The sequence below is a fragment of the Gymnogyps californianus genome, chromosome 2 (genome assembly GCF_018139145.2).
Source record: "Gymnogyps californianus isolate 813 chromosome 2, ASM1813914v2, whole genome shotgun sequence".
Lineage (NCBI taxonomy): Eukaryota > Metazoa > Chordata > Aves > Accipitriformes > Cathartidae > Gymnogyps > Gymnogyps californianus.
In genome coordinates, this window is record NC_059472.1 from 116913077 (window position 1) to 117040596 (window position 127520).

The 127520-nt window shown below is 38.9% G+C and overlaps 2 protein-coding genes across 5 annotated transcripts; one reads left to right on the top strand and one right to left on the bottom strand.

Moving 5' to 3' along the window:
- The first annotated feature begins 322 nt into the window (after positions 1-322).
- UBP1 (upstream binding protein 1) lies at positions 323-41926 on the top strand. Of its 2 annotated transcripts, XM_050891048.1 has the most exons (16): positions 323-898; positions 10948-11099; positions 18067-18143; positions 20766-20871; positions 21339-21445; positions 23186-23338; positions 23492-23602; positions 24174-24281; positions 31202-31305; positions 32148-32202; positions 32384-32477; positions 35409-35499; positions 36211-36320; positions 37710-37852; positions 38436-38487; positions 40051-41926. In XM_050891048.1, exons 1-16 carry the CDS (start codon positions 786-788, stop codon positions 40086-40088), a joined length of 1614 nt encoding a protein of 537 aa, XP_050747005.1. In that variant the 5' UTR covers positions 323-785; the 3' UTR covers positions 40089-41926. The 2 variants fall into 2 exon arrangements, with proteins under 2 accessions (XP_050747005.1, XP_050747006.1); XM_050891049.1 differs by lacking the exon at positions 24174-24281.
- A 239-nt stretch (positions 41927-42165) lies between these two features.
- On the bottom strand, positions 42166-98564 carry FBXL2 (F-box and leucine rich repeat protein 2). 3 transcript variants are annotated; one of them, XM_050892632.1, is made up of 16 exons: positions 98535-98564; positions 83958-84019; positions 67919-67973; positions 66308-66382; positions 62703-62797; positions 59546-59614; positions 59364-59459; positions 58928-59054; positions 58657-58731; positions 55124-55254; positions 50998-51058; positions 49491-49535; positions 49145-49201; positions 45086-45298; positions 44014-44123; positions 42166-43864 (listed from the first exon to the last, which is right to left on the bottom strand). In XM_050892632.1, the coding sequence occupies exons 1-15, from the start codon at positions 98535-98537 to the stop codon at positions 44016-44018; spliced, it is 1272 nt and encodes a 423-aa protein (XP_050748589.1). In that variant the 5' UTR covers positions 98538-98564; the 3' UTR covers positions 42166-43864; positions 44014-44015. The 3 variants fall into 3 exon arrangements, with proteins under 3 accessions (XP_050748589.1, XP_050748588.1, XP_050748590.1); XM_050892631.1 differs by lacking the exon at positions 42166-43864 and having other exon boundaries at positions 43917-44123; XM_050892633.1 differs by lacking the exons at positions 42166-43864; positions 66308-66382; positions 67919-67973; positions 83958-84019; positions 98535-98564 and having other exon boundaries at positions 43917-44123; positions 59364-59478; positions 62703-62764.
- Positions 98565-127520: the final 28956 nt, after the last annotated feature.

Genomic DNA, 127520 nt, shown 5'->3' on the forward strand with positions numbered 1-127520 from the left:
CCCACTCATTGGCTGGACTTCCCCCTCACCCCTCCCCACCCTCCTCTGATTGGGCCCTCCGGCGGAGGCCAGCCAATCGGCGGCCCCGAACGCGGGAAGGCCCTGCCCCGGCAGCCACTCGGGGGTGGAAGTAGTCGCCATGTTGGCGTGAGCGGCGGCGCTGGGCGCGAGCGGGGGCACGCCGGAGCGGCGCGCGGCTCCCGCGGCGGCAGCGGGGGGGGTGGGGAGCCCCCCAGGGGCGGCCGTTACAGCCACGCGAGGCGGGCGGCGGCCGCGGCTCCCCGGCGGGGCTGTAGTGGCGGCGGGTGCCCGCGCTGCTGCTGCCGCCGCCGCCGCAGCCGCCTCCCCCCTGTGAATGATGCGGCGGGAGGTGCCGCTGGGCTGGGTCGGAGCTCGGGCGGTGGCAGAAGCAGCGGCGGCCCTGGGCAGCGTCCGGTCGGAGGCGGCGGGGAAGGGCGCGGCGGAGGAGGAGGCGGCCGCCCGGTCCCCAGTCCCCCGCGGCGGCCGGGCGAGCGCAGGATGCTGAGAGCGACCCCGCGCCCTGGTCGCGCCGCGGGGAAAGGGCCCCCCCGGGGCTGAACGCGGACTCCCCCTTCCCCCCCCCCCCGCCCTGCACGCGCTTCCCCTCCCCCTCCCCCGCCTCCTTCAGCCCCTCACTCTCCCGGCGCCGCTCGCCGAGACACCGCCTCCCGGCGGAGCAGCAGCGGCGGCGGCTCCGGGGCTGAGCGGCTCCTCCCCGTCCGGCTCCTCCCGCGGCGGCGCGGGAGCGCGGGGGGCGGCGGAAGATGGCGTGGGTGCTGAAGATGGATGAAGTGATCGAGTCTGGGCTGGTGCACGACTTCGACGCCAGCCTCTCCGGCATCGGGCAGGAGCTGGGAGCCGGTGCCTACAGCATGAGGTAACTCATCGCCGGCGGTGGGTGCCCCGTCCCGACCGGCCTCCTCGGGCCGCCGTGCCCTGCCCGTGCCGCTGGGCAGGGAGCGCGGGAAGGAGCTGGCGCTTCACCCCCTTTCCTGCCTCTTTTTTTTTTTTCTTTTTTTTTTTTTTGTTTTATCCCTCCGCCTCCCGGAGGCTCTTCCCGAGGAGCAGGCACGTGGCAGAGGCCGGCCCGGTGTCTCCTGATAGCTACTGCTGCTGCCGCCGCCGCCTCTTCCCCGGTACCGGCTGCCGTGTGCTCCGCATGGCGTGAAGGGGCTGCCCCCGCGGGTCTCCCGCCCTGGCCTCCCCTTCTGCTGGCAGATGGCTTTCTGAAAGGGCGGGCTGCTGCTTAGGCTGGGATGCTTTTACCCTATGTGTATAATCTCTACCGTAAAAATCGTATTTCTCTGTGCCTTGGCTATGTAACTGGAGCCCATGTTTCAGGAGATGATCGTCTTCTACTCGGCAAATATAATTCTGGTGTTTACAATGGTGTTAACAATGGCTGTTTTCTTTAACTTTTAAAAAATGTTCTTTCTCGAGCAAGTAAGCGTTGTGGTAGTTAATAGTGTAGTAGCATGGTTGTACTTTAATCAGTCTGTTTATTCTCTCATATTTCTGTGTAGTATGTGTCTTTAGTGACGTTTTCTTTCTTTTTTTTTCCCCTCGCCATGTAGCTCTTTCTGTTCTTAATCAACTTGGCAGTTTCTTTACCTTTTGATTGTTTTCCAGGTTTTACAGTAAAAGTGTTTAAATAGCATTTGGGTGTGCTTTTTCAAAGTTAAGATAAAACTGTACTTGTTTGAAATAAGTACATTTTATCTCTGTTATGGGCAGAACGAGAACGAGTAGATTCCTGAGTGACTTATTAGCTTGAAAAAGGGAAACTGCTTTGAAGATACTGGGAGACATTCTAGTCTAAGGTTTTCGACAGGATTAGTCAGTATTTTGAGAGTCTGGAGATGTAAAACACTGGGATTTGATAGTTTTGATGGCCTAGCCTGTATGAAAGACATGGTCTCTATCAGGGTTACCTGAAACTTGGAGGCCACCACAAGTTTCAGCTATTATATATATTTTAAGGCAGTACTTCCCAGGTGAAGTCTTGGAACTGCAGTGTCTTTGTTGGAAGTTATAAGTAAGGGTTTCATCTGAATAGAAATGAGGACCCTTTTGCTAGTATTTGGGATCGTGAGCTCAGCAGGTTTATGGTGGGATATGTAGTTGATGGAGTTTTTGTTTTGTGTGGGGTTTGATTTTTTTTTTTTTTAAATTAAAAATAACTTTGAGAACTTGCCAGTTCAGAGAACAAGGTGATTCACCTCTCTTCATGAGAATACTCCTGATTTTATATTCACCTCGTCTGGATTTTATTCCACTTCTGTCCTGTTTCTGTCTTTGTCAAGCGAACATTCATCCCACGAAGTTGTGGGCAACTGTATAGCAGTTGCCTGGATGGCTTCTCAGCGTTCGGTTTCTGGTTATCTTTTCCTTGTGGGAACACCAATGCATAATACGTGCGCTCCTGTTCAAGAACCATTCTTCCTTCTCTATGATGATCCAGTTCTTTCTAGAATTTCTTATGATTAGAAGTCTTGAGTTTTGACTCGGATGGCTTTTTAAGGATTTCCCTTTCTTTTTGTAGACTTCATTTCTCCTCCCAGTAATGCGCACTGTTTAGTTTCTTGAAACTTTAAGAATTTTAATCTTTACCGTTGCGTAAATTATTTCTTCTGCTTGTATCATCCTTTTATGGCGGGCAGCAATCCTAAGTGCTTTTTAGTTACATATACCTGCCTATTAGGATATTTTGAATTACCACAGAAAGAGTTGTAGCAGTTAAAAACAGCTCTTAAAAAGTAATATTGCACAAGCTAAGCTATACATTAGTCTTAAATTTTGTTGCGCACTTCATGTTTGTGATGAGATGCAAGTATTTTTGGAACACACAGTAACATTATTTGTAACTTTAATCTCTGAACACAAAGTTAAAGGGATCACGTAATTGTAATTAGTGTTTGCTGGATTCAGGGCGATTTCAGCAAGTATGCTTGTTATTTTATCTATTGCTTAGATTTCTACTTCAGGGAAATCATGGCCTGTTAATTGATGTGAGGGGAAAACTGAGAGAAGTGGCGTAGTATGAAGAGTGAAGATATTACTCTGTCACTGTTCTGTGTGCCAGTAAAAGCTAATTACTTGTTGCTTCCTTACAAAAAAAGATGACAGAGGAAGAAGAAATGTTGTCTAGAGGAAAATGCTGGGAGAGCTCCCCAAGCTATATGCCCCTGCATTTTGTTAGGAAGACCTGCACATAACCCTTTTACCTATTAGGTTTGTATATAATGTAGTTGATGCTTCCTCAAGTTGATGATCAGTCAGTGCCCTGAAGTAGAATACATGGCATTAGTCCTGTGTTTATTCTTATTAAGAAAACTGCTCATGTCTAGTGACCAGTAACTGTAGTTTTTTTGAAAGGAAGCTAACTGGAAGAAATTTCTCTGCAGATTCACATGGTTTTAAATAGTTCTCAAAATTTCCTTAAAATCTTGAAACACAGTTTTTCTGATTGCTGTTCTAACATCTTCTCGTGCAATAAGAAACTGCCTATAAACACAAAATTCAGTTCAATTGATAATAATTATTGTCGGATGTGTCAAACCCCTCCATCAGAAACATATATAAAAACATGGTACCTTTAGTGATAGTGAGTTTTGCATATTGCTGTTAACTTCAGTTGGTAGTGACACCATTGTATAGATTTAAGACTCTCATAGTGATTTCTTACAAATCCGTCACAATATCCATCGTAACACAGCGAGAATTGTGTGATTTTTGGGGACCACTGATTATTGCTATGAACTGTTAAAAAGTGGAGGCTATTTCATTGAAAAGATAAGTTTCAGGAACTGCCTGCCATTTCTCTAGCAGAATTCCATTCTTCATGTAATGAATTATTTGATTAATGAATTGATTTAAATTAAGTTAAATGAGCATTAATATAGGGACAAGTACCTTAATGACTGAATTTTTATGTGTAATTTGGTAGCTTAGTATATGAATTTATTTAAATGCTTGTAATTCCAACGGTATTTGTAGTGCTAAAATTGAAGCCTGTCATTGGGAAACTTGATGATTATTTCAGGAATAGCTATTTTGGTGTATATTTCGAGATTAAAACCTGAAGTTTATTAAATGAAATTGAAAAAGATCACTCTTGGTTTTGAAATGGGAAAGTCTGTACAAAAGACTGTACAAAAATATGTCCAGACAATCCTCCATTTTTGGAGAATCAAGTCAGTTTGACTGCTGCATCGCCCAAACACTTGGAGTGTCTTTGGAGAATGGAGCTGGCTGCTGCCTTGTTTGAAAGAAACAGAAACCTACTGCAGTCAGTCTTGTTTCCTTACTGTGCTGTGGAGAGCCTTGGATGGTGAGGGAACTTTGTGTATCAGCTCTCCTCCAAAGTTTAGGCTAAAGTAACCATTAAGGTGGTCTGTTAGGATTTGGGGGACCATTGTCTTACAGCTTTGTTTTCAGGTGGAGAAGAGAGGGAGGGTGTTGTCATCTAACAACTTTTGGGTCCCTGACATCCTGTTTTTGGCTTCTGATGAACATGATTGGGTCGTGACAGTTACTGTCTTTATAGTCGCTGTGCAAAAATAAAGAAATGGAGTTATCTCATTCAGGCCCTGTCTTCCTTGTGGCTGCTGTTACTTTCTGACAGACAAAAATGACTGTTTATGCTTCCCCTAATGCCTCCCACTCTTTTGAGACTCTGCTACTGGTTACGTTGGGTTTTTTTTAAGAGGAGTGCTTACTTAAGGTATCCTGAAATCTAATTTTTTTTTTTGAGATATACACAATATTTTCTGCAGAATACATTAAAAAAGCTTCTGTTGCAGTGGTCTGTTCTATTTTTATGTATTGCACTGTAGAAAAAATAATTTTCACTGACATCTAGACTCTGTAAAATAAAATTTTATGTACTGATTAGAATTGGAGCTTGATTCTTTGTGCAGACACACAAATATGTAAATACCTATCGTGAAATAAGACATTTGAGGAAAAAGAAAAGCCACAAACCTAAACCTCCTTGCTTTGTTACCACAGATAAAACATGTTGAAAGATAAACCTCATGTTCTAGATCACTGACATTGGTTTGGGGTTTTTTTTTCTTCTTGTTCTTCCCAGTTGAATGTGTGAATACGTTTCAAAAAGTCAGGGAGACCAGTTTAATTCTTAAGGAAAAGACTCTTCAGGTTGCATAACTATCTTCTCTGTTCCCCTGTCACCTCTCATGGTGGATGGACGTGCGGGATTGAGAGCAGGGCAGCAAGTTTACCCTCATTTAAGCTTTATGCGTTACCCCGGCTTAGGAGCAATCTGTACCATAGCTGCTGCAAATTAGAGCAGCTGCTTGACCTCCCTGTGTCGGAGGAGTGGATGGAGAACTGGGGATTTGTAATGGTGAACAAACACTATTCTTACAGTTTTTCCTTGGTACCTTCTAGAGCTCAGGAAGACACAGGTTTTGGTGGTGGGATTTTTGTTCTTTCTTTGATCGGTGGTTTTTTGCATTTTCTGCCAGACTCCCCATAAGTTGAGGCCTTTAAGTAGCTGAGTTTCTGTGTGATGGGTTGTAGGATTCCCAGGAACAGCATTACATTTGCACCTGGTTTTGCATTTATTTTGCGCTTCTTGACAACTCCTTCAGAGAAAGTTGTTTCCCAGCAACTACTTCCAGGGGTCTCATCTCACATGAAACTTGCTTTTGTGGACATGGGGAAAGTATTAGGAAGTATCAGCAATCCTGTTCCCTTACATTTTCCTATGGCTTGTTCAGACCTCTTAACAGTGCAGAGGTTGGCTTTGAGATCATAACTCTAATTCAAATACCGCTTGAGAAACATTTTTCTCAAGGTATTTGTCCTTGTAAACCAGGCTTTAAAGTTTCAAAAGACTTGCATGTTCTTGGATGCTTTTGTACTCACACCCAAAAGTATACAATCCAGAAGACAGATAAGGCAGATGATTGATGAAATGTCACTTTGAATTTTGATGACATACTAGTTCCTGTTCCTGTAAGGACAGGAGGTTCTTCATTTATTTTGTGACCCTATTATGATTAGGTAGTTTTGGGTTTTTTTAAATGCTTCAGAAAAAGTGTTGAAAAGAGGGTTTTCAATTTGGAAGGAAGGTGATTTTGTGGCTGACAAACACATTTCATAAGCAGGGGAGAAGGATAACTTACATTTTTCTTGGTCTTTTTGTACTATGCTCATGTAGGCTACATAACACAGGATAACTTATCACACGTGATCCATCCCACTAGATGCTTTGGTTCAAGTGTTAACATGTACCTTGCTTCCTCTTCTAAGCCTTCCTACTTTTGTATGGTGAAGTTTCATTTATGCACCTCTTCTGTAGTATAGCTAGCTAAGATTGGGTGTTGGACAGGTGTTTACTGCCTGCTTTTGGTCTGTAATGAAGACTGTTTCTGTTTGTTTTTCTGGGAAAATTTTCTCCCTCTAGGAAGAAAGAATGCTTTCAGTTCAATGCTTTAGATAACAAATTGTGAGGGACTGATAAGACTTTTCTTACTGGAGCTAATAGTTTCAAAAATTTGGTCTCAGAGTTCCTTCCATCAGGAGAGTAAACTTTGATAGATCTGCTTTTTCAAATGATATCAAGAAGTCTGACAAAAGATGCTACTTCTCCTTCAAAATGTTGCTATTCATTTATACCTCAACTTCCTCGTAGTAGTCCAAAGTTCACTTAGATGAGAAAAGTGAAGTAAATCAGTCTTTTACTTCACAAGATGAAGTTATCAGTGGCAGAAAAAGAACAGATTCAGTCTCTCCTGTAGCCTGAAATCATTTCAACAGTAGCTATTTTGGAAAACTTATTTTTCTTCCACCTAGGCAACTCTGCCAGTGGATGCTTCAGTTTAGGTAAGAGGTTCTTTGCCATGTTAAATAACCTGAGCAAAGCTGGCAGTAAAGGTGCCTGTCACTAATCTGCATTGGGCCAGCACAAATCAAATTTCACCAGGCGAGTAGTAAAATGACTAAAGGATGCTGAAGCATACATAAACATGGAGGCTGCCAGTAATTTACTGGGCGGCAGATAATTTGCACTGCCAGGCCATTGGCTTATTATACATTCAGAAATTGTATCTGGGATCTGAGGAAAAAAAGCTGGAACCGAGATGGCTGACCTGCCCTCCTGGGTTTTTTTGTTGGGTCTTATAATAGAATCAGTATAAAATTAGAGGTGGTGAAAAGACTGTCATTTAGGATCTCCGTAGTTTTTAGGAATGTGATCTACATAATAGCATATATTATATGCAGTTTATCACTTACAAGATACTCTTCTTCAGTGTAAGTAAAGAGGACTGTTAAAAATACTAAATTTCTGTTTCCCATTGGTTTCCTTCTCTGAATTGTGAGTACACCTCGCATCTTTTCTTCAGCTGTGCTGTGAGCAATGAATTTTACTTTGTAGAAAATGCTTGTCACTGAAATTTAGATGGTCTCTATTTGAACTAATGTAAGGCTAAACAACAGGGGATTTTGGCCTCAGAGGACTGGGGGGAATGCTCTTTGTATTCTTGTGTTTCTCAAAGCTGCATGTTCCTAATGATTTCCTAGGTAAATGAAGACGTTAGCAATTTCATCCCTGATTCCTATATCCCTGTTACTGCCAATCATGAGGAGGGAAATGGGCTTAGCTCATTATGCCTGCCCTCAAGTTATGTTTGGTAGGATGGGGGTTTCTCTACAGCAAGGTTTTTCTCACCTGCTTTTACCACCCTCAGTTGTGTAGCTGTGTGTTGGGCTGTGCTATGAACTAACAGAGATCCCAACCTAGCCCAGAAAAATACTTTGTTGGAGGGGAAGGGCAGGGAGGAAGCAGCCCACATGGAAGAAATTCTTTATGCCAGTACTGCCCAGAAGACCTTTTGCGTTGCTGAACTGTAGGCTCACAGGTATCAAATAAAACCTGTCATCCTCTGTTGCTGTACGACGGTGACTGAAGGATAGATCAGTCACTCCATAGCAGCTTCCTTGTTGAAAGTCAAAAGATACATCACTTTTTTTAAGAGGAATTAATAGTTGGTTCTAAATCATTAACATTTCTTTATCACTGACACTAAAATCTTAATTTGAAATACTTTATTCATACCTTATTGACTCTTTTTATTGCCTGCAGCTTTTATCTGTTTTTAGATGGGAACAAGTGTATGTTTAAATGTGAAAACACTGATATTTCGTTCTTTATGAGTGAACAAATCAAAATGTTATTTAAATGGTATTTATGTAAAGATGGTCTAGGAAGGAGTTTTAAATTGCATTGGCTTCTCTTTTACTTTGGAACGTACTAGTACCCAGAAGACTTTTATAGGAAGAATGTATGTTTTTATCTGGGAAAATAAATGAAGAGTCTTACATTGGCCTCATGCTGTCTGCTGGAGCGTTTTTTTGGAATGGTGGCATTTAAGAATGCACATTGTGCTCTCTTTACAACTAAATTGTAGGGTTGAGGAGTTGGATGTCTTTTTTTCTTTTTCTTCCATAGTGGCAGGTAGTCATTACCACTTTGTAAGTATTAGCAAAAGCAGGTTTAAAGCTGGCTAAATTTGTCTTCCATTTGTATTTGTTGGTTTCCAATGCCTTGTCTGTTAATTTAACTTAGTTCATTAACGACGGCACGCATTCTTAAGCCAGACCAGATGCATTTTTATCTTTAAATTGTGGGTGGAAAATGAAGGCTTGAAAGATATTTTTCATAAATACACAAAAGACTTCTCTTTTTAATCTTGCGTGTCATGTGAAAGCAAGTACTGCAGAACTTAGTCGAGAGTTACAGGTTATTTATTTGGTTGAGATACTTTGCATGCCTTCTTTGTTGCACTTTGACTCTCATGTGTGTATTTTAAACATTGTTATTGTTTCCGTGTTCTTTCTGTTTTAAAGTTCCTCTTCATAAGAACACTAACTAGTGTTTCATGTGCCAGAGTGTGTGACGAGCATGGGTTCCTGGTGTAGAAGTCCTGTCTTGGGACGATGCTTCTCTCTGCTTGTCACAGTGCTCCCTCTTGTGTTGGGCTGTCCTGTGCTCGTGCTGCCCTTTTGACTGATGCCAAGGCACGAAGCATCTAGTTGTTTCTTCTGAGTCATCCTCAAGTAGCAGTCCACCGATCTATGAAATTTTCTGTCCTACCTCTGGATATGATATTCCTTTTGTCTATATAAGTAAACTGTTTTAAGAGTGTCCGCTTCTCTTAAGTGAGTATTTCACATTATCTTCCTTTGTAACTAGTAGAGGAACACAGCCTCCTCTGGGCTCTGGTTTGGGGAGCTGGCGTCAGAAGTAGCTAAGGTATGGTTCAGCAGGCTTGTACTGATTTTGTGGACAGTATCCTGCCTTGTCCTGCTTTCATGGCTGTTTGTAGCATCTCTTGTGTTTTCTTCCTAGTAGAAAGAAACCTGTATGGGTGTCTTTTTTTGGTCTTTTTTTAATTCTAGTTGTTATTTTTGGGAGAGACTGTACAGTCTCTACAAAGTATAGACAAACTTCTTAGACTTTTTTGCCATTCATAAGTATTTCCTCTTTCAGGTCAATATAGCTTCTTCCAGGTAGCTGGGGAAGTGCAATATGATGTGGCTGGCCTTTAACTTACTGTATGTGGCACATGCTCTGAACGAAAAGTTGGGGTGCTCCACCTGCACTCCTCATACCTAATACTTACGTAGACCAAGTCTGTACTATAACCTTCTGTGACACAAAAATATTGGCTGTAATTTCACTTTTTAAATTGATTATGATACTGATACTTTTTGATTCTCCAGATAATCAGCTGGAATTCAAGAGGAATTACTAAGTTCTCTTTACACAAAGCAGGCTCTCACAGAAATGAGGAACAGCTAAAAATAATTTTACTTCAAAAAATCTTAGGGTACAAAGTGTAAATAATAGTGCAATACAGATAATATATTTTGTAAAAGAATTATAAATGTCTTAAATCTATGATTGTGATCCATACAAGAGAAATAAACAAAAGATACATGTAGATTAAAAACTGAATCAACAGGTGAGGTGGTGTGAGAAATCTTCAGTTTAGAAACTAATTTTCAAAGAAATTTTCATGGCTCTGCAGATAAGAATTTCATCATGAACAAAAATTCAGTGCTAGAAAAACACTACCTTTGAACAGAACTCACTCATCTCTTTGAAGTTTGATTTATGAAGGATTACTGTATACAAGGAAAACAAATACATTGCTAATACAGAATATTTACTTCTGTAGAAAGCAGAAGATGTGTTCGTTGGTTGTGGTAAAACTGTCTTACTGCTACCTGTGGGCAGCATGGATTGCTCTTTACTCTTCAGAAACTTTGCAGTTCCAAAGTTTTTCTGGTGGTCTTATGTCTATAAGTGAAGTAAATCCTGGCATATACCTTCTATAACTTATGTTTTGTAAATCTGCTGCTTAATCATTTTGATGCTATTCAGTGTGCTAAAGCCTAAAAAAAATTAAGATTGAAAAATCTTTCATGTCAACAGAATTAATAGGTTAGATATAATTATGCTAAATGGGGAGAAAGAGTTTCACAGCGTAACTAACTTTGGGGAATATATTGTTTTTGAAGAAGAAAGTAAGTGCATTGCTCTCAGCTGCATGTCTATTAGGCAAGCTTGCCTATGTTGAGAGGTGAATAATTAAGAGTAAACTGATTTTTTTCAGTGGAGAAAAGAACTGAAGATTAAATTTTCAGGGGATCAACACAACGTTATTTATTGTCTGCTTAGATCCCAGAGCATTGTTTATGTATCCTAGCCTAAAATTTTGGTGGAAAATGTTTTGGATACTGCTCACGTTGATTTCACTAATAAACTCAGAGTGACACAATTCTGTTCGTATTCCACTGTGGTTTTTTTAAGTCAAAAATAACTTTTTTTTCTTTAACTTCAGGCAAAACAAGGCCAACAGTCTCACAAAGTTATTTGTTTGTTCTTTTCAGTGATGTTTTGGCACTGCCTATTTTCAAACAGGAAGATTCCAGCCTTCCACAAGAAAATGAGACCAAACATCCACCCTTCCAGTATGTTATGTGTGCTGCAACATCTCCAGCAGTAAAATTATATGATGAAACTCTTACATACTTGAATCAAGGTTGGTATACATATGTTGCAGGCATAACTATAGTGAATGCAGCTTGTGGTGCAAGTCTAAAAATGGAATTGTATTTCATGTTTTGATACATGTGGGTACATCCAAAATAAATGCACGTTGAAAGTGAGGTTGGATACCTTACTAGTAGTCTTGTTTTGTCCAACTTGCAGACTCATAGCTATAGTCTGTCATTACTTCCCCTTTAGAGTCTGGGGTTTTTTGGTTCATTTTTTGTTGTTGTTGTTGTTTTCTGCTCTGTGTGTTACCCCTCTTCCATCTCCCACCTCCCCCAATAAAATCAAGCCGACAGAGCTTTTAGGAGACAAACTTCGGGTAGTAATAGCTTAAACTACAAGACTAATTTTGCATTCGTGTTTAAACTTGATTGATAATAGCAAGTTAATTGGATGATATTTGCATAAGGTACACATAAACACCCCCAAAAAGTCATAATAAATGTTAAAATGTCAATCCCTAAACAAAAACTGTTGCACAACAGAGGCCACTGTAATCATGCTCAAATTAGCTAGATGTATCTGCCCAGAACAGTATTATGATTGAAACATAAATACAAGTGCAGCTACCTTTGTAGTTACCTTTGGAGTTTGTGTGTATTTCACTATTGTCTGTCTACATTTATCAGAAATTAACGAGATAAATACTTCATGTGAGTCTTGCTGTTTTTTCCTCATAGCCTGTGGTTGATTTGCATGAAAATTTGGTTTTCCTTCTACAGAGGGCACCGACTGCTGGGTAGAATAATCTAAATGTAGTCATTGCCATGTGATAAAACCTCCCCCACCTCCGGAAATGACATTGGTGTCCTAAGTTTAGTCAGCTAGTATTTTGAACTCAAATAAAACCATTTATCATTTGTTTTGGACCATATCAATGGCTTTGTACACTCCCACCCCTCCCTCCTGCCTCCCCTGGCTCTAATGCTCTAGGATCACCATTCCTAGATTTAGTTTTGCTTTTTTTTTTCCCTTGTGGACTTCTACCCAAAATCTCTCAATAGACAGCACTGTAATTAGAAGACACAGTCCCACAGCACGATTTGTATGAAAAATAAAAACAATTTTAAAAAATTACATTCACCATTTCTTTTCCATATCCTACAATGTTTTGGTAAAATTAATCTTCTTAGCTCATGTGCTTCTCTGAGCAGTCTACTACTTTAGTGTACAGTTAAGAGGACACAGGTTAACATACGTATTGGTGAATTTTCCTTAGTCTTTGTGAGCTATTTAACTTATTAATTGCTTTAATAGGTTATAGAATTTGTATATTTTACACGTGTGTTTTCTTGATAGGATATCCTTTTTGCTCAAGTTGAAATGCTTCTAGTAGTGTGAACTTCTGGTGATGCATTTCATACCTGGAAGTGTTTAACTGTGGGCCCTAAAATCTGTGCGAGCAGATTGTATCTAATTTGATACTGACATGATGACAAAGCATCATTTTCAGCTTTTCGTGTGAATAAAGTTGCTAAGTGCTTTGTCTTGCAGTATGCAGTCTGTGTAAATATGCTTTAAACCATACTTGAGTCTTCTACTAATGAGAATAATAGAAGTTCTTCAGGTGATTTCTAGTGTCTTACAAACATGTGATCGCATAGTTCAGCCATTTGCTTTGTCAGGTTTACTTTATTTTTTTACCACTTTTTGTACCCCGAATGCTCTCTTCAGGAGAAAACAGTACAATTGCAGCAGTATGCTGGACCAGCAAGACTCTTTGCACTGTTTAAAAAACTTCAAAGTTTTATAACCTCTAAACTCTCTAGAAATATACTTTGTTTTCTTCAGTGCCAGGATCCAGCCTCCCTGACCAAACATGAAGCTTGAAGGTCAGCTGAGTGTGCTGGGAACCCAGCACAAGGCGGCAAGCTGAAAGAAGAAAGTGCTTGCTATCTCGCCTCTGAGAAGAGCTTGCCATTTAAGTGACGGTGTCTGAAATGACTGTAAATGTTTCATCTGCCCTTGAAAATCTCTTTTAATATAAAGATTTCTTTTGCAAAGACGTTTCGCTGTTTTTCAGTGTCCTAAGTAACTTTTCCTTATGTTGAAAAATGAAGGCATTGGTATACATAGCCTTTTTCTAAATAAATATGGGGAAAAAAACAGTTGGCAAACTTCCCTTCTGTGCTGATACTTCAGACAGAAAGACAGTACATTTGCTGCCTAGGTTAAGACTTTATCCTAAAAATTTCTCTGTTAGCTGTTAGTGTATATATATGTATATACGTTAAAAAAAAAAATTTTGGGATAGTTTTGAGAGATGACATCTTTCATACTGAAGCCAGTTTAAAATAAGGATCAGTTTGCGACACCAAGTTGTACTGATAAGTATGTTTGTGTAATGAGTTGGATTAAGTCCTCTAGAAAAAGAGTAATTTTAATCCTGGTCACTTCAGTTACCTGGTTTCTAGTTTGGCCTCGTTATCAGGCAGTGTCTTGCCTTACATTATTTTCAAGAGGATTGTGAATAGGGAGTACCATAGAGAGGAAATACTCTCTTTAATTTCATCAGCAGTTGTCGTAATTTACTGGATTGGGAGTACCAGAAGCAACGGGAACATTTGCCCTGTCTGTTAAGCTGTGGTGACGTTTCCTAAGGCAATATTTAAGCAAGCCCTGACTTTACCCTCTGTCAGTAAGTATTTTAGTTGGAATAGCTGAGTGTTGTTCAGAGTTCAAGGAGTGTCTGGATGATGTTCTTAGTCATATGATGTAGTTTTAGGTAGTCTTGTGAGGAGCAGGGAGTTGGACTTGATCCTTGTGGGTCCCTTCCAACTTGAGATATTCTGTGATTCTATGAGCTAATGGAATATTTAAAGTGATTATATTTTCAGCTGAAGCTGATTCTAGAAGTTCAGATCTTGGAGTGATGATGGTTGGTTGTTCAGGGGTTTGCAGGGTTCTTATTAACTGTAAAATCCGTTAAATGAGTCCATTGAGAATACATATCAGAGTTGTAGCACAAGTTTTGAGTTGGCCGCTGTTCAGCTAGATGTATATCAAATAGAAGTGGTGTGGAAGAGAACTGCTTTTAAAGGGGAAGCATTCTTTAGGTTGGTTTACACAGTGCAGCTAGGCTTGTAGTTCTGTGAATGCCAAGAACTGCTTGGGAGAGATGGGATCCACCTCAGTAAGGGGGGCAAAGGTACCTTTCGCAACAGGATGGCTGACCTGGTAAGGAGAGCTTTGAAGTAGGAATGACAGAGGAGAGAGGGAGTTACGAGCAGCACTGTGTGAGGGAGTGATGGACATGGTTGATGAGCAAAGGGCCTGGAGTGATGTGCCTGAAAGGGAACACAAAATCAACAAAAGGAGGCTTAAACAGGGTCACCTCTAGCATTTGGATGAGAGCAAGTAAGTGCCTATAAAGCACCGTTAGGAGGAAACCCCAAAACCCTTTCTGGGAAATCAGCGTGGTGGGGTGCCTCTCTGAAGTACATGTACATTAATGCAAGCAGCATGGGAAGTAAACATGAGGAATTAAGACATCTGTGTGCAGTTGTAGGGCTATGATCTTGTTGGGATCAAGGAGACATGATGGGATGGTTTGCATAAGTGGAATGTTGCAGTAGAGGGATACTGGCTCTTTAGGAAAGGCAGGGCAAGAAGATAAGAGGGAGTTGCCCTTTATGTGGGAGAACAACTGGCATGCCTGGAGCTCTGCCTAGGGATGGGTGATGAACCAACTGAGAGCTTATGGGTAAGGATTAAAGAGCAGAACAATATAGGTGACATTGTAGTGGGTGTCTGCTATAGGCCACCTGACCAGGAAGAGTAAGTAGATGAGGCCTTCTACAAAGAGCTAGAAGTAGCCTCACGTTCACAGGCTGTGGTCCTCATAGGAGGACTTCAGCCACCCTGATGTCTGCTGGAGGGACAACACAGCAGGGCATGAGCAATCCAGGAGGTTGCTGAAGAGCATTGATTGACTACTTCCTGACCCAAGTGATAGAGGAGCCAATGAGGAGAGGTGCTCTGCTATACCTCATACAACAAGGAAGGGCTCATTGGGGATGTGAATGCTGAAGGCAGGCTTGGTTGCCGTGACTATGAGATGGTGGAGTTCAGGATCCTGAGAGGAGGAAGCAGGGCAGAAAGCAAGATCACATCACTGGACTTCAGGAGAGCAGACTCTGGCCTATTCAGTGATCTTCTTGGTAGAGTCCCATGGGATAAGGCCCTGGAGGGAAGAGGGGCCCAGGAAAGATGGTTAGTATTCGAGGATCGCCTCCTCCAACGTCAAGAGCAGTGGATCCCAGTCGGCAGCAAGTCAGGCAAAAATGGCAGGCGGCCTGCGTGGATGAGCAAGGAGCTCCTGGCAAAACTTAAAAAGTCGACGTACAGAAGGTGGAAGCAGGGACAGGTAATCTGGGAGGAATACAGAGACACTGTCCAAGCATGTAGAGATGCAGTCAGGAAAGCTAAAGCTCAGCTGGAATTGAATCTGGCGAGGAATGTCAAAGACAACAAGATAGTCTTCTGTAAGTACGTAAGTGGCAAAAGGAAGACTATGGAAAATGTGGGCCCCCTGCTGAACAGGGCAGCCACCCTTGTGACACAGGACATGGAAGAGGCTGAGGTACTGAATGCCTTCTTTGCCTCGGTCTTTTCTAGCATCACTGGTCTTCAGGAATCCCAGGCCCTAGAGATGAAGGGGAAAGTCTGGAGCAAGGAATATGTACCCGTGGTAGAAGAGGAACAGGTCGGGGAATACTTAAACAAACTGGACATACAGAAATCACTGGGTCCTGATGGGATGCACCCACAAGTACTGAGGAAGCTGGCAGGTCTCGTTGTGAGGCCACTCTTGGTAGTCTTTGAATGATCATGGTGACTAGGAGAGGTGCCTGAGGACTGTAGGAAAGCAAACATTGCTTTGATCTTCAAAAAGGAGGACCCAGGGAACTACAGGGAACTACATCACCCAGGGAAGGTGATGGAGCAACTAATCCTGGGAACCATTTCCAGACATGTGAAGGACAACAAGGTCATCAGGAGTGGTCAGTACAGATTCACCAAGGGGAATTCACGCTTGAGCAACTCGATAAACTTCTATGATGGAATGGCTGGCTTGGTAGACAAGGGGAGGGCAGTGAATATTGTTTACAAGTCATTGTCTTCAGTAAGGCTATTGCTATTTTCTCCCATAAGATCCTTACAGAGAAGCTAATGAAGTATGGGCTGGACGAGCATCCTTGGAGATACTCGGAAGCAGCCAGGCTTGGGCCTGGGCAACTGGCTCTAGGTGGCCCTGCTTGAGCAGGGGGCTTGGACAAGATGACCTCCAGAAGTCCCTTCCAAACTTGACCATTCTGTGATTTTTGTGAAAGAGGGTACTACAGTTTCAGTGTTAAGCAGTGGACAGTTGAAGTTCCTAGCACCTTATGCTGCCTTGCTCCTGTGGCTACTCTCCAGGAAAGAGCAGAGAAAGTAGCATATATAGCTCTCATATCGAGATGAGTAAAATCAGTGCTGTGGTGCTTTTCACACTTTCAGAGCAGCTACATGTCCAAAACTCCAGAATGGAATGTATCTGTCCCTTTGTTTTGAAAACTTCCCATGCTATTTTTGCATTTTGGAGTCAGGTATTCCTTGATTTTTACCCTCATCAAATCTTCAGTCTTAATATTATTTTGTACCTATAAAAAGTTAGCAACACTTGTTGAGCAAGCAATCAGGATTTTTTTTCCTTCCCCTCCCTCCCCCCCAAATGATGAGAGAGAACAGAGAAATACTTGCAAAAGTTTTATTAATAGTGCTAGATTTTTAAAAATGCTCTCTATAAATGCAGATGGACTTACATATGTTTTATCTGTGTCAGTAAAATAACACTAGTAATTGGACAAATCTTACAGGAAAGAAGTTCCCTCCTGTTAAATATAGGAGGAGAAATGATCTATTGCTTTACTCAGCTGCACTAGGTTCATTTAATTTTTGTATGGATTTATGCCATCAATGATCGTATCAATGATCAAATGCTGCTGGGGTAAAGAAAGCCTGTACATGTATAGAGTATATACATAAATGTGCTAATTGAGTTAGAGCAGAAAAAACCCAAAATGGTCCGTAGTTGGAGGTAACCTCAGTCTATGAAGCAGTGAAAGGAGTTGAAGAAATCATTTGCTTATTCACAGGGGTAGGACAGCTGGACTTTTACCTTGTAGGGCAAGTCAATAAGTGTCTTTTAAATGTAGTATACACTAAAGCGTACAGGTAGTTTGCAGGGTAATATAGAAGGTAATGAATTTACTGCACTTGATCGTAGTGAACGTCTTGAAATCTATTTTGTCCTGTATTTTAATTAGGGAAGTGTGATTTTGCAAATGAATATGTGCTGCTCACCTTGGAAGAAAAAAATCCCTGTAGTTCAAATAAATTACTTCGAGCTTTGTCTCTTTTGAGGCACAACAGTTCATCAAATTCACTGGAGAGAGAGGTTCGCTCATACCTGTTTGAAATAACCAGTAAATGGCTCTTTAAAAGACTTATTTCTGAAATCATACAAAGGCAACAGGTATACGGGAAAAATTAAACATGGGAGAGTAGTGTGTATGTTGTATGAAGAGTATAAAAGCTGCAGGAGTTTGTTTGGGAAGACCAGTCTGTGGGTCTCGGTATGTTGCCTTTCATCAGTTTCAAAAATAAAGGAATACAACTTTGAAAAGTTTTTCTTCAGGAAAAAAGTAGAGAAACAAGTACTTATACTTCATGTAAAATGAAATACTTAAACTTTGAAAGTATCTGTAGTTTCAAAAGGACCAAAAAGTTTCATTTTGTTCCATTAATTCCCGTGCTGTGAAGTGAATCTTGTTATAGAAATCTCTTAAACAGAAGTTTCAGGTACCAGTATTCTTGTGTACTGTGAACCAAAAGCTAATTCAAATGCATTAAACACAAAATAGCTTTGTGCTCTGACTCGTCTACTGACACAAATTTTTTTCTCTTTAAAGGTCAGTCCTATGAGATACGGATGCTAGATAATCGGAAAGCTGGGGACATACCAGAGATCAATGGAAAACTTGTGAAGGTGAATTGAAGTTCTCTAGATAGCGTTGCTAACAAACCCCTGCTGCTTGCGTATGAAAAGAGTAGTTCTTAACCTTTTATGGTACTCTGATTCACAGAGAGAGGTGGACCAGCTGATCTGACCAATAAAGAAAATAGGCGCAGTGAAACCTAATGCGTAGTTTTGTTATTTCAGGTTTACTACAAATTAAAAGAATATACATGTACGCATTTCCCCATTTATGAGTGGGTTCATTTCATGTAACTTTAGATAACTAGAGGTAAGCTAATCACTTCATGTACCCTTTATGAGCTCTACAGTCTGATCTGTTTTAAGATGAGATGAATTTCTACTAAATGTGCCCATGTCTTTCTGCTGAGTAAAAGCTGTGGTAACAGTGATCTCAAATTTAGGTATCTGAAGTTAGGTGAGAGAAATCCGGTCTAGAGACTGTACATTTCATGGATTTTTTTTTTTTTTTTCTGCTGTTACTAGATACTTGTTCAGAATGAGTGTGGACTAGTGATGTTTACAAGTAAAAAAGTATGGATGTAAATATCCAATGCATAGACTACTTGTGTGTACTGAAGACCAAATAATTTTATGCAAAGCTTAAGATACCTAGTTGTCTATAGGTGTGTATCCAATGTCTTCTGAGTCATTTCATTGTCCATTTCAAGTGATTAGGAGATGTGGAAGGAAGCTAGAGGATCATTTAGAAAGAAGTGGAGGTATTGTGAGCATGTTTCTTAATAGGTGTTATTGAAGGCATACGGAGCCAACCTGTGGTTTTTGCAACAGTGGGATATTGGAGATAGATCCATAGGAAAACAGATATCTTTAATTTTGCTGCTCATTGAGCAGTTTTTTCCACAGCTGAGCATCTTTTCCTAATTCCAGACTTGTCTCCTTGGGCTTTAATGTTAGCAGAAGGTGCTGTGGATCTGAGGTATTGCATGACGTATAAGAATGAGGCAGACTGAAAAATGTCCAATTCATGGTACAAATTATTAAAAGAACTGATGAAGGGGAGGGGTTTGGATTTTTCTTTTAAGCATCTAACGATTTTATCAAATTATCTGAAAAAATCTTAGGTATTGGGAAAGAAGGGAAAACTTCAATTAAAGTCACTTTGAAAGTGGTACTGATAAATACACCAGAACAGTCTGCCTGTTGGAGGCTGAGTCTTTACCTGTCAACTTGGGGCTCTATAATTTGTGAACTTTGGTTTGCTTGTATAGTCCTATGCCTCGTTCTTATTTGTCTGTGGGATGCTTATTCAGAGATAATTTCAGGAAGTGTTAAGTACAAGCATAAAACTGGCATTTGTGAGTTCTGTAATTAAACCTTTTACAACCTGGCATGTTGACTTGCTGTAATAAGCATGTTGACTATTTTGCTCCTTTAGGTGTTGTTTCGTTGTAGCCTTGGGGTATCTCTCTGCTGTAATTTTATAGGTTCATATATTGGTGATGAGCCATTTGGTAGGTAGAATAGGACAAAGCAGTGTAAAAGTTTAAAAAAGTAAATTTTATCATAGCAAGGTATTATAATGCTGCATCAACAACCTTTCAATTTCGGACACTTAAATACTGGAATCCCAGTATTTTAACAACAAAGGCATTTCATGTTGGTGAAGGTGGCTGCAGATATTTCCAAGTTCCAAACTTGCCAGTTTGCAGTGAAAAAGGAGTAGTATGTTTGTGTATGTGCGTGTATGCACACACACGCATGTGCTTTCTGTTATCTTTGAAATAAAACCAAGGAAATGCAATGTATCCTGAAGAGGCACTTCATTTAAAAGTTCTTGGGTTTTTTGGATATTTTTATCCACTGTCAATACAAGTAAGACTGTAGACTAATGGAAAAAAAAGATGCAAATTTGTCTATGTTTTGTTTGTTCAGTAGCAATTAATGTGTACGGTGTTTTTTCCCCCTCTGTATAACAAATTGCTTTGTATGTGCATTCATGTAGCAGAATATGACTAAGCACACAGTAATACCAGAACTGGTCACAAAAATAGATATTGTTGGATAATTGCTTCTAGCTGAATAAAGTTAATCATGTCATAGTATTTTTAGATTAATATTTCAGCTAGAATAGTTGGAAAAGTTTGGAAGTTGTTTATTACTACTTAATTGAAATCATAGATTTGTTGTAAATATGCTTATAAATACTAGGAAGGGAATCTTCTATTAATTTTATTTCTTAAAACTTTCTACAAAAATTCACAGAATTCCCTGTGAAAAAAATGGTCAAACTATATTCACCGTGTTTCAGAATAAATGAAGACTTTTGTGTTTGGTTTCTAAAATAAGCTGGTGTTGCCTACACAGTGTTGGTACTGTGCTGTCAGTATTGCTCAGTTCACTGCATGTAATACGTAATGACCTTTAGAATATGCAATCAGATGCAATTCTCTTTTGCATTTTTACCACATTTTCAAATACCTCCTGCTGCTCAGTTCTATTTCTGTGTTCTGGAATATTTTGGGATACTGATGCTTGCCAAATTTTTTGCTGTAAATACGTATTTATTGGCACTGTGGCTGTTTTGGAATGTTTTAGTGCTTTATCTTCAGGCTGTTTCTAAACATATAGTAACTTTGTGGCTCATCCCATGCTTGTTTTCTTCTTTGTTAGAGTATTATAAGAGTTGTGTTCCATGACAGAAGGTTGCAATATACAGAGCACCAGCAGCTAGAAGGTTGGAAGTGGAACCGCCCTGGGGACAGACTTCTCGACTTAGGTATAATTGTTTCTATCTGTTGCCACTGTATGAAATTCAATCTCCAAATTTAAATTGATCATGGTCACATTTATGCTAGGGCTGGTGAAAAAACACAGACAATCTTACAGTAATTAGGAGAACACATACAAAAGTAACTTTCTCTGGTGATTGTGGAAATGGCACCAACGTGGTTTCTGTATTTTGCATAACTTGATCATTTTTGGTGCATAAGCTGTATATGGGTGGTGGTGGGGGAGGAGGGGAATCAAAAAACACTCCCAAACCCTGAGCACTTTGTATGTTGAGTCTGCCAAGATTCTTCAGTTCAGTCCTAAGAAACTGTTTCTGGGCTTATGGTCAAGCCACCAAAGCCCACGTTTTTCCACCCTACCTGTGTTTGCTGATGGTAACCTTATATTAAAATATATTTGTAGTGTTTTATTGGAATATGATTATTTTGAAATATATACTGCTTATTTTAATAGATATTCCAATGTCTGTTGGAGTCATTGATATCAAGACAAATCCAAGCCAGCTCAATGCAGTTGAATTTTTGTGGGATCCAACAAAATGTACATCTGCTTTTATTCAGGTTTGAAACTTTACTTGACTGGATGTCTGTGTTTGGTGCCTTTCAGGTCACAAACAGTAGTATATTTGCACTATGAAGCTTCTTAGTTTCTTATTTGTGGGATAGCCATTGAATACCAGCTTTGTAAAAAAAAAAACGCAGGTTCATAGTTCTATAATGGTCCCTAGTTAGGTTTTTCAACTTGATTTGGGTTTATAAAAGCATCTTTTAAAAACAATTTAAATAAAAGGCTTTCAAAAAGCTCTTTGAAGAAAGCTGTCATGGTTAAAATATTTAGTTATACGGGGTATTAGAATTAATTTATATCCTTCTAAATAACTGTCGCCACTACTTCTTTTTTTTAGTTAAGAGGCCCACTCTCCTAGTGGTGAGCTTCAGCAGAGGCTTGGCTTGAGGATACAAAATGAAGAATAATGTGCTACAAAGAGAGTTTTAAATCAGACATTCAAAGATGTTTCCTACTATGTCAATAGGCTTCCTTGTAGTAGGTTTTTTATTAGCTATGTATTTGATATTCAGGGCAATTGAACATGCTTTCTCTGGAAATTTTTAGATAGAATGTTCAGTTTTGCATTGGAATTTTTAGCTTACTTTTGTCTCAGATCTGTTCCTATTATAAAATAAAAAAGTATAAGTATAAAGTTTGCGGTAGCAGCATTTCTTACTGAGGCTGCCAAAATAGGTTCAATTCCATATTGTCAGTAAATTAACTTTGATCTAGTACAATCGAAGACATTTTTTCTAACAAGAATTACATAATTACTAAAATGTAGTCTCCTTGAAGAAGTGTGAGATAAACTATTGAATAGTTTTGTTTATGCACTTCCTGAGAAGTGATAACAGACTGACTGAAAATGGAACTGATTCTTACTATGCAAGTATAGATCACTTATTCTAAAGGCTAGAGAACACAGCATAGTGGCACTGATTACACACTTAAAGCTTCAATTTCCAGTCTGTGGTTCTCTGTTGTTGATGGCCATAGGAAATAAAAAGATAGTATTGTAGTCATTGAGAGTGCAAGGTGTCCATGGTGCTTGGCTTGCTTAAAATTCCATAAGGAAGTAAAAAAAATTGGGAGCACTGTCCAGTGAGATTCATAATAACTCTTTCTGTTACACTGATTTTCTCCGTAGATATCTTTTAGGGGTGTTTCTAGCTTATAAACCCCGTCTTCATTCTGGTGTAGCACTTGAGGCAATTACATGCTGATTAAAAAGTCTGCTGACTTTTATAGGAAGTTGGGCATATTTGAAAATACCCTAATTTCACATGAGATTAAAAACTCTTCCAGTCAGTGACCTTCTATAGCTTTGGTAATATTTATTGCAAGTAACTCTGAAGTTTATTCTAGCTGTAATGCATTGGACAATAGTATCTTGAGAAAGTTTTTGCTATATTCATGACAGATATAGTTGTCATCCATGTACATTTTTCTTAAGATCCAGCAAGTTCTCGTTTAATAAGAATCTATAATGACTTCTGCTTTTTGGAGAGATTTTGGTGACACACTTGCTTGTTTACCCTCTTCCCTGTCAGCGCAAGTATAATGTTTTTGTCTTCATTCGCATGTGGGCATGAAAAGGAACAAAATGTTAGTTATGCAGCTTGGTCCTCAGATAGGCTGGGTAATTTGTTACTTGTCCTTAGAAAATGTATATGATGTTGGTAACACATAATAAAATTCATGTCTAGAGTACTTCTGAGGGTCCTTTTTGTTTGGTGGTTGGTTTTTTTCAGGTACATTGTATCAGCACTGAATTTACCCCTCGTAAACACGGAGGAGAGAAAGGAGTTCCTTTTAGGATTCAGGTCGACACTTTTAAACAGACTGAAAATGGAGAATACACAGATCATCTGCATTCAGCCAGTTGTCAAATCAAAGTTTTTAAGGTAACAGTAGAAAAGAGATCCTTAATAAGTCTCTCAGAAGCTCTCATAAAGATGGGGGACATATTTATATTACTGCTTGACTTCTGAGATCAGATTTCAATTATAAAACCATTTTCCACTTGCGTTCTTGTTCATGTAACTGTTCATTTTTAGCCAAAAGGAGCAGACAGGAAACAGAAAACAGACAGAGAAAAGATGGAAAAGCGAACTGCACATGAAAAAGAAAAGTATCAGCCTTCATATGACACCACAGTTCTTACAGAGGTAACAAAATAGAATTGCATCTACTGACAGAGGAGAAAATACATAGATACAGCATATTACTTAGCTGCAGTCCTGGAAGGGTTGGGGAAGAATTAGTTCTGCACAAAGATAAGCTTTTTATTTGACAAACTTGTCCAGTGAACAGGAACATTAAATTTTAAGATCTTGTTTAGTAAACTTTCATTTAGCTACTCCATAGATGCTTGTATTAAAACATACTAAGATTGAACACTATTTGGCTGACTGTACTGAACCCTAGAGCAAGTCTTTTGGTACAGATCTAAAAACCTTGCAGCTGAAAACCAAAAAAAAAAAAAAAAAAAAAAAAAAAAGAGGGGGGAATCTAATCTAGAATTTAATTATCTGCCAAATTTGAGCTTCAAAGTCTATTTTTTGGAGATTACTGAATTTAAGGCCAGAGCCTCAGTAGGTTTTTGCATTTTCTTTTTATTTAAACATCAGTGAGTTCTATGCAGTTTTCTAAAGATTTCAGAAGTTTTTAAAAGGCTTTTAGATCTTTCCTCACTGTATAATGAAAAGAAATTGATCCAAATCTTTGGTGTTTGTCCAGATGAGGCTTGAGCCTATAATTGAAGATGCAGTTGAACATGAGCAGAAAAAGTCCAGCAAGCGGACTTTGCCAGCAGACTACGGTGATTCTCTGGCAAAGCGAGGCAGTGTAAGGGACTTCTGCTTACCTTTTCATTGTGCAAGATACCTTGTGCAGTGTTAGATATAGGAGAAACTTCCATTATATAAAGTAAAAATATTTTGATTGCTGTGTCTTAATTTTATTCACTTTTATGTATACCAATTACTCCATGTTTGTTTTCAGCAAAGGAATCCTTCCTAAATCTAACACTTAAACTATTGCAGAGGGACTGTGTAACTTTTAAAAGTCAAGAGCTTTCCGTTTATGCGACTTTAAATGAAATAGCTTTTTGCTTTCCTATATGTATGTAATTAGTGGAAGTAAGAACAGTGGAATTCAGTGTTTTGTTCCATATTTGCACTTACATTCAATATAAGTTTCCATGTACGTCAATATTTTTAAAATGCCATGTAGTGTTCCAGATGGTTGATCGCTAGCTACTGAATTTTCCTTTAGCCATCTACATATTGTGCTCCAAGCAGGTTTAATGCAGTTCAGAAGAGTCAGCACATCTTCATGATATGTGTACGCTAACCCTGTATGTGCCCCCCAAAATGAATCTAACATACATCCTGCGCACTCTTCCTGTCAAGGGTTAGCATTTTAGATTTCTTAAATGCTGTTTCTTAAGGTGAATATCACTGAGACCTTATATTTTTCAGATGAGAAACAATCCTGCATCTTCCATTTGGCAAGTTTAAATGTCAATTAATAGTGTGACTGTGGAAGACAATTGTTTGACTGTTCTTTGAACAGGCATATTGTGCTGACAGCTCTTTCCCAGCAGCGCTTGGGCAATGACTGTCTGACTCTTGTCCCTCAGATATTATTTAGTTTGTATTTATGATCTGTGAAAGTGATGTATAAGATTTAGGTTATAAAATACTTTAGTGTATGACTCTTGTTGTTTATAAACCATGTAACTGGGTGGGAGGGAGCAATCAATATTAAGTAAGGTGGGTTCTTCAGAGGATTTTTTTGCCCTGACAGCTATTGTAAGCACTGAGCTGTCTAAATTTGCCTTCTACTGTTCTTGGTTGTTGGTTTTTTTCTTTCTTTTAAGATGCACCTTTAGCATTCTTTGGCAATGCAGACATTCTTTTATTTGTTCCAAATGGCCCTGGGGGGGAGGTACAGGAGAAAACAGCATTTTATCACTTTCACTCATAAAGCACGTCTGAAGCATCTTTTGAAGCTGGTCCTTGGAGGGATTTCTATCCCCCCCCGCCCCCCCCCATGCTCTCTTCTCTTTCTGTTGTTGTAAGTACTTCATTGAATGATTATTGCTTATAGGAAGAATAATAGAAAAAGGTATTTTTAAAATGTATGACAAATCCCTTGTCCAGAGTAGGACAAACTGTAGCCAAACGATACCTGAAAGTTGTCTAACCTGTTCTTAACTTAATAATCTCTTGGAATACTAAGCTTTTATGAGTGGGAGCATTACCTTAATTGTAGTGAAGAAAAATTGAGGTGGGACGGGTAGTACTGGACTTCTAATGCCTTACTCAAAGGACACAAAGGAGAGAGTGTGTGCGCGTATTTCTTCACTTCTTGCTTGGGATGAAGGATGACCCACAGACTATTTTGGAATAACAGCTATGTATAGCTTTCCAGTTCTCTTAATTGTGCAGCTGACTATTCCTGTTTTGCATTTGCTTTTAATACAATTCTATCCTGACATCATTTGGTCAGTTTGTTAAGACCATTTTGAAATTTATTCCTGTAGGATGAAATGCTTTCAGCCTTGCTAACTTGGTATCATCTGCAGATTTAACGCATAACCTGTTCCATCATGACAATGATTTTTATAATTAGCAAAATTATTAGAAATCACCAAGCCCATAAAAAATACCATGAAACACTATTTTTGCTGTATTCATAGTGAAACCTTGGTAATCACTATACACTCATTAAGTACTATTTTTAACTATGTGAGTTGAGTGTAGAACTTGTTTGCTTGATCTAGAAAAGGAATTGTCTGATCTACAGCTTGAAGGCCAACTCATCAGCCTTTTTCTCCTGTCACCAGACAGGCTTATTCTTGTGGGCCTTGTAAATATGGACAGGGGATGATGCATGTTTCTACTTAGAGCAATTCTGTCCTTGCAAATCTGTCTTCCTAAATGTAGCCATCGGAAGGGTTGGCCGTTACCAGACTTACCTCGTATGTGCAGATCCAATGCAGTACAGCCATCACAGAGGGGCTTAGACACAAAAACTAAAGACCTACTTTTAAGTATGAGAATTGACACTGTTTTACGTATTATGTCTTTATATATGATGGATCTTGTACTTCACGTGTCCTAGGAACTGTGGCTCTGTTACAGAAGGAAAACAGGATTGTTTGGAGTGTATTTTTCTTGACAGAGTTAAGAGTGTTGGCTGTTACTTAGCCAATGCTGCTTCCTAGATGCCCAGAAATAGTTTTTTATCTTTTCTTGAATTCCAGAAATTGAGGTTGATCCAATCTATAGTTCTCTTCCTTTTTAAAGCTGGGTATTGTTATCTTCCTCCTACACCTAACCTATTATATAGGCTGTCTTTTTTGTTCCTTGCTTTTTGCATCTCGTTTTGTATGTTGGCTTTTTTATTTTGCCCCTCCAAGATTCTGCTGTTCTATTTGCTGGATATTTCTAATTTTGTTTCCTTTTTTTTCCCTGTATGATTTCTTCCAGCTCAGCCACAATCTGATTTGGACAGATTGGTTTCTTACTGTGCTTCCTTCAGGAAACATTGAATCTAATATCTTTTCTTTCCAATTTAATTCGTATGGGATTCTAACACAATACAAAGAGTTTGGTGAAGCTTCTTTTCTGAATGGTCATTCTGGTCTGCTCTTCTCCTATCCTTTCCTAAGAACCAGAGATTTTTTTTTCTGATTACCATCACCCATCTTTTCCTTCTCATTCATTTTCATAAGAATGCCATCTAGATATACTTTTCCATTACTGCTTTTTATTCATCTGATGTTTCACAATTCGGTGCAGTCACTGCAATTTCTGCAGTATTTATCTCGGTATTTTCCAAACAGACAGATGCATAGTTAACTACTTGTTAAGTCTCACTCTCGTGCTATGGAGCGTTGATTTTTTTCTGTAGAGATGAAAGGCTACAAACTTAACACTGCCTTCTGGACCTCAGAGTGGATGTTTATGTACAGGTGACCTTCATCCAGGGGCCATTTTATGAAGGAGGCACTTTATTTTTTCCTCTCTTCCCAATATATAGAAGCTAGAGCTTATCTAAGGAAGAGAAAAAAAAAACCCCACCAGATTCTTTCCGCTGCTTTTAATTTGAAAAAGCAGGCAAATTTGTATTGTGATAGTTGGGTCTTTGCACTTTTTTCTGTCTGCAGTATTGTGGTTTAACCCCAGCCAGCAACTAAGCACCACGCAGCCACTTCCCCCCCCCCCCCCCCGCCAGTGGGATGGGGAGGAGGATTGGGAAGAAAAGGTAAAACTCGTGGGTTGAGATAAGAACAGTTTAATAACTAAAGTAAAATAAAATATCATGCTAACTAAGAACAATAATAATACAATAATAATTGTAATGAAAAGGAATATAACAAAAAAAGAGAGAAAACCCAAGAAAAGACAAATGATGCACAGTGCAGTTGCTCACCACCCGCTGACCAATGCCCAAGCAGTGATCCATCCCTCCTGGCCAACTTCTCCCTGTTTATATACTGGGCATGACGTTCTATGGTATGGAATATCCCTTTGGCTGGTTCGGGTCAGCTGTCCTGGCTGTGCTCCCTCCCAGCTTCTTGCACGCCTGCTTGCTGGCAGAGCATGGGAAACTGAAAATCCTTAACTTAGGCTAAGTGCTACTTAGCAACAACTAAAACATCAGTGTGTTATCAACATCATTCTCACCCTAAATCCAAAACACAGCACTGTACCAGCTACTAGGAAGAAAATTAACTCTATCCCAGCCGAAACCAAGACAAGTATCTTGGTTGATTTTTATATTAGTGGATATTGTATGTCACAAGCTAGAATATGTAAAGCTACAATTTGATTAAACTTCGTCAAATGGTCATTTTTTGCAGACAGAGCTGATTGTAGGGCACATGGAAGTTAGAAGACTTCCAGGTATAGACCTTGAAATAAATTGGAACATTAAGTTTTGGACGTGAAAGATTGGCGCAGAAGTTAAATATTTTCTGTAAGTGACTTAAATTTAGAATATAAAACCTTCTAGAGGCTACGAGAGTGTCGTGGTTTAACCCCAGCCAGCAACTAAGCACCACGCAGCCGTTTCCCCCTTTTTTTTTCTGCTCTGTGATGGCTTTTTACAGAGTTGGATGCTTCCTTATGACAGTGACATTTTTCTTTTAAGTTTATGTCCAATGGCCAGGGACTTCTGTATTAGTATCATTAGCTTGCTGAATGTCCTTTGGTTAACTCAGTTTTGGGCTTAAGAATATGAAAAATATCCTGATTGATCAGACCACGAGTCTCTAAAGTCCAGTGCTCTGTCCCTGGCAGTGGCAATTGCAGACACTGTTTCAGGGAAGCCGCGCCACTTTCTGTGATCCATTCTCCTCGTAACCCCGCAGTGTCCAGAATTGTCACGCAGGATGTTTGAAAGCACATCCCTGCTTAGTCTTTTTAGTGTTAATGGGTTTGATGCCCAGGCATTTGTCTAATCCTGTTTCTGAACCTGATGGGTTTGTGAAGTGCGGGACAGTTGTGCCATGTGAGTGATACTGAAAGCATAAGCAGCTCGGGGTAGTTGCTAGAAGATTCTTGAAGAATATATGCTGTTGCTGGGTTTTTTTTGTTTGTTTGTTTTCTTTTAATGCTAGGCTTTTTAGTTCCTTGAACCTTTCAGAATTAAGTATCTCAGTGCTCAAATACTTGTTTTTCCCTCCACAACCTGTAAGACAGAAGAAAGGAGAACTGAGCCAGTGGGCATGTTGCAGTAGTATCATAATTACTACTACTACTACTTTTTTTTTTTTTTTTAAACCAACTTCAGTCTCAGTGGATAGTTAGTAACATTTTTGCTGGAAGAGGAGAGAAGGTAGGAAAGTGTGTTTATAGGAGAAGAAAGGCTACTTGCTTTGGGTTGGGATTTTCTTTTTTGAAATATTTCAAAAGTGCTTCTTCCTGCATTTAAACTCAGAGTTTTGTTGTGAACAACTTCAGCTGAGTTTGAAGGACAGAAACATTAACTGCAGTACATGCCTTGGGAATGGCTCAAAAGCTGTTGTCTGACACCAATGCATTCTTCCCTGCCCCTGAATTTAAATATGTGCTGGACAGAATCTTGTAATGCAATAGTGGCTAAGGATGTACAGCTTGCATCTGTGTGTCCAGATAAACATCTTGCATTTAAAATTTAGGGAGAGAATGTCAGAAAATTAATGAAAATCAGTTACACTTTCAAAATGTTTCAGAAGAACAAAGTTAACATTATTATGTTGAGCTTTTATTTTAAAATTATGGCTTTGCACCACATAATTAGGGAATGAAGGGCTATTTTAACTACCTGTTGTAATATAACATCTTTGAGATTAATGTTAAAATGAGCTTGAGAAGAGAAACAACAGATTGGGAGTACACAGAATAGGAGGAAGAGTGGGTAGTACTAGAAGGTCATAGAAGAGCATGCTTTGTGTGGATGGCACTGTTTGTAGTCTAAAGGGTGGCTTTGACTATGTAATCAAAGGCTGTGTGTACACAGTGGTTAGCAAAAATACTGATTTGAATCAGATCTCGGACAGATGAAGAATTTCCCAATTTTTAAGCTATTGGCATGCAAGACTAATTTTTTCAAATTGTATGCGCCATGCTGGGGAACTTGCAATCTTACTCTGACAAGTGAAGACTGGAGTCCAGCACAGAAATGTTGTTAACTGTTTTAGAGAAGATTGCAGCTGGTATTGCACTCATTTACTGTTTGCCCCAGATAGTGAAAGAGTCTTTCAACACAAAATTGTTGAATTATGTTTCCATTAATGTTAGGTCATGCTTGTTGCCTTCCCTCCTCGTCCCCCCCACCAAGGCTATGATATAACTCTGGAAATTTCCTTACAGGGTATTTAGCTGGTGCATGATAAGTATATCAGAAATCTTTGTTGTTTTAACAGGCATGGTCTTAGCTTACTTTATCTTGGGCAACTTGCTTGTTTTAATCCTGTCTGTTTGTCTTTGAACATACCAAAATCTGTTTGGTTTTTATTTTTCTTTAAAATACTGGATTTGCAAAGGTATTGGAAACGCTAAAAGCTAGTCTCGTTTTGAAGGGCTTTATCATGACGGTTTAAAAAAATAACCAAAAAAACCTGACTAAATTGGACAGCAAGCCCATCATATACTTGTGATGACAAATTTGTGTATAAAAACTCCAGTTTACCAAGCAGTTTAGAGAAAGCAGTACATGTAAGCATCATTTTAGTCCTGCAGTAAATGAATAAAAATTTTCAATTCACAAAATTTCTACTGAAAATTCCATTTGTATTTAATTGCTGTCAGGGCAGATACATTAAATTTATCCACAAGGTGAAATCTAGCTTCATAGTTTTACTTACTATTGCTGAGCACCTATTGTCAAGTCATGATACCAGCAGTTTAAACAGCCCCTTCATCCCTTTTAGGATGAAAGAAGTTTTTTCAGCAGATGGCTTGGGGTTGATTGGTTGGTTTGTTTTAAACTGAGTAATCTGTACAGGTCTTCTGTCAGTTCCACCACTAATACCTTCATTTTGTTAACAGAAGACAGTATAAATAGGAGTCTTCATGAAAGAACAAGATAAAACAGAACTGATTTTTACCTGGAATATCTGCATGTAATCTGTGGGATGGAGGGAATCTTTTTTTGGAATTACAAATCAAAATTCTCTGTGGCTAAAATCCTGGCTTTAAATGAAAGAAGTGTGCATCAGAGTAAAAAAGGTATTGTCAAGAGAAACTTAAGTTTTAATTCTCTATCTTCAGTGCTCACCATGGCCTGATACTCCTACAACATTTGTAAACAACAGTCCTACTCCTGCTCCAACTTTTACCTCTGCTCAACATAATACCTACAGTGTCCCAGACAGGTAGGTTTCTTTTCTGTACCCTAATTAAAGGTAACATTTAAAAATCAGGCTTATTCAAAAGTGTTTTTGAAGTAAATGCAACTGTTTTCTGGTTCCACTGGGCAATGAGAGATTGTGTTGACCTATGTATTTATTTTAGAGTTTGACACTTGCATCATGTGATTCAATTATGTAATTACTTCTGCTTCAACATTTTTCTTTCTTACTACACATTGTTGAAAACTTTTCTTCTTGTCCTTTGTCATATAGCAAATACTTACCTCTTAACTATTCTAATTTAGTCCTTGTCTATGGAAACTATTTAGCTTTTTTCAGTAAGAACAGTCTTTGTTCCCCTCATACACAGTTAATATAATTTGCAAGAAGAAAAACCAACAATAATCTTTATAAGCTTTTCAACAGAAATTGTATTGGTAAAAACATCTTGTATTGAGGCATTAATTAAACTACTGTAATCAAACTTGGGTGATCAAGAAGTTATTTACAGCAGTATTGTCTGGTCTATATACTTTTGTTTTGTCTGCCTTGTATTTTACTGCCTCTTCCTCAGTCACCCTTTAAGACAGTTAAGTGGCCATATAACCTCCGTGAGTTTTGGTAAAGCTGCCTCTCCGGTTGATAAAGAATACACGGAATAGGAACCAGATTACTTGCATACTGAAGTGTGATGATCTTTCTCTTGAGTTTAACTTATGTTTCACTCTGTGCAGCATTTAATGTGCCTTTCAACAGTGATATTTATTGTTTTGGGAATTTCAAGTTATTTTTCAGCAATGCTTAAATATTTTGCTTAATAAAATTCTAGTAATACTTTTTTTTTTCCCCCCTCTCCCCATCTGTAGCAATTCTTCCTCCCCAAATCATCAAGGAGATGGAACCTCTCAAGGGTCTGGAGATGTGAGTGTTTGCTTTCTGCTATTGATCATGTCTATATTTGTATATTTGTGTCAGAACGTTTGATTTATACATACCTTGATATTAATAGGTTCTGAGGAAGTGTTTAACCGAGGGAGATTTTTTAATGGGTTTGGGGTTTTTTTAATATCCAAATTTTCATATCCAATCTTGTTTCTTACAGCAACTTCATCCTTCAGCCACAATCCAGGAAACTCAGCAATGGTTGCTCAAGCATAGATTCTCTACCTATACAAGGCTTTTTTCAAATTTCTCAGGTATCTATAGTTTACTTTTTTATTTAGAGTCTGTGTTAGTGAGCGAGGTTTGTGTGGGAAAGCAATTCTTTAAAACCAATAGGGCTTCAATATTTATTGTAATTTACTAATTTGCTTATTAAATGTTTGATTTGCATTGGAAGGCATTTTTTTCTAGTTTGTTTTGCACAAATTCACCCTAACACCCAAAAGAGAAGCTAGGTTCTTTTTTCCTGACGGTAATTCACAAAATCATTTTAACCTTGATTAGTCCTTTGAGAAAAAGGAATGAATTTGGTGAGTCAGACCAGCAGGCTGTCTGTTTTGCTATGCTGTTTCCTAATGGCAGCCAGTATGCAGTGATCTCAAAGAAAGTGCAAGAAATTGCTAACATCTGCCCCATGTTAGATCTTTTTGTAGGAGTTAGATTTAATTGTAGTATATGAAGCTTTTATCCTTCCCAACTCTGAAGTTGTGAATAGTCGTCTTATTCACAGAAGTGGCAAATTCTTTTTTGTATCGAACTCTGCTTTAGTGCCATGCAACAGGAGAGTTCCTTTACCTATATGTATTTGTCTAATTTTTTTCATTTCAGCAGAATGTCTGATTGCTCTTCCTTGAATGTGTGTTAGTATAGTTTCCACTATATGTATGGAAGCAAGAAATGGCAGTAGATGCACTATCTGAGGCTATGTTTTGCTGTTTGCTTCTTTAATCTTTCATGTAATTGTGCAAAGGGTGGGATGACACAGTACACACCATGAGTAAAATTCCTTCTCCGTTTTCTTTGGTGACACATGATGGGGAGAATATGATGAATGATGCTTGCTCTCTGCCTGTTAGCTTAGCTCATGCTTCTGCCAGAATTCCCTTTGTACCAAGCATCTTCCCTGGTTGAGATCATGTTTCTCTAATTTGATCTAGTAAGGATTGCAGTCCCCCAAAAGTACAGATTCTCTAATGTGGCGTTCTTGAAATCTGTAAGACTCGAAGCTTTGTCTTTTCTGTAGCTAGTTAATTCTATTTGCAGCTGCCTAATGTTTTCTGCCTAAAATTCATACTGTTTTCTGCTAGGATATACAAGTTCTGAGAAATAAGCTCACATTTAGCCTTTCTGAACAAGCTGTGAAGGTGTCATCCAACCCTGAGAAAGGAAGTTCTGCAATCTCGCTAATGAATGAGCCAGTATTTTGCACTACCTTCCTCCGCAAACAGTATGGAAACATGGTGTTGATAAAAATTATTTATGTATAGTTCTGGTGACATCAATATGTGCAGCAGTAACTAAAATTTCGTGAACTACTGCTAATAATAATATAGTAATATAATAAAAGTAACTAAAATTTTGAGACCCCAGGGGTCCATGATGTTTTCCTATGCACACGCAGTATGACTTCTCCAAATAAAAATTGACTAGACCTTGAGATGGTAGCGAGGCCTCTGGAAAAACTGCAGCTTTTGGCACATAAGAATATGATTTCTTTGAGGGGAAAAAAACCCCAAAATAACATATATGACGTGTAAGAATCACTTGGCACTACTAGCGATCTCAGCAATAAATGGGTGCCATCCTGGGTTTCCCTCCTCAGTGTGGCTCAGTACCTCTCCTAGGAAAGGAACCTGTTCTTGTATGTCAGTGGGCAGTGCTGCCGCAAGCTTCCCTTGAACCAACAGCATCTACCAGCTCACGGTGACTGACACACTGAGGCTCCTTAGTTAATCAGTGAGATGATGCTTTGCTTTTAAATACCATGGACCTAATGGAAAAGCACAATATTTTATAGTGAGCCCTTGCAGTGTTGGAAATTGACCATTTATTCTTCTGCTGCTGGTTAGTTTTTGATCTTCTTGTATTATGATTGCTAAGCTTTCTCAGTAAACTTTAGTACCAAATTTCTGACAAAGACTCTTGGAAAACATTTAAAGCAGTTCTTCTTTTTCATTATTATCTTTATATGTTTATAGAAGTCAAATACTAGCTGGCTGATAGATATTCTTTGAAGCAAGAGGTGTAGTGTATGTGGCTTTTATTATACTTCTTCAGGTGTGGGTTTTTTTATTATAGTGTTTAAGGGCTATGATGACAAATTATTTTTGCTTGCTTTTACCTCTGCATTCCTAGATTGTCTGTGGAGTATTTTCATGAATAAAGACTTTTTTTTTCCTGTCTCCCCACTCATCTATTACAGTGACTGATTTTTCAGACTGTTGTTTTCTTTGTTGACACCCATGCTGCTTCTAAGAAGGACCCTTCCTTCCATTTTGTGTTTAGATCTGCTTAGTATCTTTTTTTGAAGCTTCCTTTTCTAAAGTAAATGTTCTGGGAAGCAGTTGTTTTCACAGATCACTTATTCCCAGGATCCTTTAAAAAAAACAAAACTGCTTTTGGATGGAAGTATCCCACAACCTGGATCCACCCCATAGGCTGCTGATGTACTGATTTGACCACCCTGATTTAGTTATGCCAGCCTTTAGCAGTATCTTCTATAAATGAGTGCATTGTAATAACTTAAGTGCATAGAGGATATGATGTATCAGTTGAATGCCTGGGCTGATTCATTGAGTGAGAAACCATCGAATATCTTTGCTCTGTCTTTTGCATGTGTTTAAAATACACTAACCTGGGTGTCAGTTCAAACTTTGAGTCATTTAAGCCATTGTCTGGATATGGAAGTCATCTGTCTCTACAGAAATTGTGTGCCTTGCAGACTTTGTACTTTTTCAAAGATGTGAACACCATCAAGTGAAACTAACCACCTTTGGAAAATCAGTCATTTTTTCTTAGTGCTAGCTAGTGCCTATTCTGAATTTTACTTGCTTGTTCGTGTTTGCAGGATTCCATTTTTATAATGGTGGAGTTTGTTATTCTTGGTTTAAATGAACATACAACTTATTTTAAAAAGTATAGATGTTCTACAATAATCTTCATAAAATCCTCATGTGTTTCTCCAGGTGCTGATTTATTAAAGCTGACAAGAGAAGATCTGGTACAAATCTGTGGTCCAGCCGATGGAATTCGGCTATATAATGCACTGAAATCCAGGTAATATGTTGAGTGTGAGGCTGAGTGGGTTTTGTTCTGTCATTTACTAGACTCCCTCGTCCTTAGAATTGGGAGATGTGGGAGGTCAGTCTCAGGATGGGCCTCGATGCCTGTGTGAGCCGTCTCAGGAATTGGCAGCAATTTTTAAACAAAAAGAGCCTCCCGTGTACACCTTCAGGGCAGACCCCAGAAGAGATGCAGGCACTGATGAGTTCAAAGGTAGGCTGTAAGACTGGTACCAATGCAGTTGGGCACTGCCAATTTCTTGGAAACAAATGGATTTGTTGCAAAGACACAAAACTTCTCATTTAGGGGAGCTGAGAACAACCTGAGGCTTTTTGAGGTTACAGGTGTTGAGTGCTAACACAGACAGCATCCCAATTGATGTGTCTGATTCTGACTGAAATGGGTATTTGTTACCATTGACCTTATAAGAATTGTTGTTGTTACTCAGTAGTTATGTTCCAGGATTCCAACAAGCAGCATCTTGATGAACTCGGAATTGACTGAAATTTTGTTTAAATGCAGTAGCATGTGAGAGACCACTTACCATTATATTAATTTTTTTTTTTTTTTTTTTTTTTTTGGTCAGTGAAAGAAAACATTTCAAGTGTACTATTAGCATAACAAATCTACATTTGTGGCATATCACTTTCTGTATTTCCAGGGCAAGTAACCTTTTGTCTGATGTGTGATTTCTTTGAACTGCAGGTCTGTTAGGCCCCGTTTAACAATCTACGTCTGTCAGGAGCCATTAAGGAGCATACAACTGGAAAGACAAGATGCAGGCAATGGTGATAGCAGCAATGGTGCAATATACGGTATGGTGCATAGGGGTCTCTTAGCATACTGCTTCTGTGTCTTAAAAAGTCTAAAACAAGATAGATGGGAAGGAAGAAGGAATCGTGAAGAGGCTGAATTTCTGTTTCTGATGTACAGAGGAACCGTAGGAAGTTGTATTCATGACGACATTGCTGTTTTAACACTGCAAGGGATGAACAGAACCTTAAAACCTCTCAAGGTTAAATCATTGATTTTTTTCCAGTCCATTGATAAAACTAACTGTAGTTACATGGTAATTAGTTAAGGAGCTCTCAAATTAGCTGTGCTATGTTGTTACAGCCAAGGTATTAACTAGCTAAACGTAGGTGCATGTAAAAGCTACGTGCAAATAAAACACTTAGATTTTTCCCATTTTCAGTTAGGTTTTGCTGTCATTTTCTGTGCAACTGAACTAAAACTGGTAGAGCTTGGACAAGGAAAAACAGCCAAGCAGTGTACGGGCTCATGATTTTAGTATTATTTTCCTGAGAGATAGCTGTTGTTTCAACACAGATGGGAACTTAATATTTAATCGTAAATTCATGTCAATCTTACAATTAAGAGAATGGAGCTATTTGAAATGATTCTTTTCTTGGCTTTGAGTGAAGAGACCTCCCTCCCCAGCCAACTGAAACCTGTATAGGCTGCTGCTGTAATAGTAGTTGTGTATTTCCCATGCAAGAATTGAGGTGGAGGAGGATCTGTAAATAGGATGCTGTCTCTGTCAAATACGTACTTTCCCTCTGGATATCTTCAGCCTTTGGTTTGGGACAGAAGAATGTGCAAATATGGAGCTGCCAAGGGCTTCTAGCACTATCAAATGAAGCTGTAGAACTGTAAATACAGCATCAAACTGAATAGCTACTTTGTCTTACTGTTCTGTTTGTTTGCTGTATTTCCCCCCCGCCACCCTTCAGCTCTGAGATGATCTACAGGAAATTTATTCAGACAGTTGAAAAAGGCTTTCTTTACCCGTTTTTTAAAGCAACAGTGTAGTAGTATGTCAGATGTATTACCTGCTTCTTTTGAGATGGTCCAAAACTACTTCCAACGTCATCTTTAGGTGACTCTCTAAAGATCCATTTAAGTCTATTTGACATGACTGTGCCTTTTTGTGCAGGATACAGGAATAAATGTGGAAATTGCCTTCAGTATGAGAGCAAATAGAAGCCTCCCCCTTGTCAGAGAGGTGTGCTTATGACTTTACCTTGAAAGAAAAGTCATGGCAGTTCATGCTTCTTAGTGAGAACAGGGGGAGAGTAAAGTAAAGGTTTTTAGCTTTTTGACGTTTTTAAAGCTGTGGGGTGTAAACAAATTCAGATTTTTTTCATATAGTTACTTGTTATCGATTAGTACCATGCTTATGTAAATAATTTTTTTTCTTGTAGTTTATCATGCAATCTACTTAGAAGAAATGGCAGCCTCAGAAGTCACACGCAAGCTTGCTTTGGCGTTTAATATTCCTTTGCATCAGATCAACCAGGTTTACAGACAGGGTCCCACAGGTATCCACATTCTTGTTAGTGATCAGGTAACGGAAATTTTACTTTCTTGACAAATTTTATTTATGAATTAAATAGAATGGAGGATTTTCTTATGCTTGCTTTATTACTGTTTTTTCTGTTTGATAATGCAACCTAGTATGTCCTGACATTTATTTTTTCCTTTACATTAAAATGAGCAGAAGGATCCTTTAATATGTCACTGTTCCTCTACCTGAAGAAATTCAAATTATGAGAAGAGAAAGGCAGCTGGTCTATATAGTTCTGAGATGCTGCAGTAATTACTTAGTATGTGTTTATTTTGAACATGCCCAAAGGCAGGGAGCACTTAAATACTGTTGAACTCAGCTTATTCAAGCATCTGCTACACATATTTAGAGTTCCAAAAACACAGCCAACAGTAATAGGATCCCAGCTGGTTATCACATGATTAACAAGCAGTATTTTGACAGTAATGTATTTTAATTTAATTTTGTATATGCTTGTTACTTGCTGAATAAAATAAAAAATATGCAATTGCTTATAAAAGGCTGTATTTAATATCTGATGTATTTATTTTTTGCATTGGTCATACTCAGGAGGGTTTCAAAACTTTTTTTTTTCCCCCCCCAGATGGTTCAAAACTTTCAAGATGAGAGTTGTTTCTTATTCACCACAATAAAAGGTACAGTGTCTTTTCTGACAGTCTAAACCATAATTGTTTATTCTACCAAGGAGCCTTCTTTAAAGCAGAATACTATTCTAGTAAAACTTCCCCAAACAAAGAGTAACGCCAGATCTAGTGAAGGCTGACTTGCAAAAAAAAAACCTGCATATAGTAGTGGCAGAAAATATCCATGAGTTCCTCCTCTCTTAGCCAGACCTTTCAGCCTCTGCGTAGCACCTCAGTCTCTTCTGCAAGCTTTCAGTTCAGAACCAGTGCAGCACTCAGTAACAAACCTCATTTAAAATTCAGTCAACCATCACTGAACAGTGCTTGCTGTTAATAATTGTTGAGAATGGTGAAGTTTCAACATAATTAAAAAATAAAAAAATAAAAATCCTGGCAGTAGTACCTCTGAAGTTCAGAAACCACACGTTAACCGAGTCCTGATAGTTGGCAGAACTGAGTATAAAATGCTGTTCTTTCATGGCTAGGAAATAATCATCTTCAGTAGGTTGTTGCTGTAGACGGGACGTGGCCATTTTGCTGGGAAGGCTACAGCATGTTTCCTCTGCCTAACAAAGACTCACTCGTGTAATGCTGTTGTTCAGCATCAAGTAGGAGACTTGAATGGGAACCCTGAGAGAACAAACTCCTCCCCGCCCTGTGCTGTCAAATGGGTGGAATCATTTTAATTGTATGCGTGCAGTTAAACTGGGATGCAGCCAACCTTAGTCCACGAAGGCTGGTGTTTGGGTGTCCTCGGTAGGTGTTGTGAGTCTCCCTTTTCAACACTAGGTGTTTCAGATGAATCCCACGCTTTCTTAGGAGTCCAGTTTATTTCTGGTAAAAGGTGCCAGGAAACTGCTGTAATCGGTAGGCAAGTTTGACTCCGTGTAAATTTTACTGACAGAAACTGTCCCAACTTTGAAGATTGTTACAAATTGTTAATCATAACATTTGTGTTCAGCAGAAGTAGGAAATTTGTAAAAGCTATGTTTTTGCTGTAGATGAGCTATATTTTTAAGGTCTGCTTCACTTTATCAGCATCCCAACTTGAAACTAATTGTTCTGTGTAGTATAAAATCTATTCATGTGGTTAGTGATTGTTAAGAGACCTGTTTGTCTCAGTTGTTAAGCCTTTTGTTGGTACTGCTAGCTTCTAAACATAAAATCCACTGGTTTTTTTTTTTTTAACACTCTTTCCATTTGGCTTTCTAGTTTTAAGGCTGAGCATCACAAAATAGATAATTAAAAACATACACTAAGGATTTATATTGGTTGCGGAAGTTAACTTCTTTCTATGATCTTAACTGTCACTGTCAAATGAGGTGGGTTTAATGTGTAATAGGAAGAGTTTAGAAATAACTGCAAACCAAAGAGATTTTTAAAAGTTATTCTTCAAGGGTTAAGTCTGAATAGCAAGTTACTGATACTTCGCATGTTTCAAGTTTAATATTTCATAGTAGGAATGAACCACTTTTACACAGTAAAAACCAAAGCCATACTTTGATGTTTTGGTGCATTGGCTAGTATATTTATGGTTCTATTTATGAAAGACTGATGCTTTTTTTTCTTTTTCAGCTGAAAATGGTGAAGGATTCCATATAATTTTGAAGTGATGTCACATGATTGCTAGACTGATACTCCAACGCAGAATTAAGTCCTGCCTAAAGATTATGAAGATCATCCAAAACCTTAGGATCTAACTTCACCGTATAAGATGTTTCATATTGAAAACACAAAATGACCTTTCTAATGAGCTGTTTGAGAGGTGAACTTTCTTATCACTGCCATAGCTAAGTGTCCTCATGAGAGGTATAATGCCATGACAGCTTATGTACAGGCATGGAAGACAATGTAAGCAAAGGTGCTTGCCCTTTACTGAAATAAGGCAAATTATGGCCAGTAGATACAGTTTCTAGAAGCAAAGCACTGTTGGCTTTTCTATTATCTGTATCCAGTTGGAGATGAATGTAAACTTATTTTGGGGCATTTACCTTTCTGTGCCAGTTTGTCTATTACTTGCTTGTACCTTATGCTGGTTTTATTTTTTGATGTTAGCAGAGCACATATTAATCTGTGTGGAGAAGAGTAGTTAAGCTGATAGTGATCAGGTTGTCGGGTCTTTGAGAGTAAAGCTGTCAAAACAGCTTCCCGTGTAAATTGTGTATAAGAGTGTATGTAAGAAGTGTAAATGCCAGAACAGGGCTTTTAAGAAGCCCTAGACAGATGCAATATATGCATGCAGCAAACTGCATTATCAATAGTACCTTATTGGAGGGATTAATATAAATCCTATGGGGTACCAAGTAATTGTGTTTTGCTTTAACAAATTTAATGGAAGAGAATTGCCTATGCATCCTTTATGTTTAGTTTCCTAGGTTCTCTGCGGAGCACTGCTGCAGTTTAACTCTTTGCTTGTAAAATTGTGGGTTTAAAAATACTAGCAGTGAGAGGTGGATTTTTATGACATAGTGGAATTATGCTGACGAGGGAAGATGACCCACTGGCACCACAGGGCTGTCATAGCTTTCAGCAACATCAAATAAATCGCTTAAGAAACACTAAATATGCACCATTTAAGTCTCCTTCCCAGCAGGTAAATGCCTTGCTGTAGTTGCTATTATGGACAAGTATCTTACCTTTTCTGTTGACCTTTCTTCACCCTCCGATCTGTACTGTACAACTGTTACAGTGCCTCTTCCATATGACCAAATACTTTTCTTTGAAACAGGCAATGTGCTTTTTCAATATTTTGGATATTTCTTGTAAGACATGGCACAGCGTTTCCTATGTTAAGGTTAAGTTTCAACTGGTTAGGTACTTAGAGGGGAATATTTCCAAAGGTATTAAGTGACAGTTTCATAGCTGTCATTTTGTGCCTTTGAAAAGTTCCACCTTGATCTCTGGCTTAAAAGCTTGGGAATAGTTTGCTTTTTATGCTGCAGTGTTCAATGTAAACAACTACTACAGCATGTAAAAAAGCAACTTTGATTTTTTTTTTTTTACTCCCTCTTTCATAACTGGCTCAGCTGCTTAGCAGAAAAGCTTCTTAAAGCTGTAGCATTTTGAAAATTTAAATTCATCAAAGCTAGAGTTTTTCTCCTATTTTTATTTTTTTCTGCACTGAAAGTAAAGTTTTATGTACTTAAACATTTCTGCCTATAAGTTGTTCATCTTTGGGTATTGTTTGGTCCTAGTATTTTCTTGAACTGACGCTTGTGTCTTTTCAGCTCACACCGTATTCAAATCCAAATGTTTTATAAAAGTGGAAAAATCCTTGATTGGAAAGTATCCAAATACCTAATTTTAAAGAATATTGAAAGTTGTACAGTAGTTTGTCCAGCTCACTTGAAATTGGAATTAAATTATGGCACCAGCAAATTGCTTTTGTTTTTTAATAAGATGTACACATTTCAATTTAAGTATAATAAATGTTTTTCAATAATTTTGTAAATGTGCTTTTCTTTTTGTTTACTTTCCCCCCTACACACACATTAGAGAGACTTCTGTTGTTAAGATTCAGATTAACTGCAAGACCTACCCGAGCAATAATGGTAGGTAAAGGTAAGTAATGGAAGCAAACTAGCTCTGTAGTTTATCGTGCACCCAACGCACACACATAGATCTTCTGCTTCTAATAGAAAACTTAATTAAACTTGAAATAATAGAAACGAATTCAACTTTGACATCAGCTGTTTGTTTATTGAAGTGTCCTATATCAGAGTAGGTTCCATTTGTTTTTGTACATCTTTAATGCAATAGACTTACAAGGTTCATTATGTTCTTAGAAAAAAAATGAGCCAACAAAAGGCAACACATCTTGACATACTGGTACCAATGACTTTCCTGGTCAGTTGAGAATAAAATCTGCCTAAAACTCTCCATTACAGCAGTATCTTAATGGAACTCTAAGAAGTATGATTGTAACAACACTCCTCCACTACTGTGCAACACAAACCCTGATTGGCTTATTTTGTAGTACTAAAGAAACCCATGTACTGCACTCTAATCTGCAATTTAACCTCAGAGTTGAGGTCTTAGTTTACTGTCCCCATCGTCTGTCAATGTGTGAAGCATGAACGCAACCCAGCCATTGTTAGCCATAAAAGTCTCTTAATGTTCACACTCCATTTAAAAAGTAGCTTAAAATTTTGGGGGGGGCGATTGCAGTACTAACCAGTAGTAGCTTCTCCAACTGTTTTTTAAGCCAGTATTTCTATTAGTTTTCAGTAAACACACAGGCCCCAAACTCTTAAAACATACACACACACACACAATCAATCTTACACAAAAAAGCTTTCTGAACTGTTGAGTAGTTTATCTCAGATAATTAAGTTGCTTAATATAAAGTTTATTTTTTCTAACCCTCTAGCACTGAGAAACTAAGGATGAAAGCATGGCCTTAAGAGTTAATACATAGATTTTATTATTATTATTATCATTCAGAGTTGACAGCTTCTTAAATAACCCAAATGTGACGAGTTTGGCTTTCTACATTTGAAAACCACAGGTTTGGTTTGGTTCAACTCCTGCCTACAGATTTATTTGCTCATCTGCTTGCTGTGTCCCTAAAACAGGTGGGACAAACAGCTTGAATTGAATTCCTCGCTCCATCATAGTTCCTGTAACTGAACCTGGTTTCCATTCTTTGTAGAAAAGCATGAATAATGCACCCCTCTTCCTAGAACCGCTGCATCCTTTCCTTACAAGCGGAGGAGGTAATTGAGGACACACAGGAATGGCGTTACAGTAAGCACCATGAATGATTGTGGCAGCCAATTACAGTAGAGTGCACAAGCTCTACCACAGTGGATTTCTTACCCTTTTTAAAGGCCGATGGCATTGGGCATAAAACGTGCTTCAGTGACGGGCAAGCTTTATACTAACACACAGTTCGACTGAACCAAGTTCAAAAACTTGGAAAGTATTTCTATTTATATAGTTATCTTGAGGTACTATCTTACCTTTTGACATTACCTAGTATGTCCTGTTATGTAATTAAATATGAAGCTGAATGATGAAAAAGTATAAGCTGTTTTGCTGTAAGAGCTCATGATTACCTTGCATTTTTTTTGGTCAACATCTGCTAAAGCTGATTTGTCCTTAAACCTGATACTTAATCTGTCATGTATGTTACAGAACAGCAGGTTCAGTTCCTTGGTGTGACGGACTTGAGCCCCACGTTACGTTAGAACTTCACACTGAGTACTGCTTACAAATGCAAATTAACTTCCAAGTTTAGTGAACTTTCACCGAGTAGCTGCTATGCTGAAATGCCCGCACATTTTACACGGTACTTCAGTTCTCATGCCAACAGAAGGAAGGAGTTACTAATACAAACCGAAGCATCACCAACTTAATCCACAGCTGCACATTACGTTAAGGTTTTTACCTGGAAAAAAATGCTTTTCTTGTCACAAAACTGGATGACCAAACACCACCATTAGGACTGTCAGGAAACTGACTCCTTCCACTGACTTGCAGTCCCATTCTTTTCTTCAACAACAACAACAACAACATTTTCTGTGTGGTTGCACTTACTGTCAAAGAATAATACAGCATCTGCAGAGGCGCTGTCCGCTCCCTCCTACTGAAGGAGGGGGAGTTACTGGAGCAAAGTAAGCATGAACTTTCACATGAGGTAGATGAGCCTGTGGATGGAAAAGTCTGCGTTACGATGGGAGAGAAGTAAACATAACCAGTAAAAAGAAGCAGTACACCTCAATTACTCCCAACAAGTAGGCTCTCATTAGGGTTGGTTAGCTAAAAAGAAAGCATCTATACACTTGATACTATCCAAGCTGTCTTCTCCTGACGTGTAATTCTCATGTCCCATCCGGCTAAGGCACACTAATGTCTGGGCACTCACCTGCTCACGGTTCCCACTTACTTCCCAACAAAGCACCAATCAGCCCAGAGCGCGCTCTGTCAGGAGAGGCATGCGTTCTGCTGCAGGGGACAGATGGACCCCTGGCTACTGAAGAAAGACTTGTCTCTTATCTTGTCTCCCATATTGCCTGCTTCTCTCATCCCAGAAAGCAGCATGGCATAGAACAGGGCATCTGCTCTCAGTAGTCACTGTCGGGGATGAGCTTTCCAATTGCAAAAGTGTTTGGACACCAATCTGGGATACGAAGCTGCAGACAAGTTGAACAGTAAGGCTAAAACGCTGCCCCCCAAGGTAGGGGGTCCCTGACCTAACGGGGAGGTACACAGAGGAAAAGTTTGTGGCTGGATTCCAGGGCCCAGTAACTGACATCTCCATGCAGATGTTTTACTATTGGCTCTGTATATTAATGTATATTTTAGGAGAGTTAAAGAATGCCACTACACAATCCTAAAAACATAGAAGCCTGTATTTGCAAAAACACAGAAAGCAGAAGATAAGCACTCATCATTCCAACAGCGAAAGTGTTGTGAGTTATAAATAGACAATTATTACTGCTCATATAGAAAAGCTACGTTTAGTCCCTAAAAGTGGGGACCAAACAGAACGATATTCAGACTCTCTTTTTCCATCCTCCCTTGCCTGGGACATCTGCAGGATTCATACAATCTCAAGCAGTATCAACAGCTCGGGCATTCCCACTGGAACAAGTCAGCAAACACGTACTCTGATTCGTTTGATTCCAGCTCGCGTGACTTGCTGACAGTCATACAGCTCAATTCTCTCCAAGTTGTGGCAGTTCTCCAGGTGTTCCAGAGTCACATCAGTGATGAGAAGACAGTTATCAAGCTCCAGTACCTGCAGCCTCTCATGACCACACGTACTGTTGCTCAGATGAAGAATCCCATCATCAGTGATCAATTCACAGTGAGATAAGCTCTAAAACAGAGAGGCAAACAGTTCACATCATCACTCAGTCGTAAGTCACTCTGTTCTCTGAACATCAGAAGTCCTCTTCAACCTCCTTCATTCTAGTGGTTAAACAGTTACAAAGCGTATACAGCTGAAAGCCAGAAGAGTAACAAAAGAAACAACTCAACAAAAGAAGGGCTGTACTTCAACTTCGCTTCAAAATGAGTTAAGAGTCCCAAAACATGCATCACTGGCAAACTCCTCAGGCCCCTCCGCTCTCTGTGGACGTGGAAATTCTGTTCCAATTGTCACACACCTCCATTACCGATGGGTGCAAACAGCACGTGCCGTGCCAGAATCAGGAGACAACTTTAAAGGATGATCAAGAACATACAGGAATAGATGAGGATCTACTGACAGGAGATACTGTTTCACAGCTACCATGTTTTCATACATACCACCAGGACCAAGCCTGTGCAAGTCCACATAGATAAAGAACAATCAGACTGGACTCATTTGCCAAATAATGATTTCAAAAAACCATGAGCGCTTAGCACCTCAGGCTGTACATACAAGCAGTAATAAACATCTTGTACAGCTGCAGGAGGAGGTCTTTTCTGCAACAGTCAGCATAATAAACTAAAAAATTCTGCTCTTCAACATACTTGAATTTCAAGAGCATGGAAAAAGTTGCAGCATCTCAGGCAGTAGCACCACATAAAGCAGTTTCCTCGTTCCTTTAGGGAATTCGTGACTTTTGGAGAAGCAGTGATGATGACAACAACAGGAAACAGACTTTCCTCGGAGGAGGCTTAAAAAACACTCTTTGTCACCAGTGAAATGAATGCTCTCAAGTCTTCTGCATTAGAAATGTGCAGGATCTATGAACTCTTACTCCTCTCACTCGGGGCTAGTTCCTTGCTTTATGCTCAGCCCTGTGTCTTGCCTGTACGTGTATCTAAGTCTAATGGTGACTGGTTTTGAACTAGCGTTTCCCTGCCACAAGTTTTTTTTTCAGACAGCAACTGATGAAGAAACGCTTGTAGCAATCCAAAAATGCTTTTAAACTCGGCGCAAGCTAACTAGTGTTCAAAAGTACCTCCTGCCAGTCATCTGAATCAAACACATAACCCATCCCTTCTCTTGGTACATCACATCTACCTTCTTTTATTTCAGCCTGACAAGCCTGAGGACTACCAACCTTACCCTTATTTTACCTCAGCTAGAATCACGAGCATTTCTTGCCTGCTACCAGACACACGGGGTCTGTCCTGCCCTTTAGAACAACTTGCCCCTCAACTTTTTTTCTCCTTTGCTCAACAGGATGAGCAAGTAACCAGAGAAGGGGCTGGGAAACAGGTCTGCAACTCCCATTGAGTCTGATGGAGAGCCAACCCTGGCAGCTTCCCTTCAGCTCCAGCTGGTCCAGTTTTACTCACTCACCAAGTGTGAGCAGTTGGCAGTGACTTCAAGCAACACCACAACAGTGCATACTGTCTCCAAAAGACACCAGAAATGAAGCGCTTGCCCCTATCAACAGTGTTTTATCTTAAGACATGTTTACATTCTGCAAGTCTATCAACTCTTTAAATACTTAGGTTCCCTCCTATACCTACTTTTTTTATGTACATGTTCTGAGCATTTGATTTGGCTCACAGCCTGGAAACAATCAGCAGTTGCAGGGTTAAAGAACATTTATAATAGACCTGCTGTTTCAGGGAAGGACAGGAGGTTATGTGAAGCTGTTGGCTATGGCAGCAGTCTGCTGGCTAATTAAGAGTTTTCTGTCCCAGGAAGTAAGCAGCTTATAAAATCAGCTTTCCTGAGACACTGTATTTGGTACTGAAAGGGCTATACAGGATGTACAGCTGAGTTCATCGAACATTGTAAAACAAATATGCCAAATGATACATACTTCGTATTAAACCACATGATTTTTCTGACTTCATTAGCCTGTTAGGAAGTGTCAATAATGTGGAATTTATGAAGACAATTGCTTGAAATCTTCAGAACAAAGAGATATGGTAAAATTCTTCTTTTTGTTAATACATACTAAATGCTGTGTATAAATCAAATATGGCATGATATACTGTGACAGTAAGAAACAGTATGATCAACTTAACTGAAGAATTCAATTGTCTTCTCATCTCCAGGAATGAGTATTTCACAGTTTCTCTAATAATTTGAATGTACAATTATTAAACACTTTCACCAGAAATTACTTCTTAAGTCCAGTAAGTAATAAAGCATTTGAGTACTCTGATACTGATAAAGATTAACAGTTGGTTATAACTGGTCTAACACTGCTTTTGCTTATTTCCACCATCTACCGAGTCGGCAAACACCAAGAAACAAATTTAAAGTCTATTTCTGCAACTCCAAAAATATTTGTTTAAACTGCAAATATACCTAAACATATGCTAAAGCACAGCTACACAAGAGTTTACAGAACCATCAACAGTATGAGATTTCACATTTGAAGTATCAAGATTAGTTCACATAGGGTGTCTGGCTAGTCTGTTTTTTCTTTCCCTGTAATTCTCAGCCATCACTGTTCACTCACAATCTTGGAGTATGCATCCTTCCTACACACAGAATATACACATCAACAAAAAAAACAATTTTTCTGGTTCCCTTAGAAAAGGTACGTTATTTTACCAATGCCACACTTCCCTGTCTGTGGGCTAACACACAAAGGCCAGCAAACAGGAGCAGGTTCAGGAAAATGTTTAGAAATTACGAGGTTTTATGATATCTCTGGCGAAGCACTGGCAGAACTGGTACAAAAGATCTCTTGCAAGTACTGGTTACAGTTGGGATTACAATACAAAAACATATCCGTCGCAGGAGAACAGAAAGTGTCCCATGTAAGTGGCTCCACATCTCCTGACAACTCTTGTTTGGCTTAACATTAAGAATTATGGTACAGAAATGAGGTCAGACAATTAATAAGCAAAAATAAAAACCAACAACAATAAAAAATAGTGAACAAGCTCCTTTTTAAAAGCCATCTCTCCTCCTGTTGCTACCTTAGTAACACTGAGTAACACTAATCATAACACAATTTAATTAATGAAGCAGCAAACCTTCCTTTAATCCCATCTAAGAACAGATTATAAAGATACTTGTTCACTCACGTAGATGTGAAGTAGTATACAACAAATCTACACTTACGGGACAACTAGCCCTAAACACAGGAGTTCCTATTGTAAGGACAGTCTCGTAATTTTGGAGTACCTTGGCTGAAGAACAGCCAAATTTATGTCACTTGAAAGTGTTTTTGATGTTCTGAAAGATCTAAGCAACCACCCCCTAGAAAATAGTTCTTTGAAATACAGTAAGCAGGGTACCCCCCTGAAGGCATCTCAATCCTCTCCAATTATGTTCGAAACCTTCCATAATTTACTATGTAAATGTAGTCCTTGGGAAAAACTGCTTGCATGCAAAATTGATTACAGAGTGATTACATTTATCTTCACTGGGTGGTTTTGTTTATTCAATATTTGATGTAAAGTGTCATACTCCCTAAGAAAACCATTAACAAACACTTAAGAGTATCTATAACGGATCTGAATACTGTAAGTTGAACTAAGTAATCAAATATGAAGGATGTTAACCATAAAATACAAGCTTTCTGGTTATTACTGATTTGGTAATATTTTTTTATCACACAACACATGTAAATATTTTAGGAGTAATCTGCTTCTTTTAGAATACTTATGAAACTTGCGTATATTTTGCACAGTATCATACTACATATCAGGAACTTTTTCTAGATATAGAGTGAACAGCCTGGTTTTGTATTGCAGGAGTTGTGCATGTGTGTGGTTTTGGGGCATGTATTAAAGTTCACAAACAAAGAGTTAAACTTACCAATGCTTGTAGCTTAGGACAGTGTATAGAAAGTTGTATCAATGTGCTGTCAGTTATCTAGAAATAAAAGAAACCAAATAACCATAAGCAACAGACAGGAGGAGAGTCAACCCTCAAATAAGATATCTCTTTCTCTACCAGATGAAGGTTCTGTTATTTCTGGAAAACACCAAATCAGCTGTTACTCTTCAAGTATTTCCCTGTATAGAATTTCCCAGTAATTATTTTTATTTACTGTCATAAACACAGCACTGTTAATAAAAAACAAAGCACATCTAACTGAAAGTGCTAATGCACTGCATTCTCACACGGGACATTCAATATTCCTTTTCATATTAAATCTCACCAAAACACACTCTTCCAAGTCCATCTTCTCCAGCTCATGGCAATTCTAAAATAAACAAAAACCAAACAGATAAACAAAAGGTGAAATAAAACAACATATAGACATAAGATCATGCACAGGACTAGTAATATGGGATAGCACAGCTTCCAAGAGGAAATTGTGAGCTAGATCCCTTCAAGTATTTGATCACCAAAGGACAAAAAATGGTAAAAAAAAAAAAAAAAATCCACAAGTAATATACCACCTCCCTCTCAAACCTCTACATTTCAGCCTTTCTCTTACTAAGTGAGATGTCTCCTCCTTGCCCTGCAAGGTTTGAACAGTATGTATCAGCACTCACCCACCCCTGCTTCCCTTCCCCCTTTTGGGGTCAACTTCAATTCAAACCTATGGTATTTATAGCCTGTGCACTAAAGCTAACTAATCTGCATACAGATGAATCCAACTTCTGCGTACGTCAACCTGCAGCAAACTAATCTGAAACACACTTAAGCCCATGGAACATCTCTCTTCACCATCATACGTTAGACAGAAGCCTTAAAAACAATTTGCTTTGCTAATGAATGCTGAAAATATTAAAATAGGATCCACTTTAAGGCTGGGAGAAAGCTGCACTTCACATTTATACAAGCAATTTTCCCAATATTCTGAAAGATCCCTAGCAAGCTTTTAGAAGTGCTTTCAATATCTGATCATGACTAATTTCAAGAAGATGATGTAACCTTGTGACCTCGCAGCAGACCACATGGTGCCACGGCTCAGCCCAAACCCCAACCCATTTTTTACGGGCATAGGAAGAAACGGTTTAAATTGCAGCTCCCAAAAGCAGGCTTGAGGTGACTACCGAAAGCCCAAGGCTGTAGTGCTGAATGATTAAAAAAACACTCTGTTTAACCACTGTGGCTAGAAAAAAAACCCCTTTCATTCACACTAAGTATCCGCAGCGTAAGTGAATCCCATTTACAGATTATTATTTTTGTGTTCAGATTTCCTAAACCAGTAAGCATACAAGTCTAACTGGAAGCATTTGATACCATAAATATGCTTACTTTGCATATTTACAGCATGAATCAGGGCACAAGTGCTTATAGTTTAATGTATACTGTAAGTATTTCTGTAACTTAAAGGTATGCTCAGAATAATCTATTATACAGTGATTTTTTGGGTGTAAATATCACAAGGGTATGTGTCATCATTATAGGGGAAATTTGGGTAGAATACATAACACAAGTTTAGAATTATGTTAAGCATAATAAATTCAATTGAAACATACTAAAAAAAAAAAGAGGAAAAGTGAAAAATGCAATGATAGATGGCAAAATAGATCAAGTTGCAGCTCTAAGTATAATCCAGAAATAAAATCATTTTTTAGTCCCCTCCTCCACTGGGTTCTTCCTACTTTATTTTTCTTCTTCTCATATTCCTTCCCAGCAGGACTACATCAATTCACAGCTGCTCAGCAGCAATGAAAACAAGGCAAGCTCTAACCTTCTGAAATGACCCTTACCCGTGCTAAAAGGGTAAAACCAGCATCTGTAAGATGTGAACATCTTGCAGCTTCCAAAATCCTGGAAAAGTTTTAAATGTTAAAGAAAACAGTAACATAGAGAAAAGCAAATGCATTTGAGATACAAATCTGTCTTCTGCAACTTAAAGCTCTCAATAGCAAATGTATATATATGCCTATTTTTCACAGTCATTTGCAATTAAGCACTAGGCAGACTTTTGATCCAGCTTATCAGAAGATTCTAATAGTCACAGAACAGATTAAGTTCAATCCTCAAATCTTCTCAACATTTAGTGGAAAAAAATTATACATAATTATAGGCATTTTGACCTCTTGTTTCAGTAAGACAGCATAATGCTCACATTTTCTCATGTGTTATCTGAGGAAAGATATGGGAGAACAGACCCCGAGTCAAAGAAAACGCAGATGAAGGCTGCATCTAAAACCTGTTACCTAAACACAGGATGTTGGGAGGCCACAAAACTGAGCAACTGCTTACTAGAAATTCACTCAGAGCCTCTGCATGAAGCACAGCGAAGCAAGTTACCAGAAAGCAAGGAGCTTAAAATCTCCAAGCCCACAGTAAAAACAATAAACTACACCAACACAACCTTAAAGAAAATAACACGGTGTTTTGGAAAGATAAACCTAACACTTTCGAGAGGCACTGGGAAGCAGTACTGACAAAAAAAAAAAAAGGTCAACTGCCCCGAACAGCACCACTAATATGCAGAACAGGCTTTCATCCCATTAATGTTTTGTCATCTTTGTTTTTTTTAATGAACACCTTTTACTTTGCAGATGGAGTAAGTATCAAGATGCGTAAGGGGAAACCACAGCACTATGTAGTGAGCAGCACAAACCAAGTGCAACTTACCCAGGCACCACAGCAAACACTACTTCTATACTGGGGTCGGTGGGGAAGAGGCAGGGAAAGATGGACAAAAAGAACCTCTTGCTGTGGTAACGCTTAGAGGCATCTAGACCCTTCCACTGGTTTAGAAGGTCATTAGAAAGTTCGCACTCTCTACAGAGAAAGTGCAAAGGGAAAAGCCATGCTGTGTGCATGAGAAAAATACAACCCCACCAGAGTACAGGATGCGGGGCTCCGACTACGACTTTGCTGGATCAGTCTCTTCCAAGCCAAAAGCAAGAGCAAGAGCGCAGCTGAGTTTAGAGGTAAGCAGCCCCACAGGATACACCCTTGAAAACCACTTCCAGAGTGCTAGTCTTCAACAAGGTTCAGAAGTATGATGGAAACTCAAGAACAGCCATCAGAGAGGTACAAGACAGGCACCACTTCCCAAATGGATGGTTCTAACACCTCTGGATTTTCTTTCCAGACTCACATTTGGGAACTTTATGCCTTTCCATCAAGGGCAGTTAGCAACCTGTCATAAAATACCTTCAACTACTCTGAAAATTACCTAGAATACCAAATAGGAAGGGAAAAAACCCACCACCACCAAGAAAACATGATTCAGGTCACATGTTACCCTTCTTACTCCTTTCATCAATTACTTGCTTTCAACCCCACCTACACATACAACCATTGGATACCTAACCCCATTACATTTCTGACTTTAAAGGGGGGGGGGGGGGGGGGGGGGGAAATGACATCCGCAGTGTGCAAAATAGTGAGGATGCTACTTACTGCACATCTGGTTGAAAAGAAGAATTTGGAAACAGAGGGGTAAGAAACCAGAAGACTAGCAGCTCTAGCTTTCCTGAAAATTGGGTGTGCAGTCAGTCAGAAGAGCAGAATGGGGAGAGAAAGCGATGCTCATCAGTCAGGCCCCAGTATAAAAAACAGGTGGGAAGGCACTGGTCAGCATGAAAAATGAGCAAAGTTTAATTTTTGCTTTGTTTTAGTGATTGTACTTCATTACAGAGGGCTCCTCTTTTTTCCAGATACAGCTGACATGTATTTCCCATCCAGTGATTCATGACAAAGTACCTAGCATAGGAGCTAATGAGGCAAAATGATATCCAAGAGCAGATTCCCCACTCTTATAAAGCAATGTTCTCTGAGACAGACCTCACAGTTGCATTCATTGTCTACAGATGTCTTTTGGGCACACCGGGAGTGTCTCTGCACACAGCACCTCCCTACTCCTGTTGAATTAGCAGCAGGTGAGAGAGAATATTAGTGGGGTTAAAGGCAATACCATCCTAACTTTCACAGCCCCACCTAGACAAAGACATTCCTGGTTCATGGGTGCTTTTCTCGATAAGCCTCACCAAAACACCTACCAGTATTTTAACACTAAAAAGCGCTAAAAAAGAAAAACAGAGAAGGTATCAAGCACTTAAATGAGCAGATATAAAAAGGGATGAGGAGACAGCTATATCTTGATGTAGGGGGAAAAAAACAGCTGAAAGGAGCTGGTCAAGCTTAGGATTTTTTTTTGAAGGAGATGTCATTTGCGAGTGGTAACAGCTGCAGAATGCAGCGCTACCATGGAAAGCAGCATAGTAGGACATCGAAGACCCTGAAGTGAAGTGAGAGTAGCACAGCACAGAAAATACTCAAAAGCTTCGTAACAGAGCCAGCACGTCCAACAGAGGCAGGAAATTTTTCTTTCATACTCAACATGGAAATACTCAGGAGGTACGAACAACTGTGGAATTACATTTCCCTTTGATTTCCAACATAATTTTTATCAAGTACTTTCCATACGTGATCCCAAAAGTCTAGATGTAACAAGCTGTATCATCTGTCCTTCCATCACGCACTCTGCAGCGGGTCATTTTTTTCCTTATGCTGTTCCTCATTAAAGGAGAAGAGCAGCAGACGCCTTCCCCCTCGTGGCACAGACAGGGGCTAACAGTTTACCTACCAAAGTCAAAACAATTCCTGCTACAGTTGTACTGCCCTTGGAAAGAATTGCACAACTAATAGCACTTTAGACCTCCTTTTATTTCCAATCTGAGCTGTGAATTGAGAGAATGAGAGAAATTGTGGAAAAAGACCAGTAATAACAGCACAGCTTTCTAAGGAGCACAATTAAGTGTGTCAGAAGACTCCTGAGCCCCAGACACGGGCACACGTAAGCTCTTGTAAGTATGAATGGTTACATGAAGAGGACTGTCACTCTGGAATTGTCTTAAGGATGGGTTTTCTACAGTAACAAAAGCTCTTTTTCACTCAATCAGCTAAAGGAACGCTGCATGACAGCATATTGCACAGTGGCATTTGAATGTAGCTTCCCCTAATTTTTACGATCTACACTTTCCTCCATTTATCTGTGATTGAAGTGTAACAAGTTGCGACTCCTGCACATTCCTGTCATAAATGCCAATTCAGTGTCATCCAACAAATCTTTTGTTTTGATTTAATTTACATTAAAATTAGACCTTGCAAGAAGTATTATGTCTCTACAACCAGAGAGCTGCTGCATGACTGAGCTTCGTTATTAAAGCTGAAGCTGTCCCCCCTTCTGAGAATACCACCATAACATATATGTTAGCGCAAATTACACCAATGTAAAAGTTTATATTATTTTTAACTGATGAGCCCCTATTACTCAAAACATATCCCATAAATATCAGACCTCAGTGCTTGCAGAGACATTAGCACACTCCGTATCAGAGTTCAAGAATGCCAAGATGTACTGTAGAGCATATTAAAAACACATTTATAATAAAATCTGTAAATATAATACTCAGGCATGATTTAGCTATTTTTTTGCAAGACAAATGACTGCATAAAACCACATCAGAGTACAAACATCACAAGATACAACACAACTACAGATATTTTTACCTTTTAAAAAAATAATGGGCTTTATATCTTCTTTTCTTCTGGCTTGTAATTAGTACCTAAAATACTTAGCTAGAAGCACAGAATTGAACTGCTAGGTTCAACATGTTTTATTTGTCATATATTAATTCTTGTTTTTCCAATATACAGTGGACTACATTCATATGCTAGCTACAGAGGACCAGCCCTCAAGTTCATATTCAGCTGGTACTTCTAACTTCATATTTTGATTGCAAAGGTAATGCAAACAACACAAAGCTAAATCAAACCTGTGGGTATCAGCTGATTATCTTCAGAAGTGAATTTCTTAGATCAGGCCAGTAACAACATGACATACTCACGACACGCTCATGACATACTCACTTCAGCCTTGGACAGTTTAGACCAAGTGCTGTGAGAGAAGCATCTGTAAGGTTGCTACAGCCTGAAACACAGAGTGACTGAAGTCTATGGCATCCTCTACAGATTTTTACAATGCCTTCATCTGAAATTTGCTGCAACACAGAAGAAGGTTGAAGTTACTCTGTTATCAAATAATCAGCTAAGAACAAAAACCAAGCCATATTACTGATCTGTTAGTGTCACACTGTACATAACCGTGGCCACCTGTGGATTTTCAACTAAAAAATATGATCGTGAAACCCTCTTCGTTGATAACACTGAAGATAATCAACACACACAATTCCTATTTATCTATGTCTTTCCACAGATCTCGAGTACTGCTCAAAGGCAGTCTGAAGCACAGTGGGAAAGTTGTTTGTTGTTGTCTTCCTCTTTCACTTTGCTTTTGCTTTATAATTTTCACATAATTTTCTTTTTTAATTGTAGTTGTCACTGTGTGAAATAGCTTGCTTCTTATATGTTTGTAGAGTTCAAGTCTTTTGTTCCAGTGACTGTGTAAGTTCAGGAACAGTGCAAAAGAGAGCTTAAAGCTTGACAGCAGGAGAGCTAACTACCTATTTTGTACTGGAGCAGTAGGACCCAAGGGTAAAAATCCTTCACCTTCGGATAATTTTCAAAGCAAGAGTTACAGGTAAACAATTATATAAAATCCGTTCTTTACAGAAGATAAATGTAAAAGCCAGGTTTGCCCTACCCTATGCAGTTGTCTTTAGCTGAAAGATTTAACTCAAAAGGGGGTTTTTCATTTCTCAAAATTGTTTTGTACTACATATTCTGAAAACAGTAACTCTAAATGTGGAATATGAATAAAAAAGTTTTCTCTCTGAAACAGGAACTATAAGAAATAGCCCCAATGCAGCTGCACACAAAATAGCAACAGGAACTAGGTTATTGGGTGTGTGTGCAAATATTATTTTGTTTACAGGTCTTCTATTCTGGAAAAAGTATTCTCTCCTAACTCCAAGAATTTAATTTTTCTGCTGAATGACTAATCCTTCATGGTGAAACAGGTTATTTTATTTCCTGGCCTAACATTACTCTTCCAATAATAACAAAGACCTCTACTGTATTTTGAATTGAAAATACACATTCCTTTTATAAGCCACTCATTTAGGTACGCTAATACTGCTACAGCATATTTCTGAGGCTATTACCACAAACGTTACCTTTCATAGATGAAAACAGGATGAGAAATAGCAGTAGCTCAGCACACAGGGAGATCACCTTATGCCCCGTCGCCCAGCCCAGCCCTTTTTAATATCAGAAGATTACATTTGCAATTTGTTCTGTCAAATAAAAATTATTCTAGACAGAAAACTAGAAGTCTTGTCTTCTTTTTGTGGATCCAGAAGGATTTGTATCATCTACAGGTAAGAAGATAAGCCTTTTTTTTTTTTTTTTTTTTTTTTTTTTAAATCAAGAGTCCAACATTAATCAGAAATTTCTGGATTTGACTCTCCAAAAATATGTTATTTTCTGGAACTTTTGTGTTTCCTTTGAGAGATACTCATGACATTATTATTGGGAAAAGGAACTATTTTGGAGGTAAGGACTATGTAAATTTTATGCTGCTGTTGGAGATGAACAAAACCCTCAAGTTATATATGAAAATTTTCCATTCTGAAATTGCTTGTGATTTCAATGCCTACGTCCCTTTCAGGAAAGAAAAGCGCTCAAAAAAAAGCCTGCAAGTCCTCAGTTTCTAAAATCTTTCTCTAAAGATGGCACCTTTCAGATGTGCAGTTTCCAGAGTTAATATCAGTTCATTCCATAGCTGCTGGCGCTGGCCTGGCATTTTACAAGGTCCATAAAACAGAGCCACTAGAATTAATGTGTGGATCACATAAAGCACAAGGGGACCTGCTGTGTAAAAGTCAGTGCTAGCCCTTTGATCATAAAGAGCCTGGCTGCTTCTGGAAGCATGCTTCTAAGCCATAGCAAGCAGGACACATCTCCACTGAAATAAAGCTTTAAAGCACACGTAACTAGGTAGGACACACAGACTATCAACTCAAAAAATTCAAAGGGAAAAATAATTTCACTCACGAGGGGTTTTTTTTGGTTTGTACTTAGTATCTACATGACAACAAACATACTGGCCAAGGCAAAACTCTGGTACGCTTCTATGCCAATGCCCCTTTTAAGTGGGAAAGATCATAACTGATTATCATCAGACCTCGAGAGCCTTCCACAAAAATAATCAGAAAAGGGTGGCCTTGATATATCTCATTAGCCTCAAGTAAAACACAACAGAAAAAGAACTTTGGAGGACAGCAAAAGGAAAAGTGAAAGGGGAGGAAATTACATACCGTCTTTATTTATTTAAGTGCGGTTCTGACCAAAAGAAGGAACTTCCTTTCATTCCTGTTATCTTTAGGTGCCCAACTTCAGTGGGCACCTAAATTCAGATTGAAAAATCTGAAAATTCTCTCTCTTTCACTAAACATCTGGCTCATGGAAGCTCAAGCTTTGTATTCATATTGTTCTTAATTTCTGCAATTTTTTAATGTAACTTTTAATAATCCCTAACACTCCAAAATGTTCAACACTTTAAAGAAATCTATTAGGTCCAAAAATTTTCATCCAATCTTAATAAAAAATGGTCCCATGCCACATTCATTCAGGAATAATGTATAAAACAGATTTGAAAGTTTTAGCCCAAGCAGATTTTATGATACCTGCTAGCAATAAAACTGTAGAAAACTTTCCAAAAGCAAAAAAAATAAAAAAAAAATCCAACTTCATTATTCAAATTCGCATGACTGAAACACTGAAATTCTAATTTATTTCAATATTTTCTACAGCTTATTTACAGACAAAGAATGACTTAAATACATTTAAAATCTAAAAGGAAATCTTTCCCATTCCTAAAAAGTCACATCAGAAACAACAAAGCAGCGAATATAAAATACAGAAAATCTAATTTCTGTGTACTCTCTAAGTAGAATTAAAAGTACGTGAATGATTCCCAGTCATTTAATTACAAATGAATGTGTTCTTCCATTACTATTGAAAAAGCATGCCCTTCTCCTGCTACCCAGATGGTTCTGAATCATCTTCAGTTATGATGCCATTACATTTTACTCTCAATTATGTAGCCCAGAATATGGCTTCTGCTCAATTAGAAACCTTAAAATTACGAATAAACCAAAATGTTTGACCTTAATGGATGGGAGAACAAGAACTACATCTATAAAACTGCATGGTTTAGCGCATACACAGTTCATGACATTTGAATGAATGCAGTTAATTCTTACTCTAGAGCTTGCTACAGTTAAAAGATGTAATGAGGGGGGGAAAAAATAACCCAACACTCCAAATCCACACTCAGCTGTAGAAACAGCCAGCTCATTTAAGACCTCTATTCCACACAAAATTCTGTAAACTGCAGAGATGTACTATTTGAATTATTTGTGTAGCAGATCAATTGATTAGCATTCAAAAATGGTTTACGATTCTTAGAGAATGTATCTTTTGAAGCTTCAAATACTTACTGTACAGGATTGCAAATTCAGGATTACAAGTTCATGACAGTGATTTTGAATGTGTTTCAATGCTTCATCTTCTAACTGTATTTAGCAATTATATTGGACACAGGAAAAGAAACAAGAAATTAAAAGCACAGCAAAGCAGCCCAAAGAATGTACACATCTTCTAATATTGAACAAAAGACTATAACAAAAATGATATTTTTGTAATTCATGGAGATTTCAAAAACCCGAAATAAAATTTTATTCCTAAAGGATCACCCAAGCAGTTATGTACCTGTGTGCAACCTCTAAGAAATAGAGCTTTTAGTCCACTACACCCTTTCACCAGTGCTTCAATACCATCCTTCGTAATCTGATCACACCAGGAAAGATTCAAATGTTCCAGATTTCTGCAACCCTCACTGGGAGAATTAAAAAAATACATAAAGTTAAATCCAGCCTTCAAATAGTCATAACAGTGGGAAACCCAAATTAAACACACTGTTAGAAATTAATGATAGCCAGTGGACTGTGCCAGGCCTCCACAGAAAAGTCATGAGAAAAGACCACACACAAACATCATAGTCTACACCCAAGAAGTCCTATATACAGGATATAGCCAGTGCTGATACACGGTATTAAGGTTCAGCACTGATTTTTTTTTAACTTTATTAAATGTTGAACAGCTCTTTAAACGCTTTTCTTTAACACAAAACACTGAATCTTCTTACCTTAAGCCTTTCAAAGAGCTGTTTGTGATGGCTACACAAGATGTCAGATCCAGATGTTTCAGCTTGGAACAGAATCTGCTAAGACTGTAACACGTGCTGCAAAACAGCAGACACACTAAAAATACCTTCAGCTACTTCTTTTTCCAAATTTTCCCATCAAACAAAAAACCCTTTTGACTTACCTGTCAGTGATTTTTGTGCACCCATTTAGATTTAAGTGTTCGATGTTTCTACAGTTCTGTGCAAAGGTCCTAAAACAGCAACAAAAAGCTGGAGAATTAATATAATGTCACAGGTTGTAATACAGTCACTAGAGTGCGCTCTGTCCCCTACCTCCTCCCACCTCAGTCAAAAAAAGCTTAATCTTCAGGCCGCAGAGTAATTACAAAGTACACCTCAAATACATCTGTCTCAGTGGTTGCTTTTTCCTTTTGCAAGTTTCTGTCTTAGGTAACTCCTGAAATCAAGTGTTGTTCCTCTCTCCAATACCACATGACCAAGGTGTTTATTTCTGCCATATATAAGCCAGAACTGACTTGCTTTGAATGCCTTAACTAAAAACATTAAGGGCACAAACAGAAAGATTTAAATATCATGTCAGTTAAATATTAAGCTGCTGGGAAGAGTTTTTGCACATCTCATTACTGAAGCCTTTGTAGGTCTTATTAAGGAGCTTGCTCCCACATCAAATGAAAAGGAACATACCTTGTACAATACAGAAGTGGGACCTAAGCCTATCGGACTACCAATGGAAAGCCCTGTGGGTTCCAAATTAGTTATTTATGATTTTAAAAATCAAAATGCATCTGTGTGCACTACTGGGTATGAACTCTAAGGCTGATTGGAGCTATTATACTGCTAAAAGCCTGTACGTATCATTATACTAATTACCCAGAAGAAATACATAAACTTTCTTTTCATCTCTGCAGAGTAATATTTACAGCTGCGTTGCATTTCAGAACACTGTTTTTTATGCCCATGTTTCCTCCAACTGCATGGATTTTATTGGCAGGGGTGGAGGAAACACACAAAAACAGTTTTGTCTGGAGGCTTGCCATGGTTAACAGATCCGACTACACACTCAGCTGGTAACAACTTCCTGGCTCTCCAGTGTGGATTGAAAACAATGGAAAAAAACCCAGCAAGCAGTTATACTGGTGAGAGTTTCCACTTGAATTCTCAAAACAGCTATTCCAAAATTCATGTACTGGAGGGAGATTTACAATCGAGACACTCTTCAAATCACTTGGAAAGACGCTACACTCTGGAGGAACAGCAAACTCCTTCTGAGATTCAAGCTTGGGGCATGTCCTGAGAGAGCTGCCACAAACATTCAGTACTTACATAGCCAATACCTACTTCGATAATTGGCTATTTTTAAACAAAAGTTGATGTAGAAGAAGGATAAATAGAGAAATTAATATCACCCACAAAACTAATGGATCTGGAAACAACTCAACACAAGAAGTCTGGTAGGAAAAGTCGCTTTCAGAACAAGTATCTGAAAATTAATGCCACCTTTCTCATGCTAATGTTTTGAAAGTCTTAAAGCTCATGCATTTATCATTCATTTGTTAATTTCAATATAACCTGCTTATCTTTCAGAGGTGAACCATCTTGTTTCCTAAAGCGTCTTAGACACCACCATCTGCACCAGTTAGTTGTTACGGATGCACGTGTGAATACTGGTAGCCGGTCTCAGCTAAGCCTGTCCTATTACCTGCTAGCATGACTAGCTATATCATCCCTACAATGTACACATGCTACACACTGAACTGCTGTATACTTATTCTAAGTATCTGTTCACTAAATATATCATTATTTAAAAATATCCCATCTCCAGCCCTCCCCCTCTTCTCAAATGCCACTAATACCTGAACCCACTTACGATTTTTGGTCCTATTCACAACCCTCACTGCAGTCCCCTAGCCTTAGTGTCCAGAAAAGCACAGCTGGGGGCCTAAACCAAATGTGAAAATGGAGTTACTGGGGGGAAAACTGTTACCTACTGTCCTGACTCTTTCTTCCTACACCCTTATCGCCTTCCCCGCTACCTCCTCCCCATGGTAGCTGCTACTTCTCTCAGAGCCTGCCTTCCCTACTGAGGACACAGGGATTGTCTGTGTGAATGCTCTGGGAACTTGGAGGGGCATTACAGAAAGTTAACTCTGGTTGGGGCTACCTCTTTTTCGACAGCGGTTGCCAGTAATCTGGGAGATGGTAATAATATGCACTTTCCCTTGAGGAGGCAAGACTGCCTGAAGGTAGAGACACCACGGAGCAGTTAGGGAGATGGCCTAGAGGCAAGGAAAGCTCTGGAGAAATCTTCAGGTCTGAAGCTAGGATGCCCATTTGAGTTACTAAAGCTTAACTAGTTGCTGGATGAATTTACTCTAGAGACAAAAATCAGTGAATTAGACTTACTTACGAATTTTAGAAAGAGCTAAAGGTCACAAGACACTAACTTAATGCCCACTGCTTAACAAAATCTTTGTGCTGATGTTTTCCATGTAAGAATGGCCACACAACATCAGACTGAACACCATCCAGCCCAGTCTCCTGTGACAGCAGAGGAAAGCATAACTGCAAAAAGCCATACCGCAAGGCTTCCTCCAAATACTCTTTGAGCCCTAAAGTACTTGTGGCTTAGGGACCCTTCAGCTGGAGGTAGGATCTTCGGGTTTAAATACTCAGAGAAATATCCACAGAGGAATATGGCTAAACAGTTTGCATATAGAAAAAGCTTATATGGATTCAAATGATCTTCTGGGAATAAACAGTTCAATCTATATACTGTGTAAAGAAGGGCCACTGTCTCTATTTAGAGATTTCTGAGATGTTCCTGTTGACTGCCTGTTCTTATATTAGAGCAAGAAGAGAATCCCAGGCCTTTCCCAATTTTGTAGGCACTCAATCGTATCAGTTTTTATTCTTCCTCCCATTACTAGGGTCACCTCTTGTCCAGACTAGAAGATAAACTATAAACTGATTGACTACTAATCTTGATGAAATTAGTATTGTAGGATGCCAGAGTATAGGTCTGAAAACATTTTAACTGCTTGAAAATGGAGAGATAGCAACATAATACTAATGAAAAAGACACGTTTCTGAAAAGCACAGTTCTCATTTCTTAGTTCGTTTCCAGAAAATAACAGTAGCTATACTTTTGTGAAACTGACAAACTGACATCTCATTTAGTCATTATTAAGGTGCTTAGTACTTAAAGTATCCCATTTTGGTCATTTGACAGTACTTAGAAATCCAAATGAATGTAACAATAATTGCTTTTGGTCCGGACATTAGGAAATAAGTGATGTCTCAATCTAGGACTTTACTTACTTTAAAGACGAGTCTCCAACACCAAGACATCCTCTCAGACTAAGTTGTCTCAGGAACCCACCACACCTTTTCGATATATTTTCCACAACACGACCCTTAAACCAAATAAAAGGAAGATTTTGTTGAGTTTTATTCTGACATAACAGTCTAATCAAATTAAAAATGCCGGGAGTGAAGACCAGCCCCAACTATACCCCACCAGAACTATACCTCTTTGAGTTTCTTTTGCTACTTTAAGAAAAAACAGTTACCTGTTGAGAATCTCCACTCACATTGAAGTGCTATTCAATTCAATCTTCAGTTCTCTCTTCTTTTCAGTCTATCACACATGGCTCAATTTTTTTGTCTCAGCAAAACCTACCCATTAAGACTGCTAAAACAGCCTTCATGTTTTGTCAGATGTGTAGGGAACCTGAAGAATTGCCCCAGAGGCGGAATGGGAGGCATGGCCGTACTACTACAGCATGTAAGTTTAAGTTGTCCACTAAGATGTGCTTAGGCTAGTACGTCACTGAACTACAGCCTCCAATAAGTCCTATTTTACAGTCCCTGCTATAGGGATGGTTACCTCTACAACTGAAAGGTGCAGAACACTTTGGTGGGAGCAGCCACTTCAGTTGCCTCCAGAAGATTTGCCAGAGCCCACCTGCCAGTCTTCAACATCATATATATTTGGATGTCTCTGCCTAACACTTGGGAATGCCATAGAACTTCTCACACTATGAAGCTTACAGACTTTATGCCTCGTTATTTGTCAAAAGCTGAAGCACAGCTTAGGAACAAAATTTCCTACTTGACCTTCACATTTGCTACAAAATGCTTTTTATTTACATCCTGAAAGCGCATTTTGCTATACATTAGGAGTAAGTAGAATGGCACAGTACTTCTAATATTCAATCTGAAAGTAGCATTATGCAAAAATGTTATTTAAACTACAATAAAATATACTTTTTTTTTTTTTTACCTTTTTTTGGTAGGAAAAACAAGATAAGAGAGTAAAAAGCAGGTGACCACTGTAAAAACTGACTAGACATCACATTGTGTCTAATTTTAGGGAGATAAAAGAAATCAACACTGATCATTTAGCAAACAGGACTAATACCTAACAGCACCTTTTATTTTCTTCTCTCTCTCTCTCTCTCTTCCCCGCCCCCCCCCCCCCCCCCCAAGAAGGAATACTTATAAAATTACAGGTCAGTGGATTTTTGTTTGTTTGTTTTCCCCTCTATACGGGAACATTTTATTGAAACAGTAAAATGTTTCTTGCATTTTGTTGTTCACCTCTAATACCAAAGTCCTGGCTAGCACTATGTGAAAATATTTTCTTAGCAGAGCTTGCTTCTTAGTCCATAAGTAACATTGTTTATCTTATTGCTCAGAAGAATTTATACCAAAACAAACAAACAAACAAACTGAAAATCATTATACAAACAAAATGATGTATTTTTTAAAGCTTTCCGATTAGTCAGAATTATTTCTCAGCAGAGGCCAAATACCTTTACTGTAAGGATAAAGTCTTCAATGAATAACATACAATGCAAGTTCAATCTACATTGCAGAAAAAAGCCAAACCCTAATGCATTATTCAAAGAAAACAGAAACAAATAATGAGATAAGTTTTCCCAAGCCCATTTATTTCTTTAAGCATATAAAAAACCCAACAAACAGCATATTCAAAAAGACAACTTAAGTGCATTCAAATGTGTTTAGCTGTTTGAACAATTCAATGTCACTCAAAAAACGAGTTCTTCAAATTACACCAGCTTACATTTGGTTCCACATACCAAGAAATCCTAAGGCACATTTAACTTCAAGAAGATCTTCACACATCTTTGTGACAGAAAAGAAACATTTTTTCTTTATAGTTTGGGGTTTTTTCCCCTCACTTTATTCTCTACCACACGAGGTCTTAAATACGGAAAATGTCACAAAACCTAATTTTTCATTATTTGATAGTCTCCGATCAAGTACTGCTTGATGCTATGTGAAACATTACCAAATAGTACAACATCCAACTGAGCAAAAAGTTGCCACATAAAATTAGCAGCTTTTACCTGTCCTAAATCTATGGGCAAAAAAACACGTTACTAAAACAGCTGAAGAAAAAACAGAGTTCTTAGACACTGAGTGTGAAAGTGTATCTCGTTCAAAACTACTTTATGTAATACCTGCTGGTTTAACATACTCTTATGAATAAATTTAAGGGGTTTATATTACAAATGTACTTAAATATAATATACTGAAGTAACTGAATTGCTCCAAACCACAATAGCTTCTTATAACAAAAGACGATCATAACTTAATTTCATTCCTGCTCCTGAATCCCATGCTACAAACATAGCTTCTCAAAGGGTAACATCACTAGGTACAACGTAAGACAAATGTATCAAAAGCATAAAAATCCAATACTGTGTTTCTAAATAGCAGAAAGGTTTCAGACACAGAAAAGGCCTACCAACAGAAGGACCACAGACCTGTGGGGTTTTCTTTTATTATTTCTTAGCAAATGAGAAACACAAGCTTTTTTAAAGGCAACTGAAAAGATGACATTAAAGCTCCAAGTCTTCTTAGACACATTTAGATAGAGGCAGATGCCAAAATATTTCTCCTACCTCTGTAAGATCCTCATGTTTAACATCAGTATAGCAGAGAAGTTGGCAATAAAATTTTAAGAGCGGTGAAAAAAATTTACCCTATATATTACTGTAAAGCTTTAGGAACAGTTTGAACCACGGTTAGGAAAATATACCAAATGAAACCCATCTGGATTTTATTCATGCAACTAAGAAGCTAAAACATAAAATCCAGAAGCAAATTCATTATTGTTTTCTAAATTTAATTTGTATCATCAAACAACAAATAATAAACCAGTTCAGATTCAATTAAGGAACTGTATTTCCCCATGGATTTTTGTCTTCATCTTCAGATGTCATATTTTATTTTGCTATGCATATCTATGATAGCATTAATGCAGACATGTTTTTCTTATGGAAGACAAGACTGCCCTAATCCTTTCATTATATGCTGAAAAGGACTTTAATCCACATGTAGCTGCATTTCAGGCAAGGTTCAAAACTTATAAAACAAATGTTCATAAAATGGTAATCAGATACACACCAAATCAAATCTAGGCAAGGCAGCGGTAAGAAAATTTGTTCAGCATTTTATTGTTTCAATCTCCAAGTCCTATAGCCAAGTGTCCAGAGAGCTTTCAGCACTAGATGGCACCCTCACAGAGAGACTCGGGACCAACAACAAAGTTACCCTCTAGCTCATGAAAGTGATTCTGAGGATCTCACTCCGTCCAGAAGCACCATTTATACCTTTACTTTCTGGAAATGAGCAGCTTTGAATTTCTAGAGCCTGTATGTATATAATATATGCAAATTATCTGATACATAGCTGGCAACCAAAATTGAAATACTCATCCAATGTGAAAAAAGGCAAATACAGAGTTCTTTTCCATTTGCTCCTTCACAGTATTATTATCTTGAACTTTAGCCTTTAAAACATGTGAAAGCAAGCACAGTCTATGGGATACTCAAAATGGGCTATGCTCTTAAACATCACCATAGGAATGAAAAAAAAAACCCAAAGACACTAACCTCTATATCCGTTTGAAAGTTAAAGAGGTCTATTCTTTGCCAATTGCTTCCATCCAGAGCTAAAACGTTCCATGCCTACAGAAAACAAATACAGTTTATTTATTACCTCCACTGCCTGCTCCTTTCATTTTCCTCTCAGCAATTCAAATAAAACAAACTCAAATATAACAAAACATACAGTTTCAGGTAGCATTTTTTAAAAAGAAATATAATTGTAGATATTAGTAGTCATACAATATCAACTACTTAAAAACACAGAATTTGTGGAAATGAGTCTCAAATCTCCTAAATGGATTACACTTCAAAGGCTAACTTATGCCCATAAAACACGCAGGAAAGCAAGACATTAAATGTAAAGTATGTACACAGCAAGATTTAAACCCCCATTTTTAAAAAAGTTTTTGTAAATTTGTCTAATAAGTTACTTTTGCTAGATCTATATGGAGAAAAGTAGCTGCAGATGAGATTCCTTCCAATAAAACCACAGTTCCTCAACCTCACTAGTTACTATTCCGAGAGGAACAGAAACCTTTCAGAAAACTGCTGACTTTCCACTGTTAGGATCAGGCCTTTCCTTTACACGTGCTAAGTTACATGTACATGTCTGAGAATTTGTCCTTCACTGTCAAAGCAATAGTTATTCGAAGTAAAACAAAATAAGAAAGCCAGAGAAACACAAATATACTCAGAAAAATGGAAAAAAGAATACCGCATCCAACTGACAGGTAGTTCTGAGAGAAAAATACAACTTATTCAATCACTTTGGTTTTCTTCCACTGTTTTCTAGGCTTTAGCTGAAGGTTCTAAAAAACCTGATGTTAGCTGACTGAAAACTTACAAGTTGCAGGCCAGGGCGATATGGGTGTAGGAATGAAATAGTTACACACTTAATTATACATTAAAACAAACAAACAAAAAAACCCAGTTAAAAAAAAACAAATCAAACAAACAAAAACCAAAACCCAGTCCTCATTAAGAGAAGGAAGAAAAGCATGAAATAAAAAAGTTCATTCATGTTGTTTAAGAATACACTTCATTGTACACACTTGATGTAGGAACAGAATATTATTCATTTTAATTCAAGAAAAAAAAAAATCAAGACGAGCTAAACATAAAAGCTTACTTAGCATGCTTTCTCTATTATCTTCTGTGTGCCTTTTTCCTCTATAGTAGTCCATCTACTTAACACCTTTTGTACTTGGCAAGCAAACGATGGATGTACTTTAGACACATGGTGCACATTAACCAAACTACATGGAATTTTAAGCAGAAAATGCGTCTGAAAAATAGTATTATACAGCCACATGCTTTATAAAAAGCAAATGCCATCATGCCAAACTGGGCTTAATCCTTTCTCCAGATACAGAGCATACACGACTGGATATCTTTTCCATAGCCTTTAAACAGAAGTCCAGTACATAGCAACTAAGTCCACATCTGAACACAAAACTGGACCCACTGTTTATTTGTTTTAATAAACAAAGAGACTGAGAGAACTATTTGATTTTTTTTTTTTGACAGGAAGCAGATTGCCCTAAAGCCCATGATTTGCACGTAATTAAGAAAATAGCATCCTAAAGAACAACAAAAAGCTGCAACAGAAATACATACCTTGGAAACTTGTGCACATCGACACAAAGTAACTATGTCCAAGAAAGAAAATATTCTAGGAAGAAAGGAAAAGAACAACAATTAAAATGTTTTATTACAAATTCAGACTAATACATGAATTCACAGTTCTGTAGTTCTATGGAAAGACACCAGTTACACAAGAAGCAAGTTAAATGCAATATGAGTGTTCTACCAAATTGTTTTGCTTATTGAGACTTAAGGAATAATATCATAGCTATCATCTAAAGACAGTCAACACCAACATATTAGAACCAGCAGGTGCCTCTTCTGAAAATATATTTTCTGTTTCCCCCTCCTTACTACCCAAACATGCATGAATGATAAGAAATTCTTTTTTCTTCTTTTTAATTCAGAAAAACTAGCTTATATACCTTTAATTGTGCTACAATTAAAGAAATAACTTACACAAATACAGGTGAAGATTTCAGAGGCTGGTGAAGAGTAAGAAATGGAAAACAACACATAGATAAATCCAAATTCAAGAATCTAAGGACTAACACAAAGAATGATGACCCAAAGTTCTAAAGGGGTTTTACAGTGACTACCAAGTCTAACACAGTCAGTATCTTTTTTTAATTTACTTTACAAGAAACAACTACAATTGAAAATTTAGCATTACTATTCTGATCATGGAACCAATTCCTCAAGGCTGCCAACTCTTAATAGTTTTCCGAAAGAAATTTTTCACTGTCAAAATGAATTTTGCTAAATACCATTTCCAAACAACAATGAAATTGGTTCAAAGGATGTTCTTAGTGAAAAAAAATCATTAGCTTAAGCATAAAATATAGCTCCTATGCCAAAATCATTTTCTATTACAGAGAATGAAAGATATTAAATATATGAAAGACGTTACTGTAATTCACTTATAAACCGTTACCTGCTTGCCAATGAACTTTTTCAGTCATCAAAACAATGAACAATAATAATAATAATAATTTCATCTTATAGTGAGATGTTAACACTGAGGAGCAAACAACTGGTAAGAGATGCTGAATTTAATAATGTAAAATTCTGGTTACCATTTTCCAAGTGGAAATCTGAAGCTAGAGCTCGAAATGGATGCCTACAGCTTAAGCGCTGTGATTTTTAGCTGTGCTAAGAGTCAAAAATGTAATGGAAGTTCTTCTCAAACATAACAGCCTTCTGGACATTTATTATGATCACTTCACACATTAGTTTTCCAATATTTCATTAACACATAAAATACTTTCTCTTTTTCACCATACAGTAATACATTTTCTCAAAAAAACCTATTAGCCATGCAAACAGAATTACAAACATTCTCAGAAGCTATGAAACAATTTATAAAACCCTGTCGATAACATTTATTTTGCTAGCATCTATTTTGTCATTTGAACATCCATTCTGAGGTCTGCCCACTTCAAGAAACTTAGCAGCGTTTTATGCACAAAGTACACACTTAATGAGCTCAGCAAGGTTGCTGGACTGTTCAGATGAGCACTGAAAGCGTTCTCTCTCTTAAGAGCAGCATTTATACCAATGACCCACCACGAACCCTCTTCTGAAGTCACCTTTCCCTCCGCCATGAGGCAAACAGCAGAAGATGAGGGCGTGGAGATTATGAGAGCGAGCTGCAAAAGCTTCTTGGCTTGTAGAAGCTTCCTCATAGTACCACTGTATGAGTGGAATCAGACAGTTATATCAGATTTACAGAAGCTGAAGCACAAAAGGCAGACTTCTACTTTACTTGTAACGAAGAAAGGAAGGGTTGTGACAAACCATTTCATGACACAATACTCTTGCCTAAATGAAGAATGTGACATGCTTTAGATGTGATGTATCAAGTTCTACTGAAATAAGAAACAACAGAAGAAACTGTAAGATGTTGAAGAAAGGGTATTTTATACACCCCCACTACTCTGAGTTGTCTCGCAGTCTGTCTTCCTGTTTGATTGTTTATTGCTGTTAAGAGATTAATGTTGATGCGTGGTTTCTCCTAAAAAAGTAAATTAAAACCAAATGCAGAACAGATGTATTTATTTTTGCTTCATTCTGTATGAAGTGACTTTTTAAAAAGTCAAAAACTAGAAGTGGCCATTCTATGTTAAAAGGAGAAATATTTTAGTAAGTGTAAACATTCATGATGCTTTTAGTTTTTTATTTTTCTTCTAAAGGAAAAACTTTCTTGCAAGGCGGCCCAAGCTGTCCCCATCAAAATAGATAACAACATTAGGATGCATTATAACCCAGCAAAATCAGAATGATTATTATTCCATTAAATACTATGATAGGTAAGAGATGCCAGAAAATTCTTTTACAATTCTGAAGAGCCATTTTGCCAACTTGCTTGAAAACATTTTTTCCACACTTTTCTATTTATTTACCCTCTATAGTGCAGTCTTACATGTGCACCACTAACACACACTTGCTTCTCTACTTGCAGTCTCACAGAACTACTAGCAAATACTTACCAGTCTGGGCAACTAGCCAACAAGACACAAGACTCTAAGTTTTAATGTCATTTAAAGTCTTTAAGAGACTTTAAATGCAACCAACAAACTGAGATGGAGATGGCAACGCTGACATCGTCAGTCATCTGTCAGTGTCAGACACTGACATTGTCTGGCACTTAGGGTGAAGGACTATGTCAGCAGGCACTTGTAATTTTAAAAAGTGGAAAAAACTACTAAGTAGGGCAGGTGATGGTTGTATAGCACTTCTGTCCTCTATGACCATAGCTACGTAGATGGAAGCTAATGCAGCCAGCAGCAGGATTAATTTCCACTTAAGTCTTTGGCATGGATTAGTAGAGGGAAACAGGAAATTAAGTTAATAGATCCACAGTAAAGTTTAGGATCATCTATTCTGATTTCTGGTATCCCAGGCTATTCAATTCTCCATAGTTATCCTGTATTGAGCTCAAGGAGAATCCGCTTACCAACAATCGGGGCTCTTCCAGACTTTTCATCCCTAGGCACATACCACTCTGGACACTCATGCCTCATGAGTTTGGCCTTGGAGATCTTTCAATGTTAACAGTACCTGCAGCATGCATGACCTTCATGCCAAAGGCACAAAGGGTTGTACAAGCTCACAGTTCCTCAGCTCCTTTATGGTAAACTTGTATTTGGCTAAAGCCTAACTTCCAGAAAAGGATCTATTCTTGATGGAAAATCACCACCTTCTCTGGTAGTTTGTTCCACTCGTTAATCACTCTGTTAAAATGTTTGCCTTATTTCCAAGGTGAATGTCCGACTTCCAGCTTTATGCTTTTTTCTACTTTTCTTCACCAAATTAAAGAGTGCTTTAGCAGTTAGTACTTTCTCCTCATTGAGTTTTAAAGCCACTTATCATGTCACCTTTAATTCTTCTTTTTAACAATCTTTTTACTTTAGTTCTTTAAATCTCATTTTCTCTGCACAGTCTTCATTTTCCCAGTATGTTTCTTCAAATGTAGACATCAGAAGCATGTGCAGCATTGAAAAATGTATTAGTATCAACAAAGCTGTACACAGACATACAGTATGATTTCACTACCCCCGTTTTTCAGAGCCATTTCAGGCCACTGTAACAGTCTTTTTGACATAGCATCAGACAAGAATCTTACAGTATCTTTAAGTAAGCTACTATCTACAGTAAGCGTTAAATTAAAACCCTACAGGCCTACCTGTTGATTGCTGCAACAACTGTTAACCAATCCTGAATCCCTTTAACATGCACTGATATACCGCACACACACAGTGCTACTTTTAAAATGAAAAGGTCAAATGTTGAAGTCAAATGCCTCAGTAGAAACATGTAATTTTGGTTGGTAAAGCCAACCGATTGTTTAATCTCAAACAATGATACTGTCCAGTCACTTTTTTCCAGAAAACCACAACAACTGTCAGTTATATTCCCCTCTCTCAATTTTCTATCAAACAAATCTATGGTGAGTTTTTCCACTGCATACTGAATATGAGGCTGAGATTTCTGGTCATCTCTCCCATGCCTAGATAAACATGTTGCAGTCAGGATTCATATTCTTCTAATCCTCTGGAATTTTCTCGATACCCAAGACTCACCAGAACTCAGCATAAGAGGGCCACAGACCTCCTAAGCCACCTTTTTAAGGCATTTTCACTGCAATTTATATGGTCCCACCAACTACAAGAAGTGATGATCTACAATCTCTATCATCTCCTCATATATTTCCACACATGCTCCATTATTCCTGTGTGCTATAAACAGACTGTCCTGTGTCTTTCCAAACACAGAGATGGCTGACTCCTAATATTTTGTTTCCCTCCCCATGGAGCCACGGAAACAAACAGCTATTTCTCAAAACCCCAACACAGTACAGTGTACCACCTACAGAGTGAGAAATCAAACTATGCAAGAGTCAAACTGGTTTTCTCTCGCCTTTGTAAGGCCCTTCCAAATTTGATCACATAAGGAACAAGCTTTTGCAGTAACGGCCTGGAAATTACTCATTTTAAGTATTTTGATGCAATACTATATGGATTGATAAAAAGTGGATAACAAAATGCATACAGTAAGTATCACACACACATACTGTGACTTCCTGGAATTTTTGGCCCAAACCCCAAAATTGGTATGACAGAAATGCCTGATAATTTCTAAAAAGCTTCAGCAATAACGTAAGTTAGGGGTTTTTTTAATAACTGACTTGTGAATGGAATTCTATTTCAGAACTTCTATTTTTCACGTCTTTTAAATTTATAGTGGTTTTGCACACAAAGAATGGTGACAAACTGTATCAAAATGTAAACCAAAATAATAAGGACGAGAAATGCACGACTGAAGACAGCACATCATCTAGATAACCTGCTCAGAAGATCATTTCAACTTGATCACACCATCCAGTTACAAAACAAGCATAGGACAAATTTGTCATGTCTTCCTCATTTTAGACTATGAACTTCTTAAGGAAGGGACTTCATTATTGATTTGCACAATTCCTTGCATAGCAAACCTGCTCTCATTAAAGTCCTTTACATGCTATTAGAATGTAAATGCAATATGGAAGAGTAAAGCCTACATACTTGAAAAAACTATCACAGAGAGAAAAAGTACAGCTTTCACAGATTTGATTTTCCTCTTTTAGCAGGTTTTTCTCAGAATTTTCTGAAAGAATGCCCAAGCATACTCTGTTAACAAGTGACAGGGGAAAAAAGCATCAGCCACTCTCAGTTCACTACTAATCATGTTGGAACACACACAGTCGGAAAGTCTCACAACCACCATAGAAGCTGTCTTGTATTTCTCCTAAAACATCATGTTCAGTAAATAAAAAACACTATTACAATTCTTTATATGTGGAAGGTTTCTATTCTCCCTTCGTCCCCCATTTTACTGAACACCCTACTGAGGTATGAGGCATCTCACCGATAACTGTAGTCCAGCAGTACGTACAAACGGTACAATAAAAATATGCAGGCCAGAAAACACACAGATAAACTGAATAATTCATAGCCGTAATCTGTAAAAGTAGAATTTTGCATGCATACATTTATATCTATATGATTCAATTAACAATGCTAGTGTTGGTGTACTTCCAGACTTCACCAACTTTGCAGGTAGGAACCTACTCCATTGGTAAATTCCAGTAATACCTTATTCAATAAAACTACATAATACTACTTGTCTTGGAAATTTAAATGGTGAGGCATGGAGTCTGACTTTTCTATTTAAAAAAAAAAAAAGGTACCACCTTTTAGCTCATTTCTGTCAGGCTTGTTTTCAGTAGCATGTCACAAAAGGCTGACAAACACCGATTTCTACATGAAGCACACATCCACTGACTCATCTAATGCTTGACCTTCCAGGTCAATTATTAAAACAAATCACTTTTTACTAGGGATGTGCTACTTTGTGAAGTAAAGCACTTAAACCAGAAACTGTGTGAGACACTCCGAAATTTTCCAGTAACTTTTACCTCTGTAATTTCCACTTGTAAACTACTCAGACTAAGACACCTTTCTCAACAGATCTACATAGCAAGTCTTTCAATAACAAACGTGGCACCAAAACCCACTTCTTTACAAGCCAAACCTCCTTTTCTTTTGCCAAGATGCTTATTGCTACACAATCCTTACATAAGTATTACCAATTGCAAAAGAACAGGCTGTCTACAGGACGCCTAACATCTATTTTCAGTTGAAACAGAAGTCAGCTTTTTCTACAAATAATCAACTCTGCTGGATTCATTTTATTGTTATAGGACAACATCTGTCTTTTTATGGCCTATACATTACTTGGAAGACAAGTGGATCATATTACTCGCTCCTTAAAAAAATACATAAATTTTACTTATTTGTAAAGTATGACCATATGTAACACAACAGCAATGTTTTCAGTACTTAATTCTCTTAGTATCTGAAACAAAATGCCCAATGATAAATTCAAGAAGGGTCAATTCTGTTTAAGTTACCATCAAACATACAGAATACACCAACTACATTACATGGTAGTTTCTTTTGCAGGGTCAGTTATGTAGCTAATAGATACAACTACATTATGCAAATCATAGAGTAACTTTACTCTGAAAATGAAATCCATAAGATAGCACATGAATGCATCCCTGTTGCATCTTTGATTTATATTTACTTGGATATTACGGATGCGTAATGCAACTTAAAAGGTCATATTTTTGTTACCTTTTAGAAGTCAAGTTAAAGACTCGGACGCAAAACTTACATATAATAAGTGTCCAAGAAAAGTTCAATCCATGAAAACAGATTTTATTTAATGTTTCACAAAAGGTCAGATATATGCTAGAATCGGTTTCAGCATCCTTGCTTAGCTCTGTTTCACTCAAAACAGCTGTTGACCTAACAATTTGGAGCAATCACCTCATTGCATTGGTTATCCTGATTCATATAATAGCAAGACACAAGAATCTTAAGCAGAAAAAACTGTAACAACAGTTATTAGAAAAGAATCTTAATATATAACATCATTAAGTCTTTAATAATACTGATTAGGAATCTCACTGTGGTGCTTCCAAAAGGGAAGTAGAAAGTTTCAGAATCCTTTCTTTGCTATGAGTTTTCTGTCTCTTTCTTTTTTTTTTCTTTAAATAAAAATCACCTTTCTCCTTTCGCAAGACACTATTCATTAAAGACCAAATATGATCTTTCAAACAAAAGGATGAGGCAAGTCATGTGCTTTACCTAGAAATGAAGTGGTAACAAGCTAAGAGGACTCCCAACACCCCCACACTCATCTTTCATGCACATCAACATCTCCACAACATCCTTTATGCCTTCCTAAAACTGGAATATTTGTAGAGGGGGATGATCCAGATTTCTAACTTTAAAAGCCCCATGGATTGTCCAGTTTAATCACTTCTTCTAAGTGCTGCATGAGCTACAACGTTCTGTAATTTCTAGAAGCCTGCATGTTGCAGCTCATGACTCCCTAGCTTCTTTAGCAGGATTTTGATCAAAGTTTTAGCTATAGATGGTCTTATCTAGAGCACAGGCTTTTTTTGCGGGGTGGGAGGAGGTTGGGGCATCAACCAACAGACAGAATTCTGTAAAGAAAAATGGGGCTCAGAGAAGATTTCTAATTTACAGAAAAGCATTTGATAAATGAGAAATGAACTACTACTTATGGGCAGACAGGAATCCACAAAAGGAGACAGCCTGGGGAGGATACCTCATGCACCCATACAGGCTGGGAGTTGCCTGACTCAAAAGTGGCTTTGCAGAAAAGGACTTGGGGGTTCTGGTGAGCACCATGTTGAACATGCCTCAAAAGAGAAGGTTGGGGGGGGATCTTATCAGAGTGTATAAATATCTGAAAGGAGGGAGTAAAGATGACAGACTCTTCTCAGTAGTGTCCAGTGACAGAAAAGAAGCAATGGACACAAACTGAAATACAAGAAATCCTACTTAAACAAAAGAAAAACTTTTTTTTTTGGGGGGGGAGCGTTGTCAAACACCGGACCAGGTTGACTAGAGAGTTTATCAAGTCTCTATGCTTTGAGATATTCAGAACTTGACTGGACAATGCCAAGAACAACCCTGCTCCAGCTGGCCCTGCTTTCAGCAGGGGAGTTGGACTAGATGATCTCCAGAGTTCACTTCCAACCTCAGCTATTCTATGATTTTTTGAATATAAAAATCACTTCATTAAAATTTATGAAGTACAAATTTGGCAACTATAACACATCTTATTGAATAGAAGCAGTTAGCCCAATGATTAGTTCAGAGTGGTTTAACTTGCAGCTCACAGTCCCAATCCAACCTGCTGGCCATTCCAACTATCCTACGGTCTATTTTTTCCCCACGAGTGAAGGGATTATATAGTTTGGGCACCAAATAGCCAAAAATCAACTATACCCACCCTGCACGCTAGTGGCTAGGCAGACATGTGGAAAAATAACATGATGCGCTGGTGGTATGCAGCCTGGGGATGCTCCATAAACAATGATTACTACAGCCATAAAGGTTATGGAAACTTTGGTTAGTTGCTAGACTAGGATTTGGTAGACTTGATCCAACCTGTAGCTCTGCTACTGGCCTGGAGGATGACCTTGAACAAAAGACTTCTCTTCCTGATGCCTGTGTCTGCATCAGGAAGACACAGATAAGAAAGCTCACCTCTTCTGCAAATACTTCAAGAGTTACAGACAAAAAAAAGTGTAAGTATTTGGTATTGTTATTTAAACTGCCTAGCATCAGTATTTAACAAAATGAAAAATATTTTTTTGTAGGGAGTTAAGAGTATCTTTTGAATTGCCTTTATGTTTTGATGGCACTTTTCACATGGAAATGAGGAAGAACAGCATTTCCCCCTCTGCCTCCCAAAGTTCCATATAAAAAGCATGACTTCTTTATATCACTGATACTTCTGTACATTTGGCTTTGATAATTTGTTAATCAAGAGACTGAGTTTAAATAAGACTCCAATTTCAAGGTAAATAAAGCTCTAGATGGAATTAAGTCTTCATTAGTTAAAGAACAGATTCTAAAGAGAAGCTTAATAGCAAACAAAAGAAAAACAAAATGAAACAAAGTAAATGGTAATGCATGATTCCAAGAGTTGTGTAAGTCATTGCTACATCCCTTTTAGCTGTCACTCCTGCTTCAAATGCTTGTTATTTACTTTTGTTTGTTCCAGTATGACTAATCCTTTGTCACAAGCATGTTCTTACTCAGAGATAATATATGTACTTGAACCAGGTAATGCTGAAGCACTCCATTTATAAGGAAGTCCCAGTTGTTCAAGCAGAAACATTAAAGAAAGTATTTTCTTTTCAAAATTCACAAATCTTACTCAGCACTTTGACAAAAAAAAAATTCTCTTCCATTCCCAAATCTCCTCTTCTTCATTAACACAGTATACAAGAGCACTAGTGTGCAATTTTCTGCTTGGGTTCTTAGAGCCTCTCACATTTTTAAAGGAATTCCATCTGAAACATCTCTGCCCAAAACATTTAGTTTTAAGCTTACTCTTGCATTTGTTTGTGAACAAAACCAAATCACTTAAACATATTAAATAGAGGATGGCAGCTACCTACTCCAATTTCAAGAGGCCAAACTTAATTGATCATATAATTATTTGCAAATGTTCAGCATCTCATACAAAGCAGCCAGAAAATGCACACAATGTGCCGACTGGTGAGTCAAAGAACTGAAAAATACAAACTTGCATCTGGAACTGATCTTGCTAAGAATTTCATAAGCAGACAAACAATACATGTAGCAGTGTAAAAAAAGGTCAACATGAGACCTTTTCCATATTCTGAAGGGGGTATGCTGACCACCAAGCTATTGATTGAGTCTTTAGTTTTCTCAGACAGAGCACAAGTTCTGTCCTGAATTTGAAGTAAATCACTGGAAAGTTTTAAAACCCATTCCTACATCAGAATAATTGGAAAACTTTCTAACAAAAGCTGATTAATCAGAAAATTGCAACTTGTTGCATTCTCAATGTATATTTGAGGCGAGATACGCTACGTTGAAGGCTGAAGGCACAGAGAAACTAAATGACTACCCATTTTAACATTGGGTAAATCATGTTAAATAAAAATAGTATTGGTAGTGTGATATTATGTATCAATTGCTGCTAAAGCTCATAAGAATTCTGAAAACACCCAGTAAATCTTAAATAGTCCTAAAGAATTATAATTCTGTTGTTTCCCTAGCTAAAGATCAAAATATTTAATCACTTTCCAGAGGCTTTATCTTGTCCATGACCTCTGCCTGTGGTTCATTCTGATCACTTTTTTGGAGGTAAGGACCACTGGAAATGAGTATATGACTCCACAGGAGTGAGTCTGGATTTGATATTATGCTGTTATCAGTCCCATTGTTCTTGCTTGCTTCCTGTCAATGTTAGTCTCCATATTTCTAGTTAACAAATGTTTCCCTTATCCTTATGTAAACGAGTTTTCTATATTGAATAGTTAGTGTGAGATTGGAGTGTTGTAGCTGCTCTGCACTAGTTCCTTCGACAGATGTATTTCAGGCATGTTAAAATCAAAGGACTACTTTACTTAGTGGAAGTTACTTGTACAAGGCACTATTAGACTTCCCTTTACAGAAACCATAGATTTGTGTAAATATACAGAAAGGAAAGTTTTACTTTCATAAGCAACTCCTATACAATCAATTCAGTTCATAATCTGTATGAATGCAGTTCATGTACTTGTATCAATTTGGTTGTTACTGATTCTAAATAGCTATATTGTAATTGGTTGGCAGACTACTATAGAGGACTTCAAAGAGATGCAAAACGTGGTCTAAAAATCAAAATAAAAGACTGCCTGTGCATTATAAAACTGGAATGTTTTCCTGAGATTGTCAAACACTGAACAGCAGTCTTTGCTACTCAGGGTGAAATATTGCCCTATTTAATTATACAAATCCTTGAAGTGGGGAAAATGAATCATGTTTGAGCTGATAGATTCCCCCCCCTCCAAAATACATGCATTGTTTGTCTGCTTACAAAATTCTTACCAACTAAGAACAGTTCCAGATACAAGTTTATATTTTTCAGTTCTTTGACTCACCAGTCAGTACTTTGTACGCTAAGATACAGCAGCCAAATTTTACAGTGATTGCGGGCCATTTAAGTACCTACAGTACCTAGCTAAGAAATACCGATGTCTTTATGACAATTTCTTGTTGTAACCTTTGCTGTATTTCTTTTCTACCTCCCCCACAGTTAAGCACACAGATGGTAAAGCATCACTTCAAATATAACAAATACTATGTTTGACTTCACTAATTTTAAGCTTCTGGTAACTTTTCTTCTCTACAATAATGAACACACTAAAAGCTGAGCAAAAAGCAGTGTGCAGTAATAAAAACAAAGAATAGAAACATGAAAACGTATATAACACTTGATTAGCCAACGCACAAGCTGCATATTCTTGCATACAAGAAAAGCCGCTGCTGCAACACAACTCCTGGGTTCCTCTCCTAATTTGAGTCCCAAAACTTTGCTTATCCTTTTTTAAATCTGATTGAGCACTCAAATTTTGAGTCTGATGACTAAGACCTATTATTCAAGTACATGCACCCAATAAGTATGGTTTATAGCAGAACTCATAATAGCTTCTACATTTGTGGTACAATTTATGAAGCTGGTACTTTGCAGGCAGAAAGGAACTGAAAATGGTTCAAGTGGCCGAAAGGAATAAACGTCTGTTTCTGAAGCTTGCCATTTTTGTGCAAAATCTTATAGCACAGAATGTCAGCAGTTAAAATACAAATGAACAAACGTTATCTGTCCTTCTATATGCCAAAAGTACTGGCTATACCTCCATTTTCAAACATGTATTATCACTTTTTATCAAGCACAAAACATAAAAAAAAATTTTGGAAGCTGTTGGAAAGTCAGAACGTTCTAATATTAGTTACATTCACTTAAGTTTTTTTGTTTCCAATGCTTTTCAAACTAAATACTGTAACTTTAAAAATCCATTTGTTTTTTCCAGCAATTTACAAGGAAAACAGAAAAAGATGATCATCTTAAAGCCTGTGACATCTTACTGGAAAAGTTGTTACCGTTAAAATTGCAATAGGCTATCTCTGACTTGATTTCTGATTCTTTTGATGATAGATATGGGTTTATAACTTTAGACACCAATGCAAATCCACAACTAATGTATTGTATAATCAAATGATGCTTTTCCATAAACACACAGGCTAAGAAAAAAAATAAAGCTACAATTGCCTGAAAACATTGTTTAAATTACATGATTTATAATACCTCCGTAGGATTCTTACTCAAACATCATACAATTGAGCATTTATTCAACCTTTCACTTCTTGTAATATATAAGAGCAGAGGGGAAAGAGCATTCCTTGCCAACTGGCAAACTAATAGCACTGCAACAGCTAAAAGGGGTGATCATTTTTCTTTTAGCTTGAACAGTACTACAAATCAAAGTTTTTAGAAGCAGCGTATTTCTTCCACGGGAAGAAAAAAATCACTCCAATATTACAAATAAAAATAAATGCTCATAAACCAGAAAAAGTTACAAAGGAAACGCCTCCCTCTCTCCACTCAAGCTATTCTACCTACCTCAAAGCATAACTGGTTCCTCCAAACCAGGGTCATCTTCAAAACCACCACTGTCCATATTAGTCAGATATCCTCTTCCTCCTCTGCCCAGTTATCTGGGTCTACTTGAGAAGGAACAAATAATCTCTGGTTTCGTATCCTTTCAAATGAGCTTCTTGGCTGAGAAGCCGAGAGTTTCAGTCATTTACTTACAAGTGTAGTAGATATTCTGTAGAATATGTGCAAGAGACATGACACTGCCCTGAAAACCTTCCAATCTAATTCTGGTTGTTACAATAATAAAGAACCGCAGTGTAAGACCAAGGGCTTACTTTGTTCAACTTTAGAGTATGCAACTATAGCAACAAATGAATAATTTTTAGACTGGTAGTATTTCCTAAGTCTAACATCAGAAAAAGGTTTCTCTATTTCGGGGGGGGGGGGGGGGGGAAGGGATTTCTTGTTATAGTCAGATTACAGAAGTTTAAATACTTGATGCAAATGAGAACAAGACCAATTCTTGCAACAGAAGAAATTGTGTTTACATTTAATTTCCAGATATTTGTAACAAGATATTAACCATTCTTTTTCCATGTGTCAAATTTTATGTTTTTTTAAAAAGAGCTGTAGTGCTTTCCAACAGTTTTCATACATATCTGATATAAGCAAGCAACAAAGTGCATTTGATGACACTTTCAACAGTATTTACTATTCAGTTCCAGCACTGTGAGCAAAATGTTTCCACTGCAACTGGTTTACTCTCCTTTTAATTAAAAGGTAGACCGCATAGTCAATATAGTAAAAATAATTAGGATATTAATTACACTCAGTGCAGCAATATTTAATCTCTCCTGTCATAACCATACTGCAAGACAATTTTAAAACATGTTGTAGCATGAGCATAAACTGTTTTAGTTGTTGAAAGACATTCAGGCTCAGTCTTATAAAAGCATTTACGTGCAGGAGCATAAAACAAATTCCCCACTGATAATCCTCTAGACAGCCAGGTTTGTGCCCCTAAATTTCCCTAGGTATCTATACTCTGCAGGGATGAGAACTCAGACCCACGTCCCATCATAACACTCCCTCTAACACGCTGTGCCTCTGGCCTTGTGTCTCTGCAGCAGTACAATTTCAAAAGGAGGTTTACAGAGCATCTCTCCCACCCACTCCCTTCCTCTCCATTCCAAAGCCCTGATGGTCAGCACAATATTGTGGGTGTTACGAAATGTGGACTTTACTTCTCTCTGGCTATGGGCAGACCATCACCCAAGTCCCAGCATTCAGCACGAGATCATCATGATCTTTACTGAGAAAGCTGACTGTCCCAATTCAGTTTCTCAGATCATCAACTCTTCTGGCTACAGCTGCAATGCTACTTTGGTAGATCACTGTGCAATTGCAAAGAGGACATACATGCACAAGAACTAGATGTTTGGCTGAATCAGTTCTGTGTATGCTTGGCCTGGGCTATTTTATTTTGTCGTTCCAGTCCCAGGAAGCCCTTCAACCATGCAAAAGGCTTCTTTAGACACTGCCATGATAGTGTAGTGGCAGTGCCTAGCTGCACCACTTCCTCAGTTGGTCGAATCCAAAGTGAGTCTATATATCCTCTGAGTTGCTCTGTAAGAAGTTATCTTGAACGCAAGAGCTAACAGCTAAGCCACTGGTACTGTCCAATTACTTGCATATGGTTTTTTTCCTGCTGAGTTCTTTAAAATGTCCTGTATAGTAAGATATATGTTGGAATAAACATACTGCTCAACGAAACAAACAAGCTACTCCCTATATAACATTTTAAAGAACTTACCAAATTTGCTGTTGGAATACACAATTCAAGAAAGTGACACCTAGAAGTTAGATGCAGGAATTCTCACAGTAAACCTCAATAGATTAATTTTATAGATGCTACTCATGTAATTAGCATAGACACAATAATTTAGGAATTCAGTATCTATATAGCTTCACAGATATTTTCTTTTTATCCTACAATGAAAACTGAGGGATCCTACATAATCAATAAGTTCTTTCAAAAGAAGATGTCTTTACTATCTCAGTGCATGATACTTTTCACTGTCTAGACCACATCAACAAATTCTCTTGAATTACATAAATAGGATTCTTAGCACCCATAACAGTGCAAAGGACAGTCATTTCCACAGATATTTGCAGAGCCCTACTGCTAGAAAAGAAGTGCTCGCAGATTATGATTCTTTGCTAAGGAGGCAGCATATTAAATTGACTTTTATCTTGTGGTTCACGTGTGGCACTGAGTGCAACAAAGCAAAGTTACTAGAATTTCTGTTCAGGGCATCATTCAGTCTCTCAATCACATTTTCTAAACAGTTCTAAGAGTCTAATTTACAACACTGTCACCATATGGAACGAGTATTTCTCAACGAAAATGAAAATCCTTTTAAAATTCAATTCCTTTAACAACAGACTGCTTCTTTAATACCACCAAGAGGGCATTGTGATAGTACAGACACTAAAAGAAGTCATAATGTTTTAAGAGCACTTTCTTCAAACACAAGATGCAAAATACCATTACTTGAGACATTCGCCCACTTCAAATCAAACAGGAAACAATTACATACATACAAGCTAACCCAAATATCTCTTCAGTGTATTAAGGAGAAATCATCAGCTCCATTTTAATAACACCATCACTAAAAACTGTAATTGCACCATTATAAGTGAACGCCTTTTTTTTCTTTCTTTCCCCTCAAAGAGTGGGCTATAACAAAACCTATATGCAGGTACAGAAGACATTGCTGAGCTGGCTCAGTTCCAGCTCTGAAGTGGTCACATCCAGTCGAGGAGCATCTCCACATTTGGTAGTTTACACTTTGCTTGAAATCAACTTTCAACAAGATGAGAGTGTGAAGACATCCATCAGTGTCTCAATCATGGGCTGAACTTACTGATCTTGACGTAGCTAACTCCTGCAAAGGTGATCTACTCGCACACCAGCAAGCTGATGAAGTTTATGACTAGCCAAATGACTACATTAAGAAAAATCCTCCCGTTGGTTCTACCTTATGTAACACAGGCTGGCAGTAATGGTAATAGGCAGCGCTTTTCACTGCAGTGACTTTTTGAAAGCTTTGAAGTTGAATTTATATTTTATTTTGTTATAACAAAGTTCATGACATGAAGAGTGTGAACTACATTAGAGAAAGGATTATAGGCTCTTCAGACAGATAAAACATTGTGTAGTGTGGAAGAGCTGACTACTCTATACATCAAAGCTTTTTGGACATTTTATTTCACTTCTTTTTCTGATATGCAAGGAAAAGATCACTACTAAATGACATCTTCCATGGTATAGTATAATTTGAACATATTAAAACAAATCAAGACTAACCAAAAGACAACAAGTTCAAGAATTCAAAGAATTAAATCAGATATATTGCTATTTATTTCAAGACAGATTTAAGAAAGAATGAATAGCACTTGATAGCCTGTAAGCCACATAAGCAATGTATGATCCTCAGGTTTTTACTCCTTAACACATGATGTAGAGAATTACCTTAACAGAAGTTCTTTGGGTAGTTTTTTGTTAATAAGGGCTTCATCATTATTTGAGAAAACCTAGAAACAGAAAGAAAAAACATCATTTAAAGAGACCAACAAGAAAAACAGCTTTTAGAGAGTCTTTTCACCTTCTACTTAGGTGCTTAATTCTTTTAAATTACTGTTAATGTCAAGTTTTCAACATGTTAGTTGGTAATACTGTAAAATTATTTCAATATACACAACAGGGCCGCACTCATGCATACACCTGCTCTTCCCCAGTGCTAAGATTTAACTGCACAAAAATTGTGGAGCAACTTAATAATCATTAAACAAGCAATCAGAAGCCACACACTCCATAAAGAAGTATTTTAGGCAGTAGTGAAACTTCTAGCAATAGCAAGACACATACAAACACGCACTAGTTGCACAGTCCTAAAACTGTCCCATTACAGAAAACAGAAACTGGACACTTTCCAGTTATTCAGGTCCCTTCCTTCACTGTCTACAGTGTAAACACTTTGGCCCAGGTATGTGAATATGGATAAAATATAATAATCAAAAGATTCAAAGAATTTAGTGCCACACATATGACAGTAACTGCTATATAAGCAAGGGAAATACCTCAAGAAATGCTACAAGAAAAACTGAAAATACCTCTCACCCAGAACTTCATATTACTAATATATCTCCTAAGAAAAAGAAAGTGGAGAGACTGAAAGAAAATGCCCAAGCAAAAAAGCAGGCAATACTAAGATTATATAGGAAAACATTTCCACAAAAGGAGAAAAGGATCAGTCAACAGTTAAATAGAAAAACTAAACAAAGGAGACATTGACCAGACTTACAACTTATTGTAAATATTTAGGTTTGAGAAATTTTGCCAGGGGAACACAGTAATAAACAAAACAGAAAGTGAATCAGAATTTAAGGAATCATGGCATAGACTGGAGGAAGTAAAAGTCACAAGCAATCACTTCCTCTGTAAAGAGAAGACCTTTATGGAGTCCATTTGCTGTCCACATTACCAGAAATAAAAGCTAGAAAGAGGGATCCAAAATAGCCCAGAGTTTTCTGAATGCTAAAAGGTAAATATGAAAACCACACAAAACAGAAACATGAAGAACAACTGGAAGAAATCTCTCCCCTGTCCTTCACTAAGAATACACTGTTCCTGACTCAAGCATCAGGGTATTACCCCTTGTCCATCCTACCATCAACACATATCACGTACTTGGTAACTACTTGCTTTGCTTCTTGGTTAAAAAAGGGGGGGGAAGCTCAACAAGAGGTAGCTCTGAAAAAATGTACATCAAGCAAAGAACGAAAAAAAGCTGAATATAAGCTTGGCTCTGTCTTCCTAAAAAAAAAAAAAAAAAAAAAAAGAGAGACAGCAGAAAGTACACATCCGGGAATTCTGAAAATACCTCCCTAAAAAATACTGTAAGATTAGAAAACTTGAATTTCCTTCTGGCTGCCATCAAGAACCTTTTTTCTCTTCCAGTACATCCCAGGCTGATTTCAGGTCTAACGGCATACTACTATTTCTCAATTTTGACACAACAGCAAAAGCCACTTTCTTCACCCACCACCTCTGTGCACAGTTATCCACACATCTAAGAACAATAAAACTGTCAACTTTCAATATGACCAACAAGTTTAATCAAGCTTCCTTTTCCTGCAACTGGAGCAGCACAATTATTCACGGACTGGTGACTGTAGACTTTCAAAGCATAAAACACCTATGCATATATATATTTCAATAGGACAATTCTAGTTCCTTCAGAAGAGAGACATTCTTAGCTTTAAGCAGTTCCACATGGCTGACCACAGGTTCAGGTTTGCTCTGGTTCTGCTTTACATCTGATACCTGTTGCTGTCGGTATTTTCAGCCTTTACGCTGAAATACACTACGTACAGCAACACTGGTTTTGGAACTGGTTGACTGCTTCTGAGTTTGGCAATTCATAGATTTATGAATTATCTGCATGTATGCCATATTAATATTATATGCTACTCACTGTTTGCAGCTTATAGCCTGAAAACAATAGTATATATTGGGATAATTTTTTAGAAGAGCAGTCAAAACATAAGCCTAATTGTGTTTATTGCAGCACTCATTCAGAAAAAGGAGACACATATGCCATCCTCATAGAACTTAAGATCACTAAAGAGCAAAGTGGGGAAATATTCTTGTGCATTACAAGTTAAAAAACATTAAGTTGCAAAAAAGGAAGTTACCTCCATGAGAGCACACAAGGTCTGTGGTAAAACAGACAAGTGAACTTAGATCTCATTAATTCTGGTCCAGAATCTGAACATTCAGTATCATAGAACAGTAAAAATCCTCTTTTAACTTAATTATTTCATAGTTGCAGATAATTCCTCAAAAGTTACATCATCTAGCATACACTTCCCACTTACATGCATAAGTATATATCTTTAAATAAAGCTACTTTGCAGGCTGCTACTAGTTTACATGTGTGCCATCACTTTGCCAGTAAAAAAGCTGTTATTATCCATTTTTTCTTTACACCGTAGATTCCCAGATGAACATGGATATATGCTCACTGTATGAAGGTGACACAGCATTTAAATAAGATATGAGCAAGTTACTATTTAATACAAACAGCTACAATGCGTGCTCAAAACTTTTGAGTATTGCCAACTACTCATCAACTCCTGTATTAAAAAGCCAAATCACTACAAATCATAGCACAGATTTTCAGGAATAGTAAGTATTTTTCTACTGGGGCCAAGTTGAAAATCTAAACCTGCAACCAAACTGGCAACTCTTATGGGAAAAAGGCTTATAATTTCCGTATGTTTATGCAAGATATCTTTAGACTTTTAAGTTAAAGTTGGATGGACAAACTATTTTGAATACACGACAGCAGATATGACCAATACGGTTGCATTTAGGAATCCCAGTTAAAACGGAAAAAATGCAGCTTTTACTACTTAAAGAGAAGCGTGTGACTTGCCCAGCCACACAAAGTACCATGCCTGCTACACAAGTCACAGATGAGACCACAAACAGATTCGAAGCTGTTTTCCCTCAAACAGTAAGTTTTATGTGTTCTTGTATGCATTACCTATAGTTAATCATATCATAAAGTATTATTCTTATGGAATAAGAATATTTAGAAAAATGAAAGTGTCTCTTTAAAGTACTCTTTTACTCTGAAAAAAGTATATTGGCCTCTAGATTCATGTTGCCTTTGCATCTCAGAAGAAGAGAGGGACTTTAAAGGCTCTTTAATACTAGTTTTCCCCCAAATGAAGAACAGGCATAGGATAACCGCAGGAGTCATCTTCTAGATGAAGATGCGTAACGTGATTTTGAATGTGTACAAGCAGAGAGAAAATACAGAAGGTGCAAACAGGATAATATATTTATTCTTTGAACATTTTCTGATAATCTAAAACTTCCATTAATAAAATAAATATCCTGAGTACATTTATGTATCACCTCTCTGAAGTAAATAGTGCCATCCTTTTTATTTTCTACTTGATTTATCAGATAACTTATAGTTTTCTGTTTCTATTTATTAAAAAAAAAAAAAAATCGCCAAAAACAGTCAAGGAAGTGTTCAATCACTGTAAAAAATATTCTAATAATCTTGTCAAATATGATTTATTTTTCTTCAGTTACAGATAATGCTGACAATGACATGCCCTCAAAATACCTGTATACAATAATACAAAATAACAATTAAGAATACCGTGGATATAGAAAGAATATTTCTTCTTTCTTTGCTTTTGCATTGGGTAGCAAGTTTGACTGTGTTAATGACAGGGTATCTCAAACTCTAGAAAAGTGTGGGTTTAACTGTATAAAAACCCAAAATACAACAGACAAATCTGTGCACAAGGAAAAAGGATAGGTGAGATTGAACATATATAATAAATGTTACTCTAAAACCAGCTCTAAATTTCCTGTAAACATAAGAAGAGATACAGAAAACCTCTACATTCTTAAAGGAATTGCAAGAAGAAACAAAACAAAACCCATGAGAGAAAACTGTAATTGCTTATTACTTGAATCTTGAATCATTTCTTTCATTCCTTAACTGACCTCTCTTGGTGGTATCTTCACTGTATGTTTGAAAGACTGGTTATAATGAGCTAAAAAGGGAGTATTTCCTTAAAAAATTACCTGATACTTGCTTACACTAAATTTTTTCAGCAACTACACTTAATTTTTTTTATCTCTTTATCGTATAAATAAAGTATCCATTGTGTAAATCTGCCAAATCCAAAAAGATTAATCTCCCTGTTTTGCTTCCCCTTCCATATTATTAAACATACTAATTGCCACTGGTCCTAGAATATAACTTCTTGGTATAACACAGTTAGCTTGCCACTGTTAAAAGCACCACAAATTATTCTCTTCTGGTCTAACAGTTAGTGACCAAAGCTCTCCTGTTTTCACCAGAGTTACTGAGTTGAAGAGATCTTTTCTGATGGAGTTGCACATTTGTGGTTTTGTACCCAGTCTGGCAAAGAACTGTAATAAGCTCAAAAAAGTTCATTTTTCTCTACAAAGAAACAAAGCAATATTCATTCTGGTTTACCATGCTTATCTAAAACATTTAGAAATTCCCTTCAACTAGTATTTCAAGATCAAAATAAGATTATACTACTAGTTTTGTTGATAGTCCTTAGGTTTTTTTAATGATGCAATTTCAGTTGTCATTCAGTCCTCTATTGAAGAGGACTATTTTCTTTACAGATGAAACAGTTTTGTTAGCAGCTCAGCCATTATGGCTCAGTTCCACAGAGATATTTATGTATCTAATTTCCACTGAAATCAGAGCAGATAAGAACTTTCATCCTGTCAACTTTTTAAATCTAAAGTTATTAAAAACCAGACTCGCAAAAATAGCCTTGCTTAGTAGTGTGCTAAAGCAAGTAATATGGGTAAATGTAGATTTGGGAAAGAGGCAAGATGAAGTCTGAGACCCCAAAGAACATCAGCAAAAAGAGAAGACATACTGAAAACAAGGCTGAATTATTTATCAAGTCAGGAATAAAACCCAGCGTTGGGTCATTGTCACCAAAGGAGACAGTAGTTTAGAATTAAATCCATACGTTTCCCTTCTCCTACAGCTGACAGAGCAAACATCCTAGTTAAATTTTAAATATTGCCACATGTAAAAAGCATCAAGTCTTCCAGGTTTTCACTGGCAAGAACAGTATTTATTTAGTATTATTTATGCAGTAATAGGCATCGTAAGAATAGGATGTTTTAAAGGACAATCCTGACAAAATAAAATCAAAGTTTTATTCAGGTCCCCTGATGGGCAGATTTTTGTTACCAAACACAAAACCCACCAGCTTGTTGCACATCTCTCCTCCTCAGTGGAGACACCTAATTGTTGCCTGTGCAATTCCCCCTTCACCATGCTACAGAAATTGCCTCTTGCTATAGTGGCAGGAAAGCCAGCAGATCAGCTTTGCTACCCAGAGCAGTTCATGAGCACACTAAAGTAATGAATGGCATCCTAAAATGCTCTCTATTTAAATACAGCAGAAAAATGGAGGAGGAAGAAGAAAACAGAAAACAATCTTCCTTTACTATAAATTTCAGATTATCTCACATGTTACATTATAGAGTGCTCTCTAATGGTCAGAGAATTGCTGCTAGCTGGCGCTTCCTCCAGAAATGTACAATTAATGCATTAGACAGGCAGACAGGCAGACTCATTTAACACCATGCAAGTAGCAAAATGTAACCGTATCCAGGCAACAAAAGGAGTGTTAGACATGCTAAGGGATATGCATTGCCAACAGAACTCAAGTAAGCGATATCGAAGACACAACAGCTGATGGCACAGGACTGGTGTTAAATTAGAACCCATGGTAAAGCTTTCTGTATAATCAATAAAATTACAACACACCAAAGTGAACCTCGAAAAGCGATCCCATCTCGAACCAAGCTCATCTACAGCAGACACAGACCGCCAAAGTCTTTTATTTCAACACACAGACACTATCTGCCCTCCAGGCTCTCACTCCTATGCTCCAGCTGCTCACAGTGCTCTGTCTCAGGCTTTGATTTTGTGCACTTTAAAATCCCAGCCATCCTGGTCTGTTGTGGTCGCTAACCTCTTTTTTCCTTGGACACCCTCCACCAGAGCCCAGGGCATTGTCTTCAGTAGGCTTATAGCTTCCTTGCTGCCAGACACCCACTGGATCACTTGCACTGGTCTTTCCTCAGGATCTTTTCTCTTCCAGCACTGTGACAAACTGACTGATCAAAAGCAACTAACACCTCATATGAGAGCCTTTTGTTCTTACTGTGTTGGTCATCTTAAACAGTTAAGGCTCACCTTCAGAGAACAAGATCAAATACACCTGGGAACATCACTCTGTCTTTTCATAATGCCTTCCACTGACCTAGGGCTGCCTATAAGGGCCATATTGCTTTAAAGTTTCCCCAGAGTAAGTGCTGTCCAATATAATAAAACCTGCCAGGCAGCAGCAGCTGGCCACACTGCCCACTTTGCTGCTTGGTTTTCTTCCAGAAGAGCCATCATTCTTGTTTTGCCAGCACTGGTATTCATACCACATCATTCACATTTTACTGGAGGGCACCAGTCTGGCTCTGCAAGGCCCTGTTCTTGCTGGGTGACAGATCAAGGTCATTTGTGAACTTCAGAGCTGATGTCTGTAGCTGCACAACTCTTATCTCAAGGCCTTCGGCCGTTCCAACTCAACTCCCTCTTAGCATGGAGCAGGAGCTGCTCGGAGGTTGCCTTGCCCGCTGTCTCAAGCACACCAGCTCATTCTCAGTTGACCACATAGCTCACATCACCCTTTCCTGTGTGTTTCTCAGAAGGGCAGTCACCTACTGCCAACAACATATTTGGAAATCACCAATCAAGCCTTTTCAAGAGTATGGCTTAATTACTGCAAGCAGCCAAGGTATTAAGGCCTAACAGGTTAGCCTGACCTGTTAGCTGAGCTGCCCATCCTTTAATGCAAGACTTAACCTTGTCTCCTACAAAGTCACCAAAGAGACAGCAATCCTCTGAACTAGCCCCACATATTAACCATACTTTAACATACTTGCTGTCTTACCAGCACTGTTATTTAAGGTGCTGTGACACAGATTTATTTAAACATTTTAATTAATTGTAAAATCTGATACAAACCAGAGAGGCACAGAACGAACTCAAACTTGCATAAATTTTTCTGTACCATGTCAACATTTCAGACTGACTTGAGTGTGATAGTTCCTACTTCAACTTGTTAAAGATTATGAAGGGGAAATCCAATGGTTTGCAGAATTAGTGATTGACCTAATTACTTGCAGGCCTAAAATTCAGTTGAAATATAGCATTTTATCAATACTTGCTATCATGTAACTGATGTTTGGTAGCCTGCATGACAGAAAACATGAGGTTCAATCCAATACCTAACCAAAAGAAACAGGCATTACACTATTATTCGCAAAAAAGGTTTGCAAGTTCTGCTTCCCCCATGTTACTCTGAGGAGCTACGTGGAAGACTAACCCTCCATTCAGGTTATGATCCACCTAGTTCACACTTTGTCTTTTAAAGCATCTTGTTCTAACCACTACCAGAGATGGTAAAACAAACCTCAACACACAGAAAAATAAACTACCCCTTACCTAATCTTTCATTACTAGAGACTGGTTCAGCTCAGGGGAAAAAAAAAAAAAAAAAAATAAAATATTCAACAACTACTGTTTAAACACTAAGAAATTTGGAAAAAGCTGTTAATTGTATCCCTGTATATTCTGTAAACATACATAAAGAGACAGCTGAAAAAACAAGTTTGACAAAGTTTTATCCTCATCATCTGTTAGTCATATACTGATTGGTAAATCTTTTCTTCAGTTTGTTTTCCTTAAAAAAAAAAATTAATGACTGAATATTGCCTTCTTCAGATATTTATCCATTATTCCTCTTTTAAGATTATGCACTTCCAAATAAAAACAGTACATGATGAAGCATTTAGACATTATTCCTAAAAACAAAATAAAGCATTCAATTAAAGTGATTTGTAGATTTGACTGTTAAAGTAGAACACGGGGAGACCTGTATGATCTACTTCACGGGCCTGGAGATCAACAGACCTGTGGCAGAAAATTAAAATCAGATGGATGAAGCAGTTGTTGACTGTAGCCCATCACAAGGGTAGATTATGCATCGTACAGATTCTGTGCTTTCTTCTTCTTGACCAGGTAAATAACAAATCCCTCCTCAACCATCAAGCAGAGACTCAAAGGCAACTTTGCCAAAGCCTAAGTTCAAAACACCCGAGAAAGGTACTTTCCTTTGACCACTCAAGTAACTTTGAGACTCTAAGCAGAAATACTGCAATAGATTCTAAGGCAGCTTCCATCACAACATTTGCAGGGACTGTGTGCTCAAATTACAATTTGTTTCATCACAAAAATAATCCATTTGGTTTCACACAGTTTTGTAGAATCGTGCTATTTGTTTCATCACAAAAAGAATCGATTTGGTTTCACGCAGTTTTGTAGAATCATGCTATATAATACGCATTCTCAGACATTCAGAGCATGATACGTTTCTGAAAAATCAGTCCAAGAGAAAAGTTGGTGTCCATTTGTTTTAATGCAGCAATATTTGGTTACGGATAGCTATTCAGTCTCAGCCATCCAAATTTAATCCACATCACAGATTCATCAGAGCCCTTAGGAGTACACCTTTCAAAACTCCTCCTCTGAATCATCACTTCTGCCTATAGTTGTCTTTACTGCCATACATATGGCTAAGTTTTATTCCCAGTCTCCAATATTAGCATACAAACTAACACACTGACGGTATGACAATGGAGACCTGAAATGCTCCCAGAGTGTGCACGTGGAGATTCTTCTGCAGGTCCATTTCCCCAGGACTTTGCACCATTCTAAACCAGACTGACAAAGTCCTCCCTCCAGTCACGCAATCCCATATCCAGAAAGGCAATTCTTTTTCTTACTGTATTTAGCTCAAACTGTAAATGAAATTACAGCTTAAGTCCTGACTGCATGGTTGAAGCAGAATCCCTTCTTCTAAGCACCTGTGAAACAAAAATTTTGAGTACTAATATTTCCCCCCCAACATAACTGCTCTTCAAAACTATATTTAAGACTTAAAAGGTATAGTTCATTACAGAAATGACTCTATAGCTTCTACAAAGCCATTGCAAAGCAGTGCTTAATCTGCATCATAAACACTAGGTCAGAATTGATGTTTTTCCTAGTACCAAGAGTGTGAAACCTTTATTACAAAGAGCAAACCTTCTCTGCAAGGCAATCTCGCTACAGTATGAACCAGAAAAAAAGATGACACAAAATCTGTGTTGCGGCTGCACACGCCATATATGTAGTGTATAATTAATAAAAGCTTTCAGTTATAAGAGACAAAATTAGGTACCTCTTCATGAGTACAGGCAGCAATTATAACTGACTTCAAAGGAAATAGCATCATAGCAGCATTTCCAAAACATGTTTTTCACACTCTTCCAAGAAAGGTAAGAGGTTGAGATTTAGAAGAGAAACTGGACACTCATTTAATTGTTAGTATTTGCCAAAATTTATGGTTCCTGAATTTCTGCAGAAATAAAATAACCTTGATACTTTTGCTTAAGAAGCAGATTATAGACCATTTTCAGAACTACAAGCACACTCAGACATTTTGCCCCTTAATATTTAGGTAACTACTACATAACGTCAAGTCATGATATGGAAATGCCTTTCCTCTGTGAAGCTCTGACCTCAGTTTCAACCTCTGAAGACAGACAAACTTGACATACTGGTAGAGTTTCACATTTATGCAGATTTGATGATGTCTCCTTATTGATTTAAATTTACAGAACACACTGGTTAACCAGTTGAACAGCAATCAAATCCAATGAAAACAGAGTTTACTATTTCCTTCTGCCTGAAGGAAAACACAGGAAAACACTGGGATAGAAAAAGAGAGTATACCATGAAGTATGGCCAATATTTTAAGGGTAGTAGCTTGATACCAAATTTTAAGTACTTTCTTGTGGGCTACACAGCAGCAGCTTGTGGTTCCAAGTAGTCATAAATGCGCAAGCCCAGAAAAGGGCGCATTTCCAGTTCCAGTCCTCCTCTAGCACGAGTGCAGTGGTTCCTCCAAGGCAAAGATAACAACCCAGAGAGAATCACTCAAGCGATTGGCTGTAGTTGATTCTATCAGCTGAGGTGCCCTTGTATTTTAAACAATGTAACTATTGGTGCATTGCCATTACCTCTCTGTACCCAACAGAAATTATTTGAGTCCATTTAAATGCTTAAATTCATACTGTAGTTTTTCCTGGGGGTTTGGGGCGGGGGGTGGGGTGGGCAGGGGATCGGGTGAGGATAGGAGGGAGGTCATTGGAGTCAGCAAAATTTATGCATCTTACAGATTCTGTGCTTTCTTTTTCTTGACCAGGTAAATAACAAATCCCTCCTCAGGCATCAGATACTCAAATGCAATTTGAAAAAGCCTAAGTTCAAAACACCTGAGAAAGGCACTTCCCTTTGACCATTCAAGTAACTTTGAGACTCTACACAGACATACTGAAATAGAATCTAAGGCAGCTTCTACCACATCATCATTCACAGGGACTGTACTCAAAATTAATCTCATCACAAAAATAATCCATCTGGTTTCACGCAGTCTTGTAGAATCACACTATATACACAGATTTTCAGACATTCATAGCACAGTACATTTTTTGAAAAATTAGTCTGAGATAAAAGTTTGATCTTCGCAAACCACTAGTAAAAAACAATCTTCAATCTCAAGAACTACTAGTTTAAACTTTGATAGAGACATACAAGTAATTTCTTGATCCTGAAAAATAAACATGGAATTGACAGAGGAGATACCAGTATGCTGTGAATTTTAAGTCCATCATTATACTCTTTTAATGCCTTATGTGTACCTTTTTCTGTTGTAACAATGGATAAAGACTTCCTGCATTTTTAAGAATGCAAATCTGACTTTCACCATTTAGAAGTTACTCTGTGTTTACAATCTTCCTTCTCAGAAGCTTTACAAACAATTAGAATATCCCAGCCCGTGTTAAAAGTTCAAGTGGGAAAGCTGTTTTGTAAAAGCTCAGACAGACAGCTGGACTCCAACCCTATCACATTCAAATCAAGTCACCCAAAATACATAGCTCAAGTATGATCAGAAATTGTAACAGTTTTTGCATTGTGCTAAAACTTAAAGGGAAAAAAAAAAAGAAGAAATCTATAGAGTATACGGATCACCTTCCTAAAAAGGTTATTAGAAAGAATGCAAGTGAGTGTTGTGGCTATCGTCTAAACTAGCTCAAGGCTACCATCTGAACTGTGAGGGAAGAACTCTTTGGTTTCACAATTTCATCTGGTTTTGTCCTACTTAGCATATCCCATTTATATGTATTTCTGATTCAGCAGAAACACTACCAGAACTATTACACAAGTTAATAACAATTTATATGAAATTAGTGCAGTTATTCTGATTTCTAATTGACAAAACAGCTGAAGTACTGTTAACGTGTGGCCTTCTGCTGGCATTCAGATCGATATTGTCACAGTGCCAAGATTAGTACTACTTTTCTACACTAACCTAAAAATAGTTGCCATGCTTCAGTGAAAATCTGACTTTTATTTTAAACTTTCCACATCTGCTAGCCCCATGTTATCCCTAATCTTAACTAAGATGACTAAATATTCCAGTCTATTGTCAAAATAAGCAAGCAATAAGCTAATGGTCCTTCTGATTTGTAGGAACACTGATACTCCCTATACTAAAAGGTTTGGTGTTAATTGGTCAAAATTAATTCCTTCCTCACCTTTCTTGAATTTTCAACTATGCAGCTATGAAGAATTAAGAGGGAAAGAACAACCTAAACAGGACTAACCCTCTAACAGAGAGCAATTCAAGTATAAGCATTCATTGAATAAAATATCTGAAAATATGAAAAGAATAAAAAAAGACAGTATTTCATCCTTTTCTGATCAGCTGTCAAGTGCAACTAAGGAGCTGCCCAATATAAGAATTTGCACAGCAGTAAGGCTTATCCGGTATAATTTCTGAGATTTTACCTGTGCAGTTACAGCAACAATTCAGTGCTTCTCTGAAGATCCTATGTCTGCTGAGTTTAGACTGCTAAAGGTATCTAATTAGGAATGTCAAAACAGACCATGAAGGAAAACTCCATACGTGGAGTTTGGTAAACGGAAAATATTTACTTATATTGTGAAACAGTTTATAAATATTTTGTTCATTGTTTTTCAGTCTGTAATTTTTCCTAAGTTTAGAACATGAGATAAATCCATTTCATTCAATTGACTTTTAAGATACTGTATCTTCTCTGATGTGGAGTAAGATGTGTGATGGAATACTAATGTGAAGTAGGACATGTCATTAAGTTGCATCATATCACTTCACCAATACTACACCATCCGCAGCCTCATTCACTGACGTTTACTCCTCCTTGTAGCAACAGATACATCGTAAAAACTTTGCAAACCAAATCCAACATGATTCTACATAGAAGCGTACTGCAATCCCATACAGTCTATTCATATTTTTATTCCACCTCACATTTTAGTTTTCAAGGTTGTTTTGCTTAGGTTCAAAACATATAGGCTAGAATCGGAAGGAATAGAAGGCAAAGTGCAGGAGAAGAAAGAGAAGGAGCACGAACAAGCCTTCATGCAAAGGAAGAAGGGAAAAAGTTATAACACCACAGGGTTATGCTCCTTCCCTTTGTGAGGCTGAGCACTCCCTCCCCCTCCCCAGAACTTGCTACATGAAATCTACTGTCATTACACACACATAAATATACACATAAAGTGATTTTCTGCCTTAAAACACTGTGCATTTCCCCATGTGTGAAAGGCTAGCAACTGTGCCTTCTTCCTGTATAAAACTATCACTGCAAAGCAATAAGGCATCAGACACTTAAGTTGTAATTGAAAACAGGGATCATACCAATACTCTTTCCAAACATGCCGTGCCTGTCCCTACTCACTCCCCCTTACACGCCTTGTCATCTTCCTTTCACAAACATCATGATGCACCGCTCTCCTGCCACTCGCTGCATACATGTGCTGTATCACATCCCCACATAGTCTCCCCACAGAGCAAACCTCAACCACTCTTCCTCCTTTGCTGCACCCTCTACGCACACACGCATTGTTGCGTCTCTACATACAGATGCAATAAACCTCATGCCCACCGCACACATACCACAAATCTATTACAAAAGCATCTGTGCATACACATTAAACCACCACAGCTATGCATACTTACACATATAAGCAACTACTACTCTATACACACAAAATACCATACCCTGTATCTGCTACATACATATAAAAGTACAGATAATCCTTGCCACACCCATAGCATACATGCCTATAAAAATATCCACATATTATGCCACACCCAATATTCACTATATATACACACACAGACACAAGCCCATACCAGACAGCAGTATACAGACACAACTACATACATACAATGCCATGTCACGTCCCTGCACACAATGTCACATCTTCGCTACAACACAAATACACACATAGCTGAAACCCAGATCATAGCAGATACACACACACACTGATACAGAGGTGTAATACAATGCTCATGTCCTACCGTACATCTGCTATACACACACATCCCAGGCCACACCCTGGCTTATTGCACATGCATAAGCATATAGCACAGCGCCCCACCCCAGCACCCCATGCATCCACACTGTAACACCCCACATCTGCTCTGTGCACTGACACACACGTTAGCTTCCTCCCTACTTTATACAGAGGGACGACACACCTCCATCACGCCCCAGCCACTTTACACACCCGTATACACAGATTCTCTCTCCTGTGTTACACAGGGGGACAACACACTCCCACCACACCTGACCCGCTCTACACGCAGGCAGACTCCAACCATGGCTGCTCCGGCGTTATACAGGGAGGCAAGGCACCCGTCACACCTCACCCACAGACACGCACCCGTCACACCTCACCCACAGACACGCACCCGTCACACCTCACCCACAGACACGCACCCGTCACACCTCACCCACAGACACAGAGGCATATCCTCTCTCCGCCGGGGCTATAGCGAGGGACAACGCAGCCCCACCGGTTCTGGACAGACAGACGCACTCTCTCTTCCCCACCGTTACAGCGGGGGACGGCACAGCCCCCCGCAGACACATCCCCGCTCCCCGCGCCGCGCCGGGCCGCACGCCCGGCACCACATCCGCACCGCCACGGTGCACGCACGCCTCTACCCCGCATACCCCCGCCCGCCAAGCGCAGACGTTACCCCTGCCCCGGCCGCTACCCTCCCCGCGGGGTGAGGGGCCCGCCCGCCCGCCAGCCCGCCGTCCGGCCCCGCGGCCGCTCCACACGGCCCGGCCACCACTCGCTCCCCGCGGCGGCGGCGGCGGCGGCGCCCGCCCCGCCACCTGCCCGCCCCGCCTCGCCTCGCCGCCGCTCCCCGCCCTGGGCCCCGAGCGGCCGGGCCAGCCCCCTAACGCCCGGCGGCGGGGGGCGGCGGGGCGGGCCGGGCCGGGCCGCAGGCTCACCATGGCAGAGACGCCGCGGCGAGGCCGGTTGTCCTGGCGACGAGGAGCCCCGAAGAGGGCGCCAAGTGCAACGCCTGCGCGCGCGCGCCGCCGCTGCCGGAGCCGGGGCGGGGCGGGGCCGCCGCCGGCCCACGTGACCGGCACCGCCCCTGCGCGGTGGGGCCGGGCCGCCCCGCCCCGTCGGCTGCCGGCCCCTCCCTCCCGCCTCAGGTGGCGCCGCGAGGGGCGGGACGGCGGCATGGCGGCGGGGGTGGGGGTGTGCGTTGATTTCCAGGGGCTGCCAGCGGCGGGCAGCGGGGCTGGCCTCGGGCAGGCCGGCCTGGCGGTGGTCCTGGCGGGTCCCCAGCCTGTCAGCTCGGTGAGGGCTGGCCCGGCCCCTCCCGCGGCTGTCATGAAGCGGCCTTTCCTCCCGATGGGAAGGCACTGGTAGCCCTCACCAGTCGGTGCTTGGGATTTAGGGGTAGCCTGTGTGCTCGCAGGCGAGGAAGGGCCGGTGCAGCTGCCGGGCAGCACCGGTCCCAGCTGCGAGCTCTGCTAAAGGTCTGCTGGGTGTTGCTAGTGCAGGTGTAGCTGCCCCCTGCTCCTCCAGTTTGCAGCCTGGCATATTGGGCAAAATGACGGCTGGCAACGTCTTTAGTCCGAGATACTGCCTTGTAAACTGGAGGGGCTGCGACCGGAGTGCGCGGTCGCTCCTGTTGCAACCACGAGTGTAGATAACTGGAGATGATAACATCCTAAATTGCTATGGAAAAATCCACAAAAGGTTGTCTTGTCAGAGAGCCAAGCGCTTTAAAGCAATGCGTGCTGTCAGTAAGAGCATGGCTTGCTTCTGTGAACACTCTGCGTAAAACCACTGTCAAAGCCAAATACAATATTGTTAATAGCACGCTTACAGGTTACATCTGTTCAGCAGTCACAATACCACATGCAAAACCGAGGAGATGGGAAAAATTCGGGAGAAAAAATTATCCCAGCAGGTATTGTTTTCTGTTGATTCAGTCCTTCAGATTTCTAAGAAACATAAGTGGCCATCGTAGAATAACAGGAGTTTGCTATTTGGAATGGGCTGCATTCATTCCTTTAAGGAATGAAACATTCTGGTTTGATTAACGGTAAAAAATAGTTTCTTACGAAAGTGTCCTTTCTCAGAACCCGCACGGAAATAGTTGGTACATGCACATACCATTTGTTGGCACATCTCTGAATCTACTGTCTTATACTCTCCAGATTTTGGAGAATGACCCGGTTCATACAGTTGATCTGGTTTGTATAGTAGGGAAGAAAGCCTCAGAAATGTGAAATATGTATAAACAATTTAGACATGTTCAGCTGAATTGCAGAAGGCCCAGACTGGCAGTTTCTAAATTCTGTTGGTTCACATTAAAAAAAAGATTATCACATGATATATTTTTTTTTAGTTCAATGCAAATCTCTGGACTGTATTATAAAGATAGTGACAGATTTCCCTATCACTACAGTAAAAAGAAAGAAATTTAGGGAGCTAGAATCAGTTCAAGTTGCAGCAACCTGAAGAAAAAGAAAAAAAAAACCACCTGATTTTGCAAAAAGAAGGGACATTGCAAAATAATAACCATGTTCGATGAAGAGGAGTTCAGGATAATTAGCCAAATTGGGGTCTGTTTGTGCAAGGAAGGCAAGACAGGAGGCAAATGTGCAAGTAACACATCCGCGGCCTAACATCAGCTCTTACTTAATTGAAAACTGTCAGAAGGAGTGGAACATTACAGAATAGATTTGAATCAATATTTTATGTATAAAAAGACTATAGGAAAGAAAGCTCCTTGTTTCATCCCCCAAGAAAGAGAAGACAGCCATATATTTGCCACATGTGTATTTGTTTAGGATGTGAGAGACTGAAATCCATATCTTTGGATCTGGACCAGCTAATGATGTTACAGCGCTGCACTACTGACTTTCTGGACTCCTTTTTGTCTATGTTGTGGTATCACTTGAAAATTCAAGAAAAGCCTACTCAAAAAACCCCTCTAGATTGGCTTGAGTTTTGTCAAATAAGCAATTAGTTGTGGAAATGAGACTTCAGAAGTGTGTGTACAGAAGTGTATACGTCCTGGTCTGTCTTCTCCATTTCTTGTCTGTGGAATGTCTCAGTGTATACATCTGAAGTGTTAAGAGAATATATCCATGTTTAGTGTCCTGTTTTCAACCAATCACAGCAGTATTATGCGATGAAAAATTTTTCATCCAAAAATTCCCAGCCAGCACTAATTTTAGCATTCTTTTAAAATGATTAGGTTTTTAGATAATGCCTTTGCACTGGTCATTTTAGGATGACCAATTAGGTAGGTTATTACTGAAGTCTTTTTATATTTTGTAAGCTGCAGAACTACGTTCAACAGCTTGACCTTTTAACTTGACTGTCTGAAGGTCCTCCTAATTGTCCTAGACTCTTGTTGAATGCTGATCCAATTCCCTTCTTACTTACCTTTTTACGAAACTTAAAAAAAAATAGAAAAAAAGTTTAAATACTTGTCAGAGAAAATGAACAAGTGCCACGCATGAGAGGGGTGCCTTAGTAGTGTGATTCTGGAGGTCTGTGCTGTTGCTAAACAGCAGCTTTAGGGCCTCTGGGCTGTTAGGTCCTACAGCCCAGAAGAGACTTGCAGATTCCAGAAAGCCATTGCAGAGACTGAGTAGCCCAGTCTTGTGACAGGAGTTTTGTTTCTGGATTCCACCCATTCATGCTTTCCCCAACTTCACTCCATAACCGGTGAAGATTTCCCCGTGTATGTTGTTCCTGAACCTTGCCAGGCTGCAGTAGCTGAACCTTTTCAGTGCAGGAGGAAACTTGCCGTGCAGTAGCTTCCTGTACAGTGGTCCTTTGATTGTTGAGCCTTGAAGTGGGTCGGTATTCTTAGTAGTAGACATGTGCTTATAAATCTACATATAAATATTTCCAGGAATTTGCCTTGCTGGCTGAAGGAATTTGGTTTGAAACAAGCTAATTGTTACATCTTTCCTTCCCTTTTCCCCATCTGCCTTTATGCAAGTCAAACGAAAGTATGTCCCAGAGAACGGGCACAATAAATTTAGGATGCTACAATTCCCAGCTGTTAATTACAGCTCTTGCTTCCACAGCATTAGCAGAGGCTCATGAAGCTTACTTGGTGGTAAGCTTCAAGCTAACTTGCACCAAGACTGATCGTGTTAACACAACTCAGCTGTGAAGGACTTTGACTACAAGTGTGTAGGAAAATGGTTGTAGGTAGTTAAATTTTTAAGCTACTATACTGGATCTAAAGGAGCTCATCTTTCTTTAAGTTAAATGATTGTGACAAAAAGGTCCACATCTGTTAATTGCCCTTATGAGTGCAAATCATCAAGGGAGTTTATCTTGTTTCTGGGATACTTTTCTGGTATGCTGTACATGTTCGCATTAAAGCATAAACAGGTGATGTTTTAATGTCTGACACAGCTTTTCATTTACTGCCCTGTAAGAACTGATAGATTAAGACTTCCCAAACTGTTTCTCTTCCCCAAGCATGGCACCAGCATATGCTAGCTTTGTGCCAGGATTTGTTCTTCTGTGGTGCTGTTGCCTTTTCAAAAGTTGCTTTTATACCGCTAGTAGTGTACATACCATAGGTTGGGAATATCCTGCCCTACCCAGATAATTTGTGGGGGTCCAACCCAGCAACCTGGCAAAGTGACACAGTGCATCCTCAGCCACCTCATTCCTGGATCATGAGAAGCACGTAATGTGCAGGCAGGTGGGGCGGCCATTCAGAGGGACCTTGGCAAGCTACAGAAATGGGCTGATGGGCGTCTCAGGACACTCAGCAAACACAAAGTCCTGCACCTGGGATGCAGCAGCCTGCCGCAACAGCAGAGGCTGTGGGCTGGCTGGCTAGAAAGCAGCTCTGTAAAAAATGACCTGGGGGTCCTGGTGGACAATGAGCTGTCCATGAGTCAGAAGTGTGCCCTGGCAGCAACAAAAACTGCATTAGCGAGAGAGTAGCTTGGAGGTTGAGGGAAGTGATTATACCCCTCTATTCAACCCTTGTGAGACTGCATCTGAACTACTGTGAGCAGTTTTGGGTCCTGGTGATCAGAGAGATGTTGACAAAATGGAGAGAGTCCAGTGGAGGAGCACTATAGTGTTTGAGGGCTGCAGCATATGCCAAGCAAGGAGAGACTGGGTGTTTAGTCTAGAGGAGGAGAAGACCAGGTGGGATCTAATTGCAGTCTTCTACTACCTAAAAGGGGGGTTGTAGAGAAGATGAAGCCAGACTCTCCTTGAAGATGTCTTGTGAAAGACTAAGAGACAATGGTCACAAGTTGCAACAAGGGAAATTCCAATTGGATATAAGGAGAAGATCTGTGGCAATGAGAGTGGCTGAGCACTAGAACAGGGCTCAGAGAGACAGTGGTGTCTCCACTGTTGGAGATTTTCGAAAAGTGGCTGGACAGGGCCATGAGTAACCTGCTTTTACTTGAAGTTAGCTCTGCTTTGAACAGAAAGTTGGTCTAGATGACCTTTGGAATTCTCTTCCAACTTTTATCATTCTGTCAATTCTAAGGTGTAAAATTGGTTGGCAAAAATATATACATGGGGAATTTCAAATGAAGCCACAGGAAGTGCAGGAGAAGAATCATCCTCCTTCAAGTTCAGAAAGCAGGGAATATATGCAAGCCTGGAGATGCCTGAGCAGTTGGGCATAGACGGACCGTCATGTTTGTGCAGTCAGTCCAGTGTCTCCCAAAACTCACCAACTTCTGTGCATATGCAGGTCTGCGCGTAAGTCCCAGGTCATCTTAACGCATGGCAGCCTGGTTGTAGTCCTTGTACAGTGGCTCTGATCATGCTGCCATACATCAGGACGTCCCAGACAAATAAGGAATTCTTCTGAGTGTCAACCGGACAGTATTTTCAGTCAGAAAAAAGAGAACGTGTGGCAGCTTTGTATCTAAAACTTTCCCGTAACACCCGTTTTTCCTGGTTTTGAGAGATCATGGTTGGTCCTTCCTTTATGTTCTTATTATTTCAGAAAAATTCAAAGAGGTGCTTTTAAACTCAATTCTGTATTAGTGAATCTTTGGGGCAATGAATTACTTTGTACAAACAAAGAACAAGGATTAAACCAGATAAAAGTCTTTGAACTTTATCACAGTCACTCAAATAATAATGAGTTGGCAATGTTTGACAATTATTATCTGTGTGTGAGACTTTGATAAGCCATGGCACCACTCCTATAAGTCCATATGTGGTTGGTTAGCCTCACCTACTGAAGTAGTTCAGTAAGCACAAAACCAGAGAGCTGCTATAGAAGTTCCTCCGTATCCAGCTCCAGAATTTTCTCGATACGTACTTCTTCTAACATGGTACATTTAAAGTGCATTTCAGAGCACGCTTTTATTTGCCATGCAGAAGGATCTCTGCTCAGGTGTTTTTAATTTAATTTCTGGTTTAAGTAAGAAATGTTGAAATTTCTAGTTTAAGTAAGAAGTGTTGAAGTTTCTATCACATTTGCCCGTAGAAGATACTTGTTTGGGAAAACTAGTTTGATAAAAGTTTGGAAAGTTGACTTATGTTCCTGACAAGGACATCGTACATATGTTTAACTGCTGTTGCATGTATCTATCAGCAGTACACAGATATAGACTAACTTCCCATGTGGTACAGACTTGTGGTAGCAGTTTCACCATGTATGGCTTCCCCAGTAGCCTAGTATATTTGACACTAGAGCTATGTTCAAAAAACTGAAGTCAAAATTAGAGGAATAAAAAGTCACTGTAGTAAGATTTGTGTGGTTGCAAATAAAAATAAAACTTAAGTTCACAAGTAAAGTGGTATTTTATTGCCTGTCCTAATCTTCTGCCTGTGTCAAAATAAATTTCAGTAAAACTTACTGTTTAATACTTCTTTGAATTAGTTCCCGTTTGTTGCATTCATGTGAAACGTATTAGGATGACAGAAGCAGTGACAGAATAGGATACCCTTTACAATGTGTGATAAAGTCCTTTGCTCAGACACGGTGCTGCTGTGCTTTTTGCTTTTTTCTTTTTAATTTACAGACATTCGTAAGCCACTTGCTAACACATACAAATGTGAACTCTTAAAGATATTTTGCAAAGATTTTTGCTTGAGCTTTGTGCTTTGGGGAATGTGTGTATATTTATTTGCATAAAAGTACCAGACAAAAATTTTCAGATTGTTGTACTCAAATGATTGGTAAAGTTTAGTAGACCTAATTTGAGTTTGCATTAAGTGTGTGGTAGCATCCAGCAATTCTGCAGTTTGAAAATGATGTTTGATAAACCCATTCTACGCTGTACATTGTATCTTGGAATTTTCTAATACTGTTAGTTTGCAACTGTGAAATAAAAGCCTGTTAATGTAGTTGGTTGTTGGTCAGGTAAACTAAAAATCATTGTGTCTGTGTTGTCTTATCAGGTAGAAACCTGAATGGAGTTTTATTGGATAAAAGCAGAAGAGAAGATAAATACTAGAATTTTAAATGGAGAATGAAAATGATTGTGGTCAAATGCCTTGGCAGCATGTCTGCTTTCTCTAAACTTGGAATACATGCTGTTGATTTAACAGAACAGATATTTCATGCCTCTGCCATTTCCATTATCATATATTTCTTATTTGTGATTTCTTAAATGTAAAAAATGTGCTTGATTCTTTGAAAAAGCAAACATTGTGAAACATTGGACTTTGGATTAGACTTAAATGCAGAGAGGTCCTTCTCATCTGGCTCACCAACAAAAGGCTGGAGGAACTTAGGTGAAGAGATAGCATAGATACCTGTTTTATACAGGCTTCTGGTTCCTTTACAGTCATTGCTCCTTTCAGTGATGATTCCTTCCGAAATTACCACTTTGAACTGGATGCCTGAGGCTTTTGTTTTGTTTTGCTTGTATTCAGTTGCTTCAATGCACAGTTTTGGACACGGCTGAGTTTTAGGCATCTAAATTAGCTGCTTAAATTAGAAGAACAGGTTCCCTTTATAATGACCTGTGAGAAGTTAAGAATCCACCAGCTCCCTATTGACTGCATAGGGAACCTGAAATTAGATGCCTCAAGATGTAAACACAGTTATATGGACAAAACGAAGCACAAATATTAATGTTATCAGGATGTTCTTCTTTAGTGTTTAGTGTAATTGGCCTCTGAGTGGGACCACTAGATACTGCTGCTACAGAAACAGTAAGTGGGAGTTACAGATGTGATGCCCACATAGAAATAAAGAGTAGGGTAAGACCTTTTTGAAAATTTTGCTTTTCATGGACTCTTCAGAAGGGTGCATTTCCACTGAAGACCTCAGTGTCCTTCTGTCACTGGCACAGTTAGTTCTCCAATTACCTAATGAAGCACTGTGTTCCCAAATGCCATGGGACAGTTTTTGTTTCTATTCTAAATCCAGGTAAGCTGAAGCATGGAGACAGTATGGCCCATGTTCAAGTAGATACAGCTGGTCAGAAGCAGTGTTAGGAATAGAAAGCAGGAGTTACAGAACATGGTATACACTTGCAGTGCAAAACATGGATTGCCTGAATGTCCTCCCAAAATTAAATGAACATTTGCAACCTAAGCTCCAATCCTCCAGACTCCCATTACTAGGTAGAGTACTTGCTACTTTGATTTCACAAGTACTATTAATGGTAGCAAGCACTGCTTTGGATAGCAAGTGTTTGCAGATGGATCCCTAAATTGCCTTCTATGGAATAAAAATGAGAACAAGAATTTTGAGCGAGGTTGAAACAACTGCTAAACCTATTACTAATGGCTGATTGGAAATACTGTAACATATCCAAAAAAGTGTGCAATAACATAGAAAAACATGCAAAAACAAGGCCAAGACCGTATTTCTAAAGAATTTCCATAATCTCTGCATTTTTATGTAGGAAATATATTTTAAATATTAAATACATGAGATCTAAAAATAACTTTCAGTTTGGGTTACATCAAATGGTGACAAAATCCTAATGGCAACCCTTCAACTATCTGTTGTAATAAGCACATTAATGAAGAGAATAATAAATTATGAAGGGTGAATCATACTTATTTCAGATTGGATATGTTATTAAGACAATATATGGATCCATACAGAATGTATTTTTGTGTCCTTTCATTACCAGAAAAATAAAGGCGCACCAAAAAAAATCCATAACTTTACTTTAACAGCTTCTTTCCGTGACAGTCACAGAACTAAATTAATCTCCACTGTAATTCTACTGACATCAATGAAATTAGTTCAAGAATTCATACTGTGAATTTCACTTATAATTTTTTTTTAATTATACTTTATACGGAATATAGAAACAGCCAAGCAATCCCAAGGGATTACTAGAAATTATCAGTGAAACGCTGTCTGCTGTCATAGAGGTTATCCATTGCAATACATACTTCTTTGGTACATGTATTATGATGCTGTTTTAATTTTCTGGAGGTCAAGCTCTTTGCAGGAATAAAGATTTTCCAGAATTACAACAAATACACACGCAGTGTACCTCAAAGAGAGCAAATCTTTCAAAGACACAGAATGGGACAATTACTTTAATTAGTCTAGGGGCAAGGTCCCAATTTCATTAAGCCTATTAGAAAGATGACACTGACATCAGTGGATCAATATTTGGTATGGTTTAAGGTTTCCTCGGAAGTCTGTGATCGTTTTGCATTCAGTGCTAAGCGGTATAAAAGCACGTGCCTTGTGCGTGGAGAGGCCCTGATCTCATGAGTATCTGCTGTTGGTCCCATCTCACATGGGAGGGATGTCCCATGACTGGGAGAAGGCAAACAGAAGTCCTCCAGGTTATTCCTTGAAGAGCCTGAACACCACCTGCCGCTGGAAACGTATTTGTAAGTGGCATCCATGGACAACGCGGATGTTAGGTGCCAGGTCTCACATTCTTACGGCCAGACAATTCAAGTGTAACATCTCCTTTCTTACGTCAATTGATGTATTATTTAAGGTCACTTGCTGGAGCGTGCCTTACCTCCTATGTTGTTCATCTATAGGAATATTACCAAGCCTGTGTATTTTTTGCATCCATTGTGTATGTTTTCTGCAGCAGGGTGACTGGCCTTACATGTTTTCTCTTCCTACCAGTCACAGTCTGGCTAACACTGAAGGCAGAAACCAGTCAGAAAATGAGCAGGCTTAGGATCTCTGAAACTACGGGGAGAAAAATCCGGATTTGGAGGAGAGTGAGGATGGATGAAAAACAAATGTTATACAGAGGAGTGGTGGCAGCTGGGTGAACCAATAGCAAGTTTCAAGCAGAGTTATCATCATTTAAAGTGTGAGATTGATGCTAAGCTATTACTACCAGTAATGTATACTGTGACTTTAAGTAGTATACTCTTCTCTTCTGTTCTGAGAAAAAGTATCAACCCTGAAGTGATGGCAAACAAGCTAATCCTATGCAAGGAAGGTAGAGAAAGCTTTTTACATACCAGTTAAATTACTTTGCTTGCAAACACTCCTTTTATAACATTCTGCAGCATTACCTCTTCCTGATGTTTTCTCTCTGATTTTACATGGTTGCACTGGATAACCCATGGTCATCCTCCTACTGTATGCCTGGCATTCACTGACTACTGCAGCAGTACGGGGTTGAGGTGTGGATTTGGGAGATAGGATGCTGGAAGAAAAAACTCAAATGAAAACACCAGAAGTCTCTACATTTCTCAAGAGTCAGCCCTATAGAGCTTATCAATTGGGAAGGTAGCCGTGATTTTAGACTAGCCTTAAAATCTTTCAGACTGCAAGACAGTATTCATCTGAGTACAGAATGTCAGACAGGATAAAACCAAGACATAAGAGGTAACTAAAGTTGCCTTTTCCAGCAGCTGTTTTTCTGAACAGCACACATAATGATTTAGAATTACGGAATCACAGAATAATTCAGCTTGGAGGGGATCTCAGGCGGTCATCCTGTCTGACTTGCTGCTCAGAGTAGGATTGGCTCTGAGATCAGAGCAGGTGGCTCCGGGCTTTAGCCAGTTTGATCTTGAAAACCTCCAAGGATGGAGATGGCACAGTCTTTCTAGGCAACCTGTTCCATTGCCTGATTATCCTAACAGAGAAAAAGGTTTTCCTAATATCCAGTAAAAACCTCGGTTCTTTCATCTCATGTCTGTTGTCTCTTGTCTTCCCATCATACACCACTGTGTGAAGAGCCTGACTCCATCTTCTCAACACCCTCCCAACAGGCACTGGCAGGCTTCTACTAGGTTCACCCAAAGTCTTCCCTTCTCCAGGCTGAACAAGCTGTGCTCCCTCAGCCTCTCCCCACAGGACAAGCACTCCAAGCCTCCGTAACCATCTTGGTGGCCCTTCACTGAGCTCACTCCAATTTATGCTGTACTGGGGATCCAAAACCATACGCAGTATTCCAGATGTGGTCTAATGAGCACTGAGTAGAGGGAGATAATAACTTCTGTGGAACTAATGGCTGTGTTCCTGTTAATACAGCCCGGGATGCAGTTGGCTTTCTTTGCTGCAAGGGCTGATGTTCTTTGCTGCTGGCTGATGCTTTGGCTTGCTGACCCCCAGGACCACCAGAGTCTTTTCCACAGAGCTTTGCCCCAGCCAAGGGGATGCCACTTTGCTCTGGCTTTACCTCTTCTACTCACCTCTTCTGTTGACATGGTCCTGGAGCCTGAAGGTTCCAGCTATCCTGCAGATGGATGAAACAAAGGGGGTTTCTTCTCAGAAAAGGTAAGATAGTCTAGGGCTGCAGATACTGCCAGATGAGCTGCAGCCTTTGTGTAACGGATGCCACAGAAGTACGTGTGTTGTATGTGTTGGGTCTACAAACAAGGTGTCTGTGTTCCCTTTGTAATGAATGAAGAGAGGCAGGCTCTGTGTTCAGTGAGGCAGGAGTGAGGCAGTGACTATCTTAACAGTTTCCCTCAGCAATCACTTTGCTCCCATCATTTGCTCTTCCTCAGCTGAGGAAAAGTCTGAGAATCTTAATTTCACACCCTCGTTGCATGCCGTGGAATCTGAAATCATTAACGAACAAACATTATCAGTTCCAGTTGCTTTATCAATCTTTATTTTTGTAGACATATTTGTTTTTCTTTGCTTGTCTTTTTACCCTTTCCAGATGAAAATTACAGTTGACAGCAAGAATTACCACTCCACACTACGAGAAATGAACTAGAACATGATACTGAGAAGCAAGATGTTTGCGTGAGCATATTTGTAGAGGATTAGGTTTTGGGTGGGTGGAATGTGCCTGTTGCAAAGGTTCTGTGGTAAAATTTACTGGAGCTTAACATTGGGGATTTGAAGGACATGGATAAGCCAAACCAACGTATGTGTTTGCACTGTTTAGAGTGGCATTTACAACACAGCGTGCTAAACCAGCCTCATTTCAAAACAAACCAATTCTCCAGGCACCGTGTAGATCAGCAGGAAGTTGAAGCCTACACTCAGAAAAAGGCCAGAAGAGAAACTAGTGCAGTTTGACGGGCAATGCAGCACTGCACTAGGGTCATGACAGGAGGTGATGAGGGAGGAAAAGCTGGAAGAAAATCAATGTAATTAAAGATCAGAGAAAGAAGAGCAGTGCAATTGCCTTTAGATCCCATGTTAAAATTTTTCACCTACTAAAAATGTATTTTTCAATAATATTACATTGAAAACAGTAAGTTATTGTGGTGACAAAAATTTATTTCCTTTCTTCAAGTTATTTCCTGACAAAAATAAGGTGTTTTCTGTCAATTTTATAGTAACGAAAGAGTAAGTCAGCTCTGGACTGGCACTTAACCTAGTCTGATGTCAAGATGTGTCACACTTCAGCTCAAACCAAATGTGGTCAGAATCAGGTGTAGCTGTAATATATTTAATTGAATTTCACCAATTTAGGCTGACATAATTTGGAATAATACATTGGCATCACAATAACTGTTTAACTGCAGTGTTATTAAAAAATTCTGTAGTCATTCAGTATGCCACAGCTTTATACCACACATTCATATTCTCAGAGATATTATTAAATTTAACAGTTGTTAATTTCCCTGTAGTTTGAATAATACAGATACTCCAGACTTCTGCTACAAATTATACATGAAATTACCTAAACCTGTCATTCAAATACCTTTTTAAACATCTGCAAACCCAACAGTTTTATCCAATCTGTGCCGAGTTTGGGGGCACATGTACTTGCCAGTAAGATTGTGTGTGTAGCATCTGTGCATGGATGTTTAGGCTAAACATTTTAAAACAGGAGAAATTGCAGAAGATATTGAGACCTCTAAAGTTTGGAAACAAGGCTAGTAGGTAACTGAACAAGTACTGACTTGTGAGTCAACCTTCTGACTCTTCCTGCATGTTGTTAGAAAATGGTTTATTGCTGGTGTTTCAATATCCATGAATTGTAGTTAATTCCAAAGTGCAACAGAATATACATGCACACAAAGAGAGTTTATTTTGCAATGATAGATAAAGTGAACAGGTACTTCACACTGGTAATTATGTGGCACTCTAAGCCTAGGAAAACAAAATGTTGACTTCCTAGCACCATTATTTTCTTTCAGAACCACTATTTTCTTTCTCTCTCTCACTCTTTCTGATCTCCCAAATTGTTTTTTTAATGACACAGCTTATGTGCATGTAATGCCTTTCATCCAGAACAATGCCAAAGTGCCATACAGACTCTGTATTGTATTAGTGAAGCTTCACAACAAATGCATTTTTCTGTATTAGCACTCTCTAGAAAGAAAAGGACCCTGTGTACATGACAAAGTACGTCAAGAAGATGAGAGCATGTATATTCACATATGATGTGAATTGTTAGATCGAGAGTGAAGATTAATGTAGAACCTCCAATACTGTCTGTATTCATTTCCTTTTAATAGTTCAAGTATTTTAATGACATATTAGTTAAAGTTTCATGATTTGTAGGACAATCGGTAGATATTCCAGGCTTCTCTAAGTTATGGAAGAGAATGAAGTGGGAAACATAAACTGTACTATAAAAAACTGAAAAATGTCATTCTGAATTTAATCTCACCATATAAATCGAGTTTTCATTTCCATTTTGCTTCTTTTGTTTTTTGATAAATAGATGTCTACAACTCTCCTCCTTTTTCTGTAACGGGAAAAAAGCACAGATTTTTTGATGACTGTTTTGTAAGTGTAACTATTATTGAATACTTCTTGTTTTGCATTTAACATCCAAAACATTGTAGTAGCATGTACATTGTAGTATTTTAAAAGCATATGGTATTACATATAGGTAAGGCTTGCATTTGAGATGTGTTACCTCTATTTTCTCATAATTAGGTATGAACCTTGCCCTTGGTAAGTCCTCTGGGATATAAACCAGCTGAACTTTGCAGCTATTTATTGTCTCTGCAGGAGTTTAAATAAAAATTCTGCATAATAGTCTCTCAATTTGAGGAAACTTCAGTTCTAACTTTGACCCTAGCATTTCAGCATGGTCTAAACCAGGTTGATTATCTATCTCCATAATTACATTATTAAAAATGCAGCTCTATGTCCTCATAATGATGTGAAAGTCTTCCTTCTTTGCTTGAATCTTAAATAACAGAGCTTTTCATAGAAACTCTGCTTTGGTAGGAACCACTGAATAGACCTACCCTTTCCAAAACTGTGGCAACCTGAAAGTGTAGCACCTCTGCAACTTCCATTTCAGCATACAAAAAAAAAATGGTGCATGCTGTATCTCAGTTTCCTCTTCGAAAGGAGTTCTGAGCTCTGGGTCTGTTTGTGCATCACGTCTAATAGTTCTTGCATACCTCGTGTCTCTCCCTGTGCCATCGTGTGCCCATTGGTCGTTGCACGAATAACACATTTCCACATGCTCATTGAGACACATCATAGATTTAAATAGGATCTTAACAAGATCCCTATCATGCTGGAATGAATTTTCCCAGCAATGCCCAGTGCCAGGCAAAACTCTGAGCTCCTTATCCATAGCGGTAGCCCTACTGACACAAATACAAGGTCAGGCATTCAGCATTGTTTCCTCCTCCCCCATGAGCAGAAGCGCTCAGCGGTATAAATTTAAATTCCCTGTCACAAGTGTGACAAAAGTGGACCTACTGTACCGTTCTCTGCCTTGTGGTTTTGATTATTTGCTCAAAACTCTGGTGACCTTTGCAAGGGTAAGAAGGTGCTCTACCATGACACAATGGCAGCCATCACCGTCATCCTGCTTAGTGGTTTGCCTGGAAATTGCTTGCAGTTTAGAAAAGCTTTCCTTTTAATTTAGTGCATATGTGAAATAAATTATACTATGGAACGGTGCTGTCAAATATTTATTTAGTATCTCAGTACTTGAACTCACTTGCCAATCAGATAGAATTAGTTTTGAATTCTTTTATACTGACATCATTTTCCTAACATACAAATTCACTCTCAGACACAGAAGTAACGAATGTTTGCATTGGCCTGTTGTGAATAGCAGCGATGTTTAGGAATTTTAATGTACAGTTTAGTGTTTTCATAATGTCACTGTGAATCAGTGCTTAATTTTAGCTAGAGACAACTTTGTCCTTAAACTACTTACTTGGTGTATTTTCCTATTTTCTAATTCAGCCTGAGTGTGAACGTTGGCTCCCTTTAGATGATTTGCATATCGTTTCAAAGGCATAGGATTTCCCAAGACATTACTAAGCAGCAACAGTGGCTGCAAAGCCAAGTGTATATTGCTGGGTCAACAAGATTGGCTTTTAACAATCAAATAGAAAACATAATTGAGAATAATGACTAGTATTTTGAGAATTGCTTTAGTGTATGTGTTACTGTGCCAACATCTTTCCACATAATCCTGATGATTATCTCTCATAAAAATAGCATATTAACTTGTGAAAATAAGGCCTGCTCTAAAATGTGTTGAAGTCAGTGCAACTAGTTTAAAACCAGCTTTTTTTCTCTGATATTTGCTTCATATAGGATAAGTTGTTGTGTTACGCTTCAAGCACTTAGCTGAAAATTTTGTACAGAATTAAGTTAACCATGTAGTATACAGAAGTAGCATCTTATTTGGATTCATTTTGTATTGCTAGAGGTTGGTCAAAATCCAAAAACTAAACACAGACAAAAATGAATCTATATGGTTTTGCTGAATTTACTTGCTGAAATGTAGTAAATCCTGAAAACATAAGAGCTCTAATAACATTGCATTCCCATTGTGTATTTACCTTTTTTCTTTGTGTTTTGCATGACTGAGAATCTTATCACTGTCGATTTTCAGTGAGAGAATAGAACATATTTAAATAAGCTTTGCATGGCCAATGTAAAAAAAAGAGAAAACCATGCATGAAATGATGGGGAACAATTCATTTTGAGTCTCCACTTTTTCAGGTTTCTGGTTGGATTTTGTTCCTTAAAGTCTTGTCTGTGTGGCTGCGTTACTGATGCCTACATCACTAGTGAGGGATCACCAAAGTAGTCGGGTTCTTGGGAGCACTAGTGGGAACGTTGCTGAAGCCATTAGTGGCGAACGGTAGAAACACAGGAAGGTGAAAACGTCTCTGCCCCTTGTCTGCCAGGAGAGAAAGAGAATCTCTCTGTACGTATGCTGACTGCCAAGGGTAAAACTTGAAGAATTAGGTTAATTGAGCAGCTAGGGAAAAAAAGGTTACTTTCTTAAGCATTGTCATTTTTTAGGAAGAGGCATCACAACAAATCTGTAGTTCTAGTGGTTGTTTTACTCTTTATTTATTAAAAGCCCTAGCTGTGCTTTTATAAGGACTGCTTCTGTTTAACTGAGCCATACTAGCTTTTTAGTAGAAGTTATAATGGAAACAGCAATTAGATATAACCATATACAGTCTAACTTGGTAATAGAGTCCAGCTTCTGTGGGGCCATTTACATCTGTGATCATATAGAACAGCCTGCTATGGGATTATCCAAGAACAGAGTGAGCTCAGGCTGAAGAAATCCCAAAGAGTACTTTTGCACTCAGAATTTCTCAATCATAACCAAGTATGCAGGTTTTTTTCACATCGTGTTATGCACAACCAGACCATAGAAAGTATCGCTTCCACCATTTACAGTGAAGAAGGCCAAGAAAAAAAGGCTGAGGAATCGAGGATCTGAAATTGTGGTGTGTGGATGGACTGCAGAGCTTTTTCTTGTGGTTCATTGGAAAAAACATTTTAGAACTATAACATGGTAGATTAAGCTACCGGTACCGGAAGGGAATGGGGTCTGCGAGTAGATATTTTCCTTACAAAGTGGTCTGCTGACTGAAAATCTGGAGCACCATCAGAGTTCAACTAATTGAGCCAGACAGCTTGTTAGACTGTCTTATAAAAGCTGGATGTCTGGCTAGATAGCTTTTGGCACTTTGAAGAATAGAGAGGCAGATTTATGAACTGGACAAATGAGCATTACAGTCGGGAATTTTTCTAACAGTTTGGCTGTATCTCTGAGACCCTTTGACTTTCAAAAAGATGCTGCTTCAAAAGCCAGTTGCTGCCAGCTCCTAAATGCACCATTCAGCCTCGGATATTACTGCTGATTTTAAGCACCTTATCTTCCTATGCAGTTCACGAAAGAGCCAGGGTAAGTTTAGAGTCTGTTTTATCCCCACTTACCCAGTAACATGAAAGCTTCAAAATGGCAAGAAGGTTCAGGAAGGAGACAGGTGTGCGTGCACATAGAGGAGGAACAGGTTGATGTTAACATGCAGAAAGAGCTTGATGCACTTCTGGAAAGGTGAACCTGAATCTACGTTCTCCTAGCATTGCTGAGACTTTAGAAACATTCAGCTTCTTCACGACATACGTATATTCATAGCGGGCATGCATCTCTGCGATACACCCATAAAACTCTTGTGGTAGGTTCAGTTTGGACAGGAATTGCTGAATCGCTTCCATGGCTCACTCTCAGCAATTAAGCCCTAACTCACCATGTCCTGAACTACACTGTCGGTTAGTCTCCATATCCTTGCCACCAGCAAACAGCCAACAGCAGCGCTGCCAAGATTTCTGCACTTGTTTCTGCCTCTTCTGTGTTGAACGTCATTCCAGTTCAGATCCATCAAACTATCCACCACAGAAACTGAAACACCGTGGGCAGGGGAATACACAAAATCAGAATTTCTTGGAAAAACCCCAGTCACTGTAATTGTAAATAGCTGTTTTTCTTCTTTGTATGCTATTTCCTTTATGGATTCCACAATTTCTGATTTCCGAGCTTTAGATCAGCTTAGAGTGGAATAGATGGATTTGTGCCTGAAAATGATTGAAAAATAAGGTAGTAGCTGCACAGAGAGGAGCATGTCATGTGGTATTTCCAGTACGACTTGTGTTAATCAAACCAGAAATACCGTGATACCTACCAGGGTGCCAGACAACTTAGCTACACAAACAGAAGGAAACAACTGAGAACAGGGAACACTGTCACACTTTTGTAATTTTTTGATGCTGCTGCTCCCTCTCCTAACAAAACAAAATAGAAAATGCAAAGCCGATGAGAGTTAAACACTTTTTCATCCATCACAAAGATCTAGTCAAGTTTGGAGAAGTTTCTTATTTAAGCTGAGCCATTACTGAGACGTTGTTAAGGCTATTAAAAGCAAAGCAAACCGGAGGAAACCAAATACCCCCCAGACGCAAGAGGAAGATGATGCTGTGGCTTAGCATGTTCCCTTCTCACTCCTGGGAACCTGAGGATAAAGAATGCTCACCACTTGCCTGCGTTGTCACACTACCACTCATTTTTGTCATTATTTGCTATCTGTGGTCACAAGAGGACATGTGGCCTGGTGGACCAGCCCTAGAAATGAGGCAGAAGAATGTGTTGGTTTCAGAGCCAGACTCGGAGCCCATCCTTGTTTGGGAATTGAGAAAGGAAGGAGCATGGCTGTCACGAAATTCCTCTATTCCCTGTTTTGATCGCTGCTTCTTCTTTTCACCAGTTTTCAGGGTGCACACTGCTGTTTTGCTAGTTTGCAGGCGATAGATTTTAACAGTCAGTCGTTAAAAATCCTGCATTAATAGGTAAGAGTAGAAGAGGAAGCAAACATATGGAGGAAGCTCAGACTGATTTTTGGCAAATACTACGCTTGATCTGCGTTGCAGTGTTGCCAGCGCTAAGTGTTCCAAAATCATACATGATGAGGGTGGCTTAAAAGTAATCAATTTGGAGTTCCTTTTTATTTGCCTTCTGGCTTAAAAATAATCAATTTGAGGTGCCTTTTATTTGCCTTTGGTTTCTTAGCCTTCAGGGTATGCTCAGATAATGTTTTGTCAGAAATCACGTGTGCTAGAAAGCTGCTTTCTCTTTTCCAAATAAAAATTACTATTTCTCGAGTCAAGCCCCAGCCCTATTCTAAGGCTTCACGTGCCAAATAGCATGAGATGTGCAATAAGCTTACTAGAGTTGCAATCCTTCATCTTGTTCCCCTCATATTTTATTTTGTTTGTTGTAGTCCAGGGTAAGATGACAGAGAAAGAAGAAAGTGGACAAGTTAATATGAATAAAAACACGAGAACAGAGAGTTAGGGAAGGAGGGGCAGCAACTTAATAGATGAAATAGAAAACAGAGGAAGGGAAGCAAGGATGGAAACAGAGATGAAGCAGGAGGATGGCAATATTTACAATGGGGAAGGTTTAGGATGAGAAAGCAAAGCAAACAAACAGGAAATATCATTCTACTTACACCTATCCTTTTAGTGTGGCTTTGGGGCTCTGGAAGCTATCAGGGCTATAAATAGCTATGTATCTGTAATTAATAATTTGAAGCTGTGCCAATATTTAACCAAGGATTAGCCCTGCCAAAGCAAATGGGCAGCAGCATGTGGACCTTTGGGGTCCAGGTGTTTTCAAGCTTTTAAGTGCTGCACACTCACGTTGTTCTGCATATATGTGTCTTCCGGAGGGCAAAGTTAACTTGAAATTCAGAGATATTTAAGAGTGTTGGGTTGGAGGGACACTCTTCAAATTCTTAGGTCTGAAATTAAATCTGCAAAACTTGTTTTCTTTAGCAGGTATGTAACTCTGCTGAGGGCTGTCACAGTCTGCTTTTCCATAGCCTGAGTATTGTGATGCCTGACTTTCAGAAAGCTTGAAGGAATAATTCAGCAAAACACACTGAAGTCTGGCTATTTTTTCAAAGTAGAAAGTTATTGTTGGTTTTAGAATTTCTTCCCCTTTTATCCCTCTGTATATTTTTTGCTAGTGTGTCTCCTGTAGCATTCCTATCCCTTTCATTTGATGTAGAATTGTCTTTTCATTGTGCTCTCTTTTGTTAGACTTTTTTATGTTTCTCTCTCTGCCCCAAAAATCTGAGACATCCTACTTAATGTACATTGAACTGCCTCCCATCTCCTTTTAAATCTGTCATTGAATTCTGGCTATAACATGCTGTCTTTGTATCCATCTGCTCTTTCTTACAGCTTGTGAAATAGATGTGTCATGTTTAGTCCCTGTTTAGCCACTACATGTATCCTGTGTCCCTATGGAATGAAGAGCAATTAGTAAGTTATGTAGTTTAGGAGGCTGGATCTACCTTTGTTGAGTTGGTGAGCCATATTTAATCTAGGGTAAATTTCAGGAATTTTTTTCCCCAGATTTCAAATGCAAAGCCCAAATTCCTTGTACGATCTACCTGGATGGAAGTATTTTCACTGAGGGCTGAATACAAAACCAGAGAAGTTTAAGGATAACCATAGAAGCACTGATACCGTGACTTGGATGGGAAGCTAAGATTGCTCTTGTGGTACAACTCTGACCCGTAAAGAAAGCTGAAACACTGAAAAAATAAACTTCTCTCTGTTGCATTTAGAGACACAGAATATTTGCACTTGCATTCATGTGCAAAGCTCTCAGACACTCATCTCTCCTCCCCTAAGACTGCTTGTCTTAGGAGTAAGTATTGGTTGTGCTCCACAAGGGCAACAAATAGACTGAAAGAGATCAAAAAAGGTCAGTCAGATAAAGAGAAAAGATGGATTGATAAATATGCTATGACCATAGACCAAGCGGGAATGAGCAGGTCTTATTTTAGGCACTATCTATTGGTCAATAATTCATTGCTGATTTAAAATTGGCTTTTAGTAAAGTAACTTGGTCAGCAGTGCCTCAGCTGCTGAAATTAGATAATATTTATTGTATAATTAAATACTGGTTTATTTATTCAAATATTTTATCAGATACCTTACTAATTAACCTTCCTATTCCATAATCTTTTTTTGGCAAATATTGAGCTTTAAATCTAGCTTCATTGCATGCTTTAGAGCGTCTTTTTCATACATTTACTGAAACATATCAGATGCTCATGAGGCACACAATAAAAATTTCAAAGTTCTCCAAGTGGGAAGCCTGAGCCACAAATCTAATTTTGGAGGTATCAGCATATGATGAGGTCTGCAACATTAGATCCATGTCTGGAAATCACCTGTTGCCAGGTCCTGAGTTGCAAAAATAAAGAAGCAAGGAAAATATTTCTCCTTTTTTCTCTCCCTCCCTCTTTCTCATACACCCGCACGAGCGTACCCACCCACACATGTGCGTGTGCATGCACGCATGCACGTACGCACAAAAAGCTTCTGTTTTGATTCAGTTCTCCCAGCTTCTTTGTACAATTACAAATTGCAGATGTTCCAAACTTCAGGGCAGGGTTCAATTTCATTTGCAAATGAAATATATGATTTATATATAAAAAAAAAAAAATTAGTCATCTCCTCAATAGCAATATTCAACCCCTGGACTGGCCTGGGAATCCAGAGTTATTACAAATTTCCTTCTGCTTATAGAGCTAAAATGATCAATTCTTTGAGGACATACAGTGTTGATTTTTCTTTTAGCAAATGAGGGAGAATACTTCTTTTCTTTTTTAAATAAATATTTTAATATAAAAAATATCCTGGCTACTTCCGCTGCTAAGAGTGCATGTTTTGATGTCAGTTTAAATTTAATGTAACAACATATATACATTTTCAGTATTTTTTTAGCTAATAGTAATCCACTACTATTTTTGTAGTGCGTAATAAAAATCGATGGTTGCAATGTTAGTAGCCTTGCATTTGTGGATACACCAATTACAATTTCTCACATTATTCAACTCAAACCTGTTTGCAAGAGCTGACCAGTTCAAGGGGCTGACATTAGCTCATAGACTCTTAAGACCAGTTACGGATTTTGGTACACAAATTATGTTGTTGCTCAACCCCAGTTGTCATTATGGCTTGTAGGGTGTACTTTAACAGCTATGTAAGTGTTAGTCAACTGACAATTGGACTTACTGCAAGGGTGGAAGTGTAGTGAACTTCAGATGTTGTGGATGGTATTTGGCAGGTAGTGTGAATATGGTTTGAATATTGTGTATCCACTTTCCCTGACACAAACTGAAGTGTTGCATTGAAAGGGAGAAGATGCAAGATTGTGTTCCACCTGATGGAACTGATGGCAGGTAGGTCTGCTGTTGTAAGTTGCTTAGGTGTTTGATCTTCTTTGAAACAACTTTCTCCGTATCCTCATACAGCCCAACCCAACTGCTCCTTGCTCATACCTCTGAACCCCTGGTAACCATCACCTTGCACAGGACCCTCACACTGGCTTTGAATCAACTGCACTTTTCTTGGCCCTGTGTTGGTCCAGCAAATCTGTCTCTGCTTCTTCAACCTTCCCCCAGCCCCCAAACAGCTAAGTGTCAGCATGAGACTCAGAAGCTGAAGAGTTGGAGAAAAGATGCAGAAAAGATGCAGAAGAGATTGAGAGGAACCTGATAAACATATTTTCTGAAAAGATGGAAAGCCACACTGTGGGCAGGGATGTAGGTAGGGGGTTGAGAAAACAGAAATTAGGCTTGCCCAGCCTGAGAGCTAAAGAGCTTGATCTTTTTCTTTCTATCCTCCTCCTCTCAATGCTTCAATGCCCCAGACTCCCACAGTAGCTTGGTACCATCTGCATCTGCATTAGCTTTTCCAGTCTACTCTCTGTCATGCTAATTCCTCCAACGATCTTTGAATAAAAAGCTACACGTATCACTCAGCAGCTTTACACTCCCAGATGCTCAGTTCCACTCTCCTCAAGTACCTGCATATCTTGGAGAGATCACGGAGAGATGTAAAAGAGGTCGGACTGTTAAAGCTAAGTTTGCTAACTGGAGGAAGGGAAGATGGGGAGTGTGGAAGGGTATTTCCTTCCCAAGTATGAATGAGCATCTATGACAAGAAAGGCTCAAAGCTTCTTCAACATTTGCCTTTTTCATATTCTCTATTGTCTTACCAAAAAGTTATGGTGACCTTCGTAATGGCATGCTTGGCTTCTGCAAGGAAGGCAAGCATTTCAAAGATTGATATCAACAGCCATGCCTTCATCTCCCTGTACTCAGTTCTGCTGAGTTAGGAAACATGACAACATTATCCTAACTGCTTCAGTGTGTTTGAGCAATGTTATTTTCCCCAAGTGGAATTAGGAAGACACAGCACTTCAGAGTTTGCGTAAAACTCTACTTAAAAATACTACTGTTTAAGTGCAAAGCACTATCATCAGAAGTTCTTGCATATGCTTTGCAAACTGCAAAGTGTCCAGGCTGAAACTCACTTACATTTCATGACTATGCAATGGCTGGTTACTGTGACAGCCTGCCATAAAAACCTTTTGCTTCAGCAGAGCCCTGTGCTCTCTTTGGCTCAGCTGTTCGTTCCACCTTGACCTCGAACTCCAGGCACTGAGGTGAAGAACTTTCTCAGTGGTGCTTCGCTCAAAGCAGCGCTTGGTCACATTCCCAGCAGCTGAGAACCTGTGGGGTGGATCAGAGCCACAGATTGAGCCGCATAAGCATGCAATAAATAAATTTCAGTTGAACCAGTTGGTATTGTAAAATGCTGGGGTTTAGGTGTGCTGTAACCCACTCCCAGGAGGCAGAAAAAATGTCAAGTCAGTTTAGTCAACATGTAGATTTTTAACCATTTAGCATTTGACCAGTCAGCTTTTAAACACCAGCTGGGCTTTACGGCAAAGCCATGAGTCTATAACACAACATCCAGTTCCTGTGTTGCATGCAGCACTAGAGGGCAGAGCTAACAGCTAATGAGAAATTAAGGGTGCCTTAAGGTCCAGGGAACATACGTTATAATGCAGTTAAACAAGCTTTTAGGAAATAGCTAGAGAAGGAGGCTGAGACACAAAAGCCAAAATATTAGGTGACTGGTAAAATAAATGGCAAATTAATTGCTGTGCTGGAAGTATGACAAACACTACAACTATGGCCTTGCATATTCCCCACAGCCCTGGTTGGGAGCATTTGCAGCTCTGAGAGATGCCGTTTCCAGCTTTCTGCACACCTCCTTCTCCTGTATTTGCAAGGGTCTGTTTGCAAATGGAAGGACTAGACTTGTCTCTTTGAAAACCAAAGCTGAGATGCTGGAGCACAATTCTGCCACAGGAAGACACCTCCATACCAAGTTCCACGTGCACCTTATAAATTTGCTGTGGCTGAACTCTTCCTGCCACAGGCACTCTGGCCCTGCAGTATTCCTGCGTATGCAATGGGGCTCACAAATGGCTGGAGGGACTCAAGATGGGAGTAGATGGAGAAGGTGTGGGGATCTGTGATAAATGCTGAAGTTCAGCTGTTGCTTGTTGGTCCACATTGACCCTGTGTGTCCAGGTGAAGTATATCTCAGAGCAATGCGTGCAGCAAAGTACCCTGCTGATGCAGGTATGGGTGCTGGTGTAGGCACCCTGCTTCAGGGGAGGCTCCCAGCATCAGTGAGACCCCTAGAAAGGGACTGTCTTTTCTCTGGTTGTTGCCTAGGGACCATGAGAAGATGAGTCACATCCCATGCTTGCTCATGCTGCACATCCCCAGCGAGAGGCAGTCAGCAGCTATTGACCAGGTAGATGCAGGTAGCCTTGAATTTAATTTAATTGCTCTCTCTCATCTAACTGAAGACCATGGCTGGTGAAGGTTAGAGGGTGTGAGAAAAGGAGGGTGAAACTGTGAAATGGCAGTGGTTCATCTGCAGGCTGAAGAGGGAAATCCAGGCAAGGTATTAGATTCTGTTTCTACCCAGAGTTTTACAGATGCCCACAGAGACCAAAGAGAAACCTTTTGGCTAAACTTGAGTACTTTTTTTACACTCCTACATAATTTTCACCCATTAAACTGCTGCAAGGTTTTAGAAAAAGAAGAAAGTAAAAATTATCGCCCTCCCCCTGGCCAAATAACACCAACCAAAACCAGCCAGATGTTTGGTTTACCTCTGTTCGTCAGGAAAAAAATTGAGTTAATTTTGTGTATCACTGATATTGCGGCTGCTGTTTTATGGCCAGATATCTTCATTCTTTTCTTGAGACAGCTCAGTCTTCAAGAAATGAAGTGTGATTTTTACAGTTTACATGGCAATGATTTATATGAGGGTCGTGGCCTGTCACATGACAACGCTTGACCTCACATAACATGATGTAAGTGTAAGAATCACACTCTTTCTCAGGGTCAGCAGCACCATGACACAGGTCCCTGTGTTCGACACACCACCCACAAAGTGAGGCATATGCCTTTTCCTTTTTTTTTTTTTTTTTTTTGTCAGCTCCCTGAATTACTTTCAGGTAGTTCTGCACATTTCTACTTTTTCATTTAATTAGGTGCAAACACTCTGTATAAATAAAATAAAAAGTTCCCTGCAGCTAGTAGACTGTTGCAGACTGCCAGACACTGAAAAATGTTTGTCTCTGTTACTGTTGCTTAATAATTCACGTTTTATAAACAAAGAAATCTTTCTCTCCCTCTTTTTTCTTTCCCTTTTCCAGTTGGCTTTTGGGGGTTAGAAGCTTGGATACAGCTGCAGAATAAGTTTGGATCCCAGTATACAGTAGGTGTACTATCCGTGAATACAATAGGTGTACAGTACTACTAAGGTTTCCTGCCTGCCTTTCAGTCGCATAGACTCCATATCCTTTAGGAGATGTCAGTCACTGCAGTGCTTGTATGTAAATGCTGTATCGTCTATTAGGTATTTCAGATCCCTTTACATGGTGCTTGGCAAGCCAAGCCATAATTCTTTATGTCCTGTTTCTAGGCGCAGCTCAAGTCACAGAGTTCAGGAAAGCAGACATCCCCCATAATACTGTTATGATACTACAAAGGTATCTATAAAGAAATCTATGTTGATTTACTAAGAGTATATCAGAATGGTGTGTAAAGTTGGCTATCTCCATTTATATGTGAAGAGAGAGAGTCTGAAGAGGTTGTGCAGACTTACAAGTTGATGTGTTAGTAAGCTGCAGAACCCAAATCCTCTTGGCTTCCACAGTTCTCACCACTGTATCTAGGGAGAGCAGTTGTCAACATGTCTGGCCTGTAGGAAATCAACTATTTCATGACATTTACATATATCAACTGGTATCTGAAAGTTTGGATATGATAATTCATACCTGGGCATGGATCACCACAAATGGTTATGGAGTTATCCAGTAGTGCCATCATTTTATGCAGGCTCTGCAGCTGAGTGTAGGGCACATAGAAAGCTGTATGCCTCAGTTATTTCTGTATTTATCTCCTTTCAACTTCATCTGGAGACAGTACTTCAGAAGTTCCAGACTGTATGACAAATTCTAATAATCATGCTTGTTACAGCAATTTAGTCACCACCTTGCTCACATATTAATGTAGATTTCTTTCTTTAAAAAAATAATTAAAATTTAGGATGATAAGTAAACCTAAAGCTTATACTCCATTTAAATTCAGTTCTTCAAGCTAAATTATGCAGACTGTCAACATCTGAAGCTGTTGCATTATGCAGAGAAAAAAGTTAAACAGAATCTCATGCTTTAGTGACAGAGAAGAGAGGTATCTTTTTCTGAACAGAAATTTTATTTCTATTGTGCTTTATTCTGATATGAAAAGTGACCTTTCCTATGACTTTCCAGCATTCTTCAAAGACCGGATTCTTTGCCAGCTGCAGCACTTTAACAAATCTGCCAACATCTGCCCAGCTTGGCTTGAGATAGCAAATGTTTCTGAGAGCGTCTCTTTGCTCAAGGCCTTAGGATCCTAGGTCCTTATCTTGCAAAGGCTTAAGATCATGTGTTAGAATTTGCAGAATTGGAGCCTTTACATGTATAATGTTTATAGTATATAAATTTTTAATGGCAGAAAGTAAATATTCTTAGTAGTAGATATGAAGAGACCAAATACAATAATCTCTATTGTAAATACACATGTTCCTGTTTTCAAATGTGTCTTTGTTCACTTATATTTCTTTTAAGTGTTTTATTTAGTATTAAAAATACATTCTAACTTGAATGACATATTCCAGATGTAAATGTATATAGATGCTCTTCAGGTACTAGATGCCCAAACCATTATTGTGTGCTTCACAGCGCATTAGTGTTTTGTGTGTGTACATTCATACATGTATGTGCATACTTTATGGCCCTGTGCCTTCACATGTCTTACTCCCTATGTAAAAGTTTGCATATAGTGAAGCACTGTTTTATAAAATATCACTGCTGGCACATTCACTGCTCCCAAGGAAGGCACGATCTACGACTTGTGTAAAGCTGCACATACAATTAATCGTTTGTAATGTATCATAATACATTGTACATCATGCACTGAATAGTTTGACCAATGTGTTACTGTAGTGCTATGAATGCCAGAGGTTCTGAGCAAAAGGTTATATCTGTTTCTAACCATCTTAACTTCCAGATCTCATTTTGAGTTTTTGGTTCCAAGAAGCCCAAAATCTAAAGGCCTGATTTTTGCATGATTAATGTTGATTTTGATGCAAAACAATGTGTACATCATTTCAATACAAAACCTAATCTGCTCAGCTGTATGTAAATCTTCCAAAATACACTAGGAGCAGGGAATTTTGCCGATAGAAATACTAGATTGGAAGGACAACTGTTTGGCAGTGAGGTACGTATCTTCCAGGAGTTAATAACTGGTAAGTGTCCTTACCTTTCCATACTTACAGACTTACTTTACAGTTGGGATGGGATGACAAGAAGAAGCCAGGTCGTTCTACAAACTGTTCATGCCTTCAAAAAGGAACAGATCCTGTGGTCTGTTGTAATTCTTTAAAATCAGTAAGATGTTCTACTCAAGAATACAAGCTGAGATTTTCCAAGACAGGAGCCACAGTGGTAACATGTCTTTACATATATCAACACAAAGAAATGATCCAATTATAGCAAAACTAATCCAACAGACCTTTGAAATTTTATGTGGAAATCTGGAAGATACTGTCCTTTCCTCCAACTGCTTTGGCCAAACTCATGAGGACAGCAAAGGGCCAACAATGTCATCAGCCCTATGACAAGTGTCAAGGAAACCTGGAGCTATTGCTGTGGTCACACCAAGTCTCTGTTAATGTCTGTGTGTCTTTCTTGCTGTAATTACGTACTCAGTTTCATGGAATCTCTTTGCTATCTCACTAAAAGTGTGTAGATTCAACATCTTCTCTCATCTTTTTGTGTCCACCGATTTTTAAAATAGGGGTAGAACTATTGGTGTATCGGAGGGTTAAAACTGCATTTTATGCCATTAGCTATGTCACTAGTAAAAGAAAAACAAATAAATTCAAAGAATGCAACAATTTTCTGTTTTCTATTCTGTCATGTTGTATGCTAATTTCCGTTGTACAGAGCATACAGTTTCCATTGAAATGAAATGCAGTTACGTAGTTACATTACGCCAACTGTCCCATGTTAAGGGTGGAGTGAGCAAGAAACTGCCCATCCTTCTAATTCTCGAGGTGTTCCTTACAAGTTAGGCTGGCAAGGCAATGTAAAGAAACCTGCTGCCATCCCTATTCTCTGGATAAACAGAAAATTCAAAGCTACCTGTCTGAAAGCTTTCAGCATATACATTCACATGCCATGTGTAGGTATAAAGAAGGGGAAGAAGGCTATGATTCTTTAAAAGTCAACAGGATGAGAGCATTATCTGCCTGAATTCATCAAACATAGGTATTTTTAAAGCTTCCAGTATTATGGTGTTACTTGCTTCCTTGAATATCATATACAGAAGTTCCTGAGTTTGAGTCATTTCAGTCAGACCGAAACCAACATTGGGCAGATTCATCATTATCAGAAGATGCCTGCAACTGCCTACCAGCACCTTACCATGTTGGACACTGGGGCCTCTGGCAGTGAGGAGGATCAGGTCCTTACTTCTGTTCCTGGTGGCTCAGAGTTTCTAGCAGACTGAGCATTTTTTGCCCAGCTTCGAATTTCTAAGGGAAAAAATTTTAAGAAGCTGAAATAAAAGCAAAATAGGATGGGAATATGAAAACAACATTTCTGAGCCCTGCTCACTTCCAACAGCAACACAAAACTATTCCGTTTATATATTTAGCGAAATAAATCCTGGCATCACCACCACTATGTTTCCTCTTATTGTGGGGGTTTCTTTTGAGTTGTGTTGGGACAAATACAGGATGAATGAGAATAAGGGACAGATGTCAGTGCTGTAAGTACTAGTGGGAGCTGGAAACTCCCTTCATCAGCACTTTCAGAGCCTTCAAACCTGACCAGCACCATTCATCTGGACCAGGTACGCTGACAGAGACCAGCTGATGGACTCCCGCTTCGACCTTCAGTTCCTCATGCCTGTCCCAAACCCAGGATCTGAAATAGCAGGATTAACCCATCCCAATCCCGATCTTCAGTGAGGCTTGGCTGCCAGGGTCCCATGCCATTTGTCACCTTTCCTCAGCCCTTACCTGAAGACCATCACTCTTGCTGCAGCAGCCCCTGACCTGCCACCCTCAGCGGCGTACTCCTGGCTGATTTCATGTTGCAGAGAAAATGCTCCCCACGTCTGAACCCGTCCCTCTGGAGATGCACAGCTAAGCCCACAAACTCACCGTGTACCAGCGCCAGCTATCTAGCTGCCCTTCTCCTCTCAGCCAGGGATTTCTTCTGCTTGTCGCTTGTCCTTTCCCCCCCTTTTCTCTCCCTCCTGGCTTTTACATTTCTTCCACCGTGATCCATTAGGTATTTACCGACAGGGTAATGTGACTTTTCACACGGGCTCTCTGCGTGCACTGCCCT

Excerpts from the sequence above, each read along its gene's own strand:
- UBP1 (XM_050891048.1), top strand. The coding sequence starts at position 786 with ATGGCGTGGGTGCTGAAGATGGATGAAGTGATCGAGTCTGGGCTGGTG. Across the intron at positions 11,100-18,066 it reads TCTTACATACTTGAATCAAG|GTCAGTCCTATGAGATACGG; the intron begins GTTGGTATACAT and ends TTCTCTTTAAAG. Across the intron at positions 20,872-21,338 it reads GGACAGACTTCTCGACTTAG|ATATTCCAATGTCTGTTGGA; the intron begins GTATAATTGTTT and ends TTATTTTAATAG.
- FBXL2 (XM_050892632.1), bottom strand. Across the intron at positions 49,202-49,490 it reads ACTTGGAAGAGTGTGTTTTG|ATAACTGACAGCACATTGAT; the intron begins GTGAGATTTAAT and ends TTTTATTTCTAG. Across the intron at positions 44,124-45,085 it reads CTGGAATCAAACGAATCAGA|GCTCATCTACCTCATGTGAA; the intron begins GTACGTGTTTGC and ends TTCCATCCACAG.